A 116,777-nucleotide genomic window follows, 5' to 3' on the forward strand; every position below is an offset into this window, starting at 1 on the left:
TATATATATATATATATATATATAGTTAAATCTTTCTTGTGAAACTAACAACTTAAATTATAGCTATAACAGATCCAAGATAAATAATAAGCAGCCAGAGGACTTTGTACTGGGCCACGCACCTGACATTATCATCAAGTTGATTTTCCAAGTATTAAGTAAATGATATTGATGAGATGCTGCTGTACCAGAGGTACAAATAGCAAGGTATGTGGAACTGTGGAGAATCCAAGGCTGATGCTTCCAATAGCTCAGCTTTGTTCATTGTTACCACATGTCTTGAGTATGTAATGACTTGGGGACTTCACAAGGTGTGCCTAATTGTCAAAAGACTCTACTATGTTGGTGTTGTGCAAGATTTGTGCTTGTCTTTAATTTAAACTGTCATTAAGTGAAATGAACCTGGTGCTTAGTAAAGCCTATTCTTTCCCTCATGAGTTTACCAAGCCAAACCTAAGATTCATGCCACTGGTCAAGCAAAGTGGACACTGCAGTATTAATTTGCATTTTCCTGATCACCATTAGGTTCCCCATCTGCCTTTTTAAACATTGTTCAATGTTTAAATTTTTTACACTTTTTCTATGGGTTGTGTTTTCCTTATTACTTTTTTGGAAGACTTTATATATTAACTTTCATATCTAATTTATACAAAAACAAGTTTAATTTCTTCTCACAATTATATTTTACATTTATTACAAATGTATTTGTTTTTATTTTTCATTTAGACTGCAATGTACCATTGTATCCTGTATACCTTTCTTGATTTCTTTCAAAGCAAAGTCAGTTACCCCATTACCATTTAGTATATAATCCATGCTTTGCCTTTTCTCCCTGAACTAAAATGTCTATTCAGATACTAAGAACTTATACATTTACATTCACATTTAATTCTATTCCCACTCTTTATGCTGATCTACTGATATATTTGTTCCCGTTGTTTCTTTTTAAAATAATAATAGCATTATAGTAACTTTTACTATCTGGTATGCAGGTTTTCCTCCATTTTTGTCAAACCCGTCTTCAGTCTGTTTTGGATAACACAGGGTTTACAAGAATATAATTTTGAGCACATCATTTTCCCTCTCTGGAACTCACTCAGAAAATCAGATGCGTAGTTCTCCATGTTCTATGGCAGTTCATGTTCTTACATTCTCGTTTCCAGTTCTCTCCTTAGTCTTCCTGGATATTTCCTGCTCCATAATTGGTGTCCTCTAGAAACCTCAGCTGTGCTTTCAATAGAGTATCTATTATATGGCATCCAGTATTCCAGGTAGCTGTGCGCATGCGTGTGTGAGCATGCATGCGTGAATGCCTGCCGGCGCATGCGGGTGAGTGCATGCTTGCGTGCGTGCTGTGGGCGGAGGTTTTTGGTCATGCTGGTAAGTGGAACAGAAGGTCCCATACCACTAAGTTTCTAATAAGTACAGAAGTTGAGCCAGATTTTGCTTTTTAGTGTGCTCCCTCGAGCAGCATCAGGGGCATCCCTTGGGAGAGTATTGTAAGTGCAGAACCTAGGTCCTCACCGGAGACCTGCATTTTTTACCAGACCTTTATGTGATTCATTTGCACATAGGAGTTTGAAAAGCACTGAACTAGGTGTTGTCTTATATCACCGCAACTCGAGCATTACAGAAGTTAATGATTAAGTGGTAATCCTGGTTTTCCTGATTCTTCCTATGTATCTGACTGAATTAAATCTGGGAGCATTCTCCAAGGTTTAAGACTTTTCTAAAGAAATTAGTAAGAGGGAAGGAGAAAAACAGTGAACAGTTTGTCTTATAATTTTCCTAGTCCATGATAAATATAGATAGCCTGCCTCAGTTGCATGATTATATATCTTCTTCCTGGTCTTCCTGCTTCCAGTCCTTTTTCCTTTCTACTCTTTCTGCAAATTTCTACTCCCCCATTCAGAAATCTTTAGGTGCTTCTTGTCATACTGCTCCGACAGCCTTGCTGGAACCTGTATACCCACACTGTATCTATTTTATATAGCCTTTGCTTCTAAGACTTTATTTGAAGATGGGTTCCCTGTTTAAAAAAGAAAAAGAATGGGGCACCTGGGTGGCTCAGTAGGTTAAGCATCTGACTCTGGATTTTGGCTCAGATCATGATCTTATAGTGGAGAGAGGTAGAACCGTAAGGAACCCCACTTGGGGCTCCATGCTGGGTATGGAGGAGCCTGCTTAAGATTCTCTCTCTCCCTCCGCCCCTCCCCCGATTTCAGGAAAGCGCGTGCTCTCTCTCTCTCTCTCTCTCTCTCTCTCTCTCTCTCTAAAACAATGACAACAAAGAAAACAAGAGCTCATTCATCTGTGGCATTTTCCTATTTTAGTATTAGAAAATGTAAGTTGGTTTACAGCATAAACAGAAATAAGCATAGGAAAAAGGGTTACTGTCTCTAGTAAGGAATTGTGACTTAGAACTGATAGTATTTTTCAGCTATCAAGTTAACAAGATTCAAAATAATGTCCAGAGTTATGCAGGATAAAGGTGTCTCTAAAGTGGAGTGTACAGCATTGTCCCATTCAGAAGGAAGAAATATTTATCAAAATTCTTTTTAAAATGCACAGTAATTATATATTCAGGAGTTTGTCCTAAGAAAATATTTAATAATGTACACAGAGATTTAGCTACAGGGATAGTCATCAAAGTGTTGTCTCTGATTAGGAGAGAGGGAAAAAAAAAAAAACAAACTTGAAATGACATAAATATGAACTAGCTTAAATTGCTTATGGCAAAATCATATAAATGGAACATTTACATGGAGAGATATTCACAAAATTTAATTTTAAAGGATGTGTTAGAAAATAATATCACATTTTAGTGAAATAAATATGTGCATTTAGGTGTATATTTGGTTTGAGAAGAATGTAGATAACTTTTCATGTTTTACTCTGGAATTACAAGACATTTTCCCCCTCTTTTGTTTTCTTTCCTGTATTTCTAATTTATATTTTTGTGGCTTTTAACTAGAAGAATTAAAAAGTGTTATCTTTCAAAAAGACAGGGTCTTTCTCCTAAGGTGGATGATGGAAGAGATAGAGGTAAAGCCTAAAGAAAAAGTCACCTTGCCTCTTTCAGTTCTATATTTTCTGTTGTTTTTAGATGAAAACTCCAAGTTAGCAAATTGCCATTTCATGCATAATGACTGCCCTGTTGTGGGCAAGCTCAGTTATTTGGGAACTGATTATTCATTAAACAAATATGTAACTACTCATGTCCCTTATATAAAGACAGAATATAGGGCCTTTGTTTAGAGTTTCCCTGTGCCTCACTTGTTCTTTCTGGCACTTTATAGACCCTTCGTCAATGGGTTTAAGGCAACTGTATATATAATTTATCCATACCACTCAGTTTGTCCATTTTTATCAGCTACAGTTAAAATTCAAGTGTTAAAGTAGTTGAGAACTATTGGCCACAGTTTGAAAAATGAACAGGTTTTTTTTTTTTTTCCCCTTTTTTCCCCATGTCAACAACTAAGGAAAACCAAAGTATAAGGAAAACCACTTGAATTTGCAAGTATAATAATCTTTGTTTTCTCATTTTAATAAATAATACATTTGAACAAATTAAGAAAAAATAGACCAGCAAAAGGAAAATATATTAAAATTACCTATAATCCCGTTGCTAGGGAATAACTATCCTTAACATTTATAAGCTTATTGTTCCAGGCTATTTTTATTCTAAAATATGCATGTATACATAGCTTATATAACTTGAATCACAGTGTGCCTGTTTTTTGATGAGCCTTCATCTCGTTCAAAAGTGAGTCACGAAGACCTTTCATGGATTACTATCGTATAGCATAAATATAATGGCAGCAGGATGATCAATGTGCCAAGCTGACAAAATTTATTGTTTTTATTGTTTTTATTTTTTTTTAATGTTTATTTTTATTTTTGAGACAGAGAGAGACAGAGCATGAACAGGGGAGGGTCAGAGAGAGAGAGGGAGACACAGAATCCGAAACAGACTCCAGGCTCTGAGCTGTCAGCACAGAGCCCGATGCGGGGCTTGAACTCACGGACCATGAGATCATGACCTGAGCCGAAGTCGGACGTTGAACCGACTGAGCCACCCAGGCGCCCCTTGTTTTTATTTTTTATTTTGAAAATTTAGACTCACAGAATGGTTGCAGTAATAGTACAAAGAAAGCCTAAAATCCTTTCACCTAAATTCTGTAAATGTTAACTTTTTACTGCGCATGTCTCTCTGTTTGTGTATGTTTCTCTTTTAGCCATTCTCTGTTTATGTGTGTGTATTATACTTTTATTTTTTAAACCATTTAAAAGTAGGCTGCAGACAATACAGTGCCCCCTTTACCTCTAAATTGACTGCAACTTTCTAAAACAAAGGGCGTTTTTACGTAAGACAGTACAGTTACTAAAATCAGGAAATTAACATTGATGGGCTATCTCTCCTGATACAGACTGTATACTTTCTCAAATTTTTCTAATTATACCATTAATTTCCTTTATAGGAATATTCTTTTTCTATCCAGGACCCATTCAAGGATCACACATTGCATTGGTGAATTGGGGAAGAGTCAGATCACAGTGGACATTCAAATGTAGGTTTATTCTCCCTCCAGAAATTTTAAAGTCCTTTTCTATTCATTTTTAAGGGCAGTGAGGAGGTCTGGTAAACTGCATTTCAGAAATGCTGTCTTAATGGGTTTTAACACCTTTTACTGTTCTTACTGGTGCTATTTTGTAGAATAAGGAACAATATTGACAGGGCTTATGGGAGGTATTTTCATACACTTCTTTAAAAAAATCTCAGACTTCCATTTTTATATTCTAACGTTTTCATAATTTTTTCTTTTTTTTTTTGTAACTGGAGCCATGTAATATGTATAAGGGAAATGTTTGCTTTGTTTCAAGAGTTTTGCTAATTTTTAGGCAGAAAGATAACAGTTGCCTAGAGTTTACCTTATGGTGAACTAAAATCAGTATTTATTGGGGCACCTGGGTGGCTTAGTTGGCTGGACATCCAACTCTTGATTTCAGCTCAAGTCATGATCCCAGGGTTGTGGGATCAAGCCCCGTATAAGGTTCTGTGCTGAGCATGGAGCCTGCTTAAGATTCTTTCTCTTTCTTCCTCTGCCCCACTCACGCTTTCTCTCTGTCTCTCTAAAATAAGTAAATAAATATCAGTATTTCTCTTTAAAAAAAAAAAGGGTGTCAGTCAATTAAGAATTTCTTACCTAATGCTTAAAAAAAAAAGACATTGGGGGTTTTAAGCAGGAGGTAAGATTCTCAGATTTTGTTTTGTTTGTTTTAAAAGTCATTTCCCTGGCATTACAGAAAATGGTTTTGAAGAAGCTGTTTTAATAAATTCTTAGAATAGTGGAAGATGAGAGGACAAGGCAGAGACTGGTGATGGGGAGGAGAGAAAATAACATAGATCAAAGCCCAGCATGCAAAGTCGCCCCTGCTCCAATACTCCACTGTAGGAATAGAATGGTTTAAATTTGTGACGCCAGACCTCTTACCACTAATATGAAAATTCACGTATAAGAAAGAGGACACGAAACGTTCCCCACCTTCAACTTATGTTTGCAAAGAATGTTTTAATTGAGTCTTATTTCTTAGTGAAAGATGATAGCTCAGTCTCACGTCTTCCGCTTTCATTTCTAAAAGTCTTTTTATACTGCCACAGTCCCCTAGTGCTATACATCAAATTAAGGCAGGCCTTGAGTGTCAGCCCCAAAGGCTTTACTTTAATATTTAGTGTAATGTTAGAGATCATTCCTAGTCTTGTACATGATTCAAATAACTGTTTCTTTAGTCACATACAGTGCTAAACTTTTGTCATCTAACAAGATAAATTAAAGAATAAGCAACAGCCTATTGAGTTGAAAAAAAAAAAAAAAACATACGCACAATGTATTATTTTACAATCCCATGAAGGCTAAAGAGCTTACCCTAACAAAATATATCCATCAATTAAATTTTAAAGTCTTGCCTGAAAATTTACTATGCTACACATTTCAATTTGCACCTGAATCTTCTGGAACTAATTTAAAATGCAGATTCTGATTCCATGGGTTTGGGATAATGTCTAAGATTCTTATCTTTAACATTCTGCCCAGGGTATCCATTCTGCTCATTCTCAGACCACATTCTAAAGAAGAATATAGAAATTATCTATTACTTCTCACTGTATTGTAGGTTTTTACTTGAAAACAGAGGTTGGAACTGCAAGTTAGAAAGAACACACACAGGGTTGGAGTCAAGACAAGGAGTCTAAGACCTGTTTGCCATCAACAAACCAGGTGACCCGGGGTAGATCCTGTGATCGTTGTGGGCCTCAGTTTCCACAATGTGGCCATGTGCAACAGAAAAGAGAGCTGTTTTTCTACGACATAAGGTATGTTTTTAATAAAAATTTAACAAAAATCCAACCTTCAGAATGAACAAGCTTGAGTTGGTTTAATTGCAGTAAACATATTTATTTAAAAATGTTAAATGTTTTCCTTCTGAGAGTGCAATGCCAAATAGCTACCATATGATTATAAAGAAAATGAAAAACGAAATCACCTTCCTGAGAAAGTGACCCTTTCTCTTTATGAAGTCACAGGCCGAATGAAACAGTAAACAGAGAATGTGGCCAAAGAGTCATGATTCAGGAGATTAAAATATCCCTTCTCAGAAATGGATACACTACTTTCCTGCCTCAGGCACAACTTTCAGAAAAATATATTCTTTGAATTTGGAATGAAGCAATTTTTCATTTCATTTCAACATCTGGCTCTGAAATGAAGGGAGGCAAAGAAACATTGCACCATCTCTTGCTTGAAGAATCATTCAGATTCATAGTGGCAGAGTTCCCCAAGAAATAAATGGGATCCAACTGGAATGTCCCAAATCCAATATATATAGACACTGTACAGAAGATTATATCTTAAAATCTGTAAGTGGTAAGCTGAAAAAGATGAATGTTTAAAAATGAGAGAGAGAGAGAGAGAGAGAGAGAGGTGACAGGGCTTTTAACTCTCCAGAGCCTCATCCGTTCACTCTCAGTCTTTGGGGTCAGCTGTGCTTTTGGAGAAGCCGCGTTTCCAGGGGTCCTTTTGCTAGCTGCCTGAGTCCTGTTGCTTTTGATCACTCTCTCTGACGGATGTGATGTGATTCTTTTTGCCAGCTCGTTCCTCTGAGTCTGCTAACTCGGCACACGCTGCTCTCACCTCACTAGCAGGACTGCCTCTCTCTCAGCAAGAGCTCTTAGTCCTGCCAAAGGCCAACACCCCTTGGAAGGGCAGGCCCCCGCACCTCCTGACAGCCCAGCTCCCTGGCAGATGAAGCTCTCCCTCTGGTCCCCGTGTCAGATTCAAAGTCCTGACCAGCTTCCATCAGCAGAAGCTGCCTCTTAATTGCTGTAGATCAAAAAGCATTGAACATGTCAATTAAAATAGAGTGGAAGAGGGCAGACAAAGGTAGGGAAGATCTGGCATTTACCAAAATAACCCATTTCCTGGTGGGCTGATGGCTTTCTTTATGCCTCATGGTTCTACTTGATTAATGGGCAGGTCATTTCTCCAGCAACACCACGAACACAGCAATCGATTTCAGGGTCTGTCTGATTTACCTGACTCTCTGGCTTTTTTCTTTCCTATAATCCATTCCATTCTATAGCAAAAGGGTTTGTCCCTAGAACTACACATATTTCCATTAGAAGAGAACCCCCTCAAGCCACATGCAGATGTGAAGGAAGTAGCCTCATTGCTTTTGACTCACCTCTTATCAGTCCTTTGTACTTTCCTGTTATATTCCATCAACATGGCTAAAATATAATTTTCAGAGCTAGAACAGGGCTTCACTACATAGTCTAACAGATGAGTCAAGTGAGGCTCAGAGAGGTGAACTGACTTGCCCAAGGCTACACAGAAACTGTACTTACTAACTCACTTTCTAGTTGATGCCTGCTTCCATTTCACAGCTATGTAGCTACCCTAGCCCTATTTCAAGAACCCGATCTAAGACCTAGAGTAGCAATCGCCAGGAAACGTGCTGGTTAGAAGCCAAGCCTACTATGCCACATTGCCCCTGCCAATTACTGGCTTCCTCCTCTGCAGAGTGGGTAGTTCATAGTCATCATGGAATTGCTGCAAACATTAAGATTGTTAGTGTTGACAAATCTCTCTTGTCCTCACAATAGCAAGTCTAGTTTATGGACTGCTTCTTAAGTGTTCAAAGAAAGTTGATGCGTTCAGGAAACACTACCCCCAAATGTGGCACCTTGGCACATTGAATGTCTTAAGCTGCAGGAGTTTGAGAAAATGGCAGGATTGGGAAGTTCTCTCTGACCTCTCTCTTGCCTTTCTTCCCTGAGACAGGGACCTCTGAAAGGTACTGTCCCTACATCAGGAGGAACGGGGAGTCTCTTATGCATGATGGGAGTTTGGGATCAAGAAATCTTTACCAACAAACCTTGTTAAACTAACCCTTATGTTCCTAGTTACCTCTTCCCCATTTATTATTCCTAACCCAGCCTCCTCTGCTTCATAAGTTCTTCACAGATCTATTCTTTCTTTGTCTAAAAGGTATAAAAGCCCCTGCTCTGGTCATTTCTTAAGGTCTTTATACTTTTGTGGGGGCTCCCAGGTACATGTAAAAATTCAGTAAAATTTGTATGCTTTTCTCCCGCTAAATCTATCATTTCAGACCCAGCAAGGGATCCTAAGAAGGTCAAAGATAACTTTTCCTTCCTTAAAAAGTAAAATATGTATTGTTCATTAGATTTATGTAATGTAGCTATAGAAGTTACAGAACAATGGTCCCTAATTTGGTAGATCAGCAGATTGCCAAGTTTTATTTTCCAAGTAAGCAAATAAAAAAAAAAATCCACTTACTAGCACATCTATCTTGTAAACTAAAGAACACTAAAATTCACAGTAGAAAAGGTATAATTTGAAAAGTAAAAATCCTCCTCAAAAAGGAATAATACTTTTGCTTCTGATGAAAAAAGTGTTGTCATGGGCCAGTGTCAGTACAAACACTGCAGTTTGGTTTGCAAGCCCACTGTCTCCCACTCATCTTCAAGGAGGAAGCACGCTGCCAGAGGCTGTGTGGCCCCTTCCCTCCAGCCTTCCCACGTGAGCCGGGAGATGTAAGGCCTCCGGGGCCTTAACTGTGAACATAATTTCCAAGTTCCTAAATGAAGCAGCTGCCAGTCACCCAAGCCTTAGCCAGTGTTCTTCAAATCTGCACATAGATCCAATTTTCCAGAGTCAGGATCTCCCCAAATCATCAAAGGTAGACCATGGACAAACATACAAAATGAATGTAACCTGGAAAAAGAGCAAGCCCTGCCCTTTGTTGCAAAATTCATCCACATTTCTGGGGAAGTTCATAAGAGTGGTGCACGAGAAAGCAGATGGAAGGCTTAACAGAAGGTCTGTGGGTTCTAATTGCATGAAGTAAACATCCGAACCTTGTATGGCGATGGCCCTACTCAGTTTTGTGGAATTCAGACCATGCCTGGAGGTGAGGTACCAGTAGGGACAGAGACAGATGAAAATAGGCAAAGAGGCAATAAGAAGTGCAAAGGCCCTGGGGCATGTTGTAAAAGGACACTGTCAGACTAGGGGTGTCTTAGAGGAGTGGAACATCAGGGGAGATAGTCACTGTCTTTAAATGTCTGAAGAGCTGTCAGGTAGAAGAGAAAATAGAATTGCCAGAGGGCATCAGAAAGTCAAATGATTGGAAACAAAGAAAAACAGAGTTATGCTACATAAAGGAAAACTTTTTAACTCTTAAAGGTGCCAAAAGAAAAAAAAAACAGGAAAAAAAAAGAGGAAAGGGAAGAAAAGAGCAGTTCTTTTTTGTTTTGATTTTTTGTTTTCCGTGGTTTTTTTTTTTACTTTTTTTTAACGTTAATTTATTTTTGAGACAGATAGAGAGCATGAACAGGGGAGGGTCAGAGAAAGAGGGAGACACAGAATCTGAAACAGGCTCCAGGCTCTGAGCTGTCAGCACAGAGCCCGATGCAGGGCTCGAACCCACGGACCTCGAGATCATGACCTGAGCTGAAGTCGGATGCTTAACCCACTGAGCCACCCAGGCGCCCCTGGTTTTTTTGTTTGTTTGTTTGTTTTGTTTTTGTTTTTGTTTTTCATGAACAGTGGTGATTTGCGCATACTGAGAAATACTCAAGAGAAACCGGGTAAAGGGTCTTCAGTAAGTGAGAAGGACTTAGGCCAGATATCTGACAAAAGGAAAGGAGATGATACTATAGATTCTGGCTAGGAATTGAAGATCCTGATAACCCTACCAAGTGATCCTGACCATCCCCTGGTTTCTTTCTCTGTTTCTTTGCCCACAATTGAAGCTTGATACATGGTATGTATTATAAATTCAGAGCATCCTTCTAGTTTGAGTACATTCTGGGTTCTATCAAACACACCTGGTTTTTCTTAGGTTTGATTATGGTAACTGTCATTTATTGAGTATTTTCTATGAAAAAGGCACTACAAAATTTTGAAGTAGATTATATCATTATCCCCATTTTATAGATAGGGAAATTAAGTTTCAGAGCTGATATGTACTTTGACCAAGCCACACAGCTAGGAAGAGTCAAAAACCTATTTCTAACCACCATCATCTGCTGCTGTTAAGCCTCACAGTGCATGGCCTGAAAACGTCCAAATTTACTCTCTCAAAAGTATTTGCATTTTGCTCCAGCAGCCTTTGCTTCATCGCCAAGTCCCATGCCTAGAAACTGACACAAATTCCTGGTTACCCAAGGATTACCTTGGAGATCAGCATCATGAGATTGTTGTCCTTCTCAACTCTATTTTTTTGTTTTGTTTTTTGTTTTGTTTGTTTTGCTATTAAAGTAAGCCTCCATGACAGCTCCTACTTTCACATTCTGGGACTCAGTACCTATGTAAATAACACTTTAGACAACCTAGGCTCCCATGTCCTTGACCCCAAACTACTGTCCTCTTTCTCTGTAGCCCACTTCAATCAATTACCCCTTGGGCTTATGTCCTTTACTATATCTAAGGTATCCTCCTTTTTTAAAATTTATTTTTAAGAGACAGAGAAGGGGAAGGGGCAGAGAGAGAGGGAAAGAGAGAGAATCTCAAGCAGGCTACCCACTGTCAGTGTGGAGCCCATCAGGGGCTCAAACCCAGACTGCGAGATCATGACCTGAGCAGAAATCAAGAGTCACTTGCTTAACCATTTGAGCCACCCAGGTGCCCCTAAGCTATCCTCCTTCTGACCAAAACAGTTCATCCTTTACACTCCTTCATTTTCTGACCCCGACTCTATGATCCTCATAGGATCTTGGAGCACTCTTCCCTCTTCTCACAGACCCACTTCCCTGCTCCAGGCTCATCCCAAGATCTCAGGCTGCCCCTACCTCAAGCCCTTTCTTTCCTTCCAGTCCTTTGACACTGCTGCACATGTGCACCTACACCTCCAACCAGCCCTGTCTTCTGCTTCCACATGTGGGCCACTGATGCAGCCGCCACAAACCAAGAGGCCATGAAGACTGACGCCATCATGAGCGTGTAGAACTCAGTCACAGCTGCTGCTCAGTCTACACTGCTCAGTGATTCCTAGTCAGTCCCTCCATACTGTCTCAGGCATTTTTCCAGACCCTCACATTTTCCATAAGCTTCTAAATCCCACTGTCTGCTGTAGACTAGATCTTCCATCTTATTTCACATGCTCAAGCTTCCAACCTTGCTTCCTCATTCTCAGCACAGAGAATCAGTTCCCTTCTACTACACGGAAGGAAGAGATTACAGAAACCCTATCCACTTCACACCTCTAGATCTAGGTTATCTGTCCACACTTTCCTCCTGCCATCATGTCATACGTGGCCATGTATGAATAGGTCATGTAGAATAGGCTATTCTATGATGTGATCTATAAGGCCAACTCCTTCTCTAGGTACGCCTGTTACACAAATAGCACATGTATGACCATGTCTCTGGTTCCTGTCTTCCTCAGGAACTTTATCAGTAGTCAATTTCTCTCCATGTTCTTCAAGCTCTTCTAATTTATCATTCCCATCAGCTTTTAAACATGCTCAAAGATCCCTGAACCCTTTCATATGACTGCAATTACATGGAATTAAATCCTACTTACAGTGAAGGGCTTGGAACAGAATGTGGTGAAAGGGTTTGTAATTGGGTTTCAGTGGGTCTACGGGTGATGCATTAACTGATTTGGATTGTACATATCAATTTTTAAAAGTTTCTATAATTATAATCTAATACCTTTATAGGTAAAGTGTTATTTTGTAAAAGTACGATTTTTCCTAACTGAAACAGTGTGTTGGTTTTTATATCCAGCCAGTCTAGTTGAAAGAGTGCCAAGTCTGTGAGTACCGCAAAGTCTAGGCTGTCTTGCCAGCTCTGAGCGCCCTCTGCTGGCGAAAGTGGGTACAACAGTCAAAGAAACCATTCAGTTTGGTGACCGTTAAAAAACACTTCGTATTTATCACAATGCAGTTTATGTTTTCTTTCATTTCCAATATTGTGTAAGGGCTAGTTAACATGTTACAAGTAGGACTCTTGCTGACTCCATTTGTTCTCTGTATAATAATTCTGTGTTGCCTAAAACAGCAGCCATTAGCCACAGGTGACTCCTGGGCACTTGAAATATATGTCGTTTGAAATGACAGGCCTTGTAAGTGTAAAATACATACCATAGTTCAAGAGTTATTACAGGAAAAATTATTTAAAACATCTAATTAAAAATTATATTGATTACATGTTGAAACGATAATATTTTGGATATAATGGGTTAAAATATCTTACAAAAACTGATTTCACCTCTTCATTTTTCACCTTTTTATATATGGTTACTAGAAATTTTAAAATTATGTATTTGGTTTGCATTGCATTTCTACTTTACAACATGCTATAGATGCTTCATTCCAAAGTTAAAGTACCATGCATAAACATCAAAGTAGGTCCCTAAAAAATGGTTCGTGACTCATGAAATCCTCACACATATATACTGAGGGCATAAAAGACTTGGAAAATAAAGATGGGAAAACGGGTTGCTGAGTTTTCTATCAATTTTGGAGAGAGCTATTGGTGTGTTAAGTACTGAGGACCGCCAGCCAGCTCTTCTCCCTCAGACAGGGGAGACAGTGGGACGTACTGATGCCCCATTTCAAGCCTATCGAGAGGCATCAATGGCACCACTGAGAGCTTACCTAGATGCTGGCCACGGGCTGGCAAGGGAAGCAGAGTAAGAAGTCTGTGATTAGGAAAGCAGCCACACTTCCAAACTTGGTCAGAGTTAAAAATGCCTCTTTCCCCAGGTCAGGTGTGGATGAGTGTGTCAGCGCCAGAGTGTGTGATTTAAGCCTCTCCAAGAGGGCCTCAGGGCAGTGAGAGAGTTGGAGGTGGGCTTCTGAATGGGAATTCAATTTGAGTGGAGGGCAGTGATGGGGTGAAGGAAGAGGGGAGCACACATGCTGTGTGACCCTCACTCCGCTTCAGAGAGGGCCCGACTCGCTGCCTTAGCAAAAACTGCAAAAAGATCTGAGACTTCTTTCACACACGTCTGAACCTGAGCTGTGTGGCACTCATTTGAAGTATTAATTTCTGCAAACATAATCTATAAACAACTGGTAAGTCAAAAACACACCACTTGTTTCCAGGTGGCCTCTCTGATCCTTAATGCTAGAACCTTCCTAACATTAGCTCATTCATTAGATCTTGAGTAAAACACTTGCTGAAATAACTTTCTAGACCCCAAATGGAGCTGCTCCTGCCTGGGGTGCCACATCAGCAAACCAAGAGGTAGAGGACTTTCACGTCCCTGTACATGCTCCACTTGACCAGAAACACAGTATATCCACTCAGCCAATCCCCAAACGCCGAGCCAACTATGCACACACGCTATACTCATTTACTTGTTCTTTCTCACCACAAATAATGTTGACTATGTGGCCCCAGCCAGTCAGGTATTTCCTATTTTTCGTTTCCTCGTTCTTTATTCTTAATCCTATAAAGCTCCCTGCCTTCCTCCCCATTTTGTACTTTTCCAAAAGAAGGCTCTCTGCTTCACGAATTGTTCAGGTTTGTTTGTACTACCTGAACTGTCTTCATTAATCGTTTTTTAAACACTTTGCATAGTAGATGGGGATCCAAGTTGTCAAGGTTAGAGAAGGTTTTAGGAGCCCTCTTTTCTTGCCATCCATTAATTTATTCAATGTAAAAATGTCTACATTCGGGGCGTCTGGGTGGCTCAGTCAGTTGAGGATCCGACTATGGCTCAGGTCATGATCTCACACTCCGTGGGTTCGAGCCCCGCATCAGGCTCTGTGCAGTCAGCTCAGAGCCTGGAGCCTGCTTCCGATTCTGTGTCTCCCTCTCTCTCTGCCCCTCTCCCACTAGTGCGCTGCCTCTCTCTGTCTCAAAAATAAAAAAAAAAATTTTTTTTTAATTAAAAAAAAAAGTCTATATTCAACTCCTATTATGTGTCAGGCACTATGCTAGTCAGTAACAATATGATACAGTCTTAGCCAAGGCTGAATTCGGTGGGAAATCACCATTTCCTAGTGCAGCCAACTCCACTTTGAGAAAATTCTCGTATTAGAAAGATTTTGTTTGTGTCTATGCATAGAATTATAGAAGAGCCTAATGTTTGGAGAAGGTGGGTTTCGAGTGGTTGGCGCCCCGTGTGGTGGATAACTTGCTAACACTCCCTGAGGTAGTCCAGCCTAGATAGCTTCGGCTGGTAGAAAAGTTCATTTGTCTACTTTGTCTAAATCATCCTGGTGACATCAAGTGTTGACATTTACAAAGCGCTTCTCTTTTTTCTCTGGCAATGTTTTTTATTAGAGTTTGCCTTTCCTGATTTTTATCACTTTTTTTCTTTATTTTTTCTTTATTTTTATTCTTTTGGTCACTATTTCCATGGAACATTTTTCTCATTCTTCTACTTTCAATCTTTCTGTATCATAGGTTTTAAGTATTTCTCTTTAAAAGCGTATCGTTGAGGGGGCACCTGGGTTTGTTGATCATCCGACTTCAGCTCAGGTCATCTCATGGTTCGTGAGTTCAAGCCCCACATCTGGCTCTGTGTTGACAGCTTAGAGCCTGGAGCCTGCTTCAAGTTCTGTCTCCCTCTCTCTCTGCCCCTCCCCCGCTCACTTTCACTGTGTCTCTCTCAAAAATAAACATTAAAATTTTTTTTTTAAAAAAGGGTATCATTGGGATTCATCAATCTGACAGTCTGTTGATGACAAAAGGTGTCATTTAATTGGAACATTTAACCTATAAACATTTAATATAACAACTGAAATATCCAGGTTTGAATTTACCATCTATGTACTGGTGTGTACATGCTCTACCTTGTCTGTGCTCCTTTCACATTGATTATATTTTATTATTCTGTTTCCCTCATATTATCTTGGCAGTTTCACATTTTACTACTCTTTTTTGTTCTTATAATGAAGATTACATCAAGCATATTCGACATATCAAGGTCTAATAAAAGTCTTTTTACCTCTTCCAAGATACTGGAGAAACTTAACTTTGCTACTTAATGGGTTCTAGACCAGCAGCATAAAAATCACCTAGGTGATTGTTAAACATGACAAATCTCCAGCACCAAGCCAGACCTTTTGATCAAAATCTACAATTTAACAAGATGATTCATATGTTAAAAGTTTAAGGAATACTGCTGTACAACATTGTTAGTTCCACTTAAATTTTTATAATTTATATACCATTTTGTGCATTTACATCTTAAACCCCTATCATGTTTTGCACAATGCTCATTTATTCATTTATATTTACCAACAAATATATATTTTTTAATTTTCTAAAAATGTTTATTTTTGAGAGAAAGATAGAGACAGAGTGCAAGTGGGGGAGGGGTAGAGAGAGGGAGACACAGAATCCGAAGCAGGCTCCAGGCTCTGAGATGTCAGCACAGAGCCCAAAGTGGGGCTTGAACCCATGAACAGTGAGATCATGACCTGAGCCAAAGTTGGACACTTAACTGACCAAGCCACCCAAGTACCCCCATACTTTTCATTTATATTCATTCTTTTTTGTATTTCTGACCTTTCATCCAAGATCATTTTTCTTTGGCCTAAAGCACACATACATATTTACTTTAGACTGTGACTATCCATACTTTTAGTTTGAAGGTTTATTTCCCAATCATTTAAAAAACCTTTATTATGGACATTTTCAAACATATGTGAGTAGAGAGAACAGTGTAATAAACCTGATTTACCCATTGCCAATTATTGATATATGGCTAATCTTTCCTTTCTTATATCTTATTCACTTTCTACTCCCTGACATCAGATCATTTCATCAGTGTTTATCTCTGAAGCATAGGGACTCTTTTTGTTTACAACCTGATCCCAGCATCATCAGGTGATGATCAACACCAAATACTCAATATCATCTCATGTCTAGCCAGTCTTCATATCTCCCCATCACCTTATGAATTGTGTTTTCAGTCTATTTGCAACTAGTTAAAATGTCACTTGCGTCTTATATCCCTCCCTCTGTCCAGTTTCCTCACAAGTATATTTCATTTTGAAGAATTTTTTTTGTTTTATAAAGTTTCTCACAGTCTGCTTTTGAAGATTTCAACCTTATTTGATATTTAAAATGTTCTTTAATGCCCTATGCTTCCTACAGATTAGTAGATAAATCCAGAAACTTGGTAATTTTGTTGTATTGTTTCTTCCATTTAAAGGCATATATCAAATTCTTCCTCCTTTTATGGTACCAAATGTTGGTGATCATTACCTAAATCTGTTAATTCTTTGAGGGTTGCAAAATGATCAAAATCTCATTCTATCATTTTTTTATTTGACTACCAGTTAAAATGTTCTGTAAAGGGAAATGTATTCTCATCCACTATTCATTTATTCACCAATAAGGTATAGATCTTATTAAAATAACAGGCAGGATAAATGCTCAATTATTCCCCTTATTCACCAGTTTTCAAAGACCATGGGTTGGCCCATAGCATCTGCCATAGGTAAGCAGTAAGGGTTACTTTAAGAGGATAAAGATGCTTATAAAGATGTGGATTTAAACATATTTGATGTGTTTCTATTCATTTCCATTACTATTTTTATTGATGCACAGCCTCCTATCTCTGGTTGGTTGGAAGCAGTTGACATAACTCCGGTAGTCTTTGATAGCTTCTTTGCTATCTAGTAATATAAAGACGTTCCAGGTTTATATTGTAAATTTAAACCATACCTAAAAATAACCATATCTCTATGCAAGTCTGTTTTCTTTGGGTAGGAAATATTATTTCAAAGACCACAATTTGAGTATGAAAAATGTTGCTTCTTGCCCATAGTTTCTAGGTCTCTTCAGTCAACAAAAATGGTGGAAAATACTTCTAAAAATATGTAGGTGTGTATGGAAAAGCGGGGGGAAGATAAATTCATATATAGATAAAATCATTGAAAATAGTTCCCTTCTGTGTGATTATGTACCAACTGGGTATGGTTAGTTAAGTCCATTGCTTCATTTTATTCTGACTTTTAAAGTTTCCATTTACAAAATTTTGTTTCAAAATTATTTAAAATAAGTTATCTAACATCAGATCTACGAAATTAAGTATATACCATTATGTCTAGCTTCTACATCTCCCCAACACATGTATTTCTCCTCCCTCTCTAGAGCTAACTTCAAGAAATGTTGCCATTCCATTTTTATGGTTGTTATAAAAATGCATACATATTAGCATTTCCCCCACCCCCTTTTCCAGATAAGTGGTAGAAAACCTTAATACTTTCTCTGCTCTGCTTTTCTCATTTAAAAATATGGGGCACCTGGGTGGCTCAGTTAGTTAAGCATCTGACTTCTGCTCAGCTAATGATCTCACAGTTCATGGGTTCAAGCCCCACCTCGGGCTCTGTGCTGACTGCTCAGAACCTGGAGCCTGCTTCAGATTCTGTGTCTTTCTCTTTCTGTCCCTCCCCTGTTTGTGCTCTGTTTCTGTCTCTCAAAAATAAATAAATGTTGAAAAAATATATAAAATGAATGATCTTGGAGAAGTATATTCATGATTTAGAAAAATATTCATAGTGTATTCATGATGTAGAAATATGTTCATGAGACTTTGCTGAGTTCTTAAAAGGCAAATAAAAAAAATGCACTGTATTTAAAATTTTTTTTTAAATAAATAAAAATATATCCTGGAGGGTGCCTGGGTGGTTCAGTCGGTTAAGTGTCCAACTTCAGTTCAGGTCATGATCTTGCAGTTTGTGGGTTTGAGCCCTGGAGCCTGCTTCAGATTCTGTATCTCCCTCTCTCTCTGTCCCTCTGTTGCTTGTGCTTTGTCTCTCTCTCAAAGATAAATAAACATTATATCTGTATTATATATAGATAGATAGATCTATCTATATTATAGATATATATATGGCTGAGATTTCCTTTATTCCTTTTGACAGCTAACTAGTACTGCATAGTTCACTAGTCCCTAGTACTTAGGAAAAGTAAAATGAGATAAACTTGCGAACATTAATCAATAAAATGACTCAGTTTGTTTTTTAAGAAATTTGCCAAGAGTGACATCAGCAAGGTAACCAAGTAGACAGCTCCAACCTCCCATACCCCCACAGAAATCTCACAAACAAGCAGAAACTTTCAGAAGCAACATTGCCAGAACTCTGGAAATTAGTCAAAGGTTTATAGTAACCAAGTGAACATAGATTCAAGAAAATTTAACTTACAAACAGGAGAAAAGTGTTCTACTCTGGCATCCTTGAAGGCAACAGTCTTGAAGACAGCAGCCTGCATTCCCAGATGGGAGACTCTATTCCAAATTATTGGGTATGTCTGTTCTAATCTGACTGGGCTAGCTGAAGGAGTGGTTCAAAGTGCTCATCTCTGTTTTCCCTAACAATTCACTGAGGCCAGAAAGGCAGGGAGTATTATTTGAAAATATTCCAAAGTAGATGGACTGTTTGCAGACACCCGAGGTAAGAGTTTACAGTTGAGACATACAACAGACAGCTTAAGTCTTAGGAGGAAACGCTGGAGAAAGTTTCTTTGTGAAATGGGAGCAGTCACCCTTATTTATGGGGGAATTTAGAAAGCCATACTCATGTCCACAGCAAAATGAATGCTCAGAAAAGACCTCAGAAGACCTGAAGTTTTGAACTCAGAGGGAACTTGGGCTCAGTGAAAATCCAGCTAAGTGTGAAAGGAAAGCTTCAGGACAGAGCCAATCTGTAAACACTTTTAAAAGAGATTTTTCTTTTTTTCTTACCTCTAGAGTTCAAGAAAATCTACATCAAATATAAGATAAACAAAAGCTAAGAAACAGACACTGTAGAGATCACAAATGAAAGGAATACAATCTCTGCAAAAAAAAAAAAAAACAATTTGGAAAAGTCACTAGACAAATTAACTACTGCAACCTTCACCAATCAAAATGAAGAATAAAAACAAAAACCCTGGGGAAAAGGAAGAACTTGATACCCAGGGCTATCATGTTATAAAATTCAAATGTCCAGTTTTCATAAGACAAACAAAGAAACTATATGCTATCTACAGGAAACTTAATGCAAATATAATGGCATAAATAGGTAAAAGTGAAAGTATGGTGAAAAGTGAGCTGAGTGACTACACTAATACCAGAAAAAAAATACTTTAAGTCAAAACTGTTACAAGAGACAAAAAGGACATTATATAAGAGGGTCAATTTCATCAAGAAAACATTACAGTTATAAACACGTGCACCAAACAGCGCCTCAGAATAAATACAGAAACATTAAGAGAATTGAAAGAGAAACAGTTGTACAATTGTAGTTGGGAAACTTAAATTCACCACTTTTAATGATGAATACAACACCTAGATGGGAGATCAATAAGGAAATAGTACACTTGCACAATGCTGTAAACCAATCAACCTAACAAACATATAGAGTACTCAATCCAACAACAACCAAATACATGTTCTTCTCAAGTATATATGGAATGTTTTCCAAGAGACTATATGTTAGACCATCACAGTCAAAATAAATTTTAAAAGATTGAAATCATACAAAGTATTTTCTCTGATCACAATGTAATAAAGCTGAAAATCAAGAGAAGTGAAAATGTTTACAAATATGTGAAAACTAAACACATTTTTAGATAACCAATAATCGATAGGTCAAAAAACAAAAATCAAAAAAGAAATTAGAATATACTTAGAAAAGAAAAAAACACAACATATCAAAACTTATGATATGCAACAAAGGTGATACTCAGAGGGAAATTTCTAACTGTACTTGCACTATTAAAAAGATCTCAAATCAATAACCTAACTTTACATCTTATGGAGCTAGAAAAAAAAGAAGACACTACACTGAAAATTATTAGAAAGAAGAAAATAAAATAATAAAGATTAGAATGATGATAAATGAACCAGAGAATAGAAAGACAATAGAATCAACAAAACCAAAATTGGTTTTTGGAAAAGATCAACAAAATTGACAAAAGACTGGCAAAGAAATAAAGAAAAGAAGCAAATAACTAAAATCAGAAATAAAAGTGTGGGGGGGCGGTGCCTAGGTGGCTCAGTCGGTTGAGCATCCGACTTCAGCCCAGGTCATGATCTTGAGGTTCACCAGTTCAAGCCCCACATCAGGCTCTGTGCTGACAGCTCAGAACCTGAAGCCTGTTTTGGATTCTGTGTCTCCCTCTCTCTCTGTCCCTCCCTTGCTCACACTCTGTCTCTCTCTCTCAAAAATAAATAAAAACATTAAAATGAGTGTGAACATCACTACCAACCTTATAGAAATAAAAAGGAGCATTATAGAATACCATGAACTACATGAAAAAATTAGGTAGCCTAAATGAAAAGAACAAATTCTTGGAAACACACAAATTACCTAATCAAGAAGAAATTGATCATCTCAACAGACCTATAAGTAAAAACTGAATCAGTAAATAGACTCCCAAAAAAGAAAAGCCCAGGACCAGATGGCATCACTATTAAATTCTACCAAATATTTAAAGAATGAACACTAATTGTTCTCAACTTTTCCAAAAAACAAAAGAGGAGGTAACAATTTCTAACTCCTTATATGAAGCCAGTTTACTCTGATACCAAAGCTAGATAAAGATATCACAAGAAAATAAAATTACAGACCAATATTCCTTATGAATATAGATGTAAAAGTCATCAATCAACAAAATGCTAGAAAAAAGAACCCCCCCCAAAAAAAAAGAAAAAAAGAAAAAAGAACCCAGCAGCATGTTATAAGGATTGTACCATAACCAAATGGAACTTATCCCAGGAATGTAAGGATAGTTCAACTTAAGAAAATCAATCAGTGTTATATGTCACATTAATAAAGGAAACACACATAAGCAGATACCCACCTACACCCGCACACAATCATCTCAACTGACAAAGAAAAGGTATCTGACAAAGTCCAATGCCCTTTTATGATAAACACTAAAAACTGTAGGAATATAAAAGAATTTCCATGACAGGATAAAAGGTATTTACAAAAATCCAATAGCAAACATATACTCAATTGTAAAAGACTAAAAGCTTTTCACCTAAGATAAAAATAAAACAAGAATTCCCACTTTCACTGCTGTCATTCAACATTGTGCTATTAGTTCTAGCCAGAGCAATTAGACATGAAAAGAAATAAAAAGAACCTAAGTTGGAACAAAGTGAAACTATCTTTGTTTTCTTATGACATGATCCTATGTATCAAAAATCCCAGAGAATCCACAAGACAACTACTAGAGTTTAAAAATGAAGTCAGAAAAATTGCAGATCAACACATGAAAATCAACTGTGTTTCTATACACCAGCAAAAAAAAAAAAAAAAAAAAAGTGCCCCCCCCCACCACCAAGCCTCTGTCTTAATTGACCTAAATACACCAATTAGAAGATAGATACGGCAGAATGAATTTAAAAATATCCAACTACATACTTTCTACAGGAGATTCACTTCAAATGTAATGGAATAGGTAGGTTGAAATTTAAAAAACCTAAAAAAGACATATTGTGTAAACATTTATCAAAGAGGCACAAGTGGCTATATCAACATCAGAGAAAGTATATTTCAAAGCAAAGAAAATTACCAGAGACAGAGAGGGGCATTATATAATGATAAAATGGTCACTCCATGAAGAAGACACAGCAATCCTAAATGTGTATGCATCAAACAAGACCACAAAACACATGAAGCAACAATATTAATAGAACTGAAATGAAAAACAGACAAATTACAATTATAGTTGGAGACATTACACCCCTCTTTTGACAAATGGTAAAACAACTAGACAGAAAATCAGTCTAGATGTAGAACTTAACACCATTAACCAACAGGATCTAATCAACATTTATTGAAGTCTCCACTCAAAATCAAAATACACATTCTTTTCATGGAACATATACTCAGAAAATATCCAGGGACCTAAAACAAACCTCAACAAATTTAACAGAAATGAAATCACGCACTGTGTGTCCTCTAACCACAAGAGAACCAAACTAGAAATGAAACAAATATACAAGGAAAATCTCCAAAAACATGGAAAAAAATCAGACATAACATTTCTAAATTATGCATGCATCAAGGAACAAGTCTCCAGGGAGATTTTTTTTAAATACATTGAACAAAACAAAGTGAAAACACAACATATAATAATTTGTGGCAGAGCTAAAACAATGCAATTTAACAAAATAGAATTTATATCACTAAATGTTTTACTTAGGAATATTTTTTTTTAGGAATGAAATAGAGCTACAAACCCAGCAGTCATCAATGAGACAAGGGAATACAACAAAAATTCTACACACATGAATTTCAGTATCTTGGATAAAATGGCCAATTCCTTAAAAAACACCAACTCAATCGGAAATGCATAATTTGAATAGGCCTGTAACTATTAATGGAACTGAATTTTTAATTTAAAATTGCCTCTCAAAAAGGATACATCCAGGCACACATGGTTTTTTCTACTGGAGAATTTTTTATAAAACTTTTACTAAAAAGAGTAGCAATTCTACACAATCTTATTGAGAAAACAGAAAAGACAAAAACCTGTATTTTTAGGAATGCACTAATATAAAATCCAATCAAAGACAGTGTAGTAACAGATCAATATTCCTCACAATAAATGCAAAACTCCTTTAAAAATATTAGCAATTCATCAATATATGAAAAGGATTATACAAATCAATGTATTTCCATATACTAGCAAGGAATATGTAGAAACAAAAATATCAACAATTGCACAAAAATAAATACTTTGGAGTAAATCTAACAAAACATACACACAGCACATATGGTGAAATGCTGGTTAAAGAAATCAAAGATTTAAATAACTGGAGAGACATACTTGTAGTCTTTTTTTGAAAGACTCAACACAGTAAAGATGTCATTTCTCCCCAGAAGTTTCATGCAATTCCTTTCAAAATCCCAGCAATATTTCTCATAGATATAAACAAGACTATTCTAAAATTTATATGCTAAGGCAAAAGAACTAGAATAGCTAAAAGAATTTGGAAAAATAGGGTGCAAAAAATCAGTCTACCCAATTTCAAGGCTTACTGTGTAGCTACAGTTATCAACACTTGGAATACTAGCAAAGGGAGGGGCACAGATCAATGAACAGAATAGAGAACTCCAAAATAGACATACACAAAATATACTCAACTGATTATTGAAAAAATTGTAAAAGCAACTCAATGGAGGATAGATGGCCTCCAGCAAACAGTGCTGGAGCAGTTGGATATCTACACAAAAATAAGTAATAAACCTTGACCTAAACTTCACCCTTTATGTAAAAACTAACTGAAGGGTCACCTGGGTGGCTCAAGATGGTTGAGCATCCGAATCTAGCACTGGTCATGATCTGGCTCGTGAGTTCGAGCCCCTCATCAGGCTCGCTGCTGTCAGCCTGTCAACACAGAACCCTCTTTGGATTCTCTGCCCCCTTCTCTCTCTGCCCTTTCCCCACTTGTGCACTGTCTCTCAAAATATAAATAAAACATTTAAAAAAACTAACTCAAAAATGAGTAAAGGACTCTAATGTAAAACGTAAAACTATGAAACAGAAATATACATACATATGCATACACACACACACACACACACACACACACACACACACACCAGAAAATCTTGAGGATGAGACAGAGTTGTAAAGACATGACGCCAAAGCATGATCCATAAAAGGAAAAATTTATATACACCACTTGGTACTCACCTCTCCAGGCCAGAGAAGTTCATTGTCATTTATACATACGCTGTTTAGAGCTACTGTCAGCTATACCTGCAGACACACATACTCACATACAAACACATGCCTCTAGTTCTGTGTGAGAGCCCGAGGCCGGGTGAAGGGTATGAGGGCAGAGGTTGGCAGGTGAGTTGAAGAGGCTTCCCGAGGTCAGGCAGGCAGTGACTGCACTGCTCATGAGGGCCCAGATTAGGTCCGTAATGACACCAGATAATTAAGTGTGGCAGGTGTAATTAAGGGTATGTCATGATTAACATGACCAAAACCAAATCTGTGTAGTTAAGTTCAGGAATTGGTAACAAAAGTGTGTTTTGAGAGTATGAAAAGCAAGTTATGAAAATGGGATGTACAAAAGCTCACAAGAACATCCAAAGACTATTTGGTAAAGGAGGCTCATGAAGCTTGGGAATAATAAAAATAGAGATAGACAAATTTTGGTTAGCAGTAGGAGAGTACAACCAAGAACACATGATCAGCAAAAGGACATAAACTTTCAATTGCAAGTTTTGGGGATCTAATATACAGCATGATGACTATGATTAATAATAATATACTGTATATTTGCAATTTGCTGAGCGTTCTCAAGCATTATCTCTCTCTCTCTCTCTCTCTCTCTCTCTCTCTCACACACATACACACACACACACACACACACATACAAAAGCTAACTGTGGGAGATGACAGCTGTGTTAGTTTCATTGTGGTAATCATTTCACAAGTTATACATATCAAAACATCACATTGTTCACAATACAAATTTTGTCAAAAATAAACAAAAAAATTTAAAAAGAACACATGATCAGGAATAAGGCCTTTCAGCTGAGTGTCTAGAAGTCTTTGTGACTTTCCAGGCCCCCAGTCCTATGAGCCTACTCATTTTCTGGGGCATCTTAAAGGAACCTAGCAGCCACTGACAGCAGGAATTCCAGAATGCTAGACCCAAAGGAGCAATTAGAGATCACCAACTCTCATTGTAATGTGCTTATTAGTGTATGTAAAAGAACAGAGTTACAGAGACTACGTGGTGACCCAAGGTCCTGAAGCAAGTTCAAAGCCAGGACTAGCACACAGGTCTCTTTTTCCTGTTGATTTCTTTATTGTACACTATGTTGGAGGTTTTGTTTAAGCACATAACCCAAATATAATGGGGAGCTAATAAGTTTTCAAACCCCTGCCCCTGCCCTGTGACTTGCAGTAATCCAAAGCTTTCTTAAAGGTTTCACCCAATTTCCAAGGTGTAGGAGGTGAACGTTCTCCTGGCTGCTTTTAAAGGGCTTTGTAGTGTGCTGCACCCTACCACACTACATGGCCACAGCTTAACACTCACTCAGCCACAGAACACAAAATCCACCCAATCATACCGGGTACCTCCTACCACAAATTAAAGGGGCTACTTTAATCACATATTTAATTTTTTTTAATTGGCCTCTAGATATGTCAACTTTTTTCACTGTCAACTTTGATTAATTCTTCAGAAAAGGAAGGCTGATATCAACCAACTTTCTTTAACAACACCTGCACATGACTGGTGTTCCTTATGCATATGGATATATTACAGAGAGCATGTAGATTTCCTGTATTTGCCAAAGAAGAAACTAAGGCCTAGGGAATGCATTTCAGGGAAGCTAGATACCTCTTTACAAATCCTTTAGTAGTCATGAAAAATAGTATCTTATTTTTAAGTTACCTCCTAATTTCTGCAGCATCGGTTTCCATGGCATGTATATTCCATGGCATGGTTTACTCTATCAAACCAAAGAAGAAACAAACCTTATAAAGATAAAATGTTAAGTGGTAGTTGTTACTAAATCTGTTTTCTCAAAATCCATGGAATACCAGGTATAGTGCAGACAGAGCTGTGGCAGTCATGAAGTCTTGCAGCATTCAGATTATTATGTGAACACCCACTTACCTGTTTTTCTCCCAGAGACATCAAACTAAGCCACCAACCACCACACACAGAACAAAGCCACTTCTCTAACCAAATTTAGATGTGGGAGTATTTGTGGAGGCCTTCAATGTACTAGGTATCAGTATGAGATTTGGGAGCATTTGTTGACAGTTTTGATGTACTGGATATCATCATCAGTGCTATTCATGGCTATAGTGGATGGAACTGGAATAACGGAAGACCCTATTCTTAAACAAAGATATATTAGGGTTACTTCGTAAAGAAAAAAAAGTAATACTCCTTACCCCAAAACTTCCCAAGTCCTTGATTGCAGTAAAGAAAACATGAGACCATTGACTTAACAAATGGATGATTTTATTAAGAGAGGAGGACAAGATTGGTGTTTGCCTCAAACATCCAGGAAAACAAGCACACAGACATATACATACTTTGGTTTAAAAATTATTCATAATATTAATGTTAAACCTGATATTTAAAGAATCAAATGGGACAGAAGTATTGAAAATAAACCATAAAAACACAAGCTTGCATAGATGAATTAATGTAGATGTACAACTGGCATTTAAGGGAGGCCTGAGCACTGGAGAGTGCTGAATGACATTACCACCTCAACCTCCCAAGACACTTCAAAGTCACCAGCACCATGTGTCTCATTGTCCTCAATGAGGTCATGAGCAGAAGCAACTTGTGCTGTATGAAGGTGAACTGAAATAGACTGTTTCCATCAGCCTAGTCCAGACGGGTATGTACATACCCACCCAGTACTCAACACCAGTCACCTTTAAGGCATCCACAGAGTGTCCCTCACAGTTTCATTTAATCTCTAAATAGGCATGTGGTTTGAGGTGGCCTCTTTGCTTTCTGTCCTCAGACAACTATTTTCCATTAAGGTTCTGCTCATTTCCATGAAGTAGCTATTTCAAAACTGCCTTTCCTTCTGGGCATGGCTACAAATTGGTAAGCACTTGGGTTAAGATCTCACTCAGTTTTTAAACATATCTACATTCCAGATGCCAAAGGGCTTACCAAAAACTCTGAGACTGTCTGGGCATTGTGCAGACAATGGCACATTGGGCATTTCCCTCGGGAAAGCACTTTTCCAAATTATATGACAAATGACAGCACCACCTGTAATTTCCTGAGCAACTTGATTTATATGAGCATACTCTTGTACTTTATAATTCAGCACCTTTTCAAAATATAATATTGTGCTGGGATGTATTCTTTTTAAGGGAAACCCCATTACAGAGAATTCTCATTGTGGAACACCATTTTTATATGCTATCTTCCCACTCTATCTCCTCATTATTTATAACACTTCATGAAATAAATAGTGGGCTGCCTTTAAGAGGCAGGTGAAAAATATAGTTATTTCTGAAAAAAGGGCATTTGGCTTTCGGTTTATAGCAAGAGCTCAAGTTATAGCCTATGGTGATTTCAAGGGCTAATTCAATCAGAAATTAAAAAAAAAATTCTGACATCAAAAACCCTCTCACTAAATTTAATAGCTAGAAACTATTTTACCAATTATGATCTGAAATTTAGTGCAACAAAAACATACCCTAAGTATGCAATGTGTAATAGTATATTTCTTAACTGTCTTTTTACTGCTCTTAATCCTTGCTTTTTGGTAAAGGACATGTCACTCAAAAACCCTGTCTTTCAATTCTATTCTTTGTATGTGAACCTCAACAATGAACAATGGAGCACTAACTAAGATGCACAATTAATTCCGTCCTTATCTGAAATGTGGAAACCAGCACAGTGCTGGCTCACTAGGCTAAGAAGTTATTCAAAAAGAAAAAATATTTTCTAGCTTGCTGAGAACACACCACAGCATATTAAATGTATTAGGAATGTGTTCCTAGGCAGTATTCACAAATATATAAGGGAAGAAGATGGTTTTTAGGACTAGGTATTTCCACAAATCAACATGATTGCTTACATGATTCTGTTAGTCTATGGCATCAAATACAACTTTATAAAAACACTCTGGTGTCTTCCTTACCATAGTAAGTTTTCCTGGTTAATTTTCTCCTAAAAGTAATAAAATAGAAACACTCTTCACATCAACAGTTCTCTCATTTCAACTAAATGTCTCTGTTTTGGTTTTCTCCCTTTTTTTGTCAATGGTATTAAAAACACAAGAGTGTTGGGTTTAATTTTTACAAAACAATAATAAGTGACTTGACTACATAATACAACCTTTGGAAATATCTTCTACGTAGTCACTATAGAAAAGACAGTCAACTCTCAGTTACTCAGGAAGTGATAACCTAAAGAATCTGGCCAAGAAATTCTCACTCTCCTTCCACCAGCCTTTTTGGTCATGCCACTGCTCATTCACAGATTGAGAGGCAACTCAATGAAGTGATAGATCTATCAGTGTATACATCAGCCATAGCTCAGTGGGAGGAAGTCCAAAGTTTCTGACAGCAAGGATGTTTTGGGATCACCTGTGAATTTTATATCTCAGTGGAGAGTTGATAGTCATTCACATATAGGAAATACAGTACACTGACCTCAGTCAGAATCAAACTAATTTAAGGCAATACAGCTCCTCAAGACATTGCTGGCAAAAAGTGCAAGTCTCATCAGAAAAGTGACTCTGTAAGACATGAAATCTGCCAGTTTGCCCCTTCCTTTTTGACTTCTCTGGAATTAAATTTCAGCATTTCTAACCACAATTAAAGGGCAGGAGCAACAACAGCCTGGACTCTTCCCTTTCATAATCCTAAGTGTCATCAGGGACAAAGGAGATTCTCTGAAGAGGAATTTGGATGACACCTTGCCCCATACAGCATTATCAGGACAGTCTCCAGTTTGTTCCTTGCTGATCATATTACCTGTTATAAGCTAAGGAGAAAAACAGGATTCTATCAACGGTAAGATAAGCAGCTATGGCTTTAAGAGGCATGGCACCACCAGATAGGAGGAGAAAATGGGAGGGACCACTTTATCTAGTCGCTTCTCTGACTATGAGCAGTAAGTAAAGGACAAAGTACTTTGAAAATCTGTTTTTTCCTTTTGGCTGAAAAAACAGGTTTTGGTTATTTTATGATTGTTTCTAAAAAGCCGGTGTTCTAAGAATATGGCACAATATATTCAGTGAAATCTAACTGAACCGTGTTCCCTTTCACATTAACATTCCCTACACAAATACTGTTTTCCCAAGAGGGAAAAAAAGTCTTTCAGTGCAAGCAAGTTCTATTCTGTTCTCAGTCCCTCAGAAAGCTGATCACACAAGGGTCTCATTCCTTTATTTACAGGGAAGATCTTACAGCCAGTCACCATAATTATCTTTCAAGAAAATCATCACTGAATAAATGAATAATCTTGATATTCCCCAAAGTGATTTTTATACAAGGCAACACTCGTTAAAAATCAAGGCCCTAAAACGTTAACCACTGATGTGGTAAACTGAATGCACCATATTATATAGCAGGTGTTCCCAAAGAACAATTTGGCACAAGACAAAAACTGGAGAATATTTGACAGTATTGAAGAAAAATAATTCTCCATTAAAAGTTAATTATTTATACTGAAAAGTCCTGACATGGATGGAAAAGTGTGGACAAGGTTAGCAATGAATTTATGCATCATCCAGTTCAGCTGCAGACCACAGAAGAGAAGAAAAGGGGAAAATGGGTCCGGTTCACAATTTTCTAGAGTTCAGTAGACCACAAGGCCCAAGGTCACACACCTTGGCATATGCTGATCTACATCCAAGTGGCCACTGAAAATCTGAAAAGGTTTTCCTCCTGGGAAACATCTATCCATATCATTCTTTTCTAATTTAGATGTTTCTCTATGATCAAAACCTGTAAGTCTTTTTGGTCGTCCATTAGTCTGTTGCTGCTTGTTGTAAAGTCACTTGAGAAAAAGTAGCTCAAAGTTATGCAAAGTCTCTTTCTAAAAATCTCAATATTCTTTTAAAGCATATGTAGCAACTGTCCAGTCCCCCATAAAGTAATCATGTCTAACAATGGTTTCACACGACAAACTTTTTCAGCTCTGAACATTTAATCTGACCCTTATCTGACCTTGCTTCTAGGCAATGAGTTACAAAAAGCTAGTTGGGGGGCAGAAGGTATACACATTCAGTAGCCTTATGATAAGGCTCCATACTGTGCTCATTCAGCAGTATTAGTGTTAATGGCGCCTCCAGAGAAAGGTATAGAAACAAAGATTTTCCAAGGCCAGAGCATTAGTTTACATCATAACATTAGAGCATAATACACTGTGGGCCTAAAAATTCAATTGTCTGTCTTCCAGCAGTAGAAAGAGGAACAAAAGAAATGTTTCCACATTTTTATAAAAATAACAACGTGAAAAGCAGAGAACACAGTGAGGAATGTTTGGCAGTTCCTTTAAACAGAGTTGTTAGTTAACTTCTATAGTCTTAAAAATAATAATTATCATCTTTGAATGACAGTAAGAGAATTAAGCCAATAAAAGGAACGGAATTACTCTGATACTCTTTAAAACTGTTTGCTTTACAAAAAAAAATAAAATTAAAATATTTTAAAATTCTTAATTTTTAAAAACCTAGAAAAAAAAGGAACACATTTTCAATACAGATGTTGAATTGGGTGTCACAGGGAGCTATGACCTCTGGCCACTCACTAAGACAGCTAAAACACTAATATCCAGGGGTTAAATGGCCTGACATTTTTTGAATGAATATGTCTCCAGACAGCATTTTACAATAATAAATATGATTGGATAAAGTACATGAGAGGTAAGATAAATGCAGAATTTTTAAAGTAAAACTGGTCATTGTATGAGATAGAAAAATAAACATTTATGAAATAAAAATAATTTGTTTAACTATCAAATAAAAATACATTGTGTTTTTTTCTTTAAAGTTACCAGAGAAAACTTTTTAAAACATGAAGCAAAATCACAGGGCAGACAAAGAAAAATACAGCATTACTTTAAGCCAACAAGGCCTCAGCTTTGGATACTGAAACCGCCCTCTAGAATTTGGCTAAGGCTCAGTCCTCCATTTTGTCTGCCCTTGCCTATTTCAATGAAGATTCTGCCTCATTAATTTCATCATGGTCATTCAAAGTCCTGTTTTTTTCTCTTTCCCCATTTCTCGAAAATGACTACATCTCTTAGGGTTTGTTTCTTCCTAGATCATCATTTTCCTAAAAGTTGGCTCTTTTACCCAAGTTTCTACAAAAACTTTATGAACTAATAAAGATCTTTCTCAAAACAGAAGGACCCAAATCCACTCTGAGAAACTATCCTAAACAGCTTCCTAAATTCTGCCTGACTTGAAAGACTATCTGGAAAGATAAGGCAAAAAAGGCAGTTCCAAGTGGGAAAAGAATGGATTAACAGCCTTTCCTCTAGTCACCTAGGTATCTCTTTCCTAAGCAAACACCATACTTGAATGCCAAAACGTCAGATTCATACAATGAAAAATAACACAAAGTCAAGCTGAAAGGAAATTATTTATATATGTCACATGATTGCCATTTATGCGAACTAACTAGAATGGGAAAATAAGTATTTCCACAAGGTTAGAAGCTAGACAGAGACTAGATTTCTCAAAGAGGGCATTAAAGGTCCTGTACAATGGAATCTGATGCCATGTATCACTGACAAATGCGTCGAACCAAATACCTGAATAAAGAACCATTTTATCTACTTCAACTTCATGTCGAATTAATCTGATTATTAACAGATACACAAAATATTTTTTGAGTGGCTGCCAACAAAACCTGCTGTTTTTTAAGCAGGAGGAAAACTTCAATCTGTGTCCAGAGAGAAAGATGGCATCATCGCTCATATGAATGAACATCTTCCCAACTCCAGCCACTGCCCTTGGCTCTCTACGTACAATGTAAAACAAGAGAAGGGATACAAAAGTTTTTCACTTTTTCATGTTCAATGGACTTTGCACAGCCCTGAGTTGAAATTTCATAGAATTAAACTTTTGCCAATAAATAGTAATAAATAGCCCAATACCCCAAGGCCTCAGAAAGCCTTGCTATAGAAAGCAACAGCAGAGAGAGTGTCTGGGAATGCCATCTGAGCCAATTCTCCCAAGAGGGCTTAGAAGGATATGGAAAACCGCTAGAGTCCTGGTGGCCAAAATAACATGTTTCAACTGTTCCATATTTGTTTGTTTTTTTTAACACTTTATGGTTCTGATTTTTAATATTTCCCTGGAGAATACAAAACCAAAAGATTCTTTCTTCAATATACCATACACTAATGCACGAAAAAAGCTATTTGTTATATTCTTTTATTCTGCATTACACCCAAACATTGTATTTTACTCTGATCATTATCTCCACAAAATTCTAATTGCTAGCTAAATAAAGCCTAGTCTCTAGATACCAGTACTCCATACCTAACAAAAATGGCATTTTACAGAGCTTTTAGATACTATATCCCACGAAGCATTTGCAGCATAGAGGTGGCCAACATTCAGAAGCTAGATTTTCTTATACTGCCCAAGTGACCAGGAATAACCAAAACATTCTGAATGAATTAAGATTATTTATGGTCTGAAAAACACTTGAAGGTAAATCCCAGGAATACAAACAGAGGAAGGAAGAAAAAATTGAGCGTGGAATGCATTCTGTATCATCCAGAAATATTTGCTACAGTGAGTCCGTTTTCAAGGCAGATTCCTAGGTTTTTACTGCTTATAATGGAAACCTTGGAAAGAAGAAAAAGAGAAGAAACACCATTAAGAAAAAACCTTTAAAACTCTGTTTTCTCCCTTCTCGGGCAAAATAATTTATCTTTATCTCTATGCATTTCAAATGGTTCATGTTTTCTTTGTTCCTGATTATAAAATATATACAGAATCAATGTGTTATTTTCAATTATGTATCAAATGTATGTCAAAGACAGGAAGGCATCCCCTAAGAAGTAATGCATGTATATAAACTGAGAAAAAAAATCATGAGCTACTTTCAGTTAATCCAGTGATGATAAAAAAGCCAACAACTGATAGAAATTGTAGTGTACAGGGTTGTTTTGATAACGTTCAAACAATTCCATCTTTTTAAAAAAAGTGTTTATTTATTTATCTTGAGAGAGAAAGTACAAGCACGGAGGGGCAGAGAGAGAGGAAGAGGGAGAGAATCCCAAGCAGGCTCCCCGCTGTCAGTGCAAAGCCTGACACTGAGCTTGATCTCACAAACCGTGATATCGTGACCTGACCTGACCTAAAACCAAGAGTCAGATGCTTAAATGACTGAGCCACCCAGGCGCCCCCAATTCCATCTTTTAAATAATGTCTTTTGTGTTACTATCAACTCTGGATGCCAGAGTGGAAAGGGATGGGGTAAGGAGAGCTGTTTACAAAATACAAAACTTTTTAAAAAATTAAAGATTTGGTCCAAAAAAAAATAAATAAAATAAAGATTTGGTCTAACTTAGACCTTATATTCTTTCTTCATTTCCTTTGTCTCCATTTTCTTTTGTGTGACAGAAGTTTTCTGTGATGTATATGTGTGTACTTTATTTTTTAAATTTTATTTCTCTTTTTTAAGTTTTTATTTTAATTCCAGTTAGTTAACATACAGTGTAATATTAGCTTCAGGTATACAATACAGTGATTCAACATTTCCCTACATCTCCAGGGCTCATCACAAGTGCACTCCTTAATCGCCATCATCTATTTAACCCACCCCGTCATCTCCCTTCTGGTAACCATCAGTGCGTTCTCTACAGTTACCAGTCTGTTTTCTTGGCTTGTCTGTCTGTTTCTCGCTCTCTTTTCTTTTGCCCTTGCTCATTTGTTTTGTTTACAGGCACGCTTTAACAACATGATGAAAGCTATAAATTCTCTCTGGAGGAAAATGCACATACATTGACAATCTTGTACTCACTTTAAGGTGTTATGTTTTCTGTTTTACCTTTTTTGTTTTTAACAAATGAAGAATACTATAATGAGCTTCGAAAAAGGAAGGATAATTTATTTTACCACTCCAGTGACATATAAGACACAATTTGATTTTTCCACCATAGCATGAGCATTATAAAAAAAAAAAATCCTAACCTTGACCACATCTATTTTTAGTACCTTTATGAGAGGATTCTGATTTTGAGAAATGACGTGTGGAATTATGCTGGTTTGTAACATGAGTGTAATCCAAATCCTCAGCTTCTGTCATGGTAGGCGGTGGTGGCCTGAAGGGAAGTCAGAATTTAAAGAGACAGTCTAAGTCGTGGTGACTACAGAGCCACCTCCCAATGAACTGCAGGATAAAAACTTTTTTTTTTTTTTTTTTTTTTTTGGTAGAAATGCAAAGCCACAGGGTAGCAGAATTCTCATCTTAGTTCCTGGCCTGTTGCATAACCTTGGGAGTAAATTATTTTAGCTTACTGTAACCTTTGATGCACATAACTCAATAAAAACAAATATTTACTGAACACCTAATATGTGTGGGGCACTGTGCTAAGGGCTAGGGAAGCAAAGATTATTGAGATGTGTGACTGCTGCTGTTAATGAGAAATTTACTTTGTTTTGGCAAGCTTTATGAAGAAAAAGAGGGCGAAAGGAAAGAGCAGAAGGGAAGTAATAAAGAAAGTTAAGGAAAGAAAAAAAAAAGGGAGGACAGGTGTCACATAAGGCGGGAGGAGAGCGAAGTAGGAGTGGGCAGGGAGAGGACAAGGGTCAGCATATAAAATTTAGAGCAAAGTTCCTAATTCCACTAGGGGGCAAAGCAGAGCTTACAGAAGGAAAGGACAGTCACACATTGGCAATTTTTCATGTCAAAAGAAGACAAAATATAAAAAAAAACAAAGGGAAATTTTTCCTACTCTAAAATTTTCTTTTTAATTTTTTTTTTAACGTTTATTTATTTTTGAGACAGAGAGAGACAGAGCATGAACAGGGGAGGGTCAGAGAGGGAGGGAGACACAGAATCTGAAACAGGCTCCAGGCTCTGAGCAGTCAGCACAGAGCCCGACGCGGGGCTCGAACTCCCGGACCGCGAGATCGTGACCTGAGCCGAAGTCGGACGCTTAACCGACTGAGCCACCCAGGCGCCCCTCCTACTCTAAAATTTTTATTATTCTAAAACTAAACATAGTTTAGTTTGACATTGATGAAGATGAAGAACAAAATCTCTCCTTTTTTTGGTTGTTGCTTCTCAAAGGTACACTTAAATGTTGTGTTAAAGCATGGAACCAGATAGGTAACATAATGTGTCAAATATCTAACCATGTTGTACGATGCTTTTTGTAGCTGGAAGGCATAAGTATACTGCAATTCAGAAAGTTATGGTAACCTTGGTACAAAGTCTCTTTCATAGAAGAATATAGACACGTGATTTCAAATTTCTCACTCTGTCCCTAAGCAATAGGTCTCTCCTTGGGTATTCAGTGTCTGCAACAGGTCACCACAGGATACAAACTTGTGTATATACTGAGGACTGTGGTATGGGTTCTACTCAGATGATGTCAATTAACTTTCAGGACAAGCTGCATGGTAACTGTCATACACATATTTTAGAGTTAAATTAGGTGAGATGAAGTAAGTTATCTGTCCAAGCACACACCGTTGTTAAGTGGCAGGGCTGGGACTCAAACTCACCTGGACTTCAAAATTTGTGCTATTTACTATGCTATGGTCTGCTACATAGATGTGTATTTTTATCAGCAGTAGTATCTGCATCCAAGACTATACACACATATGCATATGTGTGTACATGTGTGTGTGGATATATATATATCCATATATATACACACATGTATATATGTATACATATGTGTGTATATATATGCACATATATGTGTGTATATATACATTTATGTACATATATACACGTATACATATATACAGATGCACATATATGTACACATATACACACATACATATGTATATATATACATATATATATAGTCTGTATATTATACTTTTAAATGGTATTTGGCTTATATTTTAATACTTTCATGCATTTATTATACACATACAATTAATGTAAGCATAATAAATGATATGGTATTTTTCATTTTTCTTATTTTTCACTTTGAACTATGTGTTTAACAAATATTAAATATTAAATAGTGTTTTTCTTTTGTTATCGACTGACATAACATTTACCTTAAAAAGCAGTGTTATAAGTTGGCAGGAAGAGTTGAGACAAACAATCTGAACTAGAATTAAGAAACTCAACTTCAAAAAACAGGTGGTTAAAGAAGTAACTTAGACCCAAGAAAAAGGGATTGGGAATCAGGGAGCAGAGCCTCATCTCTACATTTTTGCAAACTCTTATATCAAATGATCAAAACCCAGAAAAACAAAAGCCAAATGGGACTCCTAAAAATAAACAAACAAACATTACTACCTCACGATCAATTCCTCATCAAGGAAAAGGATGTCAACATGTGCAACACTGCACAGAACTCCCACACATCCACTAGGGTAAAACAAGTCAATCTAGAATGCCCTCAGTTCTCTTTGCATGCTGTTCTCCTTAGTTTCTGATTATACAGAGGACAAATCTTGGCTTATGGCATTCAGTGATGCCTATCAAACAGATTCACTGCACTGGAGATAGTTGTTTTAAAGTGAAGGGTATTCACATCCAAAATTAGAAAAATCCTGTTAACCAACAGTTTGTTTTATAGTTTTGTATGTATTGGGAATACCTGTTTCCTGTTGTTCTCATGAAATGACATACATGTTTAAGTTAGCAATACAGGCAAAATACCTTTCAGAATTTACTCAGAAGTCATTGAAGAAGCCCTCCTAGATACCAGACTAGGCTGTTTCCTTCTTTTCTTATGATACCATGCACTTTTCATCCAAAGCATTCAACATAATGGTTATTTGTATAATTGCTTAGATGATAAATTTCATGAGAACAGGAAGCAGTTCTTTCTTGGTAACTGCTGCTTACTCTAAGATAAAGTTTTCTCTTTTCTGAGAGAAAAATGTAAATAAAACACCAGGTAGTAGTATCAGTATAAAATACTATACTTAAAAGATTTTAGAACTTGGTTGAAACTTTTTCCAGTTACAAAGAGTTGAAGTTAATTCAGATTGCCAGCTGATACTCCCATTTCCTTAGATAGAGTAATGGACAAAGAAACTGATTCTTGACCATGAATGTTATAAGCTCCTCCCAATAACTTGTCTTCCCTCTACTACTATTATCACTGCACTGAAGTAAACTTCTAGACCTAGGAAGCTCCATGTTTTTCAATCCCTGAAACCATCTCTTTCTGTACAAATAGCTAACTAAATCTACTATAATTAAATGTGAAGGAGAAAGAAAAAGGGGAAAAAATGTGAAAGAGGAAACCATAGACTCTAATCAGAAAGCATATATTCCAGTATTAGTTGTATAAGGCAACCATAATACTAGGCTTAATTTCTAACTATGAAAATAGAGATTTCATAAAATTCTAATTTTTTTTGTTACCTGTATCTATATCTGTATCTACACAAAAAATCTTTCTGTAAGTGATACTTAAAGACAAATGTTTCTCTCCAGTCAGTTCTACCAGTCATAGGTCACTTTCATTCATTTATAATAGCCATTTTTAATACAGGATCATTTGATTATCCATTCTTTCAATATGCCAAATATTTTTAAAAGTACGTATTATATTTCAAAAACTTGTTTTCAACTTTAATACATCTTTTTAAATAGCCATTACAGATTGTTCTATCATATCTGATATGAAAATTATTAGTGTTCTAAAGAGCCCACAAGTTTTGAAGATTGCAGAGTAAGCCTAAAGATTTTAATTCAGCTGACTAAAGAAAGCATAATAAACCACACCTATTAACCTACTGAGAACAGATGAGTTACTCCTTTTTTAACTTGGATATTGCAGGGATGAAAATAAAAGTACATAATTATAAAGTATGCCATAAAGAAACCTCTGGCATGTGCTTAACTAAAAGATACAAGAAGAACCAAGTTTATACAATTGACAGAATATACTAGTGTTGCCCTAAGAGCTTTACAAACCTGATGTAGTTTTCCGAAGGATATTTACTTTCTGAAAGCCCGTGAGTTTAAAAATAGACTATGGCTTTTTAAAGACACTAAATATATTCACTTTAAGAAAACAAGTCTAGCAGCTTAAGTGTGGGCAATGAGTGGCAACAACATTATATGTTTTTCAGTGTGATAAAATTTATGTTTTAGAATTAAAACAGATATTAATAATTAGGATGAAAATTCAAGGTTTTTACAGAGTTTTCAAAGTGTCAGACTCAGTGTTACTTTTGTCTTTTTGTATATAATATTCTCTCTTCCTAGTCCAATTATGTTGTTTTGTTTTGAAAAGCAACAAAAATCAATAAAGGACCAAATAAAAAAAAAAAAAAAGGTTGCTTTCTGCTTCCCCAGAGACTTAAATGTTGTCTACACTTAGGTAGAAAGACAGCAATTGGTCCATTAACTGAAACCCAAGGCTGTTTGAGAGAAGTCAGAAAGTACACACACCACAGCCACAGCTACTTGATCTAGTGGGATTCAGAATAGACTGCCATGACTCAAACTAAGTGTTTGCCAAGGCTTTGAGATTCATGCAGAAATGAATTTAAGCATGTGTAAATATCATGCGCATACCAATGTGACCATAAAACTTAGTAAAACTTTAAAACCTGGGATTTTACTGGGAAAAACATCAATCTCATCCCTTCTTAGCTGAGGGTATCAGTTCAGTGAATCCAAAGACAGGAACTGGTCCTACCAAAAAACACATCATTCTTTATAAACCCTAGTTTCCAGTAAAATGATCATTTTCCTGATTTGGCTTGTTCAACCCAATTTAAGAACAAACTGAGGGTTACTGGAGGGGTTGTGGGGGGGATGGGCTAAATGGGTAAGGGGCACTAAGGAATCTACTCGTGAAATCATTGTTGCACTATATACTAACTAATTTGGATGTAAATTTTAACAAATAAAAAATAAAATTGAAAAGAAAAAAAGAGAATGCAAACAAAATTTGAGAATACTCCCACAAGACTTGATACCGTCTCACAGCTGCCGATTTCTGGATCTCCTCTCCAGAGAATACTCTTCTCAGACAATCCACAACTCCTTACTCACCCCAAAGTCAAGTTCCTCACTCCCCTCTTCAAGTGTCATCTTACCTTGCTGGCCTGTCATTCTTAGAACGGTGAGGGTCATCACTTTCTTTTGACTTTGAGTGTGCCGATTTAGTTGTTTTTGGCTATGGACAGGAAAAGAAGGAAAAAAAATGACAGAAAAGAAAAGCCCACATATAGAAAACAAAAGTAAAATTATTAGGTTTAGAAAATATCTAAATCATGCCAAACTCTAGTAATTTCAAGTTACTTACATTCAGTCGAACAACATGAAATATTTTTACATATGGCCACTCAGAGATTTAAAAAAAATTACAGTCACAAAAGTATGCTGGAAGCTGTCAATGCAGCCAGATGAATGGGCGACACACACATGAACATGCTCCCCCACAGGAATACACCTGGACACCCATTATTAACATAATAGCTGCACAGCAGCTGACCAGAACTTCCAGTCTGTGGAATGTTGGTCTGTGCCCTTAAACCTATTTCTGAAAATCTGATTTGGGGATGGTGATTTTCAAGCTAGGACACTAAGGAACATTCAGTCCAACCTTTCTAAGAGAAGAACTCTACCAGAACCAATTATAGAATCTAGAAATCAGACTCTAATTTGCTAGAACACTTGCTAGACATGCGACCTTTCCCCTTTTACTTGCCTGATGTGCAATCCTCAAAAATACCTACTCCTTCATAGCTGGGTTAACAAAGAATCTGAGTAACTTCTGGGCAATTATTTGTAGCTTAAATTTGTATAAGCAGAAGCATTTGGGAGCCCTTCTTCTAAAATAAAATACATCAGGAAAAATCCTGAATTACTAGGAGGGTGAAAGAAGGAGATACCTATAAATAATTAACATGGAAAAAATACTTTCATTTGTTTTTCGACCGACAACTGAATAACTGAGCAATAGGAAATAGCAGAGCAATACGATTATCATGGTTTCTATGTCTTCTTTTTCCTCCTGATCAATGCTGAGACTCAGACCGAACCAGAGATCCAAGGCAGGAATTTGTTTGAGAGAGAAGAGAAAGAGAGAACAGCGCTAAACATCAACTATGCGTGGATACACACCCTAGCTGAGACCTCCCAGGCCCAGTACAAACTCCCTCTGAAAAGCCTCTACTATAGGAATTCTTGGCCCCAGCAACTCCTCTGTTCTTCTACTATGCTTTCTTCAGCCAATTCAACCCTGTATTTGTTACCTGTCTAGTTTGTCTTCCTCCTACGTTATATATTATTATGAGGAAAATATATCTTTGTCTTTCCCTGCAAGTCCACAGTGGTGCAGTGCACACAGTAACTAATGAGTGCAGTCTGTTAAACTGAACTTGCACCCACCTCGTACAAAAATTAGACTATAGAAGAATAAACTGTGGTCAGTAACCATTTTGTCTAATGTTCCTGATTAATGAGTGGAAGACAACAGTCCCAGCTCATGCTAGGCAGTTCCTATACTCTGACATGAGATGGCTGCTGGTGGTATGTGTCAGCCTGCCACGGATCTAGTTATGTCAGAGGAAAGAGAAACAGTGGGTACATGATCACGGATGGACAGAGAGAAAGTAGAGAGAGAGAAAAGGCCACTGGGGAAACATGAAAGCATGTGAAAATACTACATTCTCCTGTAAGGTGATAATATTTACCTATTTTACTAATATGTAAAACTTAGATTACTCATGACCAGTGGCATGTGCAACTTAATTGGTATTAAAATGAATGGAATGAGTTTTTCAATCTTAGCGGTTACTTTCTCATGATTACTTTGAAGAATTATGATTTTTTGTAATGAAATTACATTTACGAGTCAGATTTGCATATGCAATACAAGTAATTTGTGTATGCCAAATACACTGGTAGAACTTACCCTAAAAGCAGAGTCCCCTTTATAATTAATTAATAAATAAGATAAGATAAAAACAATAAACAGAACTTACCTTCCAATCAGGGTCATGCTTTCTTTTGTCCAAAGATGATTTCTCCCTCTCCTTGGCTTTCTTGTAAGCTTTCTTTTCTTCAGCCATGAGGAGTCTAGCAATTTCCTAAACAAAATCCAGTCAGTACCACTGATTGCAGAGTTATGGGCAGAAAATTACTGGGCTACTTCTGAAGAGTATTAGTTCAAAAACTTATTAACTAATAAGAACTCACCTCATCCTGGGCTACTTGAGCTGCTCTCATGTCTACCTGGGTAGCCTATGGTACAAAAAAATACCAAAAAAAAAAAAAAAAGGGTAATTTAATTAGAATCTGTGTTGTCCATTTTTAAAAATCTTACATAGAAACACACGAGTATTTCAAACCAGCTGTAAGTAACATCCTTGAAGTTTAACCGGTATACTTTCACCAGCCACCAGCCAGAGCAGGACTGTTTTATCATGTTCCACAGCAGATAGGGATATGGAATTATGATGGTAATGCTTACTCAGTAAGTAAAACTGGACACTCTATTCCCGTTAGCTTGATTTTCCACCCATACTCAACTCATAGAGGATCACAATGCCTATCACATAATTTCAATTTTATTCAAGAAAACTTAGTGATTATCACCTAAACTTTTGCATGAAAATTTCTCACCAAAATTTCTTCTTCTTGCAGTTTTCTGGCAATTTCAGCATCATACCACTCCTGATCCCTGTGAGCCACTCGTGACGGGGTAGAGACAGCGTCTTTCATTCCTCTTGGCTTCATTCCTAGAAAACTCAATATAATAAGGCGACTGCATTTGCTTTCTGAAAAGTTGCAAAGTTTAAGAAGTTATTTTTTGTATCTAATATTGACAATATTGGCACCACTACAGAATTCACAGTAGAGTGCACCAGAAATAATTTTTTCCCAGAGGCACAGAAGTCGTAGTGCAGATTATCCACACATTTAAACAGTTACCCACCCAAAAGTGCCCAGGAAAAATTCCCCTTTCACATACTTTCTTCAACAGCAGGAAATCATACAGTGAACTGTAAGTGAGGCTTTTGCAAAATAGCAAGTGAAAAAAAAAAAAAAAGGTTAAGATACTAAAATTAAAAAAAAAAAATCAAGAAGGTTACAGAGTCAGAGTTATAAAGAGGCTGTCAAGACTGGAGGAAGTAAGAGTCTTCCTTCTATTTAACTCAGCCTTGCGTACTTTACTTCAGAAACAGCATCACCTCAGAGTTACATGACAGTCCCTATTAGCCAACCAGTGGCCCTACTGTGGCTTCTGCTCTGACGGTGAACAAACCCACCTGCTCTGGATCTTTCCTGTAGTTTCCATCAGCTCAATGCTGTTGCTAAATTTTAGGGAAGATGTAACATAAGGGAAATACCAGAGAACATAATGACCTTAGATGTCTACTCCTCTGAGAAAAAAGTAACATGGGGTATGGGTGGGGAATTTTTCCCCTACTTTGAAGTTTTATAAGCAGCATATATTCTTTTTATAACTTTTAGTCAAGTGGTAATTGCTGATGTTTATTTCAACACTGCAGATATTCCCCTCTGTGTATCCTTTATAAATTATAATTATTGGGGCACCTGGGTGGCTCAGTCAGTTAAGCATCCGACTTCAGTTCAGGTCATGATCTCACGGCTCGTGAGTTCAAGCCCCGTGTTGGGCTCTGTGCTGACAGCTCAGAGACTGGAGCCTGCTTAGGATTCTGTGTCTCCGTCTCTCTCTGCCCCTCCTCTGCTCATGCTCTGTCTCTCTCTCAAAAATAAATAAACATTAAAAATAAATAAATAAATTATAGTTATTCAACAATGTGAATGTATTATATTGAGAAGTAATATTTTTAATGCCACGAACAAGAGTGATCATCTGGAATAGTGACTTTCAGTAAATGGATTATTGAAGGTAAAAAGAAAATTTACTCCTAATTACCTATTTCTTTGCATCAGTCTCAGCCCTACTTATATATTAAAACCACTTGAGGTGCTTTAAATAAACATACAAATCTTTGACTCAAACCTGAAGGACTAATTTAAATAACCTGAATGAGATCTGGCCTTTGGTAGTTCGGGTTGATTGTTTTAAATCTTAACAGTTGATTCTTACTTGAAAATGGCATTGAAGCTATTAGTTTACTGTATTATGTCCATCAAAATAACCATACATTAAAATAATTTTTATCAAAATACTTCAATACACTTGATTCACTTGCTTTAAACAAAAAAGAAAAAGAATACAACTAAATTATGGGCACATGAAGAAATTTAAATTATCTGGTGAAGCCTTTGTAGAGCTTTGAACTTAGCTCTGTGGTAAATCCAAAAGCCATGGACTCATCTCTCTTTCCCACAAACATAGACTATTAAACCTGGCTCTCTTAGCTTCAGGCCTTTAGCGTCTGTGTACCTAGAATACCAAATCCACTTCAACTTCCCATCATCTCTAGAACTACTGAATCTTATATTGCTGGGCTGGGCAGGGCTAGCTTTAGTCAGATTTCTGAGTGGTTTGTGACAGTCAGGAAACAGAGGGATACTCATAAGAGTGGATCATATTTAAATGAAATATAAACCTCCCTAAGTTATGATTAGTTTGTTCATAACTAGAAAACAGTATTTCAGGGAAAAGACATGAAATTAGGGAAGCTGACATTGGACAAAGTTGGTGGAAAAGAGGTTGTGATACTATACTCCTACCTACAGAAAAAGGACACTTCAACAAATGCTCAACGCCTTGTTGAGTCTGACAGGGAAAATCACACTTATGCCTTACTCCTTCCATTTTGCCACCAGTGAAAGAAACAACAGAGTGGGATGTGTTCAGATTTGAACACACTAAACCTTTTCCCTTCTTATGCCTCCGCCTGTGCACCAAATTCACTGAGAAAATATTTTAATATATATCAAAGACATTTGGAGGACATTCAAATGAAATAGTCAAATAAACAGACTTATTTGATTTGACAGAGTGATAAGATTGTCACCTCCAGTCAGTTTAAAAGAGAATGACACAGGGGCACCTGGGTGGCTCGGTCAGTTAAGCGTCCGACTTCAGCTCAGGTCATGAGCTCACAGTCCATGAGTTCGAGCCCCACGTCGGGCTCTGTGCTGACAGCTCAGAGCCTGGAGCCTGCTTCAGATTCTGTGTCTCCCTCTCCCTCTGCCCCTCCCCTGCTCATGCTCTGTCTCTGTCTCAAAAATAAACAAGGGGCGCCTGGGTGGCGCAGTCGGTTAAGCGTCCGACTTCAGCCAGGTCACGATCTCGCGGTCCGTGAGTTCGAGCCCCGCGTCAGGCTCTGGGCTGATGGCTCGGAGCCTGGAGCATGTTTCCGATTCTGTGTCTCCCTCTCTCTCTGCCCCTCCCCCGTTCATGCTCTGTCTCTCTCTGTCCCAAAAATAAATAAAAAACGTTGAAAAAAAAAATTAAAAAAAAATAAATAAATAAATAAACAAAAACATTAAAAAAATTTTTAAGAGAATAACACATAGATCAATGGAATAAAATAGAGCCCAGGAATAAATCTGTGTATATATGCTCAATTAATCTATGACAAAGAAGCCAAGAATATATAGTGGGGAAAAGATAGTCTCTTCAGAAATGGTATTGGAAAACTAGACAGCTACATGCAAAAGAAAGAAACTAAACCATTTTCATATACTATATATGAAAATTAACTCAAATGGATTATAGACTTGAACATAAGACCTGAAACCATAAAACTCCTAGAAGAAAACATAAGCTCTTAGAAATGTTTTTTTTTTTTTGATGTGACATAAAAGTAAAGGTGACAAAAGCAAAAATAAACAAGTGGGACTACATCAAACTAAAATGCTTCTGCACAGCAAAGGAAACCATTAACAAAATGAAAAAGTAACCTACGGAATGGGAGAAAATATTTGCAAATCTGATATGAGGTGACTACCCAAAATACATAAAGAACTCATACAACACAACAGCAAAATACAATCTGATTTAAAAATGGGCAGAGGGGCGCCTGGGTGGCGCAGTCGGTTAAGCGTCCGACTTCAGCCAGGTCACGATCTCGCGGTCCGTGAGTTCGAGCCCCGCGTCAGGCTCTGTGCTGACAGTTCAGAGCCTGGAGCCTGCTTCGGATTCTGTGTCTCCCTCTCCCTCTGTCCTTTTCCCGCTCATACTGTCTCTCTCTGCCTCTAAAAAAACAAATAAATGCTAAAAAAAAATTTTTTTTAAGTAAAAAAAAATAAAAATGGGCAGAGTGCCTGGGTGGCTCAGTTAGTTAAACGTCTGACTTTGGTTCAGGTCATGATCTCATGGTTTGTGAGTTCGAGACCCGCGTCGGGCTCACTGCTCTCAGCACAGAGCCCACTTTGGATCCTCCTTCCCCCGTCTCTCTGCCCCTCCGCCACTCATTCTCTCATTCTCTCCCTCTCTCTCAAAAATGAATAAACTTTAAAAAAATGGGCAGAGGAACTGAATACACATTTTTCTAAAGAAGACATACAAATGGCTAACAGGTACCTGAAAAGGTGTTCAACATCACTAATCATGAGAAAAATGCAAATCAAAACCACAACAAAATATCACTTCACACCTGTTAGAATGACTATTATCAAAAAGACAAGAAATAATAACTGTTGGTGAGGATGTGGAGAAAAGGGAATGAACCCTCATGCACTGTTAGCGAGAACATAAACTGGAAACAGCCACTATGGAAAACAGTATGGAGGTTCCTCAAAAAATAAAAAAAATAAGACTACCATGTGACCCAGCAATTCCACTTTTGGTTATTTATCTGAAAGAAGCAAAAAGCACTAATTCAAGAAGATATCTGCATCCCCATGTTCACTGCAGCATTATTTACAGAAGCTAAGACATGGAAACGACCTAAGTGTCATTCAACATATGAATGGATAGAGAAAACTGTGGTGTATATACAATTAATATTATCCAGCCATAAAAAATAAGGACATCTTGCCATCTGCAACAACATGGACAGACCTTGATGGCATTATGCTAAGTGAAATGAGTCAGAGAAAGACAAATACCATATGATCTCAATTATATACAGAATCATAAAAAAAAAAAAAAAAAAAAAGTGCTCACAGATACAGAGAACTGACTGGGAGTTGCCAGAGGCAGAGGGTAAGGAGTGAGTAAAATGGGTGAAAGGGATCAAAAGGTACACACTTCCAGTTATAAAATAAATAAGCCTGATGACTACAGTTAGTAATATTGTATTACATATCTGAAAGATGCTAAGAGAGTACATCTTAAAAGTTCTCATCATAAGAAAAAAAAAAAACCTTGTGCCTATACATGGTGATGAACGTTAACTAGACTTATTGTGAACATTTTGTAATATACACAAATATGGAATCATTACGTTGTACACCTTCAACTAATATAATGTTATACATTAACTATATCTCAATATAAATGAATGAATGAATAAATGGTTAACTAATAAGTATCTGAAATAATATCTAAGTCCCAAATATCTAGTGGGTAAAGAGTTTATTTGAACTACTGATACATCACTGTAATTCACATGTCTCATAAGCAGAAAATCTCCATCATAAAATACTAGATTTCTGGACTGGCAGGACTGCCCACTAAATAGTAGTATGCTGTGTACCAGAGGTAAAAAGAGCTTATGTGAGTATGTAAGAAGGAACTTCAGATACTACAATGTAAGGCTGTACATTTCATTATAGAAAACAGAGATGCCTTAAATTTTTTTTCAAATGCAGTTAGTTGAAAGAAATTGAAGGAATGGCTGCTCTCATCATGGTAGCCTCAACAATCCAAAAACCAGCTTTCAAAAGATCAGGTGAGCCATACTTAACAGTTTCACATTCAATTCTTAATCTAATCCTTGTCTCCTGTTCATCATTCTCCAGTTTAAGGACACAAGGACCTCCCCCAACAAACACAAATACAGCTTACTTTTAAATTCTCACAGAATAAAACTGTTAAAAGTTTGCTTTTAAACTGTAGAAAAATTAATATGCTGTTATGATTTAATAGCCCATTAGAGAAGTTACCCTCAAAGATGTTACGGTTTTACTGTCCTTTAGAAAGTTAACCAATCTTATATTTAATTTTAACAATTGTATTTTGCATTCCTTTTTCAACTAACTATAAAAAAGCCTGCCCTCAAATTCTCTCATTAGCTCTTTGTCACTCTGCTAGTTTCTTAATTAATAAGTTAATAAAATTTTGGCCTATGCCAACAACTTTAAGAACTATGCTTTTACAAAAACAAGAATAGACACCAGTATTTAGTAATTGCATTTTAATGTAACCTTCTATTCGTGGGGTCACAAAATCAAATGCCTGTAGTAGCTAGGAAGATAGAATTTCTAACGTTGAATATCAAGACCAGCAGCTCTGTTGTAGCCATTTGAGTACCTGCCTAGCCACCTTTTTTTTAAGCCATTGTGTTGGGTCCTTGGGCGAGTTTACCCGCAATTCCAGTAATAGAGTTGTGAGTTAGTATTTCATTTCATATTAGTTTTACCCTTCCTAAGCCTTTTTAAGAAAACCTCAAGAATAACTAAAAGCCGTAAAGATTAACCGGTCCTCAGAGCACTCTTAAAAGGTCAGAATCACAGAATCAGAAATGCAGAGGTGGGGGCAACTCTCTCCCATATTAGGACTCCAAGTCTTTCTACATCTGGATATAGTATAACTTACTATAGACAGATGATATCAGTTCTCCTCTACTCCTCCAGAGCTCTTTGTTCAAAATATACCTAATTTATGACTGTTTACTTTCACTCCATCTTTTTGGCTTGACTTATTAAAACCCTCTGAGGCTCAGATCCAAGCATATATCCCCAAACATAAAGCCTGAGGCGAGAATATTTCCAGTAGATACTTAATATGGTTGCTGAACTGAATTTTCATTTTCTTTATGACCAAGTCTTTTAATAACTTAAATGACTAACATGATAGGAAAAGATAACACAATAGGAGAAACAAACTAAATCAACCTGAATCTGCAACCTAACCAGTTTCCAGACCCAAAAGTAGAGGTTGGCTGGGCAACAGTTAGGAAGAAAATAAGTAGAGATGCCTCGTTGGTACTCTCCAATAACCCTTACATCGCTGCAAAACTTCAATAAGAGTACAATAGAACCAGGGAGAGGAGTATGATCTAATTATGACTTACAGTGGTAGAACCACAAGGAAAACATCACCACACAGCAGTTTCCAGATAAGAAGAGAGAGAACCATTACTGGGTCAATGAAGGACTTCAGAGGTAAACTCCAGACATGCCAGGACATTCACCTTATTCCTAAACAAATGCCAAGAACTTACCGGATACCGGCATTTCAGAACACCAACTGTAGCATTAGAGTCGTTGATGGTTAGAGCCTAGAAAGTAACTTAAGGAAATGATCTTCAAACTTTAAGTGCAGAAAAATTACCTCAGGTCTAAAATGAGTCCAAACTGCCAGGAGAAACTATAGAAATTATAATATGTGTGAGATCCAGAAAGCTGCTTCTTTAGGAAGCAGCTCAGCTGATTCTGACAAAAATAGACCAAGGCCCACAATTTGAAATATGCTGTTATTAGAGAATGCCTATCTGATCTCTCACTTTACACATGGCAAAGATGAGACCAAGAGAAGCTAGAAATTCCAGCCTTGATTTTCTAGTTAGGCAAATAATACGAAGACAGCGTCACAAGATCTGACTTACACCCAGAAATTCAGGAGCTATGATTTGGTATCTGATTCTCTGGTATATGGTCTTGACAAATGAAGAACTGTGTCTGGGATGGGCACGTCCACTGCAATCTGGGGCTGGAAGAACTTTGTAAGGAATTGGTGAATTTTCTTGGAAGGTAGTAGTATAAATGTACAAATATGTTTCTTCTTCTTATACACTTGGTATTAAGTAGATACCTTTTATAATATTTGGCTCCAGGATTTATTTCAAAGCCATGAGTACAAACTACAGAGAAAGAATACGTTGCTGAAGATGCTTATTAAATACATTTGCTTGTATGTATATACATGATACCAGGATTTTCAACATGACCGTCCTTTATTACCTGTGTCATGGAGTTGGAGCCATTTCTCACTCTCTGAGAAGGGAGGAGTCCTGGGCCTGTGTTTCCTTTCTCTGTGCTCACCTTGCCCATGGTCCCTCCCATACACAGCTTCCTTGTAATGAAGCCCTGATTTCTGTGAAGACTTGGGTGAAAGTCGGTCTTGGTGTCTGGACTTTTTTTCCCAATTCTGAGTTCGATGGCTACTGTTAGCCTCCCAGTCATCAAATCCAGTACTCAAAAACACCTCACCACTGATCTTGGGAAGTGGAGGTCTCCGAAGTCTCTCATGATCAGACCGCTTCCTTTCACGCTGCTCAGAGTCAATTTGGGGACTGCCCCTCACTTTGCTCGAGCTACAGGATGACAGAAGTTTCCCTGATGAACAGTAATCTTCTAGCTCTTCCAAGTTCTCCATTGGATGTTTGGGTTTCTCTTTCCTTTGCTTCACAGTGTTTCCATCACTTTGGAGTCTACAAGACCTTGAGACTCCAGAACCCAATTCCCTTGCCCTCCTTGACTGTGGCTGGTCTGAGTGGAAGTGGAGGGATGTGAAAAATAGAAATGTAGGTTAACTTAATGAGCATATGAACTCACCACACAGGAAAGACAGGGCCCATATTTTAAAATGGAGAAGACTGGTTTTTCAACAAACTGCAAAGAGGGGATGGGCATTTATTGGATTGGTCCAGGCATAGATGAAGGATTCTGGGTACACGGTCAAAAATTTAAAAGACTAAAATTATGTGAAATAACTTAAATCTGAAAGAAGAGCTTGATTATGATTATGGAGACTTAATACAGTACTTTAATATTTGCCAATAACAAAAGCCATGGCCATTAAATGTTAAATTCTATTTATAAAACCAATTTGGAAGTATTATGGGGGGAAAGTAGGGATTGAGGGAGTCTCATAAAACAGAAAACAACCAAGCTTTGTGATAATTAAGGTTTCTAGGAAGAGGCTTTCAAATATTCTTATTGGAAATGATAATAAATCTCTATCAGAATGTTGCTAGTTTCCATTAGAGTCTGAGAAATGACCCAGTTTTTAGTATTCCCCTACTCTCTCTCCTTAGGTGGCCAAAACAAGTATTCCCAGCCATGCAGTTCAATGTGGAAGAGGATGGGGTAGAGAATTTTAAGTGAGTAAATGACCCTGTTATCTTTGGGTAACTCTGCTCCCAAACTTAACTTAAATTTTACAGAGGAAAATATTAAAAATGGATGCCATAATAGAATACAGGAAAAGGAGTCCCTTCCATCCCTACATTCACTTCAAAAAATATGATATTGTATTCTTTCTATAAAAAGACAATATGTGCTAAATATACAAATCCCTAATGTAACACAGGGATTTCAGTAACAAATTTCAGTAACAGCACATAGAGGTGTGCTTTTGTCCAGTCTCATTCGGGCACAAGCCTATTGTGAAAATGAAGGAAGGGAATTACTATGCACTTTGCAGGGCATATTTAACATTGTCTAAGACCCTTAGTACATTTTGTAATAAAAATAAATCACACGGCACGAGGGTGGCTTAGTTGATTAAAGCATCCAAACTCTTGATTTCTGCTCAGGTCACAATCTCACAGTTTGTGAGTTCGAGCCCTGCACTAAGCTCTGCACTGACAGTGTGGAGACTGCTTGGGATATTCTCTCTCTCTCTCTCTCTCTCTCTCTCTCTCTCCCCCCCCCCCCCCCTTGAGCTTGCTCTCTCTCTCTCTCTCCCCCCCTCTGTGCACTTTCTCTCTCAAAATAAATGAACTGAAAAAAAAAAAAAAGAAGAAAAGAAACCCTAGTTCCAAGAAAACTACTAAATTATCTAAGATTTGTTCCCTGCTGAAATTACTCACTTGCTGAATTGCATCTGAAACAGCTACCCCAATTTGATGGGATGTAGAGGAAATAAAGGACTATACATTTTCTTAGTTTTTAGGGTTTTTCTTTCATTTTGTTTTTGTTGTCTTAGCTTTTTTATTGTTAATCTAATAAAGGAACTGAGAAAGGGGAAATTTGTGCTAAATGTATCACTGACGCCATAACGCTTCTCAAAACCTTCAAATTGTTTCCTCTTGAACTTTTCAGAAGAAAAGGAGATTTGCTTCAAAGATGATATCCAAATTAAAATCAGTCTTCTAAAATCATCTGAAGAACTTTTGATTACATTTATTTTTTGCATAAAAGCAAAACTGAAACAGAACAATTACTCTCTATGGTAAAAAAGTATCTATAATTTTAGCCAACTATCATTTTAAGTGTGTCTTGACAACTGAGAATCAATTGACTACTGCTATCAATTATTAATATAAATTGACTAGCTACTTAAATGATAACCATATCCAGGGAACAATGGTTCAGTGTTAATACCAATGTTCCCACAAAGGGCTGCATGAATGAAGTCTACCTTCTAGCTCCCAAAAAACAAGGGTTCTGTTTTTGACATGGATATGTGAGGCTATGATTGTTCTTTTGGTGGTGGTTTTAATCCTTTCTGAAAAGTTAACTGATAATCAGTTTTACTTTAGTTGAATGTGTTTCAAGAGTTAGAACAGAGCTGTCACTATATTTTCACAGAGTTGATAGGAAAAAATATCTATTGTCTACTTCACTTGTGTTATCTTCAAACCTGGGAAAGAAAAAAGACTAGGGTGGGGTCTGGGACTTGTATTTTTCTTGTGACCAAGTTATTTGGCAAATATAATTAAGTTCCTTACAGCCAACGCGTATGCATTTATATATACACATACATATGTATATGTGTATACACACACACTTTATTTGTGTGCTTCCATGTTTGTCTTTCAAGATAAGATGATTTTTGTTTAGAAATGGAAGATACTGTCATACACACATAACACTGATACATGTATGAACAACAGTACTTTGGAGTTTAAGTCCTCACCAAAATTATATTATTTGATCTTCTCAACACCCATGTGAAGGATGTATTTTTAAACTCTCCATCTTACAGATGAGAGAAAGGCTTAATGTGATTATAGTAGATAACTTCTCAACATTACAAATGCTCTAAGGAAGGAATGAAACTTGAACCAAGGTCTTATGACTCCAAAGACCATGACTTAAAAAAGACTAATATGCCTGTAATACAGGTCAGTGGCTTTGAAAGAAAAACATGGATTCACAAATGAATAAGACATGCCATTTTAGTTGATATAAATCTGACAGATGTTTTAGATAATTTCAGATTTGTAGAAAATGTTTAAGTGATCATTTTTAAGATTTATACTGAAGCAAAATAAAAGCTGAAAAGAGGACCACTTCCATAATGATCTATTATAATTATTATATAAGTATGGCAAAAATCAAAGTACACATAAAGATAGAGAAGTACAATTAAAGAATATCCCTATGTGTTGGGAAAAGACAACTGCAAAGAACCTAAGAATTACTTTGAGCATATGAGCCAAATTATGACGGGGTTTCTGTGGAACTCAACTCGGTCTAACTCAAAGGCAAGTGAATGAGGATCACACATGTTCAGCAACATATAAACTCTCAACAACACAACTGAAAAGGAATTCCAATATTCACATACATATGCTCAGGAGGTGAAGACTTCATGATTTTTGTAAATGTTCCTGAAAAACTACTGAATTCTTAACATAGGTAGTCCCCTGCCCTCAAGGATGAGAGCACTCTGATCAAAACAACCAGATTTGAGTCCCAATTCAAATTAGTGTAAAGTTTTAACAGAGGGAGGCTAAAATTAATACTTTAGTATACTTAATTACTTGCCATCCTAATGCTTTTCTAGACTTAATAGTTTTATTTTAAATAGTGACTTTTATTTGCAGTGAATATGATTCCAGAGCAGAATTAAAAATAAATAAAAAACACAGGAGCACATTTCTAAGGTTGTAACTGAATATGAAGAATAAACTCTTCACATTCTGGTTTCCAGCACAAAACTATAAGGCAATACTGTTTGTTTGTTTTTTAATTATGTGATACATGATTTCATTAGAAAAACAAGCATAATGAAAATGGTTATCAAGAAAGAGCTGAGCACTTTACTTATGGAAGGAGAGCACATCAAGCAATAGAGAGAGAATCAACCTGCCTATGCCACAGAGCCGAGCTCTACTGGTAACAAATGTAGAACAATGTGACTGGGCAAGATTGTCCTCAACGGTAATAATCCTAACATCTGCATATGCATTCCTTTCATTCCACTCATCAAACACAAACACCTACTTACCTTTTACAATGAAATCACAGAGAAGTAATTGATAATTAGTTCACAAGAGACTTCAGTAACATGGACCTTAATGTCTTTACTTTCTAGAATCTGCTTTAGGTTTTCCTTACTTGTTACCCTAAGTGTGGTCTCCCAGCTGAACTGCAATCAATACGGACGCTAGAATTAGAGGAAATGTCTTTCCTTTGACAGATCTTTAAAAAGGATGGGACAATACTTGCAAATGCTCATTTCCCAACACACTAGTAAGAGAAAGAATCACCAGCACCACAACCGCCACCACAAAGCACCAGCACCACACTGCAAAAGCAGGCACTAGAGAAGAGAAATTCTGAAGGGACTTTTCACCCTCAGGATTTTTTTCTTTATAGTAATCAAACAGCAAGAAAGCAAAATAGAAAGGACAAATAATGATCATGGAATCTTAAATTTTAATTTTGTCATCAACATACATACTCAGCGGCCTATGTTTAAAACACAAGAGCTTTGTTACCCAACTTATGTGCTGTGTACCATCTTCATTATTCATGGCACTTTGCTGCCTCGGACACTGTGCCCAGACTTCCTTGAGAAAGATCAAGCCCAGAGCCTCACCCCATTTTCCACACCCCAATTTATGTGCTTAGAATGTAGTACAGCATTCCAAGTGGCTGCAGCACGAAAGAATGCATGCCAAATCTTACAAAATGCCAGTTGTTTTAACAGCCATGAAAATGGCTCTGGTCATCCAACTAAGGAACAGACGAATTCAGATTCACATAGAACTTGGCCATAAATCCATATGGACCCTGAGGTCACTTTACAGACAAATTTAAAGGAGTGTCCTATGGTTGAGTCTAAGGATAGAGTAAGTCATAATGTAGTCATTGTTACCTCCATTTTCATAGTAGTAATTATCTCCATAAGCACTGGATCCAGAGGACTCTGGAAAGTGTTTCTTTCGCTTTTTCTCTTCCTGTAACTCCTTTTCTTGCAAAAGGCGAGCTATGTCCTGCAAATAAAGAGAGAATGCTAACAAATATTACCAGAGAACAAACAAACCTTTTACAATGCAACAAACTCCATCCAGTGGCCCTAAAGTCAATGGTTTGACACTCCACTGCCAATCTCTTATGGACTCCATCCATAGCTTTCCAGACTTCATGGCATTAAGCTCATGCTATTCAAATACTCAGTGGAGTAGCACATGATCCAGATGAACAAGAAAGACTTTTTGGTTAATTGAAATTTAAACCTAACTCAATCTGGGACATACAAACCTAGTATTTCTAAAGCTGATTAAACAACAGAATTTTTAAAATTCTTATTTGTGGGCCCTTTTTCCAAGACGATGATTCACTAAGCCTAGATGGAAAAGAGTGCAGTAATCTATAAAACATTAAAATTGTATATACAATTTAATTTTGAAACTTTGAAAAAAATTATTTGGCTGATTTAGCTTTGCATTAGAGCACCACTGAAAAAGACAAAATGGTCTCCCTCCTATCTCCCCCTTGCTTCTTTGCCAGGCAAGTTTTTACAGTTACTGAGTGATGAATAACATTCTGACCCTGCCCCCCCAGCCTATGATGGCAAAGGTATATGCAAATAACTAAAATACAATTAAATCATGAATGCCTCAATAAAAGAGTAAAAATGTCAATGTGAGTATAAAAGAGGCAAATCTTATTTCTGCTTACATGAATTAGTACAAGTCTTTGCATTTGGAATTACTGTTTCATAAAACATAATTTGAGAAAACAAACCTAAAAGAACTCATAAACCCTTCTGAAGTCATTTTCAATTATTTTTTAATTAATCATATTAATCAAGTTGGCTTACTTTGGGTTAATGTGTAAAAAAAAAACAAAAAACAAAAACAAAAACAAAAAAAAAACCCTCCATAATTAAAAGACCTTCTGGTAACTACATTCATTTGAATGAAAATTCACCATTATATTTCATCTTTCCCTTTTCTGTCATTCAAGCTCACCCACCTCTTGAAAATTTGAAACAATGAGCATAAGACAGAACACAGTTAAAGATCTCTAGATGCTAGAAAAAAGTAATTTTAATAAAAACATGTATTTACTGATTGCCTTCAAGGAACCAAACATTCTTCTAGAGTCCTCTGTAGAAAAACAGGATATATGATCAATATCTTCAAAGCCTTACCTATTAAGTTTTAGAAGCAAAACCATTAGCACGATTTAAGACCCTGTGAAAGGGGAGTGCTCTAAGAGAGGCATTATCACAAACCAGGTGCAATGGGGCCCAAAGGAGCCTAGCACATCTTCCCCAAGCACATGACAAATTACTAAACTATTGTGTTGAATTCCTTATGCTACTTTTTTGGTTTATACGATTTTATATCAGGGTTACTTCTCCCTGAAAGTTTCCACTTCTATTCCTCAATGGTGGGAAATGAGGAAATTTCAAAATGAGGAAATCTTCAGCACAAAATCAAGGAAATCTAAAAATGTGACTGTCAAATGACTATCAGAAAGGAAAAAAAAAAGAAGGAAAGACATTCCATTAGATTGCTACACTTCTTTATCAACCAGTAATTAACATCTAATTCAGTAGGGAACTCTCAAGAGGTATCATCTCCAGAGGGGTATAAGACCAGAAAACAATATACCAGTTCTATGGATGCAAAAAACATCAATATAACTAAGATAAGAAGAAAGAAGAATTTTCTCAACCAGGCACCTTCCACTCCCTCCCCCTTTCTGGCCATACATGTATAATCTTATTTTTAAAGTGCCAAAACATAGGAAATTTTTTTAGTAGCTAAAATGTACTGCTATTTGAGCTATGCTCTAAATATTACCAACTTATATAAATACTTTTTTAGAACATGAAATTCTAATCACTTTCACACTAAATTAATTTTTAATGTAAACTGGTTACTAAGTTTATCCCTGAACAGTTCATATTATAAATGGCTTCAAACTATTGGATTAGTGCCACAGACTTTTCATAAAATGGTGATGCTAATGTTTACTTAAGCAAAAAAAAAAAAAAAAAAAAAAGGTTTGCCCTAAAATAGTTGGCACATTCACATATATTTGGACCTAGGTTCAGAGACACACATATACCTATAGATATTCACACACATACACATACACACATGCTTAAGAATTTCATTTAAAAATAAGTTAAATCAACTAAACACACATTCCTTAGCCTTATTAAATAACACTGACAAATGTTTATGCTATGACTAAAGAAAATGATTCCAATGGAATTAGTCCATTTTAATTACTTACAAACTCACACAGTCCAGTATTCCCAAAGGCTACAACCCTTTCTTCAACAGAGGCTTAGAGAGAAATGCAACTACTATAGTCACACTATGTAAAACAAGTTTTTTTTTTTAAAAAGGAAGAAAGGAATGAAGGGAGGGAAGGAGGAGGGAGGACAGAAGAATAAAAGAAAAAAGAGAAAGAGAAAGAGGAAGAGGAAGGGAGGGAAGAGGACTGGGGAGAGGAGGAAGGGGAAAGCTACAATGCTGGTAAGACTATCTCTCTCCTTCTGTAAACTTTTTTTTTTGTTGGTTTAACTTTCCTATATCTGTCTCCCTGAATGGAAATGCTACTTTCCTTACATATGTGCTCTGTTAAAAAGCACAATAAAATTATACCATAACAAAGTCAGAAATGCTAATTAACCCACACAGAGTTGTGTAACTCTACTCTTCATGCACAATGTTGTTCAGGAAAAATACTCTGTCCCAATAGGAAAGAGACCTTGGATTCTACATCTGGTTGTTTGGGGAGTTAGAAACAACCAAAGAAGAACTGACCCCAAAAATCTCTTAAAGAGATCTGGGTGAAAATCCAGAGAGGAATTTTCCACAGCCCTGCTGTCCAATAAGAACATACTAGCTAAGCAGACTCCATAAGAAAATAGAAGAGCACAGAGAGAGAGAAGAGAAGGGAGGAAAAAAAAAAAAAAAAAGAATTAGGTCAGTTCACGAGTAACAGGCAATGATGTTTTTTTCAAAAGTTGGCCAGAAAAATTCCCACTATTATCTCATCTCAGTGTCCTCTGTGAGGCACCGTGGACTAAAATAAACAAATATGTATTATCATACATTCTTCAATGACAAACTTTACTAATGCAAATTTTGTGCATTTAATATTAATACCATACCAGTCAGCTGAGAGCCCTATCTTCAGATAAGAAAACACCTCTGCACGGTAGGCATATTCTGATCTAAAGCATCAGCTGAAAAGTCAAGAGTCTGAATGGAGCTTTTAAGGCTAGTCTCACTAAATCTCCACAGCTGCACTTCTCATTCAGTCTCTGACAGCACTGGGGAATGGGACCATTTCTGTAGGTCAAACAACAGAGGAGGGCAAGGTAGCTGGGAGATGTGTAAAAGCAAGAAAACTCTTGGCTCAGATCACACAAGACTGGAATACACTTGAGCCTGTTTATTTTTCCCCCTTTCTAATTTAGCACACATCTCTTTCTGTATAGAAATCAGAGCTGTTATAAGGGGCAGAATGGTGGGGAAACACTAGGCAAGAAAGCAAAAAGAAAAGAAATTAACTTAGTATGTAAGAAGCTAAGTTAATATGCACCAAAGGCATTAAACCTCACAACAGCCCTCTAGTGTATGTGCAATTATCACGACTTCTCCATTTCGGAACCTAAGGTTCTACCTGGGTAAGTAAAATGCTGAAAGCCACAGCTAGACATTAAAGAGCTAATATTCAAACTCAGAGCAGCCTAACTCGAAAATCTCCATGTTTTGTTGTATCACAGGACATCCGTGTCAGAAGCAGTCAGTCAGGGAACCTGAACTGTACAGATATTTCTTGGTCATCTTATTATAGCTGGAGACCAGTCACTGACTTCCTCAAGTCTTAATTTCTTCATCTGAAGAACAGAGTCAATCACTACACTGCTCACTTTATACAGTATTACCACGAGACTATTTATTGTGATTGCTGTTTAGATTCTACATGCCTAAATAAAGTGCTTTGGTTTCTCTTTCTATCCTGTTTTTCTTGAATGGGGGGGGGGGGATCACAGGACACCAGTAGCATTTATAAGAAGCCAACTTCATTACTCTGTTATTTTTTAAAATAGAAGCTTTCCTGTTCAGAAAATATAATCACTTCTTTCAGTTCCCAATTTCATCCCCAAAGCTAAGTCTTGACTACACAGAGTAACACATCCTGCAGGAAGAAAGAGTTCCTGTGTTGATAACAGGAAGGATAAAAAGCAAATCCTAATGCTTACTTGCAGTTCTGATTATCACATGATCATGGTTTGTTTCTTAAAGAAAAGCTAAATACACACATAGCAGATGTCTCCCGCTCACCTGGCACTGAACAAGGAGTCTTAGAGGGACAAGGATGGCTCAGTGGGAGCAGCAGTATATGCAGGCTGCTTGACTGATGGTCCTCATCCCATCTATTTAACAGGGTGATTCCGTGTGCTGGTTTACCCAAGGCAGGCCCAGCTTATGTAATTATTAATAGTCCCCCCTTGAACCTAGAAGAATATGTGAGTATACATACAATAAATCATATGGCCATCCTCCTATTAAAATTCTAAATCATTTTCTTCAGTCTGGGCCAAGAACAGCACAGCTGGTTTGAAAGAAGAAAAGAATCAGTACATGCTGAAAAGGAATTGTTTGTAAGAAAGGCTAAAAGTATAAAACAAAGGAAATAGTTAAATGCAAATTCAAGTCTCCTTACCAAAAAACACTACTGCTACTTGTAGTCATTTTCAACTTTAAAAACAATACAATTTAAAAATATATACAGAATTAAACTGATTAGTTCCTTGAGGCAGCACATCACAGGAGAGTCAAGCCATGAACAGCAAAGAGTGAGAGCACTGGTGGCCCCTGGCCTCTCACGACTGACACGCCCTGACTTGTGTTCAGACCACACACAGGTCTGCTCTCCCTCTCTCAAGACTGCACGAATAACCCACAAACAAACACCCTCTCTCAAGACTGCACGAATAACCCACAAACAAACACCCTGTATGGTTTGAATAGTGTCCCCCAAAAAGTAATTTCTACTAAGAACCTCAGAATATGACCTTATTCAAAAATAGGGTCTTTACAGATGTAATTAGTTAAGAGAAAATCATACTAGATGAGGGTGGGTCCCCAATCCAATTACTGGTTTCCTTTTAAGAAAACAAGAGGACACAAAGACACGGGAAGAAGGCCATCCGACCACAGAGGCAGAGACTGAAGTGATCCAGTGACACTCTAAGAAATGCCAATGATTGTCAGGAGCCAGCAGAAGATAGGGAGAGGCAAAGAAGCATCTTTCCTAATAGGCAGCAGGACCCACCAAAACCTTGATTTTGGATTCCTGGCCTCCAGAACTGTGAGAGACTCTATTTCTACTGTTTTAACCACATCAAGTCTATGGTAATTGTTAAGGCAGCCCAAGGAAACTAATTCACCTCTTACGTTGAATTAGCATCATCTTTAAGAAGAGTTCACTTAGGTTATCGAGGGGCAATAAACAGTGGTCCATGGAGGGCAACACTTGGACTGTGCACCACCAAAGAGGAGAGTTCTGCTGCCCATCCGGCAACCCTGCATTGAGTCCATGAATACAGAAGGCAGCCCTTCCTCAAGGCTGGGGTGGAGGGGCATTATCTTAGTTGTACCTCATCTTTCTTCTCCTGAATGCGTCGTCTCTCGGCCTCAATAGCCAGCTTCTCCTGGATTTCCTGAGCAATTTCACAGTCTTGTTGTTCACTAAAAAACAAAGGTGAAAGTAGTATGAATAAATAGTAAATAAATTTTCTTAAAAATACAATTTACTGAATACTATGAACCCGTGCTAATCTTTATCTCACTTAATCCTCACAATAATGATGCAAAGAGGTGGATATTGTCACACGTTACAGATAAAAAAGCTGGGGTCCAGAGTAGTGACAGCATTTCCCTAAGAGCACAGAGAACACAAGTGGCAGAACCAGAATCTGATCCCCAGACACTACAATGGAAAGTCCCAGGCCTTTTCTAAATTTTCTTATCACCTCACCATACTGGGGCCACTCTACAGACAGGCATGCTTTCTCAAGATCTTGCAAAGGAAACGTAAACTATCAGATTAATGTCCACAAATATACAAATCACTAGATGTCACTCTGGTCTCCTAGAAGTGATGGTATGACTTTAAAATGATTTTTATAAGCGTTTAAATTAGATGTATTTTTCAGTTTCACTAATACTTAAAATACCGTGCAGCTTCAGTTCCCAGTAGACACCTCTCTGGCTGGTGCCAGTTTTCTTAAAACTCAGATCCCTGAGAAACAAGAATGCTGCAATACTGCTGCTACCATAGTTTGCCTTGTTTTGGCATTTATGTACTGAACAGGGACTTAAATTTAACACCTGCTACAGTACAGACACCATGCTCAGACACTGAGGATACAAACATGAGTAAATCTTCACTTTGCAGTCAAGGCTCACAATCCTTTTTGGAAGAAGAACCAAGAGGATGATTTTGGTGGGCAAAACAGATCACCTCTAAAACAGCAATGCAAACAAAAAAGAAGAACTGGATCTCTCAGAGATGGGTACAAGTGCATGTCTTCTAGATTCAGGTCAAGAAAAGTCAATAGGCAGCTTCAAACTCCAGAACCTGATACCTCTGGAAAGCCAAACTTTACACACAACTGTTAGCTAGGAAGGATGACCATAAACATGCTTAGGGTTTACGACTTAAGAAGAGGTTGGAATGAAATTACAGTTGTGACTTACAGAGGGAGTTTTCTTGCTAAACAAACATTCTCATTCTCCCTCTCATTCTCTCTCTACCGAGTGAACTTAAAACTCTCAATGAATCTCATTCTTGGTTGCCTATTCCATGTTTAACAAACAGCATTTTGTAAACTGGAAAGTGTTGGGGAGGGCAATAATCTGAACTGTGATTAAGAAATTAAAGCCCATACTCTCTCTTCCAACAAAACTGAGAGGCAGAAATTATTCTCATTTGTATACAGAAACGGTCACTTCCAACATGCTTGGAGACAGGCAGGTACAGGTGGACAGAGACGCGGCCGTGTATGCACGTGTTATGCCGATACAAAACAGAAAGGAAGGAAGAGGAAGTGAGAGAGCACAGGTAAGGGATGGCAAGACTCTCCTAGAATCAGTAGGAAAAACACTGGACAAGGTAGCTGCAGACCTGATTTCTGGTCCTGCCACTGAGAGTCAGTGAGCCATGCCCTCTCTTGTCAATTTATCAGCTATAAAAGTATTTGGACTTAGTGACTTCATCTTATAGGTCTAGTATTTTAGAACTCTTAACCACTCAAACCAAAGAATTGAAAAGAAACAAAATCTACTCAAAACAATTTTTATTTATATATCCTCTTTTCATTCACTTACTTCTAATAATTAAGAATCATACACAAAATTATGTTCCTAGTTTTCAAAGACTTCTCTAGTTGGATCTCTCAAACTCAGGTAAAATCTGTACAGGAGTTAGCAAATATTAATTACATGCAAGATAATAATAGATGGGAAAAAGAAGAAGCCCAGCAGAGAAGGCAAATCCAAATGAAATGTTAAAGGTTACAAGTGACACAGATGTCCTCTCTAGTACAGAAAATAAAGTGAGGTTTAAGCTGAGGATAATCACTTCCAATCATATTTCCATGAAGGACAAGATCGAGTTCACTCAGACAATTACACAAAATCCCGAGGAAGCAAAATCACGTGAGAAAGGGGTAGTCAACAATGGGCAAGCCTGATAGTGGACGGGGGCCCCAGGATGCAGAGTGAGTAAGAGCTTCCAGTTCATTAATATTCACAGCATTTCATCCAGCCAGTGAGGTGCAACTGTCAAAACTGCTAGCGTGTGACAATCAGAAAAACTTCCTTTCTAACCACTTATTTCAGCTAGGAGTACCTCCAAAAGCCTGAAGTCCCAGGCAGAAATAGAATATCTGGCTCTCCTCTAATTTAAGACCTATAATCCATTACTTTCTGAATCCTCATTTATATTTAGAGTTTTATCTCAATAATCTCTGAATAATCTCATTATACTATCATTACCCTAATTCAGGGTCTTAAACTTTTGCACCAGCCTCAGAACTGCCCTTGATAGCAAAGCACTGTGAATAATGTAAAAGGCAATGATTTAGAACTCTAGAATACTCTAGCTCTGGCTCTTATCTTTTTGTTTTGTTTTTTGGGGGTGTTTTGTTTTGTTTATTTATTTTGAGAGAGACAGAGAGAACAGAGGAGGGACAGAGAGAGCGGGGGAAAGAGAGAATCCCAAGCAGGCTCCACACTGTCAGTGCAGAGGCTGACGTGGGGCTCGAATTTACAAACCTGTGAGATCATGACCTACCTGAAATGAAATCAAGAGCTGGAGGGATGAGCCACCCAGGTGCCCCTCTGGCTCTCATCTTAACTCTGGTTATGACCCCAAACCTCCACACCTCTCAAATCTCTCCTTATTCCATGAGCATTACCCTCCAATCAAGCCTTGTCATCTCTTAATTTGACCACTTCAAAGCTGTCTTCAATCTTGTCCCCTACAATCCTTTATCTACCCATCCCCCAGAGTAGATCCCAAAATGAAAATCTAAAACTCTTTCAATGGCTCTCTGTTGTTTATAATATAACATCTACAAAATCTAAATTCCTAAAAGCATAACTTTTGGTCCAGTTTTTGACTACTTTTCTGTCCTCATGCCCTAACCCATGCCCTTAATCACACACTACACTCCAGCAATACTGAACATCGTGTAGCTACCATGAGATTCCAGGTTATTTAACCTCTTCCCTTCCCTATTACTCCCTCTGGCTAGAATGGTTTCCTCCAGCTAGCACTATGAACTTCTAATTTAACCATCGAGGCTCAGATTAAATACATCACCTATGTTAGAATGGTTTTCCCAGTCTCTCCTTTCTTCATTGTCATTAAATGTATTATTTAATTCTCTGTGGCTTACACCAGTCTCTGTAGATTTCAAAAGCCTCAGAGTTTTATTCTGAGGCTCTTAAAGGCAACAGCTATATTTTATTCCTATCTGTGGTCTCCAGCGCCTTTCATGGTGACAGGTATAGCAAGAGTCAGTAAGAGTGTTTATTTACAAAATAAGGAAGCTGAACAAAAGGATGACTAAAGTTCTCTCTACAAATAATAAACCAGAAAGGCAAACCCTTCCTCAAAGACAGAAAAAACGATAGGCTTTCCTGTTTATTTGAACATGAACTACAGTAAACTGTGGGGGCCCTTTACTTCTCCCTCTACCCTTTCCCCTCAAAACAATACCTTGTGGTTAAATCCACCATTTAGATATAGGGGATTACACAGAGATTTAGATACAGGGGTCACTCTTAAATAAGAAATGCACCCTCTGAGCTTTTAAAACAGTGGAAAAAAGTAAGTCATTGTGCTGGAAGAGACCTTGGATATGATCTTTCCATTTATCGAACTATTACAGGAGGAGACTGAGGAAAGAATGTCTGTCAGATGCTGAAGTTATAAAGAGAACTGAGTGTGTATTTCAGAGCTTTCCAGAAGATCCTGCCTCTCCCTGAAAAGCAAAAGAAGTTCAAGGAAAATAAAGGCAGCAAACATCAACCACGCAAGAGTAAAGGAATCCAATACAACTCATAAAGTTCTTTGATATCCAGTATTTCACTGGATCCCCCAACCAACCTATGAGGCAAAGGGAACAGAGATTATTTTCCACGTGCTATAGGGAAGGAATACAGACTCAGAGAGGTGGATCGAAATGCTCAAAGTCCAACAGTTAAACGTGCTGAGAGTCATACCAGAATCCACTTGTCCCCAAACCTACGAAGTATTCCAACAACAACAAAAATTTCAGACCAAAGAAAACTGTGGGCTAGCCACTATAGGATTTGTAATCTAACAGTGACAGGCATGAGTGGAACAGACACACAGTCTTCTTCCCTGCCCTGGTTGCTGGCTCCACAGAGAAAACTAGTTCCAGCATGCCTCCCGCCCGCCCCCAAATCCTCACAGGTCTTTGTAGCGCTTCTGGAGCTGAGCCTGAGCTTTCAGATCTTCCTCCTGAAGCTGCTTAGCCACCTGGAGATCATGCTGGACCAAACGGTTCCGCTGAATATTCGAGGCCAAATGATGTTCAACTGGACGGAGAGATTGAAGAGAGGAATCGCAATGTTTCGTCTGGTTAATAATACGCCTCAGGATAACTTAAGAAGGGTTTTTCCATTAAAAAGAGCTTCACATCCATGACTTCATTTTATGCTTTCAATAATGCTATATAACAGGCAGCAAAGGAATTATTCCTCTTCTCTTTCCATTAAGTAAAATGAGAATCAGAAAGGTTAAGTAACTTGCCCCTGGTCACATGGCAAAACAGCGGCAGTGACAGGATTTCCACACCAATACTCTAAAACCAAGGCCAGGGCTCCTTCTGCTCCACAAGATGTCACTCTATTTATAAACATTTTCAATACTTACTTTTTATATTGACACATGAATTAATGATTCCCAAATTACATATTTGCAAATACGTACTTCTGTGTAACACACACAACTTAGGTTTAGTTTCCATAATTACCTACATAAATATTGAGAAAAGGCCACAACCTAGATACTTCCAATGTCTGCAAAGATGTTCAGACCCCTCTTCTAGGGGAAGAACAGATGCCAGATAGTATCTCCCTCCTAACAATACTAAGGCAAGGGAAAGGTTCACGCCCCACTTTTCCTCCCATATACCCAAAATCTCCTAATCCCTGGCAGCTGTCACACCTTAAAATACCCAGAACTTCATTTTCCACCCAGGTGGCACTTGCCTAGATAAATCCCTCAGGACTGATGGAAAGTAGGCCTGGTGACTCTGTTCTCTCTCCCTGCCTCACCCAAAGAAACCTGCCTCAAGCTACTACTAAAAAAGAAAACAGAAGGAACATAATTGAGGGCCATTACTCACTCTCTTGTTCTTGCAGGCTGTGGGCCAGGGTGTGGTCCTCTAAAACAGCAAAATCTCGGCACACTGCAGAGGATGAAGGAGGAAAAGCAGACAAGAAGGTTCAATGGTAGTATTTTAATATGTTAAAAAAAAGAATTTTGTTTACTTCAAAAATCAATTCTACTATTTTAGGATTATCAGCTTTATAACATGCAGTGCAAAATAGTGACTAGTTAATACAAAGTCTTCATTCACAAACATCCACAGTACCTGCCCAGTGCCAAGCACAGGGTATCACAAAGTAATGGTTAGCTCTGGTCTCTGGCCTAAGGATATTAACCACAGAATCAGAACCCATGAGTCCAGAAATTCTTTTTTTTTTTTTTTTATTTATTTATGGGAGAGTGCAAGCGGGGGAGGGGAGGCAGAGGATCCAAAGCAGGCTCTGTGCTGACAGGCTGACGGCATCAAGCCCAATGTGGGGCTCGAACTCACGAACCACAAGATCATGACCTGAGCCAAAGTCAGACATTCAAACAACTGAGCCACCCAGGTGCCCCATAGGTCCAGAAATTCTAATCCACATCTAAAAAGAGAGGGCAAGTATTGTGGCCATAATACAAGAGACAAGAACTTTCTGCATACTGTTAGCTAAGAGAAAGCTGAGTTCTTGCATAGTCAGAGGAATTAAAAGAAATCCAGCCTTTGCCTCAACCATCTAGGGTTGAGGGAATCCTCTCCCAGAGACTTACATCTATCCTGCTGCCCCTAAGGAAAAACACACCTTTATTAGTCCCTCGGGTAGGAACAGATTTCTACTTCAGGATAATCACTTCTTTAATGGGACCACACCCTCAGACAGGAGTTAGAACTACCTCCCCTAGGTCTCCGTAAATGTAGAGCTTCCTAAAAAGAATCTGCATACCAAAAGGATATGGGAAGCTTAGAGGATACAGGAACCTGCCCCTACTGTCACCTCGATTTGGAGATTCAGGCAAGAACATTCACTGGCCTATCTTTTTAGGAGCAAATGGGAAGAGATGGTCTCCAAGGTCCACCCCAAACTGCAATTTAAACTCCTGTTTCTTAAAACAAACATACACAAAACAATACTCATAAAGAACTCTTATCATGAAATGTGCCTTTTGTTTGTATGAAGGACATGTAATTTAGGTGATATGTTCTTACTCTATTTCAAACATGTAACTCACATGAAAAAGGAAAATTCCCTAAAGCCACAAACTACTACAACATGTAGGACTCATGAAACTGTCCTGTAAAGTTAACAGAGTTTATAGATTTCTTTCTGCAGCTTTGAATTTGCCTATGATGACATTTAACTGAAATGGAATAAAGAAACAATCCTTTGCCATTCTTAGCACTTATATATGCTCACATACATATACATTGACATAGCCAGCCCTGTCCCTGAGAAATAACACAATAAAAAAGTAGGTAGATCTTAGAGACATTAAGGTTACTCTGAAATGGTTTTACAATTGGGGAATCATTTCTGCCCAAGAACCATTTAAACAACATATGGCCTGCTTACTTCTTGCAACTGCAAAACTTGTAATTCCAGGAGAAAGTCCTGTTCTTTTACATCTGATATATTCTCAGCAAATTCTAACAACTTTGTGGCCCAGGTCCTAGCTACCCTATGTTTCACTGAATGAAACTGCTTTCAAGATGAGCTAATTAACTCATTCGATTAATAGGTGAGGAAAATGAGGGCCAGACGGAAGAAAAGAGTTATCAAGGCTATATACAGTTTGTTGGTGACAAGGTTAGAAGTCAGTATCTGAGCCAGCAAGAGCTCTTTCCTTTCCTGACACCATGACAGCCCTCCGGGATTCCAGGCAAACCAAGAGGTCACAACAGACTGAAAGGAGATATTCTATACTGACTAACATGCACTCCCTAACATGCCTAGTGAATTAATATTAATTGATCAAATGGCTAAGACATGTATGGATTTAGTTCACAGAAAACAAATATTCAGAATGAATTAGACAAAATGAATGTAATCAAATCTTGTGCAGAAGAATGCTATTTTATTAGGCTGCTTTCTTATTTGAAGCACTTTTATTATACTGCGAAGGCTTATGTCTGTATACTAATGTCCCGTATTAATTTTAGATAAGATTAGATTAATTATTGAGATTAATATTTTTCAAATCATGGATGGCAACCTATTATTAGGTCATAAAATCAATTTATTAGGTCTAGAAATGAATAGGCTAGAAAACAGAGTAAAACACACAGTCGAGGAAACCATGGAATGGAGAAACTTTTTCAGTTTTACTCACACAAAACTCACACATACGTGTACACACACAGACACACACACAGCTGTATATATGTATTAGGTCACACTGTAAAACATACAACATCCTGCAGATTATGGTCAAAAACCTTAAAAGCCACTTCAATTTATGTTACCAAGGCAGAAAGTTATGCCAAACAATATATTTTATACATGTTTAAGGTCATACTGAATAAAAGATTATAAAATTATTGCAGGTTTCCATGTGGATAACCATGTGAAGAACTGCAACAATTTTATATTTTTGTTTTAGTCAGTGCAACATTAAAACATAATGTTTATGGATGCATACACTGTAATATAAATATGTTTTTAATATACAGCACTGACACAAACTGAATTTAGAATTGAATCGTGCTCATCTACAAAGAGAGTCAAAGAGCAGGAGTGCCTTTGCTATATCAGATGTTCTATTGATTTACAAACAAAACAGAGAAGACTAAAGCAAATAAGGCAAATATTAACATCTATTAAATTTGGGTGTCAGGATCATGGGTTTATGTATTTCTTTTTTTTTTTTTACATTTTTTTAATGTTTATTTATTTTTGAGACAGAAAGAGACAGAGCATGAGCAGGAGAGGGGCAGAGAGAGGGAGACACAGAATCCGAAGCAGGCTCCAGGCTCTGAGCTGTCAGCACAGAGCCCGATGCAGGGCTCGAAATCAGGAGCTGTGAGATCATGACCTGAGCCAAAGTCAGACGCTCAACTGACTGAGCCACCCAGGCACCCTGGGTTTTCTGTATTTCTTTTGTTTTTTGTAATTTTTTACACACTGCATTTTAAAATTCTACAACACAAACTTTTTCTTTTTAAATCCACATCTTTAATTCCATCAATAGCATATGCTGCTAAACCGTAAACATAAAGACATAGCTGCCGTATCATAGCAGGTGCAAGGAGTTTATGAATTACTGGTTACCATAACAATGACTCTTCTCAATGACTTCTTAGTATTTAACCAGCAAGAATGAAGTATCATTGTTATTTGATCCTAAATCTTCTTACAGCGCATATGGGTTAGGGTTTGAGCGAGAAGAGAATCTAGAAGATCTTCAATGACTAAAGGAAGTGCACACACTCATACACAGAATTGTATTGTCAATACACCAAGTTAGCATTTCAGAGTTTACTGAGAACTTCCAAATGCATGATCTCATTTATGCCAAGTATTATGTGTTCACTCCAGTTTCTTCTGCATCCACTCTAGTTCCTTTCTAGATGTGCCTCTGTACACTCTGCATCATGACTCAACACAAGCTGGAAAACAACCACACATCCAGCCACCTTTGTAAATCAGTAACCAGACTGGGAATTACAGAAAACATTTCACAGCCAGGCCAAATTCAGAGCCTGGATCTTTGCTCCTTCCCTAATCTACTCTACTTTGAAGTAAACAGTATAAGCAGTATAGGAGGATAAACAGCATCAATTCATCTCACCACCTTTCCCTGCAGGCACACTTAAGCTGTATCATTGGACCCTGAATGCCTACCCTCCCACTTCTCAGACTTCTTCCCTCCCATGTTCACTTTCACTCACTCAAATTTCAAGCTGATCTTGCCATTAGAGCCATTCCATCATTCCTCTCCATTCCCATCCAAACTTCAATGGTCCTGTAAGCCTCCTCCCTCTGACCCCAAACATTTTCCCCAAAATTAAGGCATGGTAGCTAAGTCTGTTTTGAAAACTAATCATGCAACTCTACCTCCTTGCTTTTGAAGAGCATCAACAGAAAGAAACACATTTTATCCTTCAACGCAAATAGACAGCTGTCTCCATGACCAGTTGCAAACTCTTCAGGGCAGGGACCCTGTGGGACTAATCTCTGTACCTTCCACACAATTCTATATGCACTGGATGTAGCATGTAATGAGACTTCAATAGATATTCATTAATTGAAAAAGAAATGAAGAAACACTGGCCAATAAAGTCAAAAAACAGTGAAAGATCCATAGCCAAAAGACGAAAACAATTTTATAAATAGAATTAAGTTCTGTTGTTACAACAGCATTACAGAGACTTGTAAAACTTTCAGATATCATTTAAATAAAAACTAGAAACCTTCTCCATTCCCACTAAATGAAATAGTTTTAGTGTTTTTTAATCCATATATATACATATTAAGTATACAATGATTTAGTTTACATTAAACCAAGCAAATTTCAGAAATAGGAAGTAGGATATATATTTGAAAAATATATATATGTGTGTGTGTATGTGTACACACACACACACACATATTCTCCCCCCATCCATTTTCCTTGAAGAAAAAGGTGATTTTCATTCATTTGTGGATCCCCCTAAATACACAAATGACATAGTATGTACCTAGTAAACGCATTCATTCAACAAACATTTGCTGAGCTCTCTTGCGATAAATAAGTCATTCCCAAGCCATCACGAAAGTAGAGATGACAGAAAGGTACATAAACATAATATAATTTGATAAATGCTATAAAGAACTACAGCAAACTCTTTGAAGGCATAAATAATGGAGGAAATGTGCTTGCTATGAACTGGAGGTGGTTGTAAGTAATAGCAGTGACTCAGAGATATCAAGAAACCTTAAAGTAGCTAACATACAGAATGAATTTCAAAAGAAGGTTAAAATTTCTATGGACAGAGGAAGCAGGCATTCTAGGTGGGGAGGCAATTAACTCTCACAAACCAGAAGAGTGAAGAAGTCATTCCCCTTCTGTCCTTCTTGTACTCACACCCCAAACTTTCTGAAAATACAATTCCTATGACTCAGTCTTTACAAGCTTCCACCCACATACAAATGCCTGGATTAATAATACATTCACTAGCAACTATTTCTTTCAACTGTGTCTGTACTGCCTTTTATGTCCTGGTATAATTTGTGAATTATTCTATTTTTGTGTGAATGCTATTAGCAACAGATGGAATACATACTCATTGATTTGAGAACAGGGATGATACTTGTTTTCCTTTGTTCTGTACACATGAAAACAGCCTCTATGAATGAGGATGATGTTCCAGACACATATTCTATGTTGAAAAGTTTGGTAATGACAGGCAGCCACAGTTGACATTGATATAGCACTTTATTGATTACAATGCACTTTCATATACATTCCTCCTAATTACCTGAAGGTAAAGGTTTTACCAATATTCTCATTTTATTTATGAGAAAACTAAGGCTCAGAGAAATAAAGTGACTTGACCAAGATTGCCCAACAAATGAACAAATGAATTGGAAACCAAACCTGGAAGAAGTAATGAGTCTATATTTCACTACGTAAGAAGAGTTGATATTATTAAATAGTAAATAAAATAAAACAAATATGCATTAGGTTGTTTGAAATTGTGGATACAACAGAATTTAGGTAAGGATGGCACATGTGCTCAGAAGGTGGGTTCCAGGGCCCAAAATAGAGCAATGAAATGGGGGATACTGTTTATTTTGTCTCACTGTCTCCCAAGAATAAGTCTCTGGCAATCACAGTCAGCCTGTATTCAATTCTGAAAAACAAGGGCAATAAAAAGTTCTTTTCATTTCACAGTGTTTCCTGGGTGATGTGCAAGAAAAACCCTAAGCTGTGTGTGACAATGGTGGAAAATTCCAAGGAAAATTTCCCTTTGGGATCTAACCAGCTTGCCCCATCTCCCCTACTCTCCATCCAGTATCAATGAGATTTTCTCCATTTGCAAAGAGAGTATTAATAAATTTCAGAATAATGTGTCCAAGAGATGTTAAAGACAATTTGTACAAAGAAATAACGTATGTAAACCCCTATGCCTTTGTTTGTTGCCCCTCAAAAGGAATGTCTCCCTAATTTATTAAAGAAGGGTCTCTTTTCTTTATTTAAAGCTCTAATAAAACTGCCTGAGTAAAAGAGAACAGAATGCAGGAAAAACTATGAACAGCTATCATCCTAATGCCAAGTCCTTGACATTTTCATCCCCAACAAATTTTACGTATATAGGGACCAAGAGGATATCAATATCACCATCACTAATAACAACACCAAAACCAACCCTCACCCCCCATTACCACCACCGTCAGCTCGGGAGCTTCTTAGGTATGCTCAGTTATGGACTATGGACACTCTCGTAACCATCTGCCCCAATTATGAGTCCTAAAATAGCATACATAGCTTTGAATCACTGACCACTCTGACAACTGAAACTTCCCATTCAGGCAGGAAATTGAAACGATGGGAATAAGATCTCAGTAATGTCTGAACAATTAATTTACTAGGGAATAAAGGGTAACTGAAACTTTTGCTCCTTCTCTGACTTTTAATGTCCTAGATGTCCATCCTGTTGAAATTAACAAAATCCAAGTATAGTATGACAGAAGAAGGAGAGTGGCACCTAATTTGGGCTGACAAAACACTAGTAAATGGCCTTCCATTTACTAGTTACATAAACAGGCCTTCCATCCTCATTTACTTTGTTCCTAGTCGAAGTATTCAATGGCAGGGCTATTATCCTGATCAAGTCTCCAAATCCCCTGTTCTATCCCATATACTATGGTTATTCCATCTGTCTGGAAGATAGAGGATCCTTCTGATAAGAAACACATAATATCATTAAATCAGATCCACGTTTCTGGAATATTTATCTTTAGTAGAATTATTACCACCCCCCCTTACTAAACTACCTGAAAAATGCACACAGGCTTCTACAATTCCTTTCTGAAAGACAAACACTTTCATCCACACTTTGTACAAGTGATTGAGTCAAGTATCATTAACCAATGTTTCAACTATTTGGGGATTTTTATGGTTACTGGGTTTTGTTTATGTTTTAGTTGGTTGGTGTGGGTATGGGACACAGAGAATGGGAGCATCCTCCAAGTTGAAGGAAGCTTAGTCACCATTACACACACTGGGGGCAGGGCACAAACCTGTTCTATCTACCTGAGGCACCTCTCCACTATCTAAAAAAATCATAATCAGTCTTCAAACCCTCATTCTAATGTCATTTCTCTACTAATCCAATCTTATAGAATAAAACCAAAACCATCACAATGGACTCTTACACACCCAGCAGATTTACCTATGCTATATTTCCCCCAGTGATTTCACAGCATATAGTAAATATAGTACGGTAGCACTAATCATATTATAATGAATTTACCCATCTGTTTCCCCAGCATACATTCAAGATCCTTGAAAGGCAGGAAAAATATTATGGATCATTTTCTCTCCAACATTTATCCCAGTGCCTGAGATAATGATTTTCAAATAAATGTGGAAATGAGGGCTCCTAAGAAAAATGGTGATTAATACAAATGATATACCGTGAAAAGTTGCATTTTTTGCAGGTGTGAGCCATCCTCACCTTCCAGCACACCTGAAAAAGGCTAAGGAGCTGCATGTCTACCTACATTACCTAAAATGACAGTAAAGGGTTTCTGCTTCCATCCCCCAAATTTTGGATATATTATAATATATGTATAGTAATGGATAGAAGCTGAAAGAATCCTAGAATATCTATAAAGGTGGTCCATTCAGGCAGGTGGTCAACTGTTGGTCGCTTTACACCACAATTAAACATTATCACTCAATTTCTAAAGAAATGATGGCTTGGAGAGTTGGAATAACAATGCCAAGGATCACATAGTCAAAGAAGTGGTACTTCCAAGATGAGACTCAAGGCTATGAAAAATGACAATATAGATGAGGTTATACGTGTTAAGCTAAATAACCCAGCAGGATGCATAAGACGAATGTGGCATTTTGAAGCAGAGAATGCAATGTATGCTAAGGTGCCGATAGGAATTTTCAGAATCTTGGAGTTAGTGTCCTGAGTCATTTGAGAATGAAAGTTTTTTGTTATTGTTATTAAGGGAAAAAGTATGCTAGCAAAAATAAAGTCCATATAAGTCCCCAAATTTGTATATGATCTTCCTGAGAACCAAAGCAAGCAGGGAAATATGAAAAGTTGCTCGGTTTTCATGACCTAAAAAAAGAAATAACACCAGTTCGTCACTGGATAGAAATGTTTTACTAGCAGCAAATATGCAACTAAACTGTTGTCACGCTGGAACTTAAATAGGAAGCACTAAGTTACATAATGGACATCATCTATAGTTCAAGTATGAGTTTTAAACGTGTGCCTACACGCACACACATCTTCAACAAAAGCACAAGACTGAGCACAGTAAGGAGACATTTTAAAAAACAAAACAATTAATATAATTCCAACATTTCACTCTGATGCAATTTATTAAAATAGGTTCCTGAGTTATTTTTTTTCTAATCCCCCAAATTCGAAGTTAAATGAAAAGCCCGGTAACCCAAACCACTAGTTTGGCAAGTAGATATATTATAGCTAACCACAGACACACTAGATTGCAGGCAAATGGGTTCTGAAAATGCTGAGATAATGTAAGTCACCAAATCAGAAGTACTACTTTAATATCACAAACCATCTACATCATTATCAGAGACCACAGAGTAACTGGGTAACTTATTGGAAAAGTGAAAATGGCTGAGTCAGGAATTTCCATTTGACAGAGCAAAAGATTGAGGGTGAGAGGAATAGTGAAAACATGGGTGGGGGGAGGGGGGAGGTGGCAGGGCAGAAACAGGACAGTATTGACTCATCCTGGTAGAACTGTCACATAAAGCTTTCCATAAGGAAGTATCTGACTCAAGTTACCATAAAGGATAAAAACCCCACAAACACAATCTCACAAGTTTTCTGGGTTTGCAGGCATCAACTTTGTGGATTGGTACTCTGAAGCCAAACTTTTCTGTGTTGGCAATAACAAAAAAAGTTGCTCTAGAAAAGTGACAACTCAGACTTTATCTATTTTCAGAAAATGCAGATCTAGATACCAACGCAAATCCCTGAAACTGAGCTTCTTTCTTCTCCAGAAGCATCCCTTAATCTCAAAATGAGCTCAACCTAGAGGTCACTTCATCTGAGTTCCCAACAAACTGGCACTTGGGTTCTTTCTGTCCTTGCAGTCCTACCAAGTGACCACGAGTAAGACCCTTCAAAACCCCATATGATGTACATCTACAACATCCAATATTAGAACAGATGTTAGAAAAGATTGCCTTAAATTAGACCAAATTTGTATGTTCTATTGATTCATCATTATTATTCCATCCACCAGGGTCACAATTTGTTTTTCCCCACAATATAAATGGTAGCCATTACTCACATGTAGCAATTTCTTCAAATTAACTAAAATTAAATTTTGAAAATTCAGTTCCTCAGTCTCACAAGCCACATTTTCAGGGCTAAATAGCCATATGGGGTTGATGCCTACCATTTTGGACAGTGTGGAATATAGAACATTTCCACTATCAGACAAGTTCTATTGGACAGCACTGCTCTAAACAATAATCACAGTGTGATAGATAGGTTACTGACAATTTAGACAACTAGACTACTCAGTAGCATTTAAAGCCATTTCAATCATTTGTGTATGTGTGTATGAGCACACACAGGCACACACACATAGTATTTTAGGCCAACAGATGTAACTTACTTTACCAGTATGGACAAGAAAGGGTTTTGAATATATTATTGGTTTTGTGTTAACCACTGATTTATCTTCAAAATTGCTGTATGGTATTTCACCTGTTTCTTTTTCTTTAGTCCTAAAGCGATGGTAGGTTTGCTAACTTCACCAGAGTGAAAGAATCAAAAGTTGCTCTACAGCAACTGTGCACATATAGTCACAGAAACAAAGGAGCAAAGCTCCACTTAGAAAGGCAAGTGAACTGATTTTAAATACAGTTAAAGCAATTAAATTCTGGGAAATATACCTGCTACTGAATAAACCCACCAGATCGCTAATACTTACTTACCAAACACTTACTGAAGAACTCTGCATTCTGATTAGCCAATGTGTACCTGTGAATCTCAAATGACCTTGAAAATAAAACTGATCAAAAACGGAGACGATTCTCCTAAGTTTACTATCTTTGGTGAATTCCTTAAAGAACAATTGCATTTTACATGGGTGCTCCACTTCAGAACAATTCAGGAATATATGAATTTACACAGCAGCTAAATAAATAATTACTTTTGATATCATAAAAATGATTTAAAAGAAATAACTCCTGCTTTAAAATGATTCAGTTTACTTTTTAAATGGATTTATAAAATTTCATATTTGACCATAAAAAGACTAGCAAAATCACACTTAGAAAACGATGAAACTCTTTACACAGTGTTTTCTCCAATACACTACACAGAACACTGGTACTCAGTGAATACTCACTGCATAAGGATACTGTATGGTGTAACCAAGAGTACTCTCACTTTGATTACAGTCCTGGCTCTAACACTCACTAGATGAATAATCCTGAACAAAGTAATATAACTTACGTTTGCTCACCTGAAATGACAGAGTGATAACGACCACTGTTAAGGACTTGAGTACTGCAGGAAATGTATATATTTAAAAATTACATATTCACAAATTATTTTGATGGAGATAGTCAGACTTTCTGTGTAGAAAACAAAAGACCCTTGATAACCACAAACAGTCCTCAAAATACCCAAAATACTTAAATACCCTTAGATAAACAGTAGCAGACAGGATTTTTTTTTTCAAAGCCAATTTCCAGTAAGAATATCCAGACTGTAAGAATTTATTGCTTTTATTTTGATTGCACGTATCCCTAAAGAAACTCCGACCTTCTCTTGTTCCAATATTTGAATGGCACTTTTCCTGGCACTTAAACAAGCCCTCAGATGGTTTGGCAGCCCTCAAATGGTGTTGGTTTCTCTGTTTGCCTTAGCCTAGAAAGAAAAGCCACCCATCTCCTTAAACCCCTGTAGGATAAACCCAGTCATGCCCATTAAAACCCAAAAGATCACATCCAACCCAGCTTAAGTACAAGTTTACACCAAGGAAAGAAAACCATTTTGGTTTATTGGCTTCATATGACAAGAAGAGTTTCCTTAAGTACTAGCTACTGCACATTCTGTTTACCCTTGAGTCAGATATTTCCACTTTCAACTTCTCTTCTGCAAGTAGATACTTTAGCATTTTTTTCCTATTAGGATTAGTAAACACATTTCAATTTCAAGAAATCAAGAGTAATACTCAAAGTTGCCCCCCAAAACTTTATTTCAAGTAGTGGTCATGGGATTAAGTAGACATGGTAAAAAGATTCTCTTAGAATCTTGCTCCCTTAAAGCAAATTGTACTACTCACACTTTCACTCTGGTAACCATCTGCCAGAAGTCTACAACATTTCCAGTAATCTTGGATTATATAAATCTAAAAGTATGAATAAAAAACAAATGGGTAAATCTTGAGATTTTTGGAATTCTACTCTGATATGCTGCCATATGCTCAATAATTGGTCATGTTTACCCACTAGAAATGTGTTTTTCTATAAGATATCTTGAGATCATGGGTACTTTCTTAGAATCTAGGAGAATGCCTCCCCAGAAGTTGAGGAGATTTATCTTCCTAATTATAATATAAGCTTACATTAAAATCAGATTTCCTAGAAATACAGTCTACACAGAAGAAGGAAGCAATCCACCAGTAAACTAGAAGAAGTTAGCCTATATTTCAAAGCACACATGGAGAACCCCTATGTTGACAGCAGGGAGTTGTGCAAGGAGTTTAAGAAGTGACTCTGTCAACCACTTTGGCTCTCTATGAAGTTCATCATACAGGTTATTTTTTTTGTTTTATTTTTGTTATTATTTTAATCTTTTTTTAATGTTTATTTGTTTTTGAGAGAGAGAGAGACAGAGACAGAGACAGAGCACGAGTGAGTGAGGGGCAGAGAGAGGGGGGGAGACACAGAATCCGAAGCAGGCTCCAGGCTCTGACCTGTCAGCACAGAGCCCAATATGGGGCTGGAACCCATGAACCATGAGATCATGACCTGACCTGAGCCTGGCGCTTAACTGACTGAGCCACCCAGACGCCCCTATTTTTTTCTTTTTTTTTTTGAGAAAAATTTCTATTCACTTTAGTGGTATTTAAGTTAGATGTGAACTTTGGATGGTTCTCTATTCCAAAGAAAGCTGGAAACTCAGCTAGTGGTGCAGGACGAAAGAAGCACAAACCAAAGCTTGGAGGCAAATAAGGAGGAAGCTGAGATGTCTTCAATAATTACAAAAATAAACAGGGTATATGAAGTGACAACATTATCCGGCTTTGGATTTGTCCTACTATTTAAAAAGTGTTTGAGAGAGAGAAAAAAAACAAACAAACAAACAGGAGCTATATATATCAGGATTCAAATATTGCTTGCTTAACAGCTACAAGACTTTGGGCAAGTTATTTAATCTCTGAGCTTCAGGTTCCTCCCTGTAAAATGAGAATGGATTTCTTGAGAAATAAATTAGATAAGTGAAGGGTCAAGGAATACATCTGTCACTCAATAAAAGGAAATTCAAGAAGTGGAACCTATTATTATTGTCATCATCAGAATTAATGAATTATTACAATTAGTTATGTTCTACTAAGTATTTCTTCTAGTCAGGTCCCCTAACTAAGTCACTGATTAACACAGATCTAGTCACTTGTCTAGTATAGAATCCATAACAGAATATGCAAACACTACTTCCTCTTCTTCTATCAAAGAATTAAAATGTAATCAACAGTTACTACATTTCTTTTTTGTTAACAGTTACTACATTTCTATAGCTCTTTCTAACCTCTTATGTCCAACTGAGGGAGAATATGTTTCCTATACATATTGTGGACCTAAGTTAAAGGAAAATCAGTATGTCTAAAATGTTTAATAAGCTCCATCACTTCAAACTTTTCTTTTCAACTGAATGTCCAGAGTTAGAAAGCAAAGTAGAATTATATGAGAAAGTCATGTAATTACAGTTTAATCAACATCAAGAATGATAGGAGGGTAGACCACTGAATAGAAGTATAGCCAGTCAAAATATAAACACCTTCACACGTAGATTACAGTGAATGCCTAAAACTAGACAGATTTTCCTAATTTCTATTCTTTGAGTTGCTCTAGTGAAAGCTTTCTGCCAAATCCACATGCCATTTTGGTATCTTTCCTATAAGAAATGTGGATATTTCTTGCCCAATTTATAGAAATATGGCTTTACTGTAGCATATAAGGCACATGCAAATTAAAGTACAAAGAGCTCTGTTCTTAATTCCAGATACCTGTCAGAATTTTAGTTCTGGTTCTGTCACCCACTCACCAAATGACCTCTGACAAGTCACTTTCCAAATCAGAACCTCAATGTCCTGACCTGTAAGGAAACAGTACAAATTATCTCTAAGAATGCATCCAACTTAAGACATAGGGTTGCATAAAATATAGTTGATTCAGGGTAACTCATATACATTTGTATCTTGGACACCAACACATCATCTAAAATGTGAAAATCACAGCCTGTAAAAAAGACTACCCTATAGGATGACTGTTGTGTTCTCTCCTGCACCAAATACTGCTTTCTTCAACGTTGCTGATTGTTTAACTATTTCTACCATACAAAATGGCAAACATCTGCTTTTATTCATCTGTATAGTAGCTTCAACCACCAATAAATCTTAAAATAACCTTCCATTCAATCTGGTGCCTTATAAAAAAAAAAGTAGTCTTTTCCTGTTTTAACTAGCAGTTCTCTCAGAGCCTTTAGTATCAGGGTAAAATGAGACCATGTTATCAGTCACTTACTGTCCAATGAATACAAATGTGAACTGTGCCATTTACTAAAAGGCTTAAGTGAGGCCAGATGACCACAGTACAGCCTGGAAAAGTGAGCATGCTCCATATTCTGAAGGCTTGTTAAAGATCACCAAATGTTCCAGGGGCACCTGGGTGGCTCAGTCAGTTAAGCATCCAACTTCGGCTCAGGTCATGAACTCACAGATTGTGAGTTTGAGCCCCACATTGGGCTCAGTGTAACAGCTCAATGCCTGGGGCCTGCTTTGGATCCTGTGTCTCCTTCCCTCTCTGTTGCTCCCCCACTTGCTCTCTCTCTCTCTCTCTCTTTCAAAAATAAATCAAGATTAAAAATTTTTTTAAAAAATCACCAAATGTTTTAAGTTCAACTAGAATGTGTTCCTAAATGCCTTGGATTTCTCTCAGCAATGCTACTGAAACTAGCTTCAGGACCTTCTACATGCAATTCCCCTGCAGAGAACTGAAAGAAAATCAGGGACAGCCTGCACCTGTGAACAGGAAAACAAGTTATCCAAATCCTTTCCATTCTAGAGGATTCACTTGCCTCAGTGGGTTTTTAAGAAGTCAAAATTATTTGGGCGATTTTTTAAACATTTGAAAAAACGGCTGCCTACAAGTATAAATTTATTTTTTGCAGCACTGCCTATTTTTAAAGCAGTGTTAACTCCTATGTACCATATGAAACTGAAAGAGACTAAACAGTGTGCCCTAAGTTAGAAAACAATTCCAAAATAAGTACAATAGAGTATATCCATGCCCAAAGCAGAACACTCTTGAGTTGACTCTTGCTCATGCTTTTCTACCCTCTTTTGATCATAAACCATTTCAAGTTTGCAATCTGTACATCCATCTTAGTCTCCAACTCAAAACTTTCAGATTCTTCACAATTATCTCCCCTTATAATCAAGGACTTTAAAAATACATTCTATGTTTGCTCTGTTTAGGTAAAGCTTCATAAGACCCTTGCTCCCTTTATATCAAAATAAATCTAGAGAGAAAATAGTAAACATAAAAATTCTGAACAGAACCCAACACTTCTAGTAACAGTGACAAAATGACACTATATAACATTCCTGGAAAATGTGCACACATTAGCATAGTCTTACATAACTAAAATTAATTCATAAATAGGTAAGATCACTGCCTCCGAAGGAGACTATTGTATGTTCAGGCCTCGACTTAACCTTAACACCAACCTACAAAAATTTGAGAAATGGGGGGAAAAAATCATACAACAAAAAGTAAAACTGACTTATTCCTAGTCCTCTATTCCTACCTCAGTGAATGAATGCAAATAATCATAGCTCTTACTCTAGTGTCATTAGTCCAGTTAGGTCAGTTTGCCCCCTGGGCACAAGCTGTCAGATAGTCTGACAAGTTTTCTGGAGTATCTCCTATGTGTAAGGATCCCCCCAAAATACTGAGATCAGTCAGCCACCAGTCTTTTCCTGAGAGAAAATGAGTAAATTAACACAGAGAATGAAACATTTTGCTTAAGGAAATAAGTAGCTCAAAGTGGGTTGAAGAAATCACAGAAATGAAGTAGGGTAGACTCAAGAGAGAATGAGTACTTGACCTAGGCCTGGTGGGGGTGGGGGTTGTAAAAACCACACTATATTTGGATAGCGTAGAAGGAAACTCTAGGCAGAGGGATAAGGACTCACAGGAACAACGGTCTGGAAGAAGGTTAAAAGTAAAAGTATTACAGGGCAACTTGAACAATAATATTATCAAGAGCTTGAATGTATACCACTGCATTTCACAGAATGTTTTCATATCCATTTCTTCAGTTAACCGTAATCACAAACCCAGTAAATATTTTCTCCAAAAAACAAGTAAGGCAACTAAAACTTAGAGACACAATGTTATCTCTGAGTCCTTACACCTAATGGGTGGTAAACAGGAGATGTGAAACCAGGTCTTACAAGTCTAGGTTCAAGGTATTTTCCTTTAGAAAGAAGACAGTCTGATTAAGATTAAATTAAATTGTATACTACAAGTCTGATTTCAATTGGGATGAATTATTTAATGTATCAGTAAACTAGATCAAATACTACAAAATAATTCTAGGAGGAGCTCAACTACTAAAAAGATGCATAGCAGAAGTATATAGAGTAAAAAATGTCACCTTGCCCACTCCATTTAAAAGAAAGAAGAAAATGATAAGTATATTACATATTGCCAAGTAAAAAGGAATCAAATGTCTGTATTTCTTACCTCCTCTGAATTGGCACAAATCTTTCCAATATCTGTTCCACATTTTGGGAGGAATATACAGACAGAACCCATAAAGAGGGAACAGAAAGAAAACTAACTAAATAAAAATAAAATTTCAATAAACCCAAATATGAACAGCTAAATGACACCCTCATGATTTCTATTCTATAATCTATAGAGCTGATTTCATGTTTTACTTAGTAATCAATTAGAAAACAGAAAACAAATTAAGAGTAAGACAGTCTACGACAGACAGTTACCCTTTAGGTTTTAAGTGCCAATGAAAACTTCACATACTCAGAAGAGGTCTTGTGACGAAGACCTCACTCAGTAATCACATCCAACTGCTCAGGGCATTTCAGCAATGTCTCCTTTAGTTATGTGATCACTAGTATATATCTATTCCGTAAAATTAACAGAATTGCACTTTTTAATCACAAAGTATCTGGGTTAGGCCTACAAATTATTTGGCTATCCTGTCTTTAAGTTTAGTAATTATCCTAGTTTGGGGAGCTCGAGAAACCACTGAAACCATGTTCCGGAACTTCAGGGGTGTCCACAGTAAAAGCATGGTAAACTGGCATCTATCCATAGCTCCCTAACCATTTTCTAAACCTCTAGTTTCTCCCCTCCAACATACACATAGCTAAAATGACCTTGGAAGATAAGCTCTGTGAGGCTTTAATCGGGTAACTATAAAAATTTTAGAAAAGAAGAAATGCTCTGCGGGTACACTAAAGCCCAATCTGAAATAATAACGTGGGACCATGGAAACCTGAGAAAACAATAGAAGCAATCATGTCAAGTTAGAATCCAGCAATCAAAGATAGGAAACTGGAACTTTTGTAGGCAACGCCAGAAAGTGATCTGTAAATACAAACACCGAGAATGAACAGTTCTTTTCAAATAGCTGTTGGCCCAAATGTTAGAGCAAACTCAACAAGTGCAGATGGGGGGAACAAAGACCTTAATCAAGTCTCTTTCTTCTCTTTATCTACTTCAGGTCTCCCATGTAGACAATAAGGACTTTTTGACAGTATTTGCCAATCCTAGCATTCTATATTGTAAAGACGTAAAGAAAACCAACTAACATTTTAAAGCATTTGATGTAAAGGTGCTACTCAAATGCTGGCAAATGTAATAAAGTAAATCATGGACTTCTCTATATAGCCCAGTTTAAAAAAAAAAAAAAAAAGTCATTGATGGGGAGGCAGTGAGGAGGGAAAGACAGACACCCTTATAAACCACTCACACTTTTACTATATACAGTTAAAAGTCCTGGAGTAAAGTTAATGGAAAGTGACTCAGCCTTTATGACTCATTAGAAAAATGAAAGCCAAAAAAGTCCAGTGGAGACTCCCCTAGTATTTGGTAACTGAGAAGCAGTATCGAGACTAGAAATGTTCATCACACATTAAGCCTTCAAAGCTTAGTGGTAAATCAACCTAGGTACTTCTGATACAAGTTTCTAAGAAGACAAAGTAACACTTCCTTCATGCAGATGTCAGTTAACACATTTTGAAGAAAGCCAGTATAAGTAAAAAGCTAAAAATCATAAGCCAACTTTTTTTAAAAAGTTCAATCTGTTTACTCATGCCCTCTACTCATGAAAGCTCACAGATCCTTCCTCAGAGCTGGCATATGACATACTCTTATTTTGCATAAGGCTTCTATCTATACAATCAATTTTGATATACCCAGAAGTATATATGGAGTGTACATTTTTTCTTCCTAAAAGAATAAAGAAAAAATCAGGATATAAGTCTAAGTTTTTAAAAGTCACTACAAATATAAAATACACTATCCTAAGAGTTCCATCAGCCACAGTCCCCAACAGCACCAACATAGTAAAGTTATAATTGATGCTCATGGTGATAACTGAAGTATCAAGAAAAGGTTAAATAAGGAAGTTTTTTAAATTTTCATCAAAAACAGTTCAAAAGAAACCACCATTTTTTCCTATACAGTACCTGATAGTAAAAATTTTAAGCTTTGCTGTTAATATGGTCTCTGCCACGATTACTCATCTCACCTTTAAAGTGTGAAAGCAGCCACAGACAATATGTAAACAATGAATACAGCTTTGTTCCAACAAAACTTTACCTATAGGAACTGAAATATGAACTTCATATCATTTTCATATTTCACCAATCTTTCTTCCTCTTTTTTTTTTTCAATCATTAAAAAATATAAAACCTATTCTCAGCTTACCTATTGTATGAAATCAAGTGGTGGGTAGGCTGGATTGGCCCATGGGCCACAGTGTGCAGATCCCTACCTTAGAGGAACAAATTTCAATTACTAGAGGGGGAAAAGATGATGCTCATTCTTGAACACTGACAGAGAAATGTGCTGCCAATACAAAAATGTGAGAGGTTGGAGCAGGGAGGATTCCTTCACTAGGGTGGCCAGAGAATTCTCAGTATATTACAAATGTCCATTATGTAAGTCCAAGAGTATAATATAATCTGGGTATAAGAACTACAGATTGCTGGAACTGTCTCCAAGAAACTCAGTTGATATCTAGGAGGACCAGGAATGTGTTTATGGTAAAACTCCCAACATGAACATCTTATGTTGCACCAATGTTTAAAAACCATCGACATTTGCAAAATATCTGACATTAAGACATGAAGCTACAATATATAAAGAATTCTCAAAATTCAATTACAAGAAAACGGTCTGATTTTTTCTAAAGGGGCAAAAGCTTAGAACATATACTTCAACAAACATGTAAGAATAGCAAATAAGACTAAAGAGACTTAACATTATTAGCCATTAGAGAAATGCAAACTAAAAACCACATGTGGTATTATACAGTTATTAAAACAGCTAAAAGTTAAAAAAAAAAAAAAATACCCTGACAATACAAACTGTGGGGAAAGGTGCAGAGTTACTGGAGCTCACATTCACTGCTGGTGGGAATGCAAAATGGTACAGCCACTTCGAAGAATAGTTTGGCAGTTTCTTATAAAACTAAACATACACTCACCATATGACCCAGCAATCCCATCATAGGTGCTTTCCCAAAGAAATCCTATATGCAAATATTTATGGTGTCTTTATTTATAACCACCAAAAGTGGTTAACAACTCAAATGTTCAACAAGTCAATGGATAAGCATGCGGTGGTACAGCCAAACACTGGAACTCAGCAATAAAAAGAAACAGAATTACTAATACATACAATACGGTATCAGATATATTATGCCAAGTGAAAGAAGCCAAACTCAAAAGACTACTTACTGTATGATCTAAATTATACAATATTTTTGAAAAGGCAAAACTATAGTGGCAGAAAATAAATCAACGGCTAGTGGGAGACAGGTAAAAGGGTAGAGAAGTTTGGGAGTTATGTAACTGTTCTGATCTTAATTGTTCCAATAATTATAAGACCATATTTGTCAAAACTCAGAACTGTAAATTAAGGATGAATTTTTACTGTATATAAATTATACCTCAATGAATTTGACTAAAAAGAAAAAAATACTGATATATAAATAACAGATTACACCTAGTTCTGGTTTATAAGAAACTTTTCACTGTTTTTATATCAGTGTATGTTTACCAACTACCATACGTATACATACATACAGGAATGTATGTGGGGGTTTTTTGTAAATGAAATGATAGGAAAATAAATGGTTGTTTTTGTGTGTGTGCATTTGTCCTTTTTCTTTTTATTCTTAAGTTTACTTATTTATTTTGAGAGAGAGAGAGTGCAAGCAGGGGAGGGACAGAGAGGGAGAGAGAATTCCAAGCAGGCTCCACACCGTTAGTGCAGAGCCTGATGAGGGGCTCAAACTCACAAACCGTGAGCTCATGACCTGAGCAGAAATCAAGAGTCAGACACTTAACCAACTGAGCCACCCAGGCACCCATCCATCGTGTCTTCTAAACATAATATCTGGGAACCCTTATGCACTGGTTTCTAAATTCAAACATCTGGGAATAAATGGTGTAACTAATCCCCCAAGGTCCTCCTGAATATAAAAACCAATTATCCTTTGTAGGTCTTATGCAAGATCTAGGGTATCCTAATTTTACATTTTGAAGCACAGGACACCTTTAACTCGGTCATCAGTTAAAAATATTAATTCAATTGACCATCCACTAGCTACTTCTGAAACTGCAAATACAGCTGTGACAGGTTTGTTTTTCCCCCCAAAGGTCACAGTGGTTCATTTTAGAAATATGCTCCTGTACTTAGAAAACTAGGATTTCAAACAGAGGTTAATAAGGTTTTGTGGTATCTATAAATGCTTTCTTTATGAACAGAATATCACATAGCTTTTTGTCACAGAGGAAAATTCATTTATCTCAATAAAAACTCCTGAACCCCTGACAAGGACTGTGGAAACAACGTGGCCTGTGGCTTTCTTTGAGTTTATTTCCCTAATAAGTTTAAAGTGTCCAAGCCTCTAAATGTTATAGCCCTGTTGGGCTGATGATAGCAGAGAAGACATGCAATTTTTTGATAGAATATTGAGGCAGGACTGTGACCTCCTACAGTTCCCTCAGTAATTCATTTAACAAATAAAAAATAAAACCAAAAAAAAAGTTTTAACTAAAACAATAAAGCCTATGTTAGCTCATTAACATTCATATCAAACATTATCCCTAAAATAATTTCAAAACATCTCTGAAATTTTTGTCATTGTTTTCATTCTGTTTTAAATATAAGACAGTATTAAGGAACACATTAGAAAATAATCTTATGTATCTACAGAATAAAAGAAAAAGATGACAATGGGGAGGGGAAAACAAAGAGAAAGTCAGGGAGAAAATGGGAGAGGAAGGAGAGGGTGGGAAAGGAGAAAAGGTTCAGTTTTAAATGTTTCAAATTCTAGTCCCCAGTGTGCCAATTCCTACCTAACCTCAGCACTTGGGTACAATTCATTTCCCTGTCCTGGCCCTCAGATTTTCATCTGGAAAATGAGAAGGCTGGCTTAGATCAGTGGTTTTTAATGCTTTCTACTCTGAGATCCTTTGATTAAATATCAATTAACTTTACAGTGTCACACATGGAAGAAGTTGTCCTTTAAGAACTGATACTTAAAAAAAAAAAAGTTAGTGCTTAAAAACTGCTTATGAAAAAACTCTTTATTTTACAAATGACAGCTATATCCATTTAAAAAAAATCATTCATTTAAGAAAGGATTGCATTTTTGCATACAGCAACTAACTGGAAGATTCTTTTTTTCCCTTTATATGAGAGGCATTTTGGGTACAATATGCATTTAGAGGGTTCTTTACAACAACACCGTAAACTCTACACAACTGCTTGTTCACCACAGTGAAGACCACGTGCATCACTACAGGGCATGTTTTATTGTGAAACTACCCTTGCACAATAGGTAGTACATAGTAAACATTTTTTTTAAATATGTGTCAAAGATTCTTTCCAGCTTACAAATTGTGAAATGTTGCTTTGCACGTAAGGAAAAAATTAAAACTATTACTCAAATAAAAATCAAACCCACAAAAGAGCATTTGTTAGAGGTGTTTTCACTGAAATTTTATTCTTAATAATGATTATCTCCAAGGATAGAAGTGCACAGAATTCCTTTTTTCTTTTTTTTTTTCTTTTTAGGTTATACTTATCTTTTGGGGATGAATTCTATTTTTAAGATGCACCTATGAAAAAATAAACGTTACAAAAATAAAGATTAGGGGTACCTGGGTGGCTCAGTAGAGTAAGTGTTCAACTCCTGATTTCACCTTAGGTCATGGTCTCGTAATTGGTAAGTTCAAGCCCCTCATTGGGCTCTGTGCTGACAGCAAAGAGCCTGCTGGGGATTCTCAGTCTCCCCCTCTCTCTGCCCCTAACCCGTGTGTGTGTGTGTGTGTGTGTGTGTGTGTGTGTGCGCGCGCGCGCGCGCTCTCTCTCTCTCTCTCTCTCAAAATAAATAAACTTAAAAAAGAGGAGCACCTGGGTGGCTCAGTCAGTTGAGCATCTGACTTCAGCCCAGGTCATGATCTCATGGTCTGTGGGTTCGAGCCCCGCGTCAGGCTCTGTGCTGACCGCCTGCTCAGAGCCTGGAGCCTGCTTTGGATTGTGTGTGTCCCTCTTTCTCTACCCCTCCCCCACTCATGCTCTGTCTGTCTCTCAAAAATGAATAAATGTTAAAAAAAATTTAAAAAAAATTTAATTCTGGCATTGTAATCTGTGATCCTCGTTGTTAAAAGGCATGATCCCTGCCCTTTCAGTGCTTATACTATGGGAAGGAATATGAAAGAATTATTATGCCAGAGATATGACTCCTGAACCAACAGGGAGTATTTAATAATACATGCACTCATTCGCTCACATATGCAAATATGTGCTGCATATTTGCTGGCTATGCCAAAGACCGGAAGCCAAAAAAGGGAAAAAAAGATAAATACCACACAAACCTCCCAACTCAAGGAGATCCAGCCATTGTCTCATTAAAAAACAGTAACAAAAAAATGTGCTGTAGCATTTTGAAGAAAAGAGAAAATCAGTTTGCCCTGAAGCCATATGCTGTACATCTCACAGACACTGCCTTCACGTTATTGCCTAGTATGCATGTGATATGCTTTAGATCCCGGAGAAAATTTGGCTAACTTATTGCACCAGACCTAATTTTGTGTTTTTCCCCTTAAAACTCTGGATTTGTGCCATTTCTCTGATTCACCTCATTATGCCACTGGGATGTCCTGGACCTAAAATGAATCAGTGCTTTCCAGACATATTTCTGAAAATGTACCGAATTTTATCTTTCACAAAAGAAGATTTTCTCTCAGAATAGGCAGCTACCTTACTTCAAGGAGTAATTCGCTAGGTGCACTGATTTTCAGATGTGCGCGCACACACAGTTAACCAACTTTGGAGATGGTACAACTTTCCATTTCCATCTGAAGACTAGTACAAACACATAACACATAATACATTTCTTACTGCTGTAAGAGAAGAAAAAAGAAGGTTGGCACTGGGAATTGATGGGAAGTTGGTGTATAGTGCTAAATGGCTAAAAATGGGAAAACTCTAAAGGCTATAAAATTACAAAGGAGTTGGTAAAAGTTTAAAAGGGACTAGAAATGGTTTTGAATATTAGCTCTTAAACCAACACTTTATGTGTCAAAAGTTTGTTAGATAGGAGAAAGGACAAGATTATGATGGTAAATGAGCAACTCCAATTAAGTAGTGGTATGGGAAACTAACTGGAGAGAGCAAAAAGAAAGTGAGGGGTCTGGACTGTTGTTTCAGAAAGAAAATTCAGCAAAGAAGCTAAAATTGACCAAAAATCAAAGTTTGTCAACTGATGAACAACTTTCCTTTTCAGAAAAACAAACTCCCAGCTGTGATATAAACTAAGAGACCTACAGAATACTGTTGGAACCTGACTAAACCTATGTCTAATATCCACAAATTGCATGATGTATTTGAGTTACACATCTGATTTAAAAAACAATGGCTGGGAATTATTTCCAAATATTGTTGGGTAGAAGTTCAAATATTTCAGAAGAAATAAAGGACTATTCCTAAACACTGGCAACAGTATTTCCATTACAAAAAGTGTACATATGTTACAAATATGCTTTTAAACCAGAAATAATGTGTGTTGACATTTAGCTAGACTTAATTCTTTTCCCCTACATATGAACTCAGATGTGTCCCTTTGTCCCTATTTTAAGAGATTCCCAAGGTAAAAACACTGCTGTAGTCTTGTTTGTTTGTTTGTTTTTATTTTTTTAAAGGTCTGTCCAATGATGGATATCTTTAACAAGCATTGGATTTTAACCTAGAAAAGAAAAAATTTTAATATTAAAATATTCCCTGATGTCAGCTGTTACCCATGACCTCTGTTGAGATGTTCAGGACAAAGGTCACAGGGTTCCCGAACCCCTCCAAAAGAAAAGGCAGTGGGAAGCAACAGGCACCCACAACATTGGAAATCAAGTCCATGACCCAAATTGTAATTGCATATAAACCTACCAGAATTTAGAATGAGAAACAAAGTGGAAGAGACAGGTTTTTCAAAACAAAGGTTAAAAACCTATGCCAGAGTATTAAACAATTTACCACTAAATTTACTTTTCAAACTGAGTTGGAAGTTTCAGTACTAAGAACAATCTCAATGTGTATGCTTTACCAAAACATGGGCACCAGCTTTATTCTCTTTAAATTAGGGTTCAAAGACATTGTTAAGGAGTTATTAGGCCATAATGAAGAGTTACATTAGAGAGAGATATACTTTATTATATTTGAATACTTCCCAGAGCAAAAAGTACAGAACTATTTAGGACGTTCCTAGCCTAACACATCATTTCCTTTGAGAATCTTGGAACCAGAAAAGTCAGATGCTTACAAAGACAACGATCTTCTCAACAATTTCTAACCACCTTCAAAATCAATCAATATTTAATTCTAACTTAATCAAAGAGCCACACCAAATTTCTTTACCACTTTCCCATGAAATGTAAACTGGATTGCCAAACACCACACTATGCAAAATGAAAGTCAATTCAAATGCGTTAAAATTCCAGGGGGTAGGAATGGAAACATCTTGCATTTTTAGATGGAAAGTGTTTGTTGAACCCCCTGAGAAAGAATGTATTAAAATAAATCATTCATGTCTTGGTTAGAAACCAGAAGACCTAAGAGTCATACAAATGCATATACAGAAAGTGAGTTTCAAGTTTGTCCCAGGTCATCAACATATACAACGGGCTGGGTAAAATCACAGCACAGTAGGATTAACACTTTACATGGAGTTGTGTTTGAACTCCAATGCTCACTCTACTCATCACCCACCCCAAGGAAGCACTATACACTACACAGGGTCACTTTTTCTTTAGAAACATCCAACACACAGACATATATACACATACACACCCACAAAACTCATACTCAAAAGACTAAAGACAACCAGACAATCTCAGAGACTAGGACTTTCAAAGTATAGCTCTGCCTTTCCTATCACTCAGGCACCAGTCGGGACAGTGCAGTGAAAATTACATTTACATGTGAATGCCTAAATCTTTACCAAAGCTTTGCAGGAAACTGAAAGGTTGAAAAATCTCCAGCCTAAACTCTAATACCCTTCAGGAACAATAGGACAGGCTAGGCCTCATTAAAAATTCTTTATAAAACCAGCGACTCTCTCTGTGTTTGGAACTCTCCGGGAAAGAAAGCAGTCAAGCTTACTTGGTGGGCCTGGACAATCACAAGACCATCAGAGTCAAATCAAGTTGTCAATGAAACATGCAGTTCCAAGAAAACAAAAATTCTTATTTTCAATTCCACATTCCCAAGACACCACAAGTCACAATGCTCAGATGAGATGACATTCACAACAAAGATAACCTTTGCAAGCTCAGATAACACTCTGGGATTTCCATGCTTCCTAAGGCCAAAGAATAGTCAAAGATAACTAAAGGTTAAGGTGATCCAGCACCCAAAATTTCAACAAAAAATGCTAGATCTTGGAGCAGCCGATCAAGAGCAGGGGAGGGAAGTCAAAGGGCTACCTACTGCTAACCAAACCAGTCCAGTACTAATCAGCCATAATTTTTCAGGGCATCAGTATAAAGAGCCTTTAAAAATCAAGGTCACTAGTTGGTCCCCTATTCCTCCTCGTCCCCTGCTTTTTGTAAGAAAATGCTTATAGGACCTTCCCATCCGTCCGCCCGCGCAGGGCAGTGCCAAGACTAAACTTTCAAACCTTGAGGGAGGTGGGAAAGTCAGCCAGCCAGACGCTGGACTAGGAAAAGTGGAGAGACAGAAGGAGGGAAAGACTCAAGTTTCAAAACAAAGGCTCCACAAGGAACTGAATGTCAACCCCTCCCCACTTCCTAGCCTTCACGCCAGCTAGGCTGGGCCTTGATTTTTAAGGACACAAATAAGTCAGATTTACCCAGCTCTTGAGCGTTCACCAATTTGCACAACCACTTGCTGAGGGTGGTGCTATCCTCTTTCCCCCCCGTCTCGCAGAGGAGAAAGAGGGCTCAGAACGTAAGGACTTGCCCAAGGTACCACAGTAGAGCCTCAACTCAATTCTGTCCCCTACCAGGACACCAGGGCCAGGGCACCGCGGTGGGAGGAGGGACGAGGGCCGCGGGGACCGAAAGGACGACGTCCCCGCCCGGAGAGAGCGGGGCTGGGAGAGGGGAGGGGCCCCACGCGACTCGCACCCCGGCCCCTACCTTCCTTGACTCCCGGCAGCTTGGACTGGTCGATGCCAACTTCAGCCATGTTGGGCCGGGGTCCCGGCCGCCCCTCGCCGCCCGCTTCCCCGCCGCCGCCGCCGGCCCCGAGCGCGGCCCCGCGCGCAGCAGCAGCGCCCGACGCGGCGCAAAGTCCGGCCGGCAGCGCGCGCCGACCTGGGGGAGGAGCGGCTGCCTCGGAAGGGCTGGCGACAAAGGCGGCGGGAGACCGGTCGCGGCGCCCCAGGCTGGCGGCCCAGCTGCCCCGCCGCAGCCACCTGCTCCCGCGCCCCCGGCCCCGATCAATACCAAATATCCGGAGCCCGGAAATGGACCCGGGCCGTCCAGTACGGAGGGAGAGAGGAGACAGAAAGGCGGGCGGGCCTGGGTGGTGAGGGGGTGGGGGAGGGGGAGCTGCAGGTCTGTAACCGCAACTGCTAGTGGCTGGCGAGCGAAGATAGGCGCCCGCGGCCGCCTCCCTGCTGTCTCCTTTGTGCCTTGTGACGCCCCCGAGGCTGGGGCCCCCGCTGTGCCCCCGCCCCCGGGGCCCTGCCTCCCTCCCCACGGAGGGTCGCGTCTGTCGGTGGGGCCTTTGTGTCCTTCTGAAGGCCTCACCAAAAAGGCCACACGGGTCACCCAGAACGTAATCGGTATTGTCACCGGCATATACAGCATTCTGTGCTCTGGTTCCTGGGCTGAGATTTCCTGTTGCCTGGCTCTGTCTCAGGCATGCTTTGCCTCCGGATTAGACGAAAAATAACATACGGAGACGGAAAACCTCTAATACAACCTACAGAACTAGACAACAGCTGATATCTAGGCCAGTTTAGAGACGAGGGCGTTCACAACCAGCTGGGGGAACTGAGTCATCCATTCATCAAAAACGCATGAATGTCTACCAAATGTGATGTTAGGTACTGGGGGTGATGAAGTGTGTTTCAAACATTATCTCTCTTATGGCATGTCACATATTGTACTATAATTGTGACATTTTTATCTCCCAAAAATAGAAATCTGTATCTCCTGGCAACAGAATTCTCCCTCCCTTTGGGAAACCCTCCTCCGCAGTGGGCTCCTCTCCTGAGCTTGTGCAATCATAGAACCTCTCTACCACCACCACCCTTCCCCCCCCACCCACCCACACACGTTCTTCTAAGGATGGGTGTGTGACCAATACAGGTCAAGAATACTTGCCTGGGGTTATTGCCTGAAGAGGCACAGGTACTTTCCGTTTCCTATGGGGAAGCCTTGCCCTCACTAATAAACAATGAAACCAAACTGTAGACTGAGCAAAGATAAAAGAGAGATAAAACGGGCTTGTTCTGATAACTACAATAGCAAACCAGGTCCCTGGAGTAGCTGGGGTTCAGGCAGTTCCTGGATTCTGGGATCTACCTCCAACATCCTCTCAAATTTAAGCTAGTAATTTTACTCTCTTCAGCTTGTAAAAATTGACTTCCTGTCATTCATAACTCAAAGAGTCCCAGTATTACAGGCCATATGGAGGTTTTATTTGGAATTGACATTTAAAAAATAGGCAGATTTAGGCTAGCAAAAATTTAGAAGACTTTTCAGGCCAGAGAGTGGGAAACTATGGCTTACAAGAGAAATCCAGCCCACTGGATTTTAATGACTGCAATTTAGATCCGTAAATGATTATATTTTAAGTGGTTACATAAATACAATGTAATACTTTAAATTTTGCCCCTTAGGTCTCAAAGTCTAAAATATTTACTATTATTGGACCCTTTCCAGGAAACATTTGCTGATCGGGTACTAGGCAGAAAGAACACTTAGTAAGTTAAATGTTTGAATAGGAAGGAGATAATATTGGAAAGTTACTTTTATGGTGATTTTTAAGTTCCCTGCCTTCTACTGACTTTTTTTTTTAATTCTTGTGGTCATAGAAAATATTTACAGTAGATATTTTTGGTTTCCCTCTCCAAATCCATTGTCTCTACTTCTTTGATATGCTCTGCCCTGGGAGCTGACATTTTTGAATACACTACCAGGACCTCCTTGCCTTGTGCTTCCTGTTGAGTTGGACCAATGGGAGAAGCACTGGCAGAAGATCAAAAGAAGGGAAGAGAAAAATACCAGCATATGAATTACACACCCCTCCCCCTTGTACTAGGCCAAAGTTTTGGCCATACCCTGTCCTTCTGTCTACAATGCCTGTCTCAAAGCCTCTTTTCCATGGCTCCAGCTCTCATGGGTCTCTAATAATACCATTTTCTTCAACTGCCTAGGGTTGTAAAGGCTTCCCATATTACTAGTCCTCTTAACCATACCCACAACTCTGTCATAGTCCCTTCATTATATTCTTTTCAGTTAAACCATTTTGAGTGGGGCTTCTGTTTTCTGCCTAAACTCCATATAATATGGTAAGATATGCCAAAGTGTCACTGCTTTGTTTTCCTTGAAAACATCCATATTTCTGCCATAGAGAAAAACATACACATATATACAAAGTCATGCCTATTGTTTAGGAAATCAGCTGCCTGATTTTTCAACAAAGAAATGGACCAGAAACCCCTTTTAGGTGCTGGACCGGATGACCTTGCAAATCCCCCAAGAGTTAGGCTATCCTTCCCCAGCTCCACCCTTATTCTGTATCTACCCCCAACCTGAGCAGTTAGAGCTCAGGGTTACAGGATCAGCACCTTCCAACACAGGACTGAAATGTCTAAATATCTTTTAACTATTTAAAAGGAAATGAATGTATAGTGAGTTTGTGTAGCTAGTTGATGTATTTTAATGTCCTGAAATGTCAATTTTGCAGTAAAAAGAACCAAAAGATAGGCTTCCCAGAGGAGGTACAAATCCCTAATTTTAAGAATATCTCAAACAAGCAATTCAGGGCTGAATTGCAACTCAAATGCCGAAAGGAGAAATAAGGATTTACTTATAAGATAGTATCAAACCACAAATTGAGTAGATTGTTGTAAATGGAGAGTTATATGATACATTTTCTATGTGAAGAGCATTGACTTGGGAATAACAGAACAGGTGGATTGGACTGGGGAGAGTTTGGTCGTGTCAGAAAACTAAAACATTCAAAAGACAACCTCAAGTGGCACTAGTTGGTGAACTTTACGAGAGCAGGGATTTTTCACCTGTTTTATTCACTACTTTCCCTAATGCCTAGAATAGTGCCTGGAACATAAGAGGCACTCAATAGATATTTGTTAAATAAATAATGAATATAGTTATCCAATTGTATTGTCAATAAGAATCCTAAGTTAAAGGAAGGCTAAAGGAAGGGTGCCTGGGTGGCTCAGTTATATGTCCAACTCTTGATTTTGGCTCAGGTTGTGATCTCACGGTTCCTGGGTTCAAGCCCCATGTCCGGCTCTGCGCTGACAGTGCAGAGCCTATTTGGGATTCTCTCTCTCTCTCTCTCTCTCTCTCTGCCCCTCCCTCGCTCACACATACTCTCTCTCTCTCAAAATAAATAACAATTTTTTTAAAAGATGGAATTTATCAAAAGATGGACATTATCAAAACAACCCCATATACTTTGACCTAAAATTCCAACTATTATATACTGTTTTCCCTTACCTGTTCACAACAAACCTCTTTGAAATACTTATCTATTCCAATGATCTCCTCTTGCTGCTTCCCATACTTTCTTGAACCCATTCCAACCATACTTTTTAGGCCCGTCACTCCAAAAAAAAAAAATTTTTTTTATCACGTTAACAATGACATTCATGTTGCCAAATCCTCAATTCAGTTTTCAGCCCTTCACGATAAACCAGTTGTTCCTGTTTAATAGATATGATTGTACCTTCCTTCTTGAAATGTTTTTGTTCTGTTTTGTTTTGGGGGTTGTTTTTTTGTTTTGTTTTGTTTTTCTTTTCGTTTTTGTTTTTTGCTTATTTCATTATCTCCCACGGGCCTTTTCACTTAACTGATCTCTTTTCCTGGAAAGCCCCCTACCCTTGCCCCACCCCCTGACAAATAACTGCATGATGTGCTCCTCCATTTTTATTCAGGTATCTGCTCAAGTGCCATTTTCTCAGAGAGACTTCCCTGACTTTATCTAAAATAGTCATCTAATCCCTGCCATTCCATATGTTGCCCACTCTCTTCTTTTTCTCTCTCCAAGTCAGTAATTTCTGCAGATATTATATGTTTAAATGTTTGTTTATTTTGTCAGTCCAATCTACCAAGAGAATTGGAACTTTGTCTATATAAATCATTACTGTATCCTTCGTACATAGAAGAGTGTTGGCACACAGTGTCTGCTCATAAAATGTGTATTGAATAAATTTTTGGATAAAGCAATTGGTAAAGAATTATTAATGCAGATCATGACTATGCTGATCAAGCAATATCTTTTAAAAAGTAAAATTTTTAAGAAAAAATGTGTTTTTCAGAAATGAACTTTAAGAAAAAACCTAGACCTTAATACATTGTAGACATAATTAAAAATTTGTTAGAGAAACAACCAGAACTAATCTTGCTTTGCCAAGAGGAAGCTTTAGCTTATACTATCATGTCCTGAAGCCTATTTTTTAAAGGTAATTTATTTATTAAAGATAAATATATTTCTAAGATGGAAAAAAAAAGAAAAAAAAAAACAACTATGGACTGTCATTTAGGAGATGTTTCCATGACTTCCATGAGAGTGCAGGCAAGCAACAATGATGACAGTGAGTCTATATGGAGCCAGGGCAACAGAATCTCACCCAGAAGACTTGGCAGGGACTAGGGTAGGATGTTGACAGTTTTCACATGCAGGGATATTAAGCATATTGCCCCAAGTACTGATGAATGCATAGCATAAGGAGAAGCATGAGCCAACAGCAAGAAAGCAAAATTCAGTAGTATGGGCTGTGGTAAAAGGTACCTAACCTCTGGGCTTAGTATACTGAAGTACAAACTCATATACATCATCAATTAAGTACAAACTGCATAAACTATAACTCTCTTATAAAGTATATTTCTAGTTTTTTAATGAACACAAGTACAGTTGTGTAAATGCATTTACAAATTGTGAAAATTAATAAAGAGAAACCTCACTAAAATGCAGTGGGAAAGTCAGAAGGGGGAACACAAAAAGGGGAGCCCCATCATTCAAATGTCAATTATAGGAAGAATTGTCAATTACAGACCCCAACAGAAGCATAGTCAACAAGAAAGAATCATCAGTTATAGGCCTGACAGAGAAAGATGTGCATTGCATTTCCCACAAGAAATTAACTACCCTTGGAACTCAGCCAATGAGAAACCATCATAACCCTAAACTCTTTTGCTTTTCTGCAATAGGCTTTCATTTAAAACAACCCCTCCCAATTTCTTGCTTCTCCATAAAACAATGTCCCTCTTTTGTATGTGGGATTTGCCTATGGCTTTACCATAGCTTGCATGTCCTAAGTTGTAATTCTCTGCATTCCTGAGTAAACCCATTTTGCTGATAAAATAACTGGCTATTTTATTTTTAAGGTTAACAAAGTAATCACTAATATAACTTTTTTTGACTGGGTATTTTTTTTTTTTAACCAAAGGTTAACAACAACAACAACAAAGATTACGTATGGAAAAAAGTCTTAATTAAAAGGAGAGCTGCAACCTGGAAAGAACTGGAATCTACCTTAATAGGATGACCCATACTGTCAGTTTTCCTGTAGGAGACCCAAAATTTAGGAAACTTTTTCTACATTTGATTCTTCCTATGATACCTGTAACCAGAAGGGCAGGACCATAAATTCTAATTGCGAGAAGGAAAAAAAAAAAAAATGAATCTGTCCAGCTCAAGCTGTCGACAATGTGATGGCCTTAGTAGATTCTTAGGTAAAGAAATCTAGGGAATCCCTGTCCTATACACATTTGTGAAAATTCCTCAATATTTTGCTTGGCTCTATGTGGAGAATGCTTGATGTATGAAAGGCATTCAGTGCTTCAGAGAGCTGTACAAACAGTGTAAAAATACGAATGAGAAGAATACATATCAATTACAGTGACTACCCCTGAGGGAAAGAACTAGGGGATGTCAGGAAAATGTGCCATATGTTATATCTGCAAGACTGACCACAACATCCTTTCCTACCACATACACCTTCCTGCAAAATGACATTGTAATCCACCATCAGAGTGTGGAGTCTAATTCTCCTCCTATTGAATCTGGGCTGGACTTGTCATGACATTGATCAATAAAATGCAACAGAAGTAACATTCTGAGACTTGTAAGCCCTGGCACTAAATAGACTAGGCAACTTCTGCTTTTATTCTCTGAAAGAGGCCAGCAGACTTGTAAGAAATCTGACTGTCTTAATATCTCCATGTTGTGAGAAGCTCACTAGTTACTATGTGAAAGGGAACAGAGACTCTCAGCCAACATCTCAAGTGGAGCTCCCAACTGACAGCCAACACCAAGATGATAGCCAAGCATCTTCTTCAAAACCCAGTTGAGACATTTAAGTTAAAGGCATGTGGACCACGTCCTCACTGATCTTGCCCAGTTTTTAGAATATTAAACAAATGTGGGGCAGCTGGGTGGCTCAGTCAGTTAAGTATCTGACTTCGGCTCAGGTCATGATCTCACAGTTCAGGAGTTTGAGCCCTGCGTTGGGCTCTGTGCTGACAGCTCAGCTCTCTCTGTCTCTGCCCATCCCCCACTCATTCTCTGCCTCTCTCCCTCAAAATAAACATTAAAAAAAAAAGGATATTAAAAAAAATGAATCTTCTTGGTTAAAGCTAATAAGCTATAGTGTGGTATATTATGTATTCAAAGATAGCCAAAAGAGTGTGCTTCAACTATATCTGTGAAGATTCAATACTTTGAGAAAAGGCCATATATCTGAGACAAATATGGAAAAATTTGACCTTGGATCTGGGTATGGTACATTGGTGACTATATTCTTATTTGCCCCCTTTTTTCTTTATATAAGAAATATGTATTTCATAACTCAAAATTTAAAAACCTATTTAGGCTTGCATTTCTGGTTAGGATAGAATGAACAGTTCTAAACACATCTCCTTCCATAAACAACTATACAGCTAAAGAAAACCTATGTGGCAACTTGTCAAATACTGGGCAGTAGGTAGTATGATCCCTAAGGAAAGATAGACACATGAAGTGAGGCTCCCAGTCTCTAGCCAACTCTGTATTTTGGTACAATTTTCTAACATTTATAAAGGAGGTATAATCCAAGCAGAGTCTCTCTGGGGAGGCACGGAATTGAGCACAGGGCTGCTGACATAGTTAAAACGTGTGGGGGAGGGTACTGAAGAGGTCGCTTCACATACGAGTTCCCAAGCGCTTGGCCAAAGCCTGCACATATGCAAGATGAAACTCTATGAGACCTAACAGAGAGCAGCATTCATAGAATAGAGAATGGAATGGCAAGTCAAGAGGTCACTAGATCCTGGAAATGTCTGATTAAAGACCCACTTAGCTTGAGACCTCATTAACACCTCTACTGTTCGGATAAGATACTGAAGAGGCCATAAGTTAAAAGGATAGCCTACTTGGAAAGGCTACTCTTTAGCTTATCTAACAAAGTCTGAAACCAACCCTTGACAGAAGGAAACAGAGTTTCTAGTAAATAACTGTCTGCCAGGGCAAAAGTTAACAATTGATAGAAAAAAAAAAAAAAGCAATCTAACCAAATTAGATTTAAAATATGTCTTTAGGGGTACCTTGGTGGCTCAGTCGGTTGAGCATCCGACTTTGGCTCAGGTCACGATCTCACGGTTTGTGGGTTCGAGCCCCATGTTGGGCTCTGTGCTGACAGGTCAGAGCCTGGAGACTGCTTCGGATTCTGTGTCTCCTTCTCTCTCTGCCCCTCTCCCGCTCACGCTTTGTCTCACTCTGTTTCTCAAAAATAAATAAATGTAAAATGTGTCTTTAAAAGTGTCCAGAAAAAAATTATCTACCAAAAATGACTAGACCTGAGGGGCACCTGGGTGTCTCAGTCAGTTAAACATCTGACTTCGGCTCAGGTCATGATCCCACCGTTGGTGAGTTCGAGCTCCACGTCAGGCTTTGTGCTGACAGCTCATAGCCTGGAGACTGCTTCAGATTCTGTGTCTCCCTCTCTCTCTGTTCCTTCCCTGCTTGCACTCTGTTTCTCAAAAATAAACATTAAAAAAATAAACATTTTTTAAGTTACTAGACCTGAAAAAGAGTAGGAAAATGTGGTGAATAATTAAGAACAAAAGCCATCAGTGGTCACAGACACCAAAATGGCCCAGATATTGGAATAGGCCAGGATACAATGAAGCTCTTAGTATCAATCATTATAAGTGTTTTCAAGGATTTAAAGCAAAATGTATGGTCATAAGGATGAATAGCTGAAGAATCTCAGGAGATAGTAGAAACTGTACAAAAATCAGTGAAAAAATGTAGAAATTTAACAGGTAAGACCTGAAAATAAGTCAAAATTCTAAAAGTAAAATATATAATATCTGAAGTGAAAAAGAAAACACTGGATAGGCTTACTAATAGAATGAAGATGGTAGAATAAAGACTCTGAACTTGAGGACTGATCAATAAAAATGATTTAATCTGAAAAAAAACCCAGAAAATAGATTATTTTTAAGTTTATGGATTTATTTTGAGAGCCAGAGAGAGCACGAACTGGGGAGGGGCAGAGAGAGAGAGGGACAAAGAAAATTCCAAGCTAGCTCCATGCTGTCAGTGCAGAGACCCATTCGGGGCTCCATCTCACAGTTCATGAGACCACGACCTGAGCTGATATCAAGAGTCGGATGCTTAATTGAGCTTAATTTTAATGATGCTTAATTGCCCCCAGAAAATAGATTTTTATTTTAAAAAAATGTTTTTAAATATTTATTTTTGAGAGAGAGAGAGACAGAGACAGAGACAGAGACAGAGTACAAGATGGAGAGGGGGCAGAGAGAGAGGGAGACACAGAATCCGAAGCAGGCTCTAGGCTCTGAGCTGTCAGCACAGAGCCCAACAAGGGGCTTGAACTCATGAACCGTGAACTGTGAGATCATGATAAGCCAAAGTCAGACGCTCAACTGACTGAGCCACCCAGGTGCCCCAAAAAATAGATTTTTAGAAGAAGATCCTCAGGTACTTTGGGTATATCATTCTGTTTATAATACATGGACTTAGAGATGCAGCAGAGGGAGAATGAGAAGGAAATACTTGAGAGAATAATCAATCAAATCAGTATTCAATATGTAACAAAATAGTCCTGCAAAAATAAAAATAAAACAAAGTTATTTTCTAATAAATGAACACTCAGAAAATTTGTAACCACCAAACCTAAATTATGAGAAATACGAAAGGAAGTTCAAGAGGCTGAAGGAAAGGGTAGCAAATGGAATTTCAGACTTAAAGACAGAAAAGTCTAAATATAAGGATAAGTTTTCAAATGTCTAGCTTTTTATCTTTTCACTTTATTTTCCTAAAAGATAATTTGTTTAAAATAAAAAGTAAAATTGTAAGTTAGTGTTTAGAAAGTATGCAGAAGTAAAATTCATGACAACAAAAGTACAAATGGGTAGATAAATGAAATTAAATCGCTGTAAAGTTGACATGTGAAAGACACAGATAAATTAAGAAAGAACATGACCCAATTTATTTATGTGTACAGTGCAGCCCCAAATACAAAACCTGACAGAGATATGAAAAGAACAGTATAGACCAACATCCCTTATGAAAATGGATGCAAAAATCCTACACAAGATATTAGTAAATCAAAATCAGAAATATACAAAAGGAATAACACATGAACACCAATTGAAGTTATTCCTAAGACTGTGAATGCAAAATCAATTTAGCATTCAACAATCAGTCAATGGATTCAACATCTTAATCATCTCAATAGATATCAAAAAGAGTTTTGACAAAATGCAGCATTGATTTATAATAAAAAAAAACAACTCTCAGAAGACCAGAAATTGAAGGAGTATTCCTCAATATCATAAAATGTATCACAAAAAACACGCAGATTGGTGAAATATTGTACTGTTTCCTTCCAAGATTGGGAACAATGATAGGATATGAGCTCTCTTTACTTTTATTCAACATCTTACTGTGCAATATTCCACAAGGCAATAAGAAGGAAAATTCCACAAGACAATAAGAAGCCTAAGTGTACTTAGGCTGGAAAAGAAGTAATTTTATATGTTATATGATTGTCTAAATAGAAAACCCTAAGATATTCAAAGCAACTATTTGAAATTATAAAATTAGCAAAGGTACAGAGTATAAGGTCAATACATAAAAATCTATTGCATTTCTATATATTAGCAACAATTGGAGAATACAAATTTTTAAAATCCATTTACGATAGCATCAAGATATATAAAATTCTTAGAAATGAGTTTAACAACTATATGTGAGACTTCCAGTCTGAATAGCAGAAACCATTGCTCATAGAAATGGAGGATGATCTATAGTAGAGAATGGTTCCGTGTTCATGGATTAGAAGAATTAATATATGAAGAGGCCATTTTTCTCAAAATTGATGTACAGATGTCATGAAATTCTATCTGAAATCCCAACTTTTTTTTCATAGAAATTGACAAGCTGTGTTTCTAAATCTCATATAGAAATGAAAATGGTTACACTAGTGAAAACAGTTTTGAAACTGAGCATCATTTGTGGACTCACACTTTCAAACTCTTAGTATAAAACTGCAGTAATCAAGACAGTGTAGTATTGGCATAAGGAAATAATTCAATGGAATAGAGACTACAGGAAGAAACATATATACTGTATATGCATTTAATTGATTTTTCTATAAAAATAGTTCAGTCTTCTCAACAACTGAAGGATCTGGAACTCATACATTAGTTCTGTATGAAATTTTATAAGCATTTTAGAATACTGACAGTTTTTAATGTTAAATACACAGGTAACCTATGACCTTTCACTTTCTATTAAAATGTGACATGCAAAGAAAACACCTTGTATTTGTTTTATCTTATTTCTGCTTCATTTTCCTTTTCTCTTTACTCTTGATGCCCTCACACTTCCTGAAAAAGTGTTGTATAGTAAGTTTTGTCAAAAGTTCTGTTTCCTAATGGCCCCAGGCAAACATAATGGATAGAAAAAGTGGCCTTCAAAAGCCAATCCTCTGGGATACCTCAGTGGCTCAGTCAGTTGAGCATCAGACTTGATTTCAGCTCAGGTCATGATCTCACCGTTCCTGAGATCAGGCCCGGCATCAGGCTCTATGATGACAGCATTGAACCTGCTTGGGATTCTCTCTCTCCCTCTCTCTTTCTAAATAAACAAACAAACAAACAATAAAAGAAAAGCCAATCCTCAAGATGAGATTTTGGGGTTAGATAACTCATGTTCTGGAACCAAAGCAACTTATTCCCTTGCTATTGTTAAGTGGAGTGGCAAAACTTTCTGGCCTACAATGGAATTACAATTATTCAAGCTTTCACCTTTGGTTAAGTGGAATGAAGTGTAGTTATAAGAAAAGGCATTAAGAGGTCAAGTGGCTATTACACTTCATTGGTACAGAGGCATTTCTAATTATAAAGTTGCAAGAGCTGCAAAAAAGAAGTAAATGCAGACTTGATAGGTCTCTTAAGACAAATGTAAGAAATGGGGATCCCTGAGGCCAGAAATTAGGATATTTGGGACTCTGAACCTCCTAAATTCTCTGATCTCTCAGGGCTAGCAGAAACAGTCCTCTGTTTCCAGAGGAAAACAGCATTATCTAAAGACTATGTAATAAACTATGCAAAAAAGTGACTGGGTAATATGACCACTGGTGTCCTCAGAATTCATGCCTTACCATTCCTCATGGTCTCCAGGAATGAAACCCAGAATCAGCCTTTAGTACAACCTGAGTAGGGAAGTAAAAGCATGAAAGTTTGTTGGTGTGGTTTCTTGAAGCCTGCCAATGATAATGCCTAGGTTAAATGAAGTCAAGATGCCAAAATGTCCATGCTTTATTACTGAGGAATTTCTCAGAAAGCTCAGGGAAGTGGAGATGTTGGAATGACAACACTTGAGAATTACCACGTAAAGCCCAAAGAATGCTACCTTTGCTAAGGTAATATTAAATGCACAGTTGAGAAAGGTATTGGCATCTTTGAAAAGCTCAGTGGTAACTTCCTTTGTCAGTAGGAGAGGATGCTATGAAATTAGTCTAATTAAATACACATGAAGAGAATGGGATTCTGGAATGGCCAAATGCAAAGTAAATATGCAGAAATTCTGGAGTGGTGGTAAGAGGAGCTTGACCATCAAAGAAGGATGGTGATGACTAATAGTTTATGGTTTTCCTAGGGTTAACAAAGATAGACAGTTGTTTTGTATACATAATGGAGAGATATAAAGTGGGTGGGGGATGTCTGACATCCAGTGCCACATTGGAGAATTACAGTCCTTCTTTCAGTTTCCATATCTAAGTCTACTCACAGAGCTAGGTCCTATCGAGTGAAAGAGAGTCTGGAACCCTGTAACCATATATGGTAAATGTCCTCCAATCTTCTCCATAGGGACTTGCAGCTATTTGACAAGACAACTTGTCATGGGTGATTTTTTTTAATGTTTATTTATTTATTTTTAGAGAGAGAGAGAGAGAGAGAAGCAGAGAGAGGGAGAGAGAGAATTCCAAGCAAGCTCCACACTGTCAGCACAGAGCCCAATGCAGAGCTCGATCTCACAAACCATGAGATCATGACCTGAATGGAAATCAAGAGTCAGATGCTTCCCTGACTGAGCCACCCAGGCACTTTGTCCCGGGTGATTTTTAAAAGACATATATGCAATTTGAACTGACTGGTAGGAAGCCTGAAATGCCATATTAGACCCCTAATGAGAGAGGGATCTTATAGAGGACAGGTGTTAAGTGCAGCTTTTTGTTTTTTTAACTTTACTTAAACATTTAATTTTAAGTACAGTTCTGATACAAGTCTGTCTCTCAGCTGACCAACTGGGTCTATAGGCTAACCCTATGGTTATTTCCAGAGTCAACAAATGTATACTAAGGATGGATACACTTAACAGGTGACAGAACTCTTACATTGATTCTCTGACCTTTGGAATAAGAGCCAACTGGAGGTGCCAACTGGAAGCGTTTGCAACTGCCCTCCCCCTACCTCAAAATGGAAAATAAGAAGCAATAGAACATTCAAAAGTAATTGAAGGGATTGGAGCCACCATCAAAGACTTAAGCTGCAAAGTTAGTTACCAGAATGTTCCTCATCAATTTATCTCTGACCTCTGTAAAACCCACTTGGATCATAGTGGATGATGGAGACTACTGTAACCTTAACCAAATTATAACTCCAAACACTACTTTTTTCTGGATGTCAAGAACTGAGATTTTACTCCACTAGCAAGCTAATAAGTTAGCCTGCCGCAGAAAACATGAGATTCCTGAGTTGGAGACTAATGAAGTTTATTACTCACAGAAATAGCAGTAGGCAGAACATCAGCACTTAACATCAGTTCCTTAGGCCCTAACTCACATAGGGTGGTGCACAGAGGGCCGGGTGGTTTTTTCACACTCAGTGGGGTGTGTTACAAGAGAGGACTCTCAAGCTTTCTGATCTTGAATCTTTTATTAAAAAAAAAAAATTTATAATGTTTTTACTTATTTTTGAAGGACAGCATGAGCAGGGGAGGAGCAGAGAGAGAGGGAGACATAGAATTTGAAGCAGGCTCCAGGCTCTAAGCTTCCAGCACAGAGCCCAGTGCGGGGCTCGAACTCACAAACTCTGAGATCATGACCTGAGCCGAAGTTGGACGCCTAACCGACTGAGCCACCCAGGCACCCTAGTAATCTTTTATAGTGGGAAGTGAGACTATCCTTTATTTACCTTGATGGAAAATATTATTTTTCTTATACTAGGACCTACCATTTGCTCTGAAAGGAGATGCTTTTTCTGTCCTCCTCCTCCAAAGCTATTTGGTATGAAACATACCTTGAAAGGTAGTCTAGAATGAAGAAAATCAGTGCCTCTGCTCACACAATATGCAAAAATGTGGGATGCCCACTGAGAATTGACTCTCAATAGCAGATGCATTATCTTTATTGAAGCACATTAACCAGCCACTGACATTTGGTGTGTTATTAAAAATTAGTGATCCATTTACCAGAGAGGATCAAATACAGCTTGCCTTTTCATGGCTATGTTTACTGTCCTACTTTTTTTTGCAATATCGCCCTCGGCTGTACCTCAATTCTCAGGTATCCTGACCATGGTGATCATTCTCACATTCTGCAGAATTTCCCGGTGGTCAATTCTATAGATGGCATCATTCTGATTGGTTTGATAAGCAAGAGGTGATGAGTGTGCTCAATACTCTGGTAAGACATATATGTCAGAGAATGGAAAGAAAACCCACAAAAATTTAGGGGTAATATTCTTAGGGTCTGGTGATCTGGGGCATACTAAGTCATGCCTAAAAGCAATGAATATTAACTGGGAATGATTTTGCCTTCAAAAGACATTTGGCAATGTCTGGAGACATTTTTTGGTATTCAAAAATCGGTGAGAGAGGGTTGCATTAAATGGGCCATAAACCAGGGCTGAAGCCAGGGTGACAACAGATGTGGGTAGAGGCAAAGGAAGCAACTAAACATCCTACCAAGCACAGGAAAGCCCCCTCACAATTAGGGAATTCTCTAACCCCAAATCTTAGTAATACCAAGATTGAGAAACTCTGGTTTAAAGTAATAAATCTGATGTTGCCCTTTGCAACTTCTACATAAGAGAAAACAATATTGTACATGTTGGTCCCCCCGAATTTTAGAGCCAACATTTACAGCAACTGGTAATACTACTGAGACCCTTTAATTAAGTAACTTAGAGGCTTCACATTTTTAGTGTAGCCCTGTACAAGAGGGGGTTCCACAGTTAGGTCCGTATTGTATTGCCAGCTGCCCTGCCACTTGGAACACACCCACGTGGCTCAGCTCTACTTCTATCCCTGGCCTAGCACTTGCTTTCCTTCTAAGCCATAGACATTTTAGCAATAGCTCTTGATATTACCATGGTGATGAGGCCCCAAATCTTTCTGTTCATCCAACCACAACAAAAACAAAAGAAGAACCTACATAATGTACTGATAGGCAAGGATAGACCAGTGCAATGGCTTATTGGTGCAATGAAGTTGAGGAGGTTCTAGCATCCCGACTGGATGCCTTGGGGCAGAGAGGGAAATAATAGAAACTGTGAGTGAGTGCAGGGGTGTTAGCCCTCTATGGGGTAGACCAAAGATGCAAGAGATGAGATGGAGGCAACAGAGAATCTCCTTGCCCTTCCAATTCACTATGGACTGTTTTAAGGTGCAGTGACTCCCCAATGTCAGTCTAGATTTATCCAGCAGGTCTCAGCAATTAAACACATGTGTTCAGGTGAAACTATAGCAAGCACAGAAACACATTACCCTGTGTTTGGTTCCCTTCTTTCCATGCCTTGCTTTTCTTTTTCATCTTGTGATTCTTTGTGCTGTAGGGGAAGCAAAATGGTACCTCTAACCCTCTCAGGGTTTTTGACTGTGACTGAGTTGTAATCAGCATAGACAGATTAATAGGAGAAAAGCAAAAAATGTATTTGACATAAGTTTTGCATGAGAGACAGCCCTCATAAGTAAATGAAGACTCAAAGAAGCAGTTAGATTTGAGTGCTTATCTACACTGAATTGGGCAACGAGTGGTAAATTGTGAAAATATGACAACACAGATGGGCTTGGGCTTAGGGTAGTTAATTGGGTAGAGAAGTGATTAGAAAGATAAGTGTTAGTTTAACAAGGTTTGTTTTTGTAGATTTATCTCAGTGATAAGAATGTTTGTTTTCTCCTGATATCCAAAGGATATCTTCCATTCAGGGTTTTATCTCCTGCTTTCAGGTAGGAGGAGGAGTCACAGCATCCCTCTTGCACCTGTTGTTTTTCAAGTGTCTTTTAGCTCTAAATAATCCTTATGTCAAAATGGAATATCATGAAGTGGCATATTCCGCCACCCTTTAGTAACCTCCAGTAAAGTATCAGCATGTAATTTTGTCTCAGGGTTTCTTTTTGAAAACTTGAGCTAAAACACAGTGTATTAGAAATATGGATGGCATGTGGTACCTGGGTGGCTTTGTCTTTTGAGCGTTTGACTTTTGATCTCAGCTCAGGTCATGATCTCACAGTTCATGAGATCAAGCCTGAATCGAGCTCTGTGCTAAGCATGGAGCCTGGTTGTGATTCTCTCTCTCCCTCTCTCTCTGCCCCTCCCCTGCTCATGCTCACTCACTCTCTTTCCAAATAAAGAAATAAACTTAAAAAAAAAAAAAGCATGGAGGGCATATGGAACTGTAGTCAGTGAGGGGACTGTAGAAGTAGGTTGAGGCCAGTCCATGGAGCACCTTCAAAGTCAAGCGAAGGATTCAAAGGAAGCTCAGGTTCCAAGAATTTAATTCTGTATTCACACAGAGTGGTAGGAACAGAATTCTGCATCAGTAAAGTGACTTAGTGCCTGTCCAGGCATTCATTAGCTAATTAAACTGAGGAGCAGAGATAGCTGATTCTTTCTAGTCACGTAATTCCTAGGAATCTCTCCTTCGTTTAATTATGTGGGGTGCACTCTGCTTCCTGTCAGCAGCCCATCCCTCATGTGCTGAGGAAGAAAGGTCTTCCAGAGGTGAACCAGAGCTTCTTTAGGGAATTAGTTAATAGGAAATCTGCAGCAACCTCAAGCATGAAAATTTCCCCTCCTTACCAGTGGAGACCAGTGCTCAAGCAGCTGAAGAACCCCCAGGCACACCTTCTGTATTATTATCAATATCTCTATGATGCTTTGGGCAATTTCTGAAGCTAATATGGAAACTGGTTGCTGTTGATATTTCTGACTTAAGTTTTTGGGGGGTAAAACAAGAATAGATATAAACTAACAAAATACATGACAAATAGATGGTTTGCAAAATGTAAAATGTGCTAGGGTTCCATCATCATTACGTCTAATTTACAAACAGTGAAATCAGTGAGTAGGTTAATTTTATCTCTGAAGTTAACTTATACTCTTTATGTTTGGAAAGCATTGTAGTTCTTTTTCTTACAAGGTAAGTGAGGGAAAAGATAAATGCGATAAACATACCTTATGTTTGGCAAATTTCTATATTGAGGTTAAAATGAAGTGTGAAATATTATATTCACATTGTGTCAGTGGTTTTCTTAACTTTATTTCTGCTGAGGTATACCTTGAGACAAGGTTTCAAATGCAAGTAGTTTATTGGGGCAGATTTATCAGAAGATATCTGGTGAGGATACCATACCCAGTGAGGCTGGGAAAGAAAGAAAACCAAAACAGTATGGTATCAAACAAGTTACCACTGTGGGCAACTAGAGAATAATAATGGAAGAGGGGCAGAGAGAGAGGGAGACACAGAATCCAAAACAGGCTCCAAGTTCTGAACTGCCAGCACAGAGCCAACATGGGGCTCAAACCCATGAGCCGTGAGATCATGACGTGAGCTGAATTTGGATGTTTAACCAACTGAGCCACCCAGGCACCCCTAGATTTCCTTTTAAAGCCATCAGTCATGTCTTTCTTCTTCAATACATCCTTTTCCAGTGAAGGGTCCGGTACCAACCTGCATCTAAACAAGTGTGTGCATCCTAGTCTATGTCTTGCTACAGTGAAAATTAGAACTATAATGGCTTGGGTGTGGGTCTAGGTCATGTACATAATACTCCATAGGCAACTGCTCACTGAAGTACTGAGAGGTATCATCAGCCTGAAGTACTAAAAAGAATGCTGGATGTGGAAAAAGAAAAAGAAATTGGGACTCGCCAATTGTCGTGACATTCATGAGTAGTGCATCATAGATTGAATTTAGGTATTATGAATCTTATTGATGGGCCCTTTCCATTATGGAACACAGCTTCTTGAATGACTGTATCCCTCATATCACTTAGCTCACTGACAGTAATAATATTTGGGATAAACAGGTACTTGGTTATTAACTGTGAGGTTTGTTTGTTTGCTTGTTTATTTTTAAGGAATGTGTTCCTAGATACTACTATCCAAATCTTGTCTTAAATTCTTCCCTCTTAAATTCCAGGGAATGGATATCTGTTCAAGGGATGTAAGTTGTGCCTGATGGAGGTATCTTATACTAAAACTATCTATGGAGCTGAATCTCAGCAGCCAACAAAATTGATTGTTTCTGTGTCTTCTGATTTCCAAGGACTCTTTTTTCCTCTCAACCCACACCTCTTCGCAAAGCTCCTAGTAGTGGCAATAAATCTGAGTTCATCCTGTTATAGTAGTTAATGGACTTAAGAACAACTGAGCTGAAAAGTCATACCCAGGCAGGAGTTACAAATTACACAAGTCAGGATAAAAGCTTCATAAATATTGACTCCACCTAATGGTTTGTGTCAGAGGAAGAAATCTCATTATGATAATAGCATCTTCTCCCTAAAGCACTGCTCTATGGACTGAAGTTCTGTAAATGTATTAATATCACCAAGAATTTAGTTAATAAAACTGAATTGTTCAATATCTATCTTCATTCATTATTTAATGTATTAATAACATTGAAGGTTTCTCAGAGTGAAATCTTGAAATATATTGTGGTGAGAAATGAAAGGAAATTTGTGGAGGGTAAGGTAGCATTGTGAATCATCTAGGACTGAGCAAAATGGATTATGCAAAGCCAAGGATGTTTGAATTACTTTGTTGTTTTCCACTCAAATGTTCAGGCCATCAGCTAGAATGAGACAAATTCTCCTGCTGGTTTGACTAAGGCTTATGTAAATTCATAAATATGTTTGGCCACCCAAAATGACTTGCTGGAATTCACCTAAAAAAAGAGGAGATGGCTCAATCCAGGAGAGAAAGGTTATATATTGTGGGTAAGCAGGAAGTCACTACTATAAATGAAAGAAAAGGAAGTGATACACTCGAATGCACACAAAAAATAGATTTACTGAGGAAAAAGAGTAGTCATTCTGAGTTAAAGCAGTGACTTTTTCATAATTCATCAATGGATTTTTTGTGAGATCTATTATCATGCTAGATACTATGTTGGGTGTGCAAATATACAAAAATCATCTTGAATTACCTTTTTTTCTTAAAAACATAATGATGGTTATACATGCTATAAATAGAGAACTATAGGTTATGAGAAAGTGTGCAGCAGAATATTGCCACAGAATATTCAAGGAGAAGAGATCACGGATGTAATTAACCTCAACATTTTACATGAGAGCCTGAAGCCCAGAGCTTGGAAGTACCAATGTTACATTGAGAGGCAGAAGGTGTCAACTTTTTTTTTTTTTAAACTAGGTGACCAAAGAACATTTTGCCTGGCTAGATGTCAATGTAAATATTTCCTTATGTGCATTATTATGATAATGTTTTCTTAAAATTAATTTTCTTGGTAGAGACTATTTAAATTAGGATAATCAATGGTGGAATTACTATTCCCTTTAATCAGCATTTGCAATGCATTTGCATTTGCAATCGCAAACTGTGTTCCAGGACCCATGCTAAATATTTCCATCTATTTTTTTCATTTAACCCCTACCACAAGCTAGAAGGTATATGTTACAAGGAGCGATAAAGTAATTATTATCCCGATGCTCAAGCAACTCAGATTTAGAGAGAGACTCTAGACACACAGACCTACTTAGTAACAAACAGAATGCAATAAGTGACATAATGCAAGTTGTATTATGCTTTCAGTATACAGAAGAAGAAGCAATTAATTCTGCCCTAAGAAGATGGAGGAATTCTTAATTGGAAAATATAATCTTGGGCCTCAGACTTTTTCTTTTTTAATGAGTTTCCCAAGTAGAATAATGAAGGATAAGTATCTTCTAGACAATGGGAATTGTGTGAACAAAAGAATGGTCTCTTGAAAGTATTCTCCTATCTCCACTACATAGTGAGGCAAGCTCTAACCAGCTCTCAGAGTACGAGAAAGGAGAAAGCTGAAATCAGGGACAGCGAGGAGCGAACAGGAAACCCAAGATTAGTTCCTAACAAGAGTAAAGTCAGGAATGTGGCCAAACACAGATGTATACCTTTATGAGTTAGATGCTACTAAGGGACAAACCTTCAATCTGCAGTTCAAATCCAAGAGTCACACACAAGGAGAAAAGGCACAGAAGTTGCATTTGAAGAGATTCTCCTAGAAAAATGTTCTTTTCTCCCATCCTCCTCTGGAAGAGCCTTGATTCAGATCTTAAATAAATCTGCAGGATGCCTGACAGTTTCCTTTTCTGACATCTCTTGGCTTCAACACTGTTCTTTCTCATAGATATTGACTTTCTTTCTCAAGCATAGCAAGCATCATTACTTCATTGCATGACCTATACAAACATTGAGGTGTTCACATATGAGTTAACTTGCCTATTAAATCAAAGTCATGTTTGGTTCCCCTTCACCTCACTTGCTCAATGCCACCTACTTCCTCTATTTGGGAGAAAAACAACAACAACAGAAGTATGACAGTCTTTGCCCTCTTTTGCCCTCTTTTCCTCTGAGCACTGAGACTCTGATTTTGGAAATCTCAGCCCTGCCTTGTTTTGGAAACATTTTGTCCTTCCATCTTCCTTGAAATATTCTGTGTCTAGAATAGTCAGGAGCCTTCTTTCCTTTAGTAGGTTGATTTGAAGTAGTCAAACTAATGGGAGGCACCCAAGCACAAACAGAACTACAAACGGACTCTTATTCTACTTACTTATTCATTTGTTTAATCATTAGACATTTTGCTGGGGATTTTTATGTACCCAGACCTTTTGTGGTTGCTGAGGATATGGTTATGAACATGGCAATAAGGACAGACTGCACAAAAACATACATAGTAATTTCTTTAGAGTTGAAACATGGGCTAGTCAGGAAATATACAGTGAAAGGCTATGACAGGCAGAACTACCTAGTGGGGAAAAATCAGAGAGATTTTTCTGAGGAAGTGACAATTTTAACTGAGGCTTAAAATGGAGTGTGTGTGTGTGTGTGTGTGTGTGTGTATGTAAGTGGGGAGAAGGAAGTGTGCCTCCCTGAAGGTACAAAGTCCTTGTAGCAAAAGTAGCTTGACATTTCTGAAGAACTAAAAGATCATAGTGGCTGAACTATGGTAAGGGAAAGATGAGTCTGGACAAATTGAAGGTGTAAGTAAAGGCAGATAATGCAGGACTTTATAGACTATGTCATGACATTCAATTTTTATCCTAAGTGTAACAAAAAAGGGTTGAAAGGTTTTAAGTATGAATATTACAGACTGGTATTTGCATTTCCAAAGATTAAAAGCTTTGTGGGAAATGGATTAAAGGGGAGCAAGAGTGGTACAAGGAGACTTAGTATTAATGGTATTTTAGTAGTGTAGGAATGAGATGATCGCTTCCTAGTCTAGGGAGGTGCCAACAAAGACAGATATGGAAAGATATGAAAAATACTTAAGTGGTTTAATGACAGAACTTTGCAATTTGCTGAAAAAGACGGGGAGGAAGGGAGAGCAATGGGGTTCTTGAATGAATAACTGGGTAAACGCCATGCTGCTTAGTTAGTGAACATTAGAAGAGACATGAAACATTGGAGTGAAAATGAGGGGCTTGCTTTTGGACATGGTTGAGAACCTTGTAAAAAATCCAGGTATGGTACTCAAAAGAGAGGTAAGGAGAGAGGTATACATTTTGGAGTCACGGACATGTAGGTAGTGATTAAAGTTATGCATTTCATAGAAGAGATTGAAGCATGATAAGGGAAGAGAATCTAGAACAAAACCCTGACAAAGTTCATCTTTCAAAAGTCACAGGAGGAGGAAATGTTAAAAGAAACTGAAAAGGAATGACTAGGAAAGTAGGAGAAAACCAGGGAGTTTTTCAATGAGAAGGCTGTGGTCAACCAAGAAGATTCTGAAAAAGATACACAGGGAGAGGACATCCAGAAACGGCTCTTGGGTTTGGCAGCAATGATGTTCTTGGAAAGGGCGATTTCGTGGAGCTGGGAACAGGAGGGTAGAAGCAAGATTGAAACAGACTGAAGTAAATATGTGGGAAAGAACCAGAGGAAGGAAATTATTTCCAGAAGTTTGGCCTTGATGGATTACTAGGGAAGTAGTTGGAAGTTGTGAATAGTCTAGTAAAGTTTATTTGTTGTTAAGATAAGAGAGAGAAAGGTTTATTTAAATGATAGTGGCCAATGGACCACTTTACAACTGATAAACCATCTTTACAACTACCATCTCCATGGTAGCTGAAGGAAGAAGGTGAGGTTAGAGACATTTGTCATAGCCCAGGACCCCTGATGGCCAAGGAGTCTACATTTTAAACTGAGGCCCAAACCCTTTTCTTGACAGTTGCTTCCTCTGGTCTCAATTCTAAGAGTCTGGTTTCCTACTGCTTTCATTTATAGGCTTAGAGAATCTTTTTTCTTACACTGGATTTTTTAATCCAGTTTTTTCTCTTTCTATTTCCGTAGACTGTGTTTTGTATGATTTCTTGCCCAGTGATTTACCTCACTTACATTTTTGAATGATGTTTTGTTTTGCATCATGTGCTACAAGGAAAGAACCATATATTTGACCCTTGATTTTAAGTCCTCAGTCTGACCAGAATCTAGTCCCCTATTTACTTCTACTCAGACACCTTCCATGCTTTTCAACAGTTATCAAAAGTGCTACTTAAAAACATTAAGCTCCCATATTACAGTGTATCTATTCTGGAAATTTCTGCTGCCTTGCCTGTCTATTGGTTTAAAGCCCTTTCTGGATGTTACTTCTTGCTGGTGTTCAATGTTAGGTGTGTATGTTTTATTACTATTACTTTCCCCTGGATTCTGCCAGAGATGTCTCTATATCTCATAGTTCTTCTTAATAAAGAAGCGACAAAATCTCAATGTTTTATTTCTATATTAAAAGATAAATAATCACATTTAACAGCTTGGGGATATTACTGCAAACCTATGGAAATAAAATGGTGTATATGGGGCGCCTGAGGGGTTCAGTCAGTTGGGCGTCTGACTTTGGCTCACGTCATGATCTCATGGCTCATGGGTTTGAGCCCCACGTTGGGCTCTGTGCTGGCAGCTCGGAGCCTGGAACCTGCTTTAGATTCTGTGTCTCCCTCTCTCTCTGCCCCTCTCCTGCTTGTACTCTGTCTATCTCTCTCAAAAATAAATAATAAACATTAAAAAAATTTAAAAGGTGTATAAAGGAATACTATGAACAATTATATGCCAAAAATTAGATTATCTACATGAAATGGACAAATTCCTAGGAAGACACAAACTACCAAAATAAAATCAAGTAGAATAGACCTATACAAATAAGATTGAATTAGTACTTCAATAACTTCCCACAAATAAAAGGCAAAAACCAAATGATTTCACTGTTAAATTCTACAAAACATTTAAAGGAGAATAAATACCAATCCTTACAAACTCTTCAAAAAATAAAAGAGGAGAGAATCAGTTGATTCTATGATGCCAGTATTATCCTGATACCAAAGCTAGACAATGAAATAACAAGAAAATTACAGAACAATATCCCTTATAAATACAGATGCAAAAGCTTTCAATAAAATACTAGCAAACTGAATCTAGTAACATTTACTAAGGATCATACACAAAATTGGATTTATCCCAGAAATACAAGGTTTATTTAACTTATAAGTCAATCAGTGCAATACATCATGCATAAAGGACAAAATCACATGATCATCTCAATAAATGAGGAAAAAAAATTGACAAAATCCAATACCCTTTTATAATAAAAATATTCAACAAGCTACGAATTGAAGGAATTTCCTTAATCTTGTAAAGGGCATCTGCAAAAAAACATCTAGAAATAATATTGTACTTAAGGTAAAAGTTTGAAATCCATCCTCCCTCAGATCAGGAACAAGGTAAGTAGGTCTACTCTCACCATTTCTACTAAACATTGCTCTGGAGGCTATAGCCAGAACGATTGACACAAAAAAGAAATAAAAGCAACCTAGAGTGGACAGGAGAGAATAAAACTATATTTAAGGATGACATGATCTTCTATATATAAGGAATCTTAAAAAAAACAAAAACAAAAACAAACAAAAGGTTAAAGCTAATAAATGAAGTCAGGAAGGTTTCAAAAAACAAGATCAATGTACAAAAATCAATTGTATTTTCATACCCTGGCAATGAACAATGTGAAAGTTAAATTAAGAAAACAATTCCATTTATTATAGCATCAAGAAGAGAAAACATTTAGGAGTAAATTGAACAAAATTAGTGTAAGACGTGTTCCCTGAAAACTACAAGACAGCTTTGAAAGACATGAAAGACCTCAACAGTCAGAGAGACCATATGGAAGACTTAATATTTTAAAAATGGTGAAATTTCTCAAATTGATCCACCAATTCAATGTAATTCTTATCAAAATCCCAATTGCCCTTTTTATAGAAATTGGCAAGCTAATTCTAAAATTTATGTGAAAATGAAAGAGATCCAGAAAAAGGACACAGTTGGAAATCTCATACTTCTTCATTTCGAAACTTACTACAAAGCTACATTAAACAAACTAATATGTGGGGGCACCTGGCTGACTCAGTTGGTTAAAGCATACAACTCTTGATCTCAGGGTTGTAAGTTTGAGCCCCACGTTGGGTGTAGAGATTATTTAAAAATAAAATCTTACCAAAAAAAAAGATAGTATCGTGGTGATTTAAGGTTAGAAAAACCGATCAATAGAATAAAATTGAGAGACGATAAATAAAACCACATATCAACAAATGGTGCTGGGACAACTAGGTATCTATATATATAAAAGAATAAAGTTGAACCCCTACCTCATACCATATACAAAATTTAAAGCAAAATGGGGTCAAAGGCCTACATTTTAGAGCTAAAACCATAAAACTCTAAAAGAAAACATGGGCATGAGTCTTCATGACTTTGGATTAGGCCACATTTTCTTAAATATACTAAAAATACACACACACACACACACACACACACACACACAGAAAAAATAAACAAACTGGGCTTTATCCAAATAAAAACTGTGCTTCAAAGGACATTATCAAGAAAGTGAAAAAACAATCCACAAAAAGAGGAAATATATTTGCAAATTATATATTGGATAAGGGACTGACATCCACAACATAAAGAACTCTTATTTAAGAACTCTTATTTAATCCTAAATAATTTATTATAAGAATAATAAATTAATAATGGTAATAAGTTAATAATATTGTAATATAAAGACAACCCAATTTTAAAAGTTGCCAAGGTATTTGAATAAACAT

General features: G+C 37.6%; 1 protein-coding gene across 3 annotated transcripts; it reads right to left on the reverse strand.

Annotated features, from left to right (window-relative positions):
- Window positions 1-26,465: 26,465 nt before the first annotated feature.
- Window positions 26,466-92,351, reverse strand: CCDC50 (coiled-coil domain containing 50). Of its 3 annotated transcripts, none has more exons than XM_049628404.1 (12): window positions 91,607-92,351; window positions 65,290-65,352; window positions 64,351-64,477; window positions 60,004-60,094; window positions 54,241-54,358; window positions 49,149-49,676; window positions 41,757-41,872; window positions 41,331-41,375; window positions 41,117-41,221; window positions 39,224-39,303; window positions 34,187-34,293; window positions 26,466-32,811 (listed from the first exon to the last, which is right to left on the reverse strand). In XM_049628404.1, the coding sequence occupies exons 1-12, from the start codon at window positions 91,653-91,655 to the stop codon at window positions 32,792-32,794; spliced, it is 1,449 nt and encodes a 482-aa protein (XP_049484361.1). In that variant the 5' UTR covers window positions 91,656-92,351; the 3' UTR covers window positions 26,466-32,791. The 3 variants fall into 3 exon arrangements, with proteins under 3 accessions (XP_049484361.1, XP_049484362.1, XP_049484363.1); XM_049628405.1 differs by lacking the exon at window positions 91,607-92,351 and adding an exon at window positions 65,539-65,641; XM_049628406.1 differs by lacking the exon at window positions 49,149-49,676.
- Between the last annotated feature and the right edge of the window lie 24,426 nt (window positions 92,352-116,777).

The sequence above is a fragment of the Panthera uncia genome, chromosome C2 (genome assembly GCF_023721935.1).
Source record: "Panthera uncia isolate 11264 chromosome C2, Puncia_PCG_1.0, whole genome shotgun sequence".
NCBI lineage: Eukaryota > Metazoa > Chordata > Mammalia > Carnivora > Felidae > Panthera > Panthera uncia.

Bases quoted from the DNA above. Each gene is read 5' to 3' on its own strand.
- CCDC50 (XM_049628405.1), bottom strand. From the start codon at position 65,626: ATGGGTTCTGATTCTGTGGTTAATATCCTTAGGCCAGAGACCAGAGCT. The intron at 65,353-65,538 runs GTACTGTGGATG...CATCCTCTGCAG, and splicing joins CTGTGCTTGGCACTGGGCAG to TGTGCCGAGATTTTGCTGTT. The intron at 39,304-41,116 runs GTAAGTTCTGTT...TCCTGTCCATAG, and splicing joins AGCATGACCCTGATTGGAAG to CCAAAAACAACTAAATCGGC.